Source organism: Rhinatrema bivittatum, chromosome 3, assembly GCF_901001135.1.
Source record: "Rhinatrema bivittatum chromosome 3, aRhiBiv1.1, whole genome shotgun sequence".
In the NCBI taxonomy this organism is placed as follows: Eukaryota; Metazoa; Chordata; class Amphibia; order Gymnophiona; family Rhinatrematidae; genus Rhinatrema; species Rhinatrema bivittatum.
The window spans coordinates 132,452,609-132,596,787 of record NC_042617.1 but is presented as its reverse complement, the minus strand read 5'-3'; positions in this window follow the sequence as shown (position 1 = coordinate 132,596,787).

Sequence of the window (144,179 nt, the reverse complement as noted above, 5' to 3'; positions counted from 1 at the left end):
AGGTTTCCATGCACAATAATAGTGACCATGCAATTGCTGACATTTTTTACTTTACCCATTCTAAATTTTATTATATTATTCATTAATTAGCATTTTAACATGCACATTTGATATATAGATTATACTGTAGATTAAATGCTCCATTAGCTATTTGCTGCAAAGATCATTTTGACAATTTTCTATATCACAATTTAGGAATACTTAACATAACTTGAATATCTGCAATTTCTCTTTTGAAAAGTTTTAGGGGAAATATGAAGAAAAAATCAATATTTTCTTTATAATAATATATTAATCTTAAGTCTATTTTACTGGTGGCAGGAATTCTTTATTGTGAGTATTCAGGCCCTTTTGTGCTGGTCTGAAGTATCTGTAATGGTCTTGATCTCTGTCTGTGTGCATCTGAAGTCTTGGGTCTCAGGTCTCTGGATCTTCTGCAATCTGAAGTTCTTAGTCTTGTATCTCCTGTTGGCTTCTCTTGGGTGTTGCTTCTCTCTTGTATGTTATTGCTGAATCTGCTGCTTGTGTTGGCTTTTTTTCTGTTGTTTTTTTTCTTGACTTTATTCTGTTTTCATGATTTTGTGCAAGAATTGCAGGGATGTAGACCACATATTCTATTGGTTGAAATGTTTGGATCAGTCTTCAGACATATATTTAATTCAGTCTGTGACGGACTCTCTGGTCACGTCACCGGTAGGACTTGGTTGAACCCTTTGTTGAGAGAGAGAGAGAGAGAGAGAGAATAGGTTAGAGCAGTGGTTCTCAACTGGTGTGTCACAACACACCAATTGTTGCCAGGCACACTCAGTTGTGTCACCACACTTCCTGGTCTCCTGCTGGCCCAGCTGTTCCTCCTGTTCCAGCAAATAGGAACTCTTATAGCCCAGGCAGAATGCATCAGGAGTGCTGGAGTCAGTGGCACCAGCATGGTCTCTTTTTCCTGTCCCCGCAGCCTGGAAGAGGAAGTGAAGTGCAGCGGCTATAAGTGCAGGAAGAAGAGACCCTGTTAGGTAAAGTCTTTGCAAAGTCAGCCCAAAGAAGAGCAGCGTCACCTCGAAGTAAAACGAGGAGCAACATCAGGACCGTAGCCGATGGGACTCCTTTCTTGAGGCCACAAAGGCTAGAAGAGGAGGAGGCTGTTGCTGCCGCTAGTTCAGTGGGGAGTGAGTGAGTGAGCTAGTGTGTTTGTGTGTGCACGTGTGTGTGTGTGTGTGTGTGTGTGTGACAGCATATATGTTAGTGTGTGATTAAGAACCTGTTTGTGTGATTAAGAACCTGTTTGTGTGATTGAGAGTATGTATGTAAATGTGATTAAGAACCTCTATGAGTAAGTGAGAACATGTATATGCATGATTAAGAGCCTGTGTGTATAAGAGAGAGAGAGAACATGTGTATAATTTTGTGATTGAGAGCCTATGTGAGAGAGCAAGCATGTGTGTAATTGTGTGATTGAGAGCCTATGTGAGAGAGCAAGCATGTGTGTAATTGTGTGATTGAGAGCCTACGTAAGTGAGAGAGCATGTGTGTAATTGTGTGATTGAGAACCTATGTAAGTGAGAGAGCATGTGTGTAATTGTGTGATTGAGAGCCTACGTAAATGAGAGAGCGAGCATATGAGTAATTGTGTGATTGAGAACCTATGTAAGTGAGAGAGAACGAGCGTGTGTGTGACTGAGAGATAGGAGAAATTTGGAAATAACTTACCCTCTTCCTCCTAATTCACAACAATCTCAGGGCACCTGGAAATTGAACGTTTCCAGGTATGGAGAACAGAGCATTTTTTAATCCTTAATATTTTTAATTAATTAATTAATTAATTTAGAGAATTTTATATACCGACAACCGTTTGCACATCGTATTGGTTTACATATAACTTATAACTAGTTGGGAATGCCCTTACATAGAACAGGAACAAAATGTACAGAAACTTACAATAACAAGATAAACTGTGTAACTGAGAAACTATTTACAGAATTCGATGGTATATAGATCATAATTTGGTTAGAGAAACAGTCCATATTGTGTTTGAGTAACAGGGAAGGCATAAGCATATTACAGGCGTAATAGTGTTACAGGAAAAGCAGTCCAAGGTATGATTGAGTAGCTGGGGATCGAACAAACTCTTATTGGGTCTTTGTGTCTGCTGTTTTGAAATATTTTATTGGTGTCTAGAAATTTTTTATATGAGTTTTTAAATATTGGATATTCCATTCATCAGCTGTTTTGAAATAATCTGTTCTTTTAATTAGTATGGTTTTACTGCTATTGATATTATATTTCTTGCTTTATTTTATGAGGAGTGGTGATTTCTCTTTTTCCTTTGTTGCATTGCATACAGTGTCTCTGGCTTGTTGCAGTTTCCAGTTCAGTTTTCGTCTGCATGTTCCTATGTATGCTTTATGGTCTCTTTAATCTTTATTAGGTGATTCAGGTGAGGTTTTCTGCTGGTGTGTAGTTTCTGGGTAGGGCTCTATAGCAGCCTGGCTTGTTCCTTTTTCCAAATAGAAGTATTGGAGTTTTAAGGCCTGGTGTAATATTTTCAGTGTTGCATTTTCTTAGATAAGGTGGTTACTATTTGAGTGCTGGAAGTTGGTGCTGTTCTGATATGTGAGGTTTATTATTTATATAATTTTTTGTTCAGAGAGAGTACTCTTATTTTTCCCTTGTGTCATTCTTAACAATAAAAGTAATATGGGGCCTTTTTTTTTTTTTTTTTTTTAATTTCCACCATAGATTGTAATAAGCAGTCTGTCACGCATGTGAGAACCATCTGTCAGGTGTGTCCTGACTGAAAAAAGGTTGAGAACAACTGAGTTAGAGTGAAGAGAGGATCCATTCAAATACAACTCCTCCTTCTATGGTATCTGGAATCACGAACCCATTTGAAACAATATATAACCGAGCCCTTGCTACAGCTTGGGAGGCAGTCCTTTGAGTTTAGAACAGAGTTTGGAGGTAGAGAGAGTTAATGTGTAGATTTTAAAAGACGAGCTGATTTTCTAACATGCACATGCTGGCACGTGCATGTTATAAAATCTGGTGGCTGTGCACACATGTGCACCAGATTTTACAATCTGCACGCGCATGTGCGGGTGGCGCGTGCAGGGGGCGGGGGGGGGGGGAATTTTTGCAAATGACACACGGTAACCCAATCAGGCCTTCCCCAGTTCCCTCCCAGTCCACTCCAATTATGGAGCAAACTGGGAAGGAACTTCCCTAACCCCCTGCCTAACCTTCCTACCCCCTTCCCCTCTCCTCCCTTGACATACTAACTATAAGTATTTTTTTCTTTTGTTTTGTTTCGTAACTTGCTCCTTCGGACTGCCGGTGCACGCTTCCTCGGGACAGCAGCTAATGGCCACTGTCCCAGCCAGCCTTCGTCCAAGCTCGCCCCTCCCCATCCAGACCATGCCTCCCTGCCTGCCCCTTTTTGAGGGCCCTGCAAATGTGCGTGTATCGATGTTTACCTGGCCGCGTGGGTAAATACCTAAATTTATGCGCTCCGGGCTTTTAAAATTCAGGCTTAAGCCTTTTGTTGTTTTTATAGGCCCAGCCAGTGTTATCCAAGCACATCCTGTTTAGTGGTTCTGGCCATGGTTGGGAGAGATTTCTTCTTCCAGTACACAAACTGTCTGGTTGAATTCCTGCTGGTTCAAAGTTTAGGGATTTTTGAGATTTTATTTAGGAGCCTCACTGAACACCTGGGCCTGTCTTGCATGTAGGGATTGTGGAAGCCTGCATGTGAAGGGCCAGGGGATAGGGAAGATTCACCCCTGAAGCGGTGGTGACCTGCTGTGAGGATGGTACTTTGCTGTTAGTTTCTGTTCCTTTCTGGGGAAAGAACATTTTTGTTAGAAGATCCAGGAGGAAGATTTTGGCTGCCCCTTCCTTCCTGCTAGAAGCAAGAGAACTGCTTGTTTCAAAGAGGTTCCGTACATCAAGGATCCAGAGAGAGTACTAAAGAGACTGTGCAAGATCAAGAAGATCCTGAAGATCTGCTAACTGTGAGTATAGGAAAATAACATCACTGGGAACACCTATCCGATGTTTACTACCCTGGGGAGAGAAAGAGAGGAGTCACTCTCTGTGCCATAGACTTTGCTATTTTTATCAGCCTGGAAGGGGTTTTGACCATCCTAAGGACCCTGCCCATCTGGAAGCTCCACTTTACCTTAATCCAAGAAGAGTGGAAGCCTCCCTTGCCCTGATATAAGGGAGTCCTGCACAGATGGAGGGAAGAAACTGTAAAGGAACTGAAGAGAGACTTCTGTGGTGCTGCAGTTTGAGTTTTGTGACGTTCACCATCAGTGCTTAACAGTAATGCCTTTTGTTTTGGACACTAACCAATTGGCTCCAGAGTATTTATTTCCACACTCACTGCTCTCACAAGAGAGACCTGCAACCTCCCCAGGGGAAACACAAGGGAATGTGTAAGAAAACCACCCCAGTCACATCAGGACCTGAGAAGACTCCTTTCTTCCCCCAGTCCAGTGAATTCACACCTTGGGAAGTAAAGGAGGTACAAAAGCTAGTCAGGTTTCCTGCCCCAAAGAGTATAAATAATGTTTTGGCCTCACCTGTGCTAGACTGGCACACCGGAGTGAGGTTACAAGTCAAACTAGGGATGTGTATTGAGATAATCATTGTTCAGCTTTTGTGTATTCAATTGTATTAGTCTTCTCTGGATTTTGAGGCATAGAAACATAGAAACATAGAAACATAGAAATGACGGCAGAAGAAGACCAAATGGCCCATCTAGTCTGCCCAGCAAGCTTCACACATATTTTCTCTCATACTTATCTGTTTCTCTTAGCTCTTGGTTCTATTTCCCTTCCATCCCCACCTTTAATGTAGAGAGCAGTGATGGAGCTGCATCCAAGTGAAATATCTAGCTTGATTAGTTTGGGGGTAGTAGCCGCCGCAATAAGCAAGCTGCACCCATGCTTATTTGTTTTACCCAGACTATGTTATTAGCCCTTATTGGTTGTTTTTCTTCTCCCCTGCCATTGAAGCAGGGAGCTATGCTGGATATGCGTGACGTATAAGTCTTCTCCCATGCCGTTGAAGCAGAGAGCCATGCTGGATGTGCATCGAAAGTGAAGTATCAGGCCCATTTGGTTTGGGGTAGTAACCGCCGTAACAAGCCAGCTACTCCCCGCTTTGTGAGTGTGAACCCTCTTTTCTTCTCCCCTGCCGTTGAATCAGAGAACTATGCTGTATATGCATTGAAAATGAAGTATCAGGCTTATTTGATTTGGGGTAGTAACCGCCGTAACAAGCCAGCTACTCCCCTCTTTGTGAGTGTGAATCCTTTTTTCCACATTTCCTCTTGCTGTTGAAGCTTAGAGCGATGTTGGAGTCAAGCCTGTGTATGTTTATTTAATAAGGGTATTGACTCCAGGCAGTAGCCATCATTCTGGCGAGTCACCCACTCTTCATTGGCAGCCTCTTGACAATTATTGTTCTTTTTTTTGTGTATGGCATTCAATACGTCTTTAGATATGCATTCTATTGAATAGCTAATCTTCTCTGGCTTTTGTCTTTGGCCACCAGAGCATGAAATATTTCTGAATCAGTATAATTAAAACTTCAGCACAAAATATCACTCATCCTATGGAATCAATACAAAACTGTTTCCCCCCCCCCGATCCCAATAGACTCTAATCGTCTTATCAGCGTGGCAAGACAGAGTGTCAAAAGCCAGTGACACATCTAAAAGGACAAGAATTACAAAATTCCCTTTATCAAGTTCATAAACAAAAAAATCAACAACTGAGACTAGTAAATGCTCAGTATTTGACCAGCCCTGAAATCACACTAATATTTATCTAAGTTCTGGTGCTCTTCCAAAATATCTTGCAATTGTGACTTAACACACATTTTCCCATGATCTTAACTAAACATGGAAGGTTCCATATTGGTCTATAATTTTCTGGATGTGATCTTTTTTCAAGACTAGTCAAGCAGCCTTTTTCATCTGCTTGGGGAGAAATCCCTCTATCAGAGTCATTCACTATATCTGCAAAGGGCTTCACAAAAGTCTGTTTATGACTGCGTAATAACCAATAAGGGCATGAATGAATAGAGAAGTCAAAGGCTTAACAGAAGGAAAGATAGAAATGTCAGAATCATTAATATTATGAGAAATATCTCACCCGATCTCAGGAGTATCCTCCTTACCACCAATTACAGCATCACAGTTATTAACAGTAGTTGATCAATCTTTGAAATACAATGTTCCCTAAATAATCACTCCCTATGGGACTAACACATTTACTAGCACTTGGTTTCTCAAGTAGTTTTCTAAATATTCCAAAGAGTTCCAAAAGGTAATTTAAGGCGTTCTGAAGCCTAATTTTAATATGATACTTTTATTGAATGAACTGTTTAAGGGTCCTATTTTTATTAGCCCAAATTTTCAAAGGCCCATGTGCAAAAATACCGGCGGATACGCACGTGGCCAGGCCCTGCACGTATTGTGCGCATTTTCTAAAGGGCCCAGCCATGCACGGAACCACCGATATGTACACAAGTGCTGGGCCCTGGAAAATGGGTGGGTCAGGGGGCATGGTCTGGGCAGGGAGGGGCGGAGCGGGGCGGGACGGAGGCCAGCTGGGACAGCGGCCATTAGCCTCTGTCCCGGGGAAGCACACGCCGGCCAGCTGTCGGCGCATGGAAACTACTTCTGCTCTGGAGGAGCAGAAAGTAGTTTCCATGGAGCGGACTGGAAGGACACTGGGGGAGGACCGATTGTGTCACTGCGCGTAGGTTACAAAATTCTCCCTGTGCTTGTGCAAGTTGCGGGCTGCCTGCACACAGACATCGGATTTTATAACATGCGTGCATGCCGGGAACTAAGCACATATGGGCGCATGCGTGCTCCTTTTAAAATCAACCCCATTGTGTTTAGAGATGATTTTAAGATTGTTTCATGATTATTTTAACATGATTTAGCTCAATTGTAATGAAAGATTATTTTGTTTTTAATATTGTTGAGTATTTTTGGTATGTTCTTATTATGTATGTTCTTTTGTTATACATAAGCAACATTTATTATTTATTTATTTTATTTTACGTGTTTTGTATACCGTCATTCAGTTTCGCCATCAGAACGGTTTACAGCATTATGAAACAAGATTAGTTAAACATCATCCTAGCAAATTGTTGTGCGGTAGGGTTGTGGTTTTTGGGATTTGAATGTTAGTTGATTACGTAGTTGATTACATATAAAATTGTTGATACATATAAAAACATTCTGACATACAGCAACCATTTTTACATATAAATAAATAAACCATAAACATATAAATAAATAAACCATAAACCATGAGATCTCTTAGTTACAGTAACAATCTTCCTGTAATTTTGCAGTACTGACTTCTAACCATCCTTGTTGGCTTCCTCTGGATGTTTAAACCACAGCCACTCAGCTTGATGCATCTTTTGCTTAGCCAATAAGCATTCTGTAGGCTACTAGGCTGCACACCTTTTATTAAGAACTCTTTCTCTGTTTAAAGTTTTGTAATGGAGCTATTTTATCCAAAGACTCAGACAAAGTTGAATTAAGACACAACCAATGTAACAATATCCTGATCTAATGGAGAAGAATATGCTTGCAGAACCACTGATTCAGATTCTATTGGTCTGCTTTTATTAGGCCTTGTGAAACAAGACTGACAAGTTGCTACTATAGAAAATAAAATACTAATCACACCCTGACTACATCCCTTTGAATGCTAATTTTTCAAATGGCCGAATCTTGATGTCTTAAAGGTAAATTTTAAAAGCCAGACACGCGCCAAAATGAGGGGATGCACAAATATGTCAAGCCAGCGCACCCCAAGCAGATGTTAAAAGCTGCAGTGATATGCGCGTATTTGCCATACGCAGAAGTGAAAAGTTCAAAAAAAGGGGCGAGTTGTGGGCATGGTCTGGGCAGGGGATTGGTGTTCCTGGATTTCACCAGGAAATTTGCATGTAAATATTACCGTGTACTGGCATGCGCCAGGGTCCCCTGCTGTGTAACTTTACTTCTCCAATGGATGACGTGTAAATTGTAAAAGAAAAAATTCTAGGCAGATCAGCGTGATTTTAAAGGCTGCGGCTAACAGGGGAAAAGGGAGGCTATTAAACTAAGGGAGTTTGGAAATCCTGTCCCTTTCTTGGGAGAACTGGGAATGAACTGAGAAAACTGGAAAAGGTGTTGGCACGTGTGTCTTTTAAAATTCTCCCACTTATGTGGTATAAGTGGCATTTGTGTGCGTAGGCGTGCATCTACTTAAAATTGCATGCACATGTGCATGCGGTCCGGCAATTTTATAACATTCATGCATATATGCTCGTATGTTATAAAATGGCCACATCCCTAGGTGCAGGCTGACGCATGTGCACACATTTGTGCCTGCACGCCAGTTTAAAACTTACTGTCCCTAAGATTTGAGTGCCTGTATTAATGCAGTTGAAAATCAGATATAGGTGCCAGCCTCTTATATAGGCACCTAAGTCCAATTTTCAGGCAATTAAAGGCCACCTACGCTTTTGAATATCAGGCTCAGGGTATCTAAGCTATGTTCTTTACATAAAGAATTTGTTTATTTTCATGAATTCAATACAATGAATAACTTTCTGCCTAAACTTTTCCTAAGTTCCAAATCTGGGTAAATAGAACACAGTATCTGCATAGGAGAGGCTCACAAAAAAAGTCAACTATTTATACCACTGTAAGAGAGGCTACTAGTAACTCAGGGTGAGGTTTGTAGGGTGGAGTGAGTTCTGGGGGGCAGTTTTACATGCACAGTCATACTTATGAACAGAACAGTTACTATCCGTGAAGCTTTAATGTGATTTGGAGGGATGAAAGTTAAAAGAAGAGCACTCTCTACCTACCTTGACTACAGCTAGGGAGAGCATCAAGCTAGGTAGAGAGAACATGATACAAGTTCATAATGCCCCCTCTTTCAGTGGTATAAAAAGTTAAAATACAAGTGAGCTTCCACAGAGGCAGCCTCTTCTTCTCTCTCTCTCTCTCATCTTTCTCTCTCTATCTCTCTCTCTCCCTCCCTCCCTCTCTCTTCTCCCGATCCTGGATGCACAGCTATCGCAGGTATAACGCACAGAAAAAATGTGGTTATTTCCAGTGTTAAATCCCGTGATAGTGTGCATTACTTTATCACATGCCACCTTAACCAACCCCATTTCCATTTACTCCCCCCAAACACCTCCCACTCGAATACTAATGAGGTATCCTCTCTGAAAGCAAAATCCTTAAAACAAAGACGGGAGGCCCTACCAGAGTGTGGAAAAAATACACGCTTACTCTGCAGCTGATCTGGCCATCGGCGCCGTTTTTATTAGTGGCAGCCAAAATGGCGCCGATGGCCCAAGAGCAGGAGATCGGTCCCTGGGCTTCCACTGGACCACTAGGTACTCGTAAAAAGTTTTGGGAGGGTTTGGGAGGTGGGGGAAGGTAAGGGTTTCGTTTTAAAGGGTCGGGGTGGGTTTAGGGGTTGTTTTGGTGTGCCGGTTTTCCCACCCTCCCCCCAAATAACTCCCATTAGTGGACACTAACCCATTAACGATTTTTTCAAGATAAATCATGGGAATTTCTATTGTATCGCGCACTCTAATGATTTTTGACGATTTAAAAAATATCGGACAATTTTTTTAAATCGTCAAAAAAGATTCACATCCCTTTAAAAATGACCCCTTTGCTTCCCCCACCCTCCCAAACCCCCCCAAAACCGTTTTAAAATTACCTGGTGGTCCAGTGGGGGCGCGGGGAGCGATCTCCCGCTCTTGGGCCATCGGCTGCCACTAATAAAAATGGTGCCGGCCATCCAGTGCTCCTACCATGTGACAGGGGCCGGCCAATGGCATGGATACCCTGTCACATGGTAAGGGCAAAGGGCCATCGGCACCATTTTTATTAGCGCAGCCGATGGCCTGAGAGCGGGAGATCGCTCCCCGCACCCCCACTGGACCACCAGGTAATTTTAAAATGGTTTTGGGGGGGTTCGGGAAGCAAAGGGGTCATTTTTAAAGGGTTGGGGTGGGTTTTTTGTTTATCGGCTCGGGCGCAGCTGATAAACAAAAAACCAATCGTGCCGGACTATAAAAATTGTAAGACTTGAATCGAAACTGGAACCGAACCGATTCCGGTTCCGATTCACATCTCTAATCAGGAACGCTATTCAATAGATACTTATGCCCTCTTTGTTACATATTACAAGACATGAAGGGTTTTTTCAAGGTATATGAAGATGATCTTCAATTAGACAGGAACTTTTAAACAGGCGTGGGGGGGGGGGCACATGTGCGCACGTTCATCATCCTGCGCTCAGGGGCACAGCCACTTTATAACATACATGCATACATGTACACATGCTATAAAATAGCCTAAATGCATACACATGTGCATGCAAGTTTAAATAGATGTGCCCCTATGCACACAAATTCCGTTTCTACTGCTTAAGTAAGGGGATTTTAAAACACACGCATGCCTATGCCATTACCAGTTTTACCAGTTCATTCCCAGTTCACCCAGGGAAGGAATATGACTTCCAAACCCCCTCCCCCCTAGTTTAATAGCCTTCCTTCTCCCCTGTTAGCCGTGATCCTTAAAGCCCTGCTGATGTGTTTAGTTTTTTTTGTTGTACGACTTACACGCCATCCATAGCAAAAGGCAAGGGACCCCAGCACACACCTGTGTGCGTAAGTATTTATGTGCAAATTTCAAGGTGAAATCCAGGAATGCCCATGCCCCAACCAGACCATGCCCTCCATGGTACCACCCCTTTTTTTTAGAACTTTTCATTTGTGTACATAATAGGAGATACTTGCGTACACGAGTGGCTTTTAAAATCCACTCGGCAATTCAGCCCAACGTGTGCGCATTATCTCCTGGTTTTGGCACATGTTGGGCTTTTAAAATTCACCTTTTATTGTTTCCTATAGATTCTAATATTGATAAAACTTTTGCTTATATTTCTGACAACAATTTGTTATTAAATGTGAAAAGACTGAAGCCTTATGTATTTCTTGTCTCTCAGTACAGACTTTTCAAATCACGGTGAACCTAGAAGATGTGGTAGGCCTGATTGACAAACTGCAGAGTAGTAAATCACCTGGACCGGATGGTATACACCCCAGAGTTCTGAAGGAACTAAAAAATGAAATTTCAGATCTATTAGTAAAAATTTGTAACCTATCACTAAAAATCATCCATTGTACCTGAAGACTGGAGGATAGCAAATGTAACCCCAATATTTAAAAAGGGCTCCAGGGGCGATCCTGGAAACTACAGACCGGTTAGCATGACTTCAGTGCCAGGAAAAATAGTGGAAAATGTTCTAAACATCAAAATCACAGAACATATAGAAAGACATGGTTTAATGGAACAAAGTCAGCATGGCTTTACCCAGGGCAAGTCTTGCCTCACAAATCTGCTTCACTTTTTTGAAGGAGTTAATAAACATGTGGATAAAGGTGAACCGGTAGATGTAGTATACTTGGATTTTCAGAAGGTGTTTGACAAAGTTCCTCATGAGAGGCTTCTAGGAAAAGTAAAAAGTCATGGGATAGGTGGGATGTCCTTTTGTGGATTGCAAACTGGCTAAAAGACAGGAAACAGAGAGTAGGATTAAATGGACAATTTTCTCAGTGGAAGGGAGTGGACAGTGGAGTGCCTCAGGGATCTGTATTGGGACCCTTACTTTTCAATATATTTATAAATGATCTGGAAAGAAATACGACGAGTGAGATAATAAAATTTGCAGATGATACAAAATTGTTCAGAGTAGTTAAATCACAAGCAGATTGTGATAAATTGCAGGAAGACCTTGTGAGACTGGAAAATTGGGCATCCAAATGGCAGATGAAATTTAATGTGGATAAGGGCAAGGTGATGCATATAGGGAAAAATAACCCATGCTATAATTACACAATGTTGGGTTCCATATTAGGTGCTAAAACCCAAGAAAGAGATCTAGGCGTCATAGTGGATAACACATTGAAATCGTCGGTTCAGTGTGCTGCAGCAGTCAAAAAAGCAAACAGAAAGTTGGGAATTATTAGAAAGGGAATGGTGAATAAAACGGAAAATGTCATAATGATTCTGTATCACTCCATGGTGAGACCGCACCTTGAATACTGTGTACAATTCTGGTCGCCGCATCTGAAAAAAGATATAATTGCGATGGAGAAGGTACAGAGAAGGGCTACCAAAATGATAAGGGGAATGGAACAGCTCCCCTATGAGGAAAGACTAAAGAGGTTAGGACTTTTCAGCTTGGAGAAGAGACGGCTGAGGGGGGATATGATAGAGATGTTTAAAATTATGAGAGGTCTAGAATGGGTAGATGTGAATTGGTTATTTACTATTTCGGATAGTAGAAAGACTAGGGGGCACTCCATGAAGTTAGCATGGGGCACATTTAAAACTAATCGGAGAAAGTTCTTTTTTACTCAATGAACAATTAAACTCTGGAATTTGTTGCCAGAGGATGTGATTAGTGCAGTTAGTATAGCTGTGTTTAAAAAAGGATTGGATAAGTTCTTGGAGGAGAAGTCCATTACCTGCTATTAAGTTTACTTAGGGGCGGATTTTCAAAGGCCCGCGCGCCGGTGCAAAATAGGTGCGCTGGCCTATGCAAAATCCCCGGGACGCGCGTAAGTCCCGGGGATTTTGTAAGGAGGCGTGTCGGGGGTGGGGCCTACTGACGCGGCGTTTCGGGGGCGGGCTGTGGCATTTCGGGGGCGGGCCCGGGGGCGTGGCGCCGGCCTGGGGGCGTGGTCGAGGCCTCCGGACCAGCCGGGCTGCCGGCTGACGCGCGCAAAGTTACGCCTGCTTCCAGCAGGCGTAACTTTGCCGACAAAGGTAAGGGGGGTTAGATAGGGCCGGGGGGGGTGGGTTAGGTAGGGGAAGGGAGGGGAAGGTGCGGGGAGGGCGAAGGAAAGTTCCCTCCAAGGCCGCTCCGAAATCGGAGCGGCCTCGGAGGAACGGAGGCAGGCTGCGCGGCTCGGCGCACGTAGGCTGCCGATTTTGCGCAGCCTTGCGCGAGCCGATCCCAGATTTTATAAGATACGCGCGGCTACGCGCGTAACTTATAAAATCAGGCGTACTTTTGTTCGTGCCTGCTGCGTGAACAAAAGTACGCGCTCGCGCAACTTTTTAAAATCTGCCCCTTAGAGAATAGCCACTGCCATTAGCAATGGTAACATGGAATAGACTTAGTTTTTGGGTACTTGCCAGGTTCTTATGGCCTGTATTGGCCACTGTTGGAAACAGGATGCTGGGCTTGATGGACCCTTGGTCTGACCCAGTATGGCATTTTCTTATATTCTTATGTTCCTTTATTATTTTTTCCATAACTCCTTTTTCTGAAACAGAAATCTAGGTTTTTGCTTTGATTCAGTTTTTACTTTTCATCCCCAGATAAAAATAGTGTTAAAAATGAAGCTCTTTAAATTGAGAAAGCTGCGCAGACTAAAATATATCCTAGATAAAGATAACTTTCATACCAAGATGCAAGGTTTTGTGTTGACCGCAAGAGATTATTTTATAGCCTGATCAATTGGATTACCTGTTTGCTATTTGAGAGCTCTACAGCTGAATGCAGCAGTGTGAGTGGTTTCTGGTTGTCTATTAAAAAAAATATCTCCAATATTACAAAGCCTTCACTGGCTCCTGCTGCAACAGAGAATTCAATTTAAGATCTTAACATTAGTCCATTGAATGTTGTACAATGGAAGTTTTGTTCATTTGAAAAATTTACTTAATCGGTATCAGCCTTCTCACTCTTTATATTCATTAAATTCCCAGTTGTTGGCTCTTCTTCTTATTGAGCATTCTCTAGAATAGCTCTGGTATTATGGAACTGGTTTCCACAGGTTTTGCAACAATTAAAAGATTATGAACTTTTTCAGAAACAGTTACAGGTTCATCTGTTTCATGAAACATTTTGATAAGGGTTGTTTTAATCCATTTATATGAATATTATTTTAGTTGATGTATTCCTATATGTGATTATGTGTTATCTGTGTTTTTTCATTTATGTTGTTACTGTAATCACTTAGAACAAAAATCTGGAATTAGGCACAAATAAATTGTGGAATAAATAAATAAATAAAAGCAACCATCACCCTCAAAGAATTTGTCTGGCATAGGTCTCTGACTGAAGCAAAAAATTAATTCTATTTTTCTGCTATGACCTTCTCTTTTCTGAACACCCTTTTAGCCCCTCAGTCATCTAATGGTCCAGCAGACTCCCTTACCAACTTCTTGCTTCAAATATTCTAGAAAAAAAATTTTATTTTGGATTTTTGGGTTTTCTGGCAAGCTTAGGCAAAATACCTACTGTACTTGAATGTAATCTGCTTTGTAGTGTGGAAAAGCGTAATATAAAAAATATATATAAATAAATAATCTTTGGTCTGTCTTATTAATGCTTTCCATCTAACTAGCCAGTGCTTATGCTCTTTCCTATTCATTTACATCCACCTTCCAGTTTTTGAAAGATGCCCTTTTGGCTCTAATAGCCTCTTTCACCTTAACTTTTAACCATATTAAGAGTAATTTGTTCTTCTTTCTACCTTTTCAGAAGCAAGGAATACATCTTGTCTGGGTTTCTAAGATGGAGTACTTAAACAGCATCAATGTGTCATGCAAGCTTTTAAATATGGCAACTTCTTTCATTTTTTTTCTAATTTCCTCATTTTCTCATAATCTTGTTTAAAGTTAAATGCTACCAGTTTTATTTAATGTCCTCCTTTCAGTGATTATGGTAAATTTGATTAGAATATGATCACTATTATCAAGTGGCCCTATTACCGTTACCTCTTGTACTAGATTCTGCATCATAGTAAGAAATAGATCTAGTGTATTCTCCCCTCTTGGTCCATGAAGTAGTCATTTATAGCATCTAGAAACTTTACCTCCATAAGATGTCCCAATGAGGCATTAACCCAATCAACATTGAAATCTCCCATTTTTAGTGTGTTTCCTAATTTGTTAGCTTTTCTAATTTTTATTAGCATTTCACTGTCTTTACCCTACCATGCGAAGGACAGTATACTCCCACACCTATATTTTTTCCCACCACACAGGTAATTTCTATCCATAGTACATTTTGTTTGCTACAGGTCTTATATCTTGTTTGGTTAAGTCCTTAGGCCTAGATTCATCATTTTGCTATAAATTTCACATAATTAGCACCCGTGATAAAAAAAAAAAAGGAGCATGGTCAGGGTAATTTTTACTGCTTTGCATACAAGCATTTCCACAGTTTATGGAAATGGGGGGAGAGGGAGGGGGATAGAGAGAGAGAGAGAGTGCTTCACCCTAGCTTGATGAACTCTATAACAGGGTACCATCAAGATAGAGCAAGATAATACAGTACAAAATTTCATCTTTGTGAAACTTTCTTCACTCCAAATGACATCAAATCTTCACTGAGGTGTACTGTGAATGAAAAACTGGCTCCTAAACCCTAAACCAGCACCAATACCTCATCTCAAGCTATTAGCTGCCCCTCCTAAAGGCATTTAAATACTTACATTCTGTGAAGGCCTCTCCAGAGCCGTTATGTCTCTCTCTCTCTCTCTCTCTCTCCCCACTCCCAAGCCCAGAAATGGCCAAAATGCAATTTGAAAAATTTATTGCGAATTGCATTATGGCTGTTTCAGTCATTTTGCACAGCTAAACGCCAGGAAAAAAGGTTTAGTTATTTCCGGCATTAAAACCAAGCGATAGCATGCGTTATGCTATCACACGGTGTGATATTTCCCCTCATTTTCATAAATCCTGCCCAAACTCCTCCCTGATCCCACTCCTTCCCAAAATTTGCATTCATGCCATTTGATAGTGCTATTATGCATGTGTTATGGCATTAACACATGTGTTATCGTGTGTGTTAATGCCATAATGCATTTTGATGAATGACCCTATTAGAAAGGGAGCCATCCATATCATTCAGACACTCCCACTGGAGGTTCTGATTGGATGATTCAGTGCTATTTACCCCAGCCATTTTAACACTCAGAGGGTTCAGTTAGAGGGATCAGCTGCAGAGTAAGCGTGTATTTTTTCCACACTCTGGTAGGGCCTCCCGGCCTTGTTTTAAGGATTTTGCTTTCAGAGAGGATACCTCATTAGTATTCGAGTGGGAGGTGTTTGGGAGGAGTAAATGGAAATGGGGCTGGTTAAGGTGGCATGTGATAAAGTAATGCACACTATCACGGGATTTAACACTGGAAATAACTACACCTTTTTTCTGTGCGTTATACCTGCGATAGCTGTGCATCCAGGATCAGGAGAAGAGAGAGAGAGATAGAGAGAGAAAGACAGAGAGAGAGAGAGAGAGAAGAAGAGGCTGCCTCTGTGGAAGCTCACTTGTATTTTAACTTTTTATACCACTGTAAGAGGGGGCATTATGAACTTGTATCATGTTCTCTCTACCTAGCTTGATGCTCTCCCTAGCTCAGAGCTTTCCAAAGTGTGTGTCGCGACACTTTAGTGTGTCGCCTGAGGTGTGCCGGTGTGTCGCGCAAGCCCGGTGCATGTGACACACCGGCAAGTGGGAGCCAATGCAGCCGCCGGTGGAGCTCATCCCACTGGCGGCTGAGCAGTGAAGTTTCGCTGGGCTGTGCTGTGTGCCGGAGACACACAGCATGAAGATCGGCAGAGCCGTGGTGGAGCTTACGTCACCACGGCTCGAAGAAAAAGGTCACGCAGGTGGTGCTCCTCCTTCCTGCCCACGCGGCCCCGGAAGAAAAATGTTACCGGAGCCGCACGGGCAGGAAGGAGGTGGAGCATCAGCCACATGCAGAAGAGGAGCAGCGGGCTGAGAGGAGGAGGAGGCCCGGTAGCAGGGTCCCCACCGCGGATCGGCCCGTGAAGAAGAGGGACGCCACTGCCGCGGATCGGCCCGCGAAGAAGAGGGATGCCACTGCCGCGGATCGGCCCGCGAAGAAGAGGGACGCCACTGCTGCGGATTGGCCCACGAAGAACAGGGCCGCTGCAGAGCCCATCCTGCAGCGACCCGTGAAGAGGAGCCCAGAGGTAAGAGAGAGGCTGAGGGCCCGTAGAGTGCATGTATGAGATGAGTTGAGAGATTGTGTGCATGTATGAGATGAGTTGAGAGACTGTGTGTGGGAGTGAGGACCTGAATGTTTGCAGAGACAGCATGTGAGAGCCTGTGTGTGTGTGAGAGAGACAGCATGTGCCAGTGAGAGCCTGTGTGTATGAATGATTGTATGAGAGAGAGCATGTGACAGTGAGAGCCTGTGCTTGAGCAAGACAGCATGTGGGAGTGAGAGAGAGCCTGGGTGTGAGTCAGGCAGCATGTGCAAGAGAGAGACTGTGTATGAATGATTGTATGAGAGAGAGCATGTGAGAGCCTGTGTGTGTGTGTGTGAGAGAGAGAGAGAAAGCATGTGAGAATGAGAACCTGACTGTATGTTTGAGGGAAGAAGATAGATGGAGAGAAAAGAAATAGAAAAAAAAAGACAATATGAAAGGAATTGGCAAAAAAAATAAGAAAGGAAAGGTGGAACAAAAAAGTCTGTGACCAACCGATAAAAAACTAAGATCAGACAGCAAAGATAAAAAAAAAAATTACTTTTTACTGATTGGCACATGTAATTTTTGGTAATGTGCAAAAGTAGCATTTTCTCTATGCGGATCTCACAATGTACGAGATCAACATGGAGGAAGTGGAAACCCACGGGGCCTGCACAGAGGAGGCAACAGAATGGGCTTCAGTGGCAATAGCAGCAATCAGCGCCTCCCAAATAGCCATGCGGCATCAGTGACAGTGACAGTGGCAGCAGAGGAATGAGAGAGGCTCTTGAGGTTGCTGGCAAAAGAAAGAGAGGGGGTCTGCCTTTAGTGTGCATGTGAATGAATGGGAGTCTGCCTGGGGGTGTATGTGTGTGAATGCATGGGGGTGCCTGCCTGAGGGTGTGTCTGTGTATGAGAATGTATGGGTGTCTTCCTGGGGTTTGTATGTGTGAGAATAGGTGTCTGCCTGTGTGTGGTGTATGTGTGTGTGTGTGTGTGTGAGAATGAATTGGTGCCTGCCTGGGGGTCTGTTTGTGTGAGAATGAATGTATGCATGCCTGGGGGATGGTGAGGGAGTGGTGTGAAAATGAATGGGAGCCTGCCTGGGGGTCAGTTTCAGTGTGTGAGAGTGATTGGGAACTTGCCTGGGTGTGTGTGTTTGTGTGTATGTGAGGGAGCCAGAGAGAGTGAGAGCATGAGTGTGTATGAGAAAATCCAGGGGAGTAAGAGTTTGTGTGGGGGGTGTGTGTGGAGGGGGAGAGAGTGTCTTAGAGCCTGAGAGTGTGTCAGTGTCTGCGAGAGCGAGAAGTTATGGTGAGTATAAGAGCATGAATATGTATGTATGTGACAGTGTATGTGTGAGAGAGAATGGACATTTGAGTATGTGTGAGAGAGAGAGAGGATAACCTCCTAATCCTTGACAATATCGGGGTGACTGGAAATCAAGAGCTCCCACGTATGGACAGCAGGGGCTTTTTAAAATCCTTATTAGTTTTAATTATTGGGTGTTATTTGATATATGTGCAGTTTTTAAATATTTTATTGGTATTTGGGAAATTGTGAAAAATGTATATGATTTTAATGAATAGACATTCTATTTATCAGTAGTTTTAAAATATTCTTTTATTAGTATGGTTTTACTATTATAACTGATGCTTTATGTTTCTTGATTTTATTTGTTTTATGAGGAATGGTGGTTCTGTTTTTCCATTGTTAATACACAGAGTCTGGCTTCTTGGGGTTTCCATGTCAGTTTTTGTCAAATTTGTGCTCTTTTATTCTGTATTTGGTGAGGGTCTGTCTCTGCTCTGTGTGTGTAACCATGATGAGAGATTCTACTAGCATAGGGATCTATAGCAATCGGGTTTGTTTTGTTTCCTCAGTAGGTGGTGTATTGGTATTCTAGGACCCAGTGTAATATTTACCCTTGCTTATTCACAGGCAGGGTTATTGTTGTTTGAGTCCTTGGTGTTATTACTGTTATGTTACGATGGGATTGCAGTATAGATTTTGAGTGTCTTTTTTGCGAGGTTTTGTGTTAGTTCACAATGTGCCTGGCAGTGGAAGGTGTTTGTGCTGCTGTTACTGTGAGGTGACACCAGAATTTGAAAATATCTTTTAGTATGATGAGCTGTAAGGGAAACATCCAAGCTCCATTGTTTGGGGGAATTTCAGTGGATGCACAGAGTTACAGAACTGGAGGTGCAGGATTTATATTGACATTCTGTCCCTTCCTATAAATTCCAATCTTCACTCTCATAGCCATATAGAATTAGTTGAACGAGGCTATCAAATAATTATATAGTGTGAAACTGGCCAGCTTTTTAAAATTACGCAGAAGACCCTTTGGACTTTCTTATTAACACCAAATATTCAAAATCTGTGTTCATCCCATCAAGCTCATATATCTCATTAAAGAAGTAAATTGAATAACACAATAACTTTGTTTTATTATTGTTATTCATAAATTAGAACAATAACATTAATCTTGGAATATTATATATTTTTAATATAAATGAGAGGTTTTCACAAGATAGGTTGTGTCGTGAAACATTTTATTATGAATATTTAAGGAAACATACATAAATTGTCGAAATACGTTTAGTTCGTTTAACCTTTAACCTCTGATTTGCTAGTAAACTGAATTACTGTGTCCCGAAATTATGTTTGTCTAAAAAGTGTGTCACCAACATGAAAAGTTTGGAAAGCTTTGGTCTAGGGCATCTAATACCCTTGTATCAGCCCTAAGAGAGAGTGTCTCACACACAGTCTCCCACCATTCACCAACCTCTCACACCCCCAGGGGCAGATCTTGGAGAAGGGTGGGAGGCAGGCAATAGGGAATGGAGGAGTCCTATTTCTAGATCCAGGGGGTGGGGCGGCCTTTTGCCTTTGAACATTTCTCCAGTGCCTCCTAGTGCAGTTGCCAAAGAGTGAGAACAAAAAAATAACAGACCCAAAAACTGAGTGGTTAGAGCAGTGGGCTGCAAACAAGGGAAGCCAGGGTTCAAATCCTATTGCCTTTCCTTGTGACCTTGGGCAAGTCACTTCACCCTCCATTACCTTCCTGGTACCCTGGCCCTCGGTGATTTTACCTGCACCAGGCCATGGGAGGGGGGGAGCGCCATTTCATCCTTCACCTAGGGCAGAGATTGCTTTGAGCCACCCCTGGGATTAAAGGGGGGAAATAGGGTCATTCCATCACAGATGCATAACAATAAAGTGCATACTATTCAGCTGAAGGTGCTTTTGTCAGAGAGTTTGTGTTTTGTTCTGCTGTAGGTGTAAACCCCATAGAGCTTATGCTGGAAATGTAACCTCTCCTGTGGTCTGAGGTAGAATAAATGCACGTTTCAGGTGGTCAATGTTATTCTATTGCTGTGCCCAGTGTGGTAGAAACAGCTAGATGCTATCGCATGGGTACAGCAATAGAATATCATGGCCACCAGAAGTGTGAGTTCATTTTTACTTCACCTCAGGCCAAGGAGTTAGGAGTACTTGAAGTACTTGAAGCAGAGTCACAGCTAGGCAATTTGGTGCCTATGGCCAAGTGAAAAACTGTACCCTCATCCATTACACAACACATGACACCATGAGTTGGGAGAATCTGTTAAATGTTTGCACAGCAATACCCATGGCCAGTGCAAGGATATCAGAGGCCCTAGGAAAACTTTACAGCCTTCCACCTACCACCCCATCCCACCCTCCTCACACACAATTAAAATTAATGCATTTATAATGACTGATTTTACATGAAAAAGGACATTCATAAGAACATAAGAAAATGCCATACTGGGTCAGACCAAGGATCCATCCAGCCCAGCATCCTGCTTCCAACAGTGGCCAATCCAGGCCATAAGAACCTGGCAATTACCCAAAAACTAAGTCTATTCCATGTTACCATTGCTAATGGCAGTGGCTATTCTCTAAGTGAACTTAATAGCAGGTAATGGACTTCTCCTCCAAGAACTTATCCAATCCTTTTTCAAACACAGCTATACTAACTGCACTAACCACATCCTCTGGCAACAAATTCCAGAGTTTAATTGTGCGTTGAGTAAAAAAGAACTTTCTCTGATTAGTTTTAAATGTGCCCCATGCTAACTTCATGGAGTGCCCCCTAGTCTTTCTACTATCCGAAAGAGTAAATAACCAATTCACATCTACCCGTTCTAGACCTCTCATGATTTTAAACACCTCTATCATATCCCCCCTCAGTCGTCTCTTCTCCAAGCTGAAAAGTCCTAACCTCTTTAGTCTTTCCTCATAGGGGAGCTGTTCCATTCCCCTTATCATTTTGGTAGCCCTTCTCTGTACCTTCTCCATCGCAATTATATCTTTTTTGAGATGCGGCGACCAGAATTGTACACAGTATTCAAGGTGCGGTCTCACCATGGAGCGATACAGAGGCATTATGACATTTTCCGTTTTATTCACCATTCCCTTTCTAATAATTCCCAACTTTCTGTTTGCTTTTTTGACTGCTGCAGCACACTGAACCGACAATTTCAATGTGTTATCCACTATGACGCCTAGATCTCTTTCTTGGGTTTTAGCACCTAATATGGAACCCAACATTGTGTAATTATAGCATGGGTTATTTTTCCCTATATGCATCACCTTGCACTTATCCACATTAAATTTCATCTGCCATTTGGATGCCCAATTTTCCAGTCTCACAAGGTCTTCCTGCAATTTATCACAATCTGCTTGTGATTTAACTACTCTGAACAATTTTGTGTCATCTGCAAATTTGATTATCTCACTCGTCGTATTTCTTTCCAGATCATTTATAAATATATTGAAAAGTAAGGGTCCCAATACAGATCCCTGAGGCACTCCACTGTCTACTCCCTTCCACTGAGAAAATTGCCCATTTAATCCTACTCTCTGTTTCCTGTCTTTTAGCCAGTTTGCAATCCACGAAAGGACATCGCCACCTATCCCATGACTTTTTACTTTTCCTAGAAGCCTCTCATGAGGAACTTTGTCAAATGCCTTCTGAAAATCCAAGTACACTACATCTACTGGTTCACCTTTATCCACATGTTTATTAACTCCTTCAAAAAAGTGAAGCAGATTTGTGAGGCAAGACTTGCCCTGGGTAAAGCCATGCTGACTTTATTCCATTAAACCATGTCTTTCTATATGTTCTGTGATTTTATTTATTTTATTTTATTTATTTAAAAGCTCTTCTATACCGTCGTTAAGTTAGATAACCATCACAACGGTTTACAGTAAGGCACGATAATGAATAAAGTAAGTGGTATAGATTACAATTAATCATGTGCCATCATAGTGCGGTAACAATTCACTTCAATAAAATATGTGTGTACATTAAGTTTGTCTGTAGGGAGCATAGTAGATGGAAAGAATTTAACTTTAATGTGCATTTGTAGGTTACAAATAACAATTTCTAGTTTGGTGCATCCTAATCAATCAACTGTTTTTTTCCTTCTCTTTATCTTTATAAAAAGCTTGTTTAAATAGCCAGGTTTTCAGATTGGATTTGAATATTTAGAAGTTTCTCTGCAGTCTTATTTCGAGTGGCATGGTGTTCCATAGCATGGGGCCAGCCAGTGATAGTACTCTCTCCCTAACTTGCGTGAGGCGTGCTGTTTTGACAGAGGGAACAGTTAGTAGAGCCTTATTAGCAGATCTTAGGTTTCTTTGTGGGACATGTACGCGCAGTGCTGTGTTAAGCCAGTCAGCTTTTTCATCATGGATTAGTTTATGTATTATGCGTAAGGCCTTATATTGAATTCTTTGTTCAATTGGGAGCCAGTGTAGATCGGCAAGCGTTCCTGTAATGTGATCATTCTTTTTTTTGTCAGTCAAAATTCTAGCAGCTGAATTTTGTAATATTTGTAGTGGCCGAATTGTGGATTGTGGTAGTCCTAAAAGTAGGGAGTTGCAGTAGTCTGTACTTGCGAATATCACTGCCTGCAAAACTGTGTGGAAATTGTTTAGTGTTAGTAGAGGTTTAAGTCGACTTAGGATCATTAGTTTCGCATATCCTTCCTTTATTTTCAAGGAGATGTGTTGTTTCATGTTTAGCTCAGGGTCAATTATTACTCCTAGATTAAGTACTTTAGTTGCTAGCTCAGCGGTTTGGTTATTTTTAGTAGTGAGTGTTGGTTGGATGTGGTGTACGTTTTTACGTTCAAGGTGTAGGAATTCCGTTTTGTCGATGTTTATTACCAGTTCCATCTGATTTAAGAGCTGTTTAATTATCTCAAGATACATTTAATTATCTCAAGATATTTTTTGATGTTTAGAACACTTTCCACTATTTTTCCTGGCACTGAAGTCAGGCTAACCGGTCTGTAGTTTCCTGGATCTCCCCTGGAGCCCTTTTTAAATATTGGGGTTACATTTGCTATCCTCCAGTCTTCAGGTACAATGGATGATTTTAATGATGTTACAAATTTTTACTAATAGGTCTGAAATTTCATTTTTTAGTTCCTTCAGAACTCTGGGGTGTATACCATCCAGCACAGTCTTATGAGGTAAAAATATCACTTACAATATGTGTATTATACTTACATGCACTGCTGAGGTACCAACCATAAAATCCTGCAAAAAGCAAGAGACACTTGGAACCATACAGTATTAGACCTACTGTAATGCATCTTGGGCATGAGTATGACCCTTAGAGAGCCATAAGGAAACAGAATTTCTATATCAAATCAGCACTAACTGCCAGCACTCAAACAGCAACAATCCTACCTATGAAAATTAATACTGCAAATATTACACCAGGTCTAAGTCAGTAATACACCCCCTATTAGGGAAACAGAACAAGCCAAGCTGCTCTAGATCCCTACATAGAAACTACACACTAACAGAATAACTTACTTCAGTCACACATGCAAAACACAGATAGACTCTCAAATATAGAACAAAGAGACCATACAGTATAAATAGAAATGTGCAGACAAAAAGTGGAAACTGCAATAAGTCAAATTCTATATGGACTGCAACAATGGAAAAAAGAATACCAATAAAAAGAATAATTCATAACATCTAATGAATAGAATAACATTCAATAATTAAAAAACTCATATGAACATTTTCCAAATACCAATAAAATATTTCAAAACAGACACATCATATAACACCCAATATTAAAATAAGGATTTTAAAAAATCCCCCGTTATCCATACTTTGGAACTTTTGATTTCTAGATGCCCTAAAATTGACATGGATTTGCAGACAGAGAATAACTGGGGTAGTTGTGTGCACACACATGCTCCCTCTCATACACACACATGCTCTGTCTCACTCTCCCACACACAAGCACACATGCTCTCTCACTCTCCCGCATATGCTCTTTCACTCTTCCCCACAAAAGCACACATGCTCGCTCTCTCTCTCTCCCCCACACACACATGCACACATGGATTCTCTCAATTCCTCCTTGAAGTAACCGGCAGCAGTCTCCTTCAGACCCTGTGGCCAAGGGAACAACTTCAGGTCACAGGGCCCACCCTGCTCTAACATTGGACTCCTGCTGGCAGGGCAGGGTATGTCTCCTCCTCCACCTCCAAAGCCATGCAGCCTCGCTGAAATCGACGGCATGGTAAGTGGAAAAGCAGTGCGGCCCTGCCAGAATCAGCAGCGGGGCTACTTTTCTACGTATTTTCTACTTATTTTCTACTGCTGTCATTGGCACATGGAAGCACTATGGCGCCTTTTGGTAGCAGCGCCATAGTGCTTCCATGTGCCAATGTAGTTTGAAGGAGTGTGATCAAAATGGTCTTACATGCAAGATTGGCTATGGTATTCCAATTGTCGCTCAATCTCGCATGCAAAAGCCATTTGGGCAAGGCATGCCTGCCAAGTGAAATCAAAGGGTAAGCACTTTTTAAAGCACTTTTCTGCATCAGTGTGAAGTTTTTCAGGTTAACTCACATTTTAGCACATCTTTTTCATTTAATGCGCTTTTTTTTTTTTTTTTACTCCTGTTCGATTTGCATCCATTAGCTTTACTGCATCCTGCGGGGACCCCTGTTATTAAGGCACGCATTAAGTAAAATCCATGCTAAAATTTAACTCTGATGTTAGCATGGGTTTTATTACATCAGCCCCTCTGTGAACTAGGTGATCACCTAAAACACCAACATTTGAGGGAAGAGCTGGAGGGAGGGCGCAGCAGCCACAGCTAAAAACTGGGGTGGGAAGGAGAAGTAGGAAAAGACTTCATTGATTGCAGCCCAAGAAGTCTGGACTTGTTCCACTGCTACATGAAGAATGAGGAGAGTGGGCTGATTGTGACTTGAGTGTGGAGGAAAGGTAGTTGCCCTCCAGAAAAGCTGGTGATGCAAAGACAAGAGTGGAGAGCGGGGAGGGAGATAAGGTCACAGCTGCTGCCACCCCCTCCAGCCAGCAGGAGGAGTCAGCAAGCACCGAGCCTTTCTTGCTGCTATTATCTGCTTCTCTGCCAGCCGTTGCTTTCCTCTGATTGGAATGCTTGGGGTCAGCAGGTCTCGCAAGACTTAGAGTCCCACACGGTTTATATCAGGGAAGTGGCAATTAGCAGAGGAGGCAGCAACACTAGCAAGTAAGAAGAACTGCTCTTCCTGCCAGCTGAAGATAGTCTGGGGGTATGGGGCGGTGGTGTTGGTGATGGTAGAGATAATTATGTTGCGAGTGGGGGTGAGGTGGATATAATTATGCTGTGGCAGTCGCAAGACAAAAGATGTGCCTAGAATGCTTAATACTCTTATACCAGCTTTAGTCGGGTGAAAGGTGTTAAGCATGAATATATTTCTGTTCTTTGTATGAAAGTTGCCCCTCCATAACTCCTCCACATTAAAGTTTGGTCACTTGATTGAATACAAACCAATGAAATTCCTCAAAGATATGTGGATACCATACACAGCGTTCCAGTATAGATGCTTCCACCTTTCCCATCCACAGACAGCTTTTGTACTCTGTTATCTAGGTTTTTATTTGGTATTGTGTCTTGTCTATATAATACAATTGGCTTTGGCAAACACTGGTAGAAACCATATAAGATGATATGGTTTGTGCAAGATTGAAGTCTATGAGACTTGCTAAACACAGAGAATATTGTTTCCATTCTATTCTTTATTTCAGAAACTCCTATGCACTGAAAAATGTTGCCCTGCTGTCTATTCTAAAAATGACTGCTTAAACTATACTTTCTTCTGATGAGCTGCAATTTTAAAGTATGTTGGGATTCCTTTTGGTTGAAATGCACTACATAAATCCTATTTTATTATTCTATGCACTACACTGATTTGAAATTGTCTTTTAAGACATATGCTCATTTCACCCCACAAAATATTCATAGCATGTAAGCTCTATCAAGCATGTGAAGCACACATGGCATACTCATTGATCATGGAAGAATAGCCTATTTGGAGGAGGTGTGTGAAAATCTTTCTGAAAGTACATATCTCATCTCCTTCAAATAATAATAACTTAAAAGCACAGATGTTAGGAATTGACACAGCAGAAATTATGTGGGATGCACTGTAAATATAGCAAATGAAACTGTCCAAAATAAAGTTATATACAGCAGGAATACTGTAATGGGCTCTCTTGGTCCACTGAAGACTTCAGCTAGCAAGCAGAGTCAAATAGACAGTTGCTAGACTGATAAAGGAACTAAAACAAATCACTATTTGATCACTTTTGTTGACTCATAGGAGCACACTATGGATGGGCAAACAAACCAAACAGCAGTGGATGGGGATATAAAATAGTATTCTAACCTTTATTTTGTCTAGTTGTAATTATCTTATCATGAGTAATTCACATTTAATGTATTGTTGTCTTCATTTCAAGTGTTTTGCTCTCTTTCTCTCTCTCTTTGTCAGTAGAAGAGAGAAAAGTCCATAAGCAAATCAAGCCATAGTTGAGCCAAGGAGCCTTGCTTGACTCTCAGAAAAAAAAAATGAGACCTGATCAGAATTAATTTACACAGAAGGATATGTCCCCCATGAATCATCCATAGCTCTAAACTGCAGGTTTAAGGCTTGAGAGGGCTGGCAGGGCTTGGCTTCATTGCAGTGGTAATGCACTTGAGCTCTGGCAGGCAGGTGTGGAGAGAAATGGGCTGCTATTATTGTGGTAACCCCTTTTGATTGGAAAGGGGTCTTGAGTGACCTCATTTGCAGTACTGTGTGTACAATTCTGGAGACTGCAGTTTCAAAAGGATATAAACCGGATGGAGCTGGTCTAGAAGGTGGCAACTAAAATGGTCACAATCTTCATCAGAAAGCATATGGGGACAGAAAACATGTATATCCTGGAGGAAAGGTGGGTTAGGAGAGATATTAACGAGACATTAAAATACCTCCAAGGGGAGCAAGATTTATGTTAAGGTTCCCTTGCAGATGCAAAATATATATTATCTGGAACATAAGTATGTTTTTTTTTTAGATACCCCCATCTACAGGCCTTTTTGGAATCTCACCCCCTTAACACAGTAAGTGGCTTGGAGCAAATAGAAGGTTTTGGCTGGTATCTCTGATTAGTGAGAGGGGATTTGAATTAATCACCATTATTTTCCATTATATTTGTTTTCTTAAAGTATAGCTCATTTTCTTTTTCAAAATGTAATTCTCCTGAATTGCTTAGAAATTAAACAGATAAATGTTGTTCTTATTCGTCTATAAGAAAAATTGCCTAATTCAATTGCTATCTCTGTATCTGTATACATACAATGTTTTGTTTAAAGTTTGAAATGCATAAATTAAAAAAAAGAAGTGTATTTTATTTATTTATTTATTTATTTAGGTGCAAACATTTGATATTCTGCTTTTTGCCAGGTTTGGTCTCAAAGTGGATTACAGAAATTAAGAATTAGATAGGTATAACATGGTTCAATGTTTTTAACACTGAGTGCCATTGAATGGCATAAAGTATACCCATAAAGTATACCCATACCCAAGTATGGGTAAAACTTTAATAGTTCTAATGAGCCAGCTGGGGAAAGTGAGACAGTTTGCTTCCTGGCAGATGGGTAAAGGAACCTCATTCCAGATTTTGGGAGCATAGCAACTGAAGGCTTTTATTCTTGTGCAGTTCAATTTGGCAGAAGTCAGGTGCAGAGGAGAGAAGGGCCTTTTCTGAAGATCAGAGCTCTCTAGCCATGGTGTAGAAGGCGAGGTGACAAGTGAGATATTTCAGTGCCTGTTTGTACACTCACTGGACGACAAATCAGAGGGTTTTGAATTTAATCTTGGTTTCAATAATAGCCAATGGAAACTCCCTCAGACCATCATAATGGTCTGAGGGAGATTCAGATCCGCAAGGAATCCTGGATGAAGGGAGAAGCCCCTTAGTAGTGTACAAGAATTTAGGGCCTAAAAAGGTTAGAGAGGTCCTGGCGAGCAGACTGGAACCATTCTATGCAAATACCTGCTATGTGTGATGTCTGTGTGCTACCTGAACTTAAGGTGAGCTGCTTTTGTTGGTTTGACTTTTCTATCAATGTAAATAAATTGCACATAAAGTCTGCCTCCATATTCTTTCTAGCTGTTTCCCAAGTTACTATTGCCAAATTACCACATATGGTGGCAGTAGTGGGATCCCTTGCCTAAGCACGTGTTTTAAAAAGACTCCTTTGTTGATGCATTAGTTCTCTAGCTCATGTATTACTCATGTTTTTTTGCCCATCAATACTGTTTTCCGTTACCTGTTTACCCCTATTTAGCCTACCCTCTTTTTTAACTATTCCCTACACTTATTCATGTTATTTTGACGAGTTATTGTTGTCTATTTAATATTTAATATTTAATAATTATGTTCTTATGTTCAGAAACTCTGTTTAATGTAACGCCTCAACCGCGACAGTTTTGTTCTATGTAAACCGACCTGATTTGATATTTGTATTGAGAAGGTCGGTATATACCCTGTTTCCCCGAAAATAAGACATCCCCCGAAAATAAGACCTAATAGAGGTTTTGCTGAATTGCTAAATATAAGACCTCCCCCAAAAGTAAGACCTAGCAAAGTTTTTATTTGGGAGCATGCCTGTCGCACAGAACACCAGAGCTTGCAGCTGTGATTTTTTTACCCTGCAGGATTCACAGTTGTCATCACAAACCAGCATAACCAGACAACTATTCAGAATATAATAAATGTTCATTTTTTTGTTCAACAATATATGTGAATTCTTCTTCATGGAAAAATAAGACATCCCCTGAAAATAAGGCCTAGTGCATCTTTGGTAGCAAAAATTAATATAAGACACTGTCTTATTTTCGGGGAAACACGGTAAAAATCCTAAATAAATAAATAAAATAAGCAGGAAGCACAGGCAAGAGTGAAAGGCTACAGCGGCAGAAAAAAAAACCCTGGAGAGTTTTTTTTCTTTTTCCTGGGGCCTCTCAGTTCCACTCACCCAGCTTCACACAACAGGCCAATGGAGGTAGCCCTACATCTATAGTCAGGGGTCAAGCAGTGAGTAAGAGCTGGATAGGTTTTTTTGTCCCCCCCCCCCTTTCCCCAGAGAGGTACATAGTTTAGAGGCAACTCAATAAGCAGGGAAGATGGAGGCAGGTTATCCAGGTCCTTGCAACAGGTCAGTAACAATGATAGAATTCCCTGGAAATGCAAACTGATCAGCAGAAGGCATTGCGAGAACAGGTGATGCAGCAGCATATGGTGCTAAGCCAGATAGCACAAACTGTGCAAATTGCTGTAACCAGTACACCTCCTATATCACTGATACTACTTAAGATGTCCCCAGGAGAAGACCCCGATGGTTTCCTGAAAAACTTTGAAAACAGAGCTCAACTGGCAGGCTGGCCAGAGGACAGGCTGGCTACCTTCTGGGGAATCTACTCACCAGGAGTAGTCAAGATGACTTCCAAATCACCAATCCAGAAGTGAGGGCCAGATACCAGCAAGTCAAGGCTACCATTCTAGAGAGAGCGTGACTCACCCCAGAAGCCTACTGACAGTGATGTCAGTGTGGAATTCTACAGGCTGGAGAAAACCCAAGAACCTATTCCACAGACTTAAAAATGTCACTTTGAAAAGGCTGTACCCAGAATGGAAGACTGGGTTGGAGTAGCCAAAGCTGTTCTGCTGGAACAGTTCCTAGACAATCTAGAATATCCTATGCATCAGTGGGTCTGCCGACACTCAAACTAGGAACTGATCAAAATTGAGATGAAGGCAGCAGTCCAGCAGCAAGAGGGGGGCTTCCCAGTCTTTTGCATAGAGTGTCACATGTATGATTTTTACCCACCGGTGAGAAGTTGTACATGTGCATGCGATGCAAAGAGCTCCTGGCTCTCAGAGAACGAGTCCAATCTCTGGAGGCTAGAGTGGCAGACCTGGAGGAGCTGAGGCAGACAGAGAGGTATATAGATGAGACCTTCAGGGACATAGTAGTCAAGTCCCAACTTCAAACTGGCAGCCCAGGTGCTGCCTTGGAGGAAGAAGGTCTCATGATGGGAGAGCACCAACCAGGTGCAGCAGGAAAGGATCCTGTAGCAAGGACCTGCTCTCCAGGTGATGCATTGTCCTTTCACACTGAGGATATCTCCCCAAGGCCTACTGCCCAGGAGGGAAGGGTTAGGTCAGCCGTCATAGTTGATGATTCGATTATTAGGAATGTAGATAGCTGGGTGGCTGGTGGGCGTGAGGATCGCCTGGTAACATGCCTACCTGGTGCGAAGGTGGCGGACCTCACGCGTCACCTAGATAGGATTTTAGACAGTGCTGGGCAGGAGCCGGCTGTCGTGGTACATGTGGGCACCAACGACATAGGAAAATGTGGGAGGGAGGTTCTGGAAGCCAAATTTAGGCTCTTAGGTAGAAAGCTTAAATCCAGAACCTCCAGGGTAGCATTCTCTGAAATGCTCCCTGTTCCACGCACAGGTCACCAGAGGCAGACAGAGCTCCGGAGTCTCAATGCGTGGATGAGACGATGGTGCAAGGAAGAGAGATTCACTTTTGTTAGGAACTGGGGAACCTTTTGGGGAAGGGGGTGTCTCTTCTGAAGCGATGGGCTCCACCTTAACCAGGGTGGAACCAGACTGCTGGCGCTAACCTTTAAAAAGGAGATAGAGCAGCTTTTAAACTAGAACAAAGGAGAAAGCCGACAGTCGCTCAGCAGCTCATGGTTCGGAGAGAGGTATCTTCAAAGCATACTAATGATGCATTAGAATTAGGGCATCCCAACAGTGAGGTTCCAATAATTAGAAAAATAGTGCAAGTGCCTGTAACTAAAAACTCACCTGAGCTAACAAAATTCTAACTTATCCCTATCAATTAAAAAGCAGAATGAAAATACAAACAAAAAACAAACTTTGAAATGTTTGTATGCTAATGCCAGAAGTCTAAGAAGTAAGATGGGAGAATTAGAATGTATAGCAGTGAATGATGACATAGACTTAATTAGCATCTCAGAGACATGGTGGAAAGAGGACAACCAATGGGACAGTGCTATACCGGGGTACTAATTATATCACAATGACAGAGAGGAGCACCCGGGAGGAGGTGTGACGCTTTATGTCCGGGATGGCATAGAGTCCAACAGGATAAACATCCTGCATGAGACTAGATACAAAATTGAATCTTTATGGGTAGAAATCCCTTGTGTGTCGGGGAAGACTATAGTGATAGGGGTATACTACCATCCACCTGGTCAAGGTGGTGAGACGGACAGTGAAATGGTAAGAGAAATTAGGGAAGCTAACCAAATTGGTAGTGCAGTAATAATGGGAGACTTCAATTACCCCAATATTGATTGGGTAAATGTATCATCGGGACAAGCTAGAGAGATAACGTTCCTGGATGGAATAAATGATAGCTTTATGGAGCAATTGGTTCAGGAACCGACGAGAGAGGGATCAATTTTAGATCTAATTCTCAGTGGAGCATAGGACTTGGTGAGAGAGGTAATGGTGGTGGGGCCGCTTGGCAATAGTGATCATAATATGATCAAATTTGATTTAATGACTGGAAGAGGAACAGTGTGCAAATCCAAGGCTCTCGTGCTAAACTTTCAAAAGGGAAACTTTGATAAAATGAGAAAAATTGTTAGAAAAAAACTGAAAGGAGCAGCAACAAAAGTAAAAAATGTCCAAGAGGCGTGGTCATTGTTAAAAAATACCATTCTAGAAGCACAGTCCAGATGTATTCCACACATTAAGAAAGGTGGAAAGAAGGCAAAACAATTACCGGCATGGTTAAAAGGGGAGGTGATAGAAGCTATTTTAGCCAAAAGATCTTCATTCAAAAACTGGAAGAAGGATCCAACAGAAGAAAATAGGATAAAGCATAAACGTTGGCAAGTTGATAAGACAGGCTAAGAGAGAATTTGAAAAGAAGTTGGCTGTAGAGGCAAAAACTCACAGTAAAAACTTTTTAAAATATATCCGAAGCAGAAAGCCTGTGAGGGAGTCAGTTGGACCTTTAGATGATCGAGGTGTTAAAGGGGCACTTAGAGAAGATAAGGCCATCGCAGAAAGATTAAATGATTTCTTTGCTTCGGTGTTTACTGAAGAGGATGTTGGGGAGGTACCCGTAATGGAGAAGGTTTTCATGGGTAATGATTCAGATGGACTGAATCAAATCACGGTGAACCTAGAAGATGTGGTAGGCCTGATTGACAAACTGAAGAGTAGTAAATCACCTGGGCTGGATGGTATACACCCCAGAGTTATGAAGGAACTAAACAATGAAATTTCAGACTTATTAGAAAAAATTTGTAACCTATCATTAAAATCATCCATTGTACCTGAAGACTGGAGGATAGCAAATGTAACCCCAATATTTAAAAAGGGCTCCAGGGGCGATCCGGGAAACTACAGACCGGTTAGCCTGACTTCAGTGCCAGGAAAAATAGTGGAAAGTGTTCTAAACATCAAAATCACAGAACATATAGAAAGACATGGTTTAATGGAACAAAGTCAGCATGTCTTTACCCAAGGCAAGTCTTGACTCACAAATCTGCTTCACTTTTTTGAAGGAGTTAATAAACATGTGGATAAAGGTGAACCGGTAGATGTAGTATACTTGGATTTTCAGAAGGCGTTTGACAAAGTTCCTCATGAGAGGCTTCTAGGAAAAGTAAAAAGACATGGGGTAGGTGGCGATGTCCTTTCGTGGATTGCAAACTGACTAAAAGACAGGAAACAGAGAGTAGGATTAAATGGACAATTTTCTCAGTTGAAGGGAGTGGACAGTGGAGTGCCTCAGGGATCTGTATTGGGTCCCTTACTTTTCAATATATTTATAAATGATCTGGAAAGAAATACGACGAGTGAGATAATCAAATTTGCAGATGACACAAAATTGTTCAGAGTAGTTAAATCACAAGCAAATTGTGATAAATTGCAGGAAGACCTTGTGAGACTGGAAAATTGGGCATCCAAATGGCAGATGAAATTTAATGTGGACAAGTGCAAGGTGATGCATATAGGGAAAAATAACCCATGCTATAATTACACAATGTTGGGTTCCATATTAGGTGCTACAACCCAAGAAAGAGATCTAGGTGTCATAGTGGATAACACATTGAAATTGTCGGTTCAGTTTGCTGCGGCAGTCAAAAAAGCAAACAGAATTTTGGGAATTATTAGAAAGGGAATGGTGAATAAAACGGAAAATGTCATAATGCCTCTGTATCGCTCCATGGTGAGACCGCACCTTGAATACTGTGTACAATTCTGGTCGCCGCATCTCAAAAAAGATATAATTGCGATGGAGAAGATTTCCAATTATGGGCTGGATTTTAAAAGCCCTACCTGCGTAAATCCAGAGGATTTACTCACGTAGGGGGGCGGGGAGTTACGCGCGCCGGGCCTATTTTAAAAAGGCCTGGCGACGTGCGTAAAGCCCCGGGATGCATGGAAGTCCCAGGGCTTGCAAAAAGGGACAGTCCAGGGGCGGGGTGGGGGCGACGCCAGAGGCCTCCGACACAGCGGTCATTGCCGCTGTGTCAGAGGGTAGCGTTCCGGCAGGCTGCCGGTACGCAAAAGGTAAGATAATAATTTGGGGGGAGTTAGAGTAGGGCTAGGGGGGGAAAGGTTAGGGGAAGGGGTGGTAAGGTTAGGTTAGGGGGAGGGAGCGGGGGAAGGCAGCGTGGCTCGGCACGCACAAGGTGCACAATTGTGCACCCCCTTGCGCGCACTGACCCCTGATTTTATAACTTGTGCGCGCCTGTGCATGCAAGTTATAAATCAGGCGAACATGTGCGTGCACCGGGTAGCTCGCACACATGTACGCCCGAGCGCTGCTTTGAAAATCTACCCCTATATTGCTTTCTTTTATTATCTACCTGGTTTGGAGTCAAACAAACAACAGAATAGTGACTCAATTCAGGAATAGTAAGGAGAGAAAAACTCCAGAACAGCCTGCTTTCCCTTATTACTGAAACCTCGATACTGGAAACTGGGGCTGCGAGAGTGATTCTTTCTATGTGATCTAGGAGTGGCAACTCACCTCGAAGGAGCAAGAAACGTTTATTTAACTGGGAAGTGGCCTTCACACTCCCATAGCTCCTGAATTATCAAGGAATTTTCCCATAGATGCAGAATTGGAGATAAAGCTTTATGGATCAGGGACACAGTGTTAAAACTTCTTGAGGGGGAACTTGTCACATCAGAATATATGGGACTTATATAGATGGCAGTAGTTCAAGTTAAAGGCAGGGGGAATAGAGAACTTGTGATTGGTTAAGTATGGGAGTTTATATGCTCATCTAGACAAAGTTGAAGAATGTTAACTGGGTACACTGAATTTGGTCTTTTTCTGAGGTCACTTACTATGTTACTATGGATAACACGTCTCATCTCTTCAGAGAAGAGGAATGTTCAGAAGCTTGACGATGTCATCCAAGATGAAGCTGCCACTTGCTTCTGTATCGGCCAGAGCAGAGGTGGTGGAGTGGGCCTGGATGCCCAGAGAGACTGGAAGCAGGAGTTGGGGGCCGGTGATAGTAGCGCCTAAGCTCAGGATCCCCACCGGGCTCAGGTGTTGCAGTTTTCTGGACGGGCTGGACAAAAACTGCTGAAGATGTCCAGAAGTGCCACAGGAATAGCAAAGACCCTCCTTCCTCCGACGGAAACGTTCAGTCAGAATCAATTGCCCATGGTTCACCTCCATAGGTTCCACCATGGGAGAAGGTGGTGGTGCTGGAATCTTGGCTGGAGTACTCTGGACACGCGTGGGACGCGGTGTAGGAGAGCGGGAAGCCTTTACTTCTAGGCACCTTTTCCGGTGATGATGATCGATCTTCCCGGTGAGGGAAATCAGGTCCTCTAGAGATGTGGGAGTCTCATGGATGAAGAGTTCATCTTTGAGAGCGCTGGAGAGTCAGTCTAGGAAGATGGCTTGCAGACAATCTTCTTGCCACCCGTGCTCAGTAGCCAGGGTCCTAAACTCCACTGTTTACTCAGAGAGGGTCCGAGACCCTTGACGGAGATGGATTAGACTGTGGCTGGCTACAGCTTGGCGGCCTGGATCTCTGAAGGTCTGCTTGAAGAGAGCAATAAACTCAGGTAGCTTGGAAAGCATAGGATCAGAGCGTTCCCATAAGGGAGAAGCCCATGCGAAAGCCTTCCCTTCCAGGCGGGAAAGGATAAAGATCACTTTGGTTGATTCCTTCGTGAACAAAGATGGTTGCAGTGCAAATTGCATGGAGTACTGATTGAGGAAGCCACAACAGGAGCATGGGTCCCCGTTGTATCGGGGAGGTGCAGGGAGAGCCAACGATGCTTTGGGTAGCATAGAGGCCTTTAGGCCAATGGGATTGGCCTGAACTGTATCTCGCAGCTGGGAACAAAGCTCTTCCACTGAAGAGTAACTCCAGTATTGGCATAGGCTGTAAATTGTTTGGAAGTATAGAGGATTCAAAACCATTACAGACATAAGAACATAAGAACATGCCATACTGGGTCAGACCAAGGGTTCATCAAGCCCAGCATCCTGTTCCCAACAGGGGCCAATCCAGGCCATAAGAACCTGGCAAGTACCCAAAAACTAAGGGGTAGATTTTCAGAGGGTTACGCACGTAACCCCCGAAAACCTACCCCAAACCCCCCCCTGCGCGCCGAGCCTATCTTGCATAGGCTTCCGGCGTGCGCAAAGCCCCAGGATGCGTGTAAGTCCCGGGGCTTTCCTGGGGGGGCTTTCCTGGGGGTGTGTGTCATGACCGGCGCGTCATCAGGGGCGTGTTGGGGCCAGCGCGTCATCAGGGGTGGGGCCGCGGGCGTGGTTCCGGCCCGGGGGCATTCAGTTCGGCGTCTCCAGTGGCATTGGCCATGCCCTTATGCTCTTGCGGGTGCGGACCGCCCAGCCTCTTGTAGGGCCAGGGGCGGGTCCCAGCTCCGCGGCCTGTTAACAGAGCCATTGTTGGAAAAAAATGCTTAAAATCCTTATTTCAATGTTGCATTTAGCTGTGGCTCATTTCATTGGGCTTTTCTTTTCATTTTATTTTCTAATGAAATGAAACAAGATTTTTCATTTAGTTAGAAAATGAATGCATACTCCCCCAGAAAAGTAGGAGCCTCATGCTATGCAGTAAGGACTATTGAAGTGAATGACTATGATAACTAGCAGGACATAATCATATGACATATGATTCTTAAGACCAGTTTAGTTACAGGTTTTCCATTGATTGTGGTTCCGGAGTGAGCATGACACCTACACAATAATGGGGACTCTTTTACAGCTATCCCAAGTTTTCTTTTCCATTTTCTAGATTTGTCGCTTTCTGAACTGTATTAGTACTTTATATTTAAACACTACAGATCTTTACACTCTATTGTAACTTGTTACATAATAGTTATTAGGATTCAGAATGCTGAGAATGTAGCAGTGATAGATTAGAACAAGGTCAATTATATAATGTCAACAAAATAATAACAAGCCTGTTCTCAGCATTCCTTAGAAAATTATCAGTTGTATCACAAAATCTGTGAATCGTTACCATTATTGAGTTCAGGAGGTGGGGACTGAGGTTATTTTTACAAGTTTGAGAAAAGTCATTAACAAATAAGTAAAAATTACTTCCCTGCCTGACTGGCATTAGTTGGTCTCTTTTACGCCATCATTTATTTGCTCTATTTTATTTATTTGGATTCAGAAACAAATCCATGCAATTGCATGCTATCACATTATCATCAAGACAAAAGGATGCTTTATAACAAATGCTGTAAGTAAAGCCTTCATGAACAGTACAATTTTAAATATATATATATTTTATTTTTTTTATTTATTATTTATTGAAATTTTCAAAAATTATATTTCACAAAGACTACTTTGAAATATGATACCTCAATTTACAGAAATAAAAATTCAATGGAAAACATATTTCAAATTTCTAATCACAGTATCCTTTAGATCCCAATCATGGGTGGAGGCTAGCCTTTTAGGAGAAATAATAGAAAGACATAGCTTAACACAGCTACCAATAATTCTTGACATCAATTAACTTCGGTCCTGACAGATAGTATCACTTTCCTGGAATCAAAACAATTTTTAAGTTGCTCCAGTGAAAAAAATACAAAATTATCTCCTTTATACTTGACTAAACATTTGCACGGATATCTCAGAAAGAAGGATGCACTTAGGACTAGGGTATCCTGGACATAGCCAGGAATCCCTTCCTTCTTTCTTGTATGGTCTTAGCCAAGTCCGGAAATATTCTCACAGATTGTCCCATAAATGGTGTATTCGACTTCTTGAAATACTTCTTCATGACAGTACTCAAATCACTATCCGTTAAGAACGAAACCAACAATGTGGCTCTTTCAACCACCTTGTAATTAGAAGATTCCAGATATTCTGTAAGATTATCCACATCAACAGCAGGTACTTGCATTTGAAATCTTGAAACAGATGGTAAAAAATAGTACTTTATTCAAGGGGGGGGGGGATAGCTTCAGAAGAAAACTCTAGAATTTCAAGAAAAAACCTTTTTAGGGTAAAACATGGCAATTCTCCTACAACCCTTGGAAAGTTCAAGAAAGAAGGTTCAGGTGTCTCAATCTATTTTCAACAAATTATATTCTTCTATTCAAGAGACCACTATTTTGAATTAAAGAACTTTGTACTCCCCTAATAGTATGTATTTCTTCTTCTAATTGATTGAATTTTTTCAAATTATCCTGATGTTGTAAAGTACTATTTTTACAAAATATCTCAAATTGTTGAGACAAACTATTAACCTTAGAGGAGCACTCAGTAAAAGCATTACCAATTGTTGTAACAAGGTCCCATAATGATTCCAGGGTTACCACAGATGGCTTATGGATCGATAGAAAGGCTCTCTCTGCAGACACTGTCTGCTTCCTTCTTTCTTCACCACCTCTTGCCCCTTGCAGTGTCTCATCTAGCAGGGGTGGGGCTGGTCTCCCTGTTACAGTCTCCAGCACTTCCAGTGCAGGGATGTACGACGCAGCTGCTCCCTCGGTATCTGCTGCATGAGGAACCTCTCTGGTAATCTGCCCGATAAGGTGCTGCAACCCCTCCCATGCGGATGGGGGTGGTCTGACGTCTGGAAGGCTCAGGGATGCCTCCTTCGAAGCTGTAGTGAGCTCTCCTCCACTCCACACAGCAGCCGGATCCACTGGCCCAAATGCTTAGCTGCTGCCAAACATTGCTGAATTGTCAGCTCCCTGGACTGAGAGAGGGGCTGAAAGGGAAAGGTTTTAACTTTCCCCTTTCTCTTCAGTGGCATCAGAAGGTAATTCTCAATAGGAGAAAAAAAGAGAAGGAAACTCCTGCAGTACCAAGCAGTGCAGTGTTTGCCTTAGGCCGCCATCTTAGCTCCTCCCCCCATTTTTAAAAAAATATTTTTAAAATTTTTAATTTATTAAATTTTTAAGTTACAAACAAAGCAAATTGCTTGTGCCAGAAATACATGGATACCAATAATAGAAACCAAAATACAATGAAATATAATGAATTACAATGAAGATATCCACTTCAAATGGAGAGAGAAGAGAAATACTTAGGGGAGTGTACTGAAAATAACCATTATCAAAAAGGCATTAACATAGTATTAGCCAGCGATATTATACATATAGCTCTAAGACGATTGAGGTACAGGGGAAGAAGTAAGTGGGCTAAGGGCCTCTATAAAGGATTTTAATTGCTCGGGCAGAAAAAAGATAAAACATTCATCCCCTTTTTCAATAACACATTTACAAGGATAGCGTAGAACAAAAGAAAATGCAAGGGAAGTAATTTCCTGCCAAAAAGATAGAAAGCCTTTTCTCTTAACCTGAGTTAAGAAAAATCCTTACAGGCTGACCAAAAAGATAGGACATTTCCTAAAATAATTTCGCATAGCATTATTTAAATCCACAGTTGAAATAAAGGAAATTAAGAAAGTACTCCAATCCAAAACTTCCAGTGAGGAATTTTCAAGAAAATTAGATAAATTATCATGAAATTCAGATTTAGCTACTAGTCCAGAAATTTACTTTTTAGGAAGAAAGTAACATGAATTAATAGATGGCATATTTTCAGATGAAAAACCTAAAACATCATGGAGAAACCTCTTCAGCGTTGAAAAAGGAATCTCCCCAACAACTTTGGGGAAATTTTAAAAATTCAAATTAAGATATTTCACAATTGTTTCCAATAATTTAATACATCTTGAAAGAACCGAACTTTCACAGTAGTTACATTAAATTCCTGGATAGTATATTGTTGTAAACTGTTGTAATCCGGAAGTGGATCCTTAGGCCGACCGTCGTTGGGAGGCGGTCGGGAGGCAGACACGCACAGCCGTGGAAAGCTCTTCGCCTGGAAACCCGTGAAGCCCCCAGAGGAGCTGTGAACGCCCGGGTCGCTAGGACTTAGGTGACTTCGCCCTGGAAGTCCGAGGTCCCCCCAGGAGGAGCCCGTAGGGACCCGGACCGCTGGGACTTAGGAGAGAGGCTGGCGTGGAAGGAAACCCGGACCGGAACTGGAACAGGAGTGAAGGCAGGAGAAAAGGTGAAGACAGACCGTGATCAAGGCAGGCAGCTGGAATCAGAAGCGAGAGTCAATCCGTGGTCAAGGCAGGCAGCAGGAATCAGAAGCGGGAGACAATCCGTGGTCAAGGCAGGCAGCAGGAATCAGAAGCGAGGGACAAACCGTGGTCGAGGCAAGCAGCAGGAATCAGAACAGGAACGCTGAAACTGGCAAGCAGGAACAGGAGAACCTGGAACAGCAACTAACTCACAGAAGTGACCTCGTTGCAAGGCAAAGCAGGAAGGGCTGGAGCCGACTTAAATCCCCCGCCTGTGCTGACATCATCCAGGGGGCGGTTCAGCACATCCGGGTGCTGGACTGTCAAAAGGCCGGCCCTCGCGCGCGCGCGTTCCCCTCCGGGGGAGGAGTCATCTGCGGGACTCGGCGTCTCCCACGAGGCAAGACCGTCGCCATGCGGCCAGGCCGGCCCCGGATCCCGCGGCTTGCGGCAGGACCCCGGACCCCGCTGAGGAGGTAAGGACCCGGTTGCCAACGCGGCGACCGGGGCCGTAACAGTACCCCCTCCCTTACGCCCCCTTCGCAGAGGGCCTGGCTTTCCGGGATTATCCAGATGGAATTGAGTTAGCAGTGATTTATCCAGGATATTCCGAGCTGGCTCCCAAGAATTCTCCTTGGGACTGCAACCCTCCCAAGCCAGAAGGTACTCCCAACGACGGGCGTGGAAGCGTACATCCAGTACCTCCCGTACTTGATACGTGGGCTCGTCAGTGGAGGAAGAAGAAAGTGCATCAGTAGTTGGTTGATGGAAGCGTGAGAGTACCACAGGCTTCAATAGGGAAACGTGGAATACATTATGTATGAGAAGGGAAGAAGGAAGACGAAGTCTATAGGATACCAATCCTATTCGCTCAGCGATTTGAAAGGGACCGCAGTATCTAGGTGCCAACTTACGGGATCGGTTAGGTAGCTGGAGATTTCTGGTACTTAACCATACCTTAGTACCCGGTAGAAACACTGGCGCTGGACGCCGGTAGCGATTGGCGCTTCGTTGAGTTCTTTCCGCGGCAATGGAAAGTCTTTGTTGGATTGTTTTCCAGCGACGATGGATCTGATGGGCTACTACAGTGCAGCTGGTGAAGGAACAGTAATTGGAACGGGTACCGGAGGCCTCGGATGGCGCCCAAACACTATCTGAAAAGGTGTTTGCCCAGTAACCGAATGGGAATGGTTATTGTAGGCGAACTCGGCCCAGGGAAGAAGAGAAACCCAGTTAGTCCCTTTCTCGGAGATGAAGCTTCGGAGGAAAGTTTTCAATGAACGATTCATGCGCTCAGTTTGTCCATTACTCTGAGGATGAAATGCAGTAGACAAATTTAGCTGTACCCCAAACTTCTTGCAGAGGGCACGCCAGAAACGGGCAGTAAATTACGGCCCTCTGTCGGATACTATACTTTGCGGAAGACCATGGGCCCGAAAGATGTGTTGCGTGAATAGGATGGCAAGTTCAGGTGCCGAAGGCAATTTGGGCAGTGGTACTAAATGAACCATTTTAGAAAAACGGTCCACGGTGACCCATATCACAGAATTACCCTCAGATGGTGGTAGATCCACTACAAAATCCGTGGCGATGTGGGTCCACGGTTCTGTGGGTATGGGTAGTGGCTGTAGAAGGCCCCAGGGCCGGCCACTAGGAGTCTTTTGTCTTGCACAGACCGGGCATGAATCCACATACAGACGAACTTCCTGTCGTACCTTGGGCCACCAGTAGTAACGGTTAAGAAGATCGAATGTCCTCTCTCTTCCGGCGTGACCCCCGGAGAGAGAATCGTGAGCCCAGGCAAGAACTCTCTTGCGATCTCTGCGAGCAACCACTACTCGCCCTAGAGCAGATTCTGTGGTACTGGCGACTTGGATCTTGGCAGGGTCGATGATGTGCTGAGGGAAATCTTCTTTTCCCTCCCGTACTTCGTAACGGGACAGGGCATCCGCCCGGACGTTTTTCGCGGCTGGACGATATTTCAAGATGAAATCGAACCGGTTAAAGAAAAGTGACCAACGTGCCTGCCTGGGATTAAGTCGTTGGGCTTGGTTCAGGAACTCTAAATTCTTATGATCCGTGTAAATGGTTACAGGGTGACGAGACCCCTCCAGCCACTGTCTCCATTCTTCTAGTGCCAGTTTAATCGCTAGCAACTCCTTATCTCCTATTCCATAGTTGCTTTCAGCTGGGGTAAACTTCTTGGAGAAGTAGGAGCAGGGTAATAGATGTCCGGAACAAGAGTTCTGAGATAGGACCTGCCCCCTACGGCTATATTAGAAGGCGTCCACCTCGACAAAGAAATGCCTTGTCGGGTCCGGATGTCGTAAACAGGTGTCCTGGAGGAATGCCTCTTTCAGGTCTTCAAAGGCTTTACAAGCTTCTTTAGGCCAAGCTCGACTGTCTGCGCCCTTCCTGGTCAGGGCAGTTAGTGGTGCCACCAATCGGGAATAGTGAGGATTAAAGTGTCTATAGAAGTTTGCGAACCCCAGGAATCGTTGCAAAGCTTTCAATCCCACAGGACGAGGCCATTTCCTGATGGCGGACACCTTGCTGGGATCCATACGAAATTCCGGTTGCTGAGACAATATACCCTAGGAAGGGCAAAGACTCTTGTTCAAGAGGCACTTCTCAAATTCGCATATAGATGATGATCCCGCAAGATCTGGAGCACTTGTCGAACGTGTTGTCGGTGGGGAGATCAGGGTCTGGAGAGTGAATGAGGACATCATCCAAATACACAATTACACATGTGTGCAGTAATTCCCGAAGAATCTCATTCATTAAGTGTTGGAACACTGCGGGGGCATTACACAACCCGAATGGCATCACTAATATTCATAATGCCCGTCCCGGGTGTTGAAAGCGGTCTTCCATTCGTCCCCGGGACGGATACGAACCAAGTTGTAAGCCCCTCGGAGGTCCAGTTTAGTGAAAACCCGGGCTCCCTGGAGTCGGTCCAATAATTCAGGAATTAACGGAAGCGGGTAGCGATTCTTCTTGGTGATGGCATTGAGGCCACGGTAATCTATACATGGCCTCAAAGAACCATCCTTCTTTGCAACGAAGAAAAAACCCGCCCCTGCGGGAGACTTCGAAGGCCGGATGAACCCCTTAATGAGGTTCTCAGTGATATAGTCCGACATAGCCCTGGTCTCGGGCTGTGACAAGGGATATACTCTTCCCCGAGGAGGGGTGGAGCCTGGAAGCAATTCAATCGCACAATCAAAAGGGCGATGCTGTGGTAACAGTTCCGCCTTCTCCTTGGAAAACACATCAGCGAGGTCTGCATATGGAGCTGGTAATAATGGACCGGCATGTGCCAGCGGAATCTGTTGCCCCTTCCTGGGTTGGATGCAGGAGCGGAAACATTCGGGACTCCACCTGGTAATTTGGAAGTCTTTCCAGCGGATTTCAGGAGAGTGTTGTTGGAGCCAGGGTAAACCAAGGACCACAGGGTATACCGATTTTTCCAGAATCAAAAGTGAAATCTTCTCGGTGTGAAACAAGCCAGTCTGGAGGGTAAGTGGTGTGGTAATGGTGGAAATGCTGCCAGCCAGGGGCGTACCCTGGATCGAAGTAACCCTTAAAGGGGGTTCTCGAAGCTGTGTGGCGAGATGTAGCTGTCGCACCAATTCCTTTGTAATAAAGTTCCCTCCAGCCCCTGAGTCGACGAGGGCTTGCATCTGGAAAGAACCTCCGGGATATTTCAAAGTTACCGGTACTGTGCATTGAGGAGCTGCATTGAGACAGCCTAGGGAGCACTCCTCTCTTATACCTAGGCGCGGGAGTTTTCCGCCCGTTCCTTGCATTGAGCGAGGAAGTGACCCTTACCGCCACAGTACAGACACAGCCTCAGATCACGGCGGCGCTGCCTCTCTTCGGGTGTCAAGGATGACCTCCCCAGCTGCATGGGCTCCTCCGTGGAGGTCTCCGCTGGAGTGTTGATACCACGAGACCCTGAGTTAGCTGTTCTGGTTGACACAGAGGATGAGGAGGCCAACCGTCGAAGAGGACGTCCCTCCTTAGCCCTTTGTTGAAGGCGCCAATCAATGCGCCCTGCCAAGTCGATGAGGGAGTTCAGATCCTCCGGGAGGTCGCGGGCTGCCAGCTCGTCCTTAATCCTGGCAGCTAAACCCTCCAGGAACACGCCTCGGAGAGCATCGTCTTGCCAACCTACTTCCAGGGCGAGGGTGCGGAACTCCAAAGCGTAATCTGCAAGGGTCCGTGCTCCCTGCCGAAGCTGGAGCAACTCAGAGGTTGCAGAAGTCTGACGTGCGGGTTCATCAAAAGTAGACTTGAAATCCTGCACGAACCGGCTCAAATCACTCAACGCCGGATCATTCCTTCTCCCACATGGGAGATTGCCCATTCAGTGCCCGCCCCATCTAAGCAGCGAAAAGATATAGGCCACCTTAACGCCATCCGATGGGAACTGGTTGGGCAGAAGAGCAAATCGCACAAAGCATTGGTTTAAAAAACCGCGGCAAGCCCGGGAATCCCCAGAGTATCTGGATGGTGCCGGAAGCTGCGTAGGCGAATGAGAGTTCCATTGGTAACAGGTGCGGGTGCAGGTACAGGATCTGGTACGAGAGGTTCTGCATCCATACGCGCAGCCAACCGTTCCACGGTGGCAGCCAGGGAGTCCAACACTTGTTGTTGTTGAACCAGATGCTGGGCCAGGCCCGGAATGGCCTGTAGGCCAGCGAGATCTGCCGGATCCATGGCCTTGCAAACTGTTGTAAACTGTTGTAATCCGGAAGTGGATCCTTAGGCCGACCGTCGTTGGGAGGCGGTCGGGAGGCAGACATGCACAGCCGTGGAAAGCTCTTCGCCTGGAAACCCGTGACACCCCCAGAGGAGCTGTGAACGCCCGGGTCGCTAGGACTTAGGTGACTTCGCCCTGGAAGTCCGAGGTCCCCCCAGGAGGAGCCCGTAGGGACCCGGACCGCTGGGACTTAGGAGAGAGGCTGGCGTGGAAGGAAACCCGGACCGGAACTGGAACAGGAGTGAAGGCAGGAGAAAAGGTGAAGACAGACCATGATCAAGGCAGGCAGCTAGAATCAGAAGCGAGAGTCAATCCGTGGTCAAGGCAGGCAGCAGGAATCAGAAGCGGGAGACAATCCGTGGTCAAGGCAGGCAGCAGGAATCAGAAGCGAGGGACAAACCGTGGTCGAGGCAAGCAGCAGGAATCAGAACAGGAATGCTGAAACTGGCAAGCAGGAACAGGAGAACCTGGAACAGCAACTAACTCACAGAAGTGACCTCGTTGCAAGGCAAAGCAGGAAGGGCTGGAGCCGACTTAAATCCCCCGCCTGTGCTGACATCATCCAGGGGGCGGTTCAGCACATCCGGGTGCTGGACTGTCAAAAGGCCGGCCCTCGCGCGCGCGCGTTCCCCTCCGGGGGAGGAGTCATCTGCGGGACTCGGCGTCTCCCACGAGGCAAGACCGTCGCCATGCGGCCAGGCCGGCCCCGGATCCCGCGGCTCGCGGCAGGACCCCGGACCCCGCTGAGGAGGTAAGGACCCGGTTGCCAACGCGGCGACCGGGGCCGTAACATATATAACGTATCTTCAACTTTAGAGACTCTAGAAACTGTGGTGTTAACTTGTTCCTGCAGGTCGGACATTGTTTTGATGGTAATTAGAAGAGAAAAGATCCATCTTGGTATTAAGCAGCTGGAGAGAACTACCGAAGCCAGCTACTAAGTCCCACAAAGCCTCTAGGGTCACCACATCAGGGCAAGATGGAATGACAAAGAGCTCACTGCCTTCGATGATCACAGCTTCCTGGGGTGGAGAAAGCAGGGATGTTCCCAGTTATGAGCCCCAGACATGGTGTTCCCAATGCTGGGCTGGCTTCTAGGGATGTGAATCGTTTTTTGACGATTTAAAATATCGTCCGATATATTTTAAATCGTCAAAAAATCGTTAGGGTCACGATACAATACCAATTCCTCCGATTTATCGTTAAAAAATCGTAAATCGGGGGAAGGGGGAGGGCAGGAAAACCGGCACACTAAAACCCCCTAAAAACCCACCCCGACCCTTTAAAATTAAATCCCCCCCCCCCCCCAACCCCCCCCCCCAATGCTTTAAATTACCTGGGGATCTGGCGGTGGTCCAGAACGGCGGCGGTCCAGAACGGCCCCCTCAATAGAATCGTGTTGTCTTCAGCCGGCGCCATTTTTCAAAATGGCCGCCGCAAAATGGCGGCGGCCATAGACAAAAACGATTCGACGGAGGAGGTCGTTCCGGACCCCCGCTGGACTTTTGGCAAGTCTTGTGGGGGTCAGGAGGCCCCCCCAAGCTGGCCAAAAGTTTCCTGGGAGTCCAGCGGGGTTCCGGGAACGATTTCTTGCCGCGAATCGTTTTCGTACGGAAATGGCGCCGGCAGGAGATCGACTGCAGGAGGTCGTTCAGCGGGGGTTCCGGACCGCCGCTGAACGACCTCCTGCACTCAATCTCCTGCCGGCGCCATTTTCCGTACGAAAACGATTCGCGGCAAGAAATCGCTCCCGGAACCCCGCTGGACTCCCAGGAAACTTTTGGCCAGCTTGGGGGGGCCTCCTGACCCCCACAAGACTTGCCAAAAGTCCAGCGGGGGTCCAGAACGACCTCCTCCGTCGAATCATTTTTGTCTATGGCCGCCGCCATTTTGCAGCGGCCATTTTGAAAAATGGCGCCGGCTGAAGACAACACGATTCTATTGAGGGGGCCGTTCCGGACCGCCGCCGTTCTGGACCACCGCCGGATCCCCAGGTAATTTAAAGCATTTGGGGGGGGGGTTCGGGAGGGTGGGGGATTTAATTTAAAGGGTCGGGGTGGGTTTTAGGGGGGTTTAGTGTGCCGGCTCACGATTTTAACAATTTTTCACGATAGTTTACACACCCAAACGGCAACAATACGATTCCTTCCCCCTCCCAGCCGAAATCGATCGTTAAGACGATCGAGGACACGATTCACATCTCTACTGGCTTCAGTGGCCTGTTAGAAAGAAACCCTATTCTTATCGAGCAGGGAAGATGGAGCCGATCCAGGCAGCGAATCTTGGAGAGACGCCCCTCCACTGCAGGCACAGACAGCATGTCATCACAGAATGCCGTGGAGGTGCGCTCCTGAAGAACTCTATGAGCTGGAGGCTGGCAATGGTCTGGGCTGAGGGATGCCTCTTCTGCAGGCGATCATGGTTCCCCCACACCCACTGCAAACCAGACTCCTTGGCTTCCACCACGTCTGGCAAAGACATGAAGTGGATGATAGATGGCTATTATCCAGATGGGGGAAGAGGGTCCAGTGGGAAGTCCCTAACTTTCCCCTTGCACTTGGAAAGCATCTCAAGCAGGAAACCAGGTAAAAGAGAAAACAACTAAGGGGGTCATTTTCAAATGCTTATCGCGAGCGATAAGCCGTTATCGCACGTGAAAAGTCCCTTTTTGAGTGCGATAGCATGCTGGGGGCGGAGTCAGGGCGGCGAGGGGAGGATTCGGGGCAGCGAGGAAGTAAACTCTGTGGTATGTTCGCTGGTGGCGATAAGGTTAGTAACGTTAGCGTCACCAGTAGCACACCCAATAGCACCACCTTTCACGGTGGCGCTATTGGGTGCGAAAGCCGGCAGCGAAAACACCACGGTGGTGTGAAGGCTGCCAGCTTTCGCAGGCCCGCCCCCCATTTTTGCTGGATTCACCATTCTGTGATAGAATGATGAATCCAGGCCTAAGACAGCAGATGCTGCATAGCCTCACTATGCCACCATTTTCGGGAATAGTACAAATTTGAAAATAGAATTTCAGTCATTTCCGAGTATATATGCCTGCTGCAAATTGTATATAGATTCCAGTTTTGTTCAAGAATAAGTTCAGTGCACCACAACTGGGAGTGTGAGCTAAGAGCAATTTTTGAACTGACATAAACATATAGAGGTCAATATTCAATGTCATTTAGATGGATAACACACAAGTTATCCATCTAAATGACAAGCTATTCATCTAACTCACAAGTTATGCATATAACTCCAAGTTAGCCATTTAAATGTTTAGTTTTGAATATTGCCCTTGATCAAATTGTTTTCAGTTTGCTTCCTTGGTTATGCTATCCAGCAGCTACAATAGAAACTTTTGAAATTAGAAGTTGTTTGCCCAAAAATAACAAGGGAAGAAGTGAAAAACACACATATACATGAACTTTCTAGCGGTTTACCATATAACCTATTGTAAATGACCTGAACCTCTTCAGGTTCTAGTCATTATCAAACTCAATAACTTGTAGGACATTAATGGACTTTCTCTCGCTTGAGTTTTCTGTCTATCACTGTAGTTTAGCAGATCTTATCATGCTTCTGGATGGACAGATAGATGAATAAATTGAATCACTTTGATAGCACTTTTGCACACCATGTTGAAAAGCACTAAAATGCAGTTTACTACACAAAGCACAGTGCAGATAGCTTGCTGTAATATGTGGACACAGTGAAGCTTGTAGCAATGACTGCATTACTGGGTCAACTGCCCCAAGTTCTAAATTTAAAAAAATATTTAGCTACGCTATCTACTGTGCATTTGCATGTCAATGAAGACAATACTAATTAAAAAAAAAAACCCTGTGAATCTTTTTATAACAGTTGTATCACATGAACAGCTGCTTCTAGTGCTTTTGCTTGAAGAACTAAAGAAAAGTACTTTTTTTTTTTTTAATTTAAGGACTCATTAGAGAGAGTGTTTTAACCACAGATTGTATCATCAAATTTAGATGTGGCAATAGCAAAAGAACTTTCCTAGCTTTTCTATGTTGTTTATCACTGTAACTCTTTAAAGGTTACAATCTTGCAACAGACTATCATTCTCCTTCTTTTTCCTTTAAAGTTAGCTGCATTGTTATTGATAATTTTAGAACACCCCAAAACAAAATTATTTTGCATTAGTGTGTGATGTTGAGAAATTATGACTCTTATGCAGTAACAACTCTCAGCAGTCAAAGGTTAATGTATATTCAAGGGTGATAGAATAAAAATGATTTTAATAGTCATTCTGTTAACTAAAGATATATGCTTTACTTTCTATCTAGAGAGACAAGCAAAGCCACTAAAATTGCTAGAAGTGATCTATTCAAGGAAGGCAAAATTAATGATAATTAAAACTGAGACTTGCTGTGATAGATTTTCCCTGTTAGGTAATTTGGATATTGTATTGATTTAACTGGATTTTTTCCTTCTATTCTTTCATTTTGAAGGCCTCCTTCATTTATTTTTAACCTTAAACCTTAAAAGGGATTTGACCACCACTGTATAATACTACCTAAAAGCATACCTACTAGTTTTCTAGTTTAGATTTTTTTTCCAGTGTGTGTGGTGGTGGGGGGGGGGGGGGGGGGGGGGGGGGGGGGGGGGGGGGGGGCGAGATATCAAAGTTTTATTCCCTGTCTTCTCCCATCTTTAATGCAAGTCATGTGCCACCCACCATTAACTTCTTCTATAACCAGGAGAGCAGAACTTAACTTACATATAGGCCTTATTTGCTACTTTTCTTATTGTTTATTTTCTATTCATTTGGTAGTGATATCAGCTGGCTCTATTTTATACCAACAGGTTGATCTACATCCAGTCCGGGTTTTATCCCATGACATGCACCGACCTGTAACTCTGATTTCCATAAGGGAAGCAGGACCACATATTCACAGATACATAGCAATTGTAATATAATTATTGTTCCCACCTTCTACATATTATTAATCTCTCTCTAGGTCACCCTGACCACTTTCTCCCTCTCCCCCATTCCTTCAATATCCCTGTTATATGTAACTTTTATTTTCCATTCTCTCTGTTAAAGTTATTCCCCCCCAGTTATTTGTAAACTGATGTGATATCCATTTGAATGTCGGTATATAAAAGTTTTAAATAAATAAATGTATGCAATAGGATTAAATACTACCATGAAAAGAAAGGCAAGGAATCCCAAAATAACATACAAAAGCAAAAGAGAAACAAAGAAAAGCACCACAGCTTTACACCAGAATAGACTTATCAAAAGTGTCACAATTTATCAAGGTGTCAGCAAGCCAGTCGGTGTGCCCACAGAAATACGTCATTCATCCACCTTGTGAGAGAAAAAGACAATTTTTTATTTATTTTTAAATGGCATCTAAAAAGATTTTAAAATCCGCATCTGGGGGCGGCACACGCAGGGGGGGGGGTGAATTTGACTAAATTACATGCTGCGGCACAATTGGGCCTTCCCCAGTTCCCTCCCAATCCACTCTAATTAAGAAGTGGACTAGGAGGGAACTTCTCTACCCCTTTGCCTATCCTTCTTTCCCTTTCCCCTCTCCACCCTGACCCCTAATCCCGACCTATCTACACAAACATTTTTTATTTTACAACTTATTGCTCCTCCGGATCAAAAGTGGTTTGTGCATGCCAGCTGGGTGCCAGTGCTTCCCTGGGACAGCAGCTAATGGACACTGTCCTAGCTGGCCTCCATCCCACCCCACCATGCCCCCCCCAGCCGCCCGTTTTTTAGGGCCTGGAATTTGTACACATATCAGCATGGGGCCTGGGTCCTTTTGAAAATATGTGTGGTGCATGCAGAGCTTGGCCACATGCTTAAGTGCCAATTTTTATGCGCGAGGCCATTTTAAAATTTGGCCTAATGTCCTTAGACAATGTCCTTGTCATGGGATTAAACCAGGACTGGATCAGCCTCACAGTAAAAGATGGGACCAGCTGAAAATCTGTAAGTAGGTGTTGTTAATATGGTATCAGATATCTCTTCCTTTAAAAATGTTATACATTTTTGGTTCCCGATTTACTTAATGTGCAGAAACCTTTATTAGGAATTTGCCAACAAGTGAATGCTGATTATTCTCCATATTTAATCATTTGCACTATAATAAAATATAGGGGGTCATTTATCAAAATGTGCTAAGGTGTTTTTGCATGCGAAAAGCCCTGTTAATGCACGCGATAGGCTCTTAACGCATGTGATAGCACCATATTGTATGGTGCGATGCAAATCTGAAAAAGAGGAGGAGTTAGGGGTGGGCTTGCCAGTCTGCAAAGTGCTATTGCACAGACTTAATGCTAATTTAACTACACCTTTTTCAGTAGCATTAAGCTGTGTTTTAGTAGGTTTGAAGCTCCTGCCTAGGTGTGTGTGTGAGAGAGAAAGAGAGAGAGAGAGAGAGAGAGAGAGAGAGAGAGAGAGAGAGAGAGAGAGAGAGAGAGAGAGAGAGAACCTAGCCATGATGTCCTTTCCCTAGATAGGTATTTGTATCCCTATTGGAGGCCCATCTAGTAACTCGAGGTGAGATTTAGGTATTAGTGTAGGGGGTTAGGGGCCACTTTGACATTCAAAGTGAGACATACAAACAGAACAGTGGTCTCTTGTGAAGATTTGATTACCTTCAGAATGAGGAAACTCACTCCAAGATGATATTTGTGGAAGGTTCTCTCAACCTAGCTTGATGGACACTCTACCTGGGTAACATCAAGCTAGATGGAGAGAACATTGCACAAATCTCATCTTTGGGTGAGTTTCCTCTCTCCGTAGGACATCAAATCTTCACCTAGGTAATTAACACAAATTGCAATAAACTGTCTATTAGCATAAACTTTGCACCTTTTGCTATCGCATGCGATACTTATCGCATTTTGATAAATCCAGGCCATAGTCAGTTCTATCAGTTCATATGTACAATAAACTTGTTAAACTTTAGTTTCCACTTTCCGAAACATTGATCTCTTCAAGTATATGCTGCTTTACTCCTCTTTTACATTTTAATCAGTATATCACTTAATGATTAATGTACTAGCTTGCATTAAAACTGGCAGTTATTGCATATTAACGAGCTAATTGTTGTGTTCCGCGGCAGCAGGCACCTGCGGCCGCGTCCCCCTACCTCACCGCAACAGCGACCCGCCGCACCAGCATCAGGGGAGGTGCCTGCTGAGTTGGCCGCCGGGTCAGGAGTCGTCCCTGCTCCTCCCGTGCGGCATCAGGCAGCTCTCCACGGCCCAATCCAAGATGGCCATCACCAACTTAGTTGCGAGGCCGCGCCTCCTTCTGAGATTTAAAGGGACCTCATCCCTTTAATTACTTGCAGCTGATTCCAATGAGCCAGAGCAGAGGAAGTATATAAGGAGACTTCCTCTGCTCATTCCTCAACTTGGCAACTTCCCACGTAGTCAGGTCTGCTTGCTTTCGTGAGTTCTTGTACTTCGGATCCTTGTTCCTGTCTAGTCTTGGTGTTCCTGGTTCCTGACTTTGGATTGGCTAGTTGTGATTCCTGGTGTGTGACTTCTGACTGGCAAACAGTGATTCCTGGTGTGTGACTTCTGACTGGCAAGCGGTGATCCCTTGGTATAAGACCTAGGACTGGTAAGCGACGACCCTCCGGCACTTGACCTCGGACTTCTTCTGGACCATCGTCTCCAAGGGCCCACCTAAGTCCCAGCAGCCCGGGTCCCTACGGGCTCCTCCCGGGGTGACTGCGGGCTTCCAGGGGTGAAGCTCCAGTTAGCCCTTGCACCGAACTCTTGACTCCTTGACCTCTCAAAGGTCCACCTAAGTCCCAGTGGTCCGAGTCCCTATGGGCTCCACCTGGGGGGACCATGGACTTCCAGTGGTGAAGACTCCATTCTTCTCCTTGACGTCATGACTCTTTGTCTGCTTCCACAGTTGCCTCAGTCTCCAGTGCCGAGGGTCAGCTGGTCGCATCTTCTGTTCTGCCTCGCCACCCGACAGGAGAACCTACGGATCTTCCTCCTGAGGTATACCATCCTCCTGTCATCCCAAGGATTCACAAGCCTGAGCATAACAGATTGCCAAGTCCATGGACCCGGCGGAGGTATCTGCCCGCCAGGCCATTCCTGGAATGGCCCAGTGTCTGAAGGACCAGCAAAAGACCCTGGATGCCCTTGTCTCTGCTGTGGAGGGCCTGAACCAATGCCTCGAGACATTAGGGCCCACGAACCCCATGCTGCCGTCCCCGCCCGTGGCTCAAGGGAGCCGCTCTACTCAGCAAGGTCCCGTGCAGGCCACCGTGGGTGATCTTGTTCTGGGTATTCCCACGCAACTCCCGGTGCCCTCTCGATACGCCGGAGATGCGAAGTTGTGTCGGGGATTCCTCAGCCAGTGCCAGGTCCGCTTTTCTTTATTGCCTGCGCAGTTCCCAAACGACTTGGTGAAGACTACTTATATTATTACCTTGCTCGACGGGAAACCCTTGATCTGGGCCTCTCACCTATGGGAGAGAAGAGACCCTGTTTTTGGAAGTCTGGATCAGTTTTTGTCCGCCTTTCAGCAAACGTTTGACGAGCCTGTCCGCAAATCCACTGCTGTCTCAGAACTACTCCAGTTGCGGCAGGGTACGCGAACAATGGCCGAGTACGCAACAGAATTCCGTACATTGGCCACAGAATTAGACTGGAGGGAGGATTACCTTCACAGAATCTTCCTGGAAGGGCTAGCCCTGCGCCTTCAGGATGGACTAACAGCAAGGGAACTCCCGGACGATTTCGATGGCCTAATAGATTTAGCCAATCGCATGGATCGTCGTATATGTTTTCGTCCTCCAGAAGGGAAGGCAGGAAGGAGACCCTCGCCTGCTCCCAAGGCTGAAGTGAGAGCCCCTTGAACACCGACCGAAGAGCCCATGGAATTGGGTCGTGTGAGAGTGTCTCCACAAGAGCGCCGGCAGTGAATTAAGGAGGGACTTTGTTTTTATTGTGGCACAGCGGGCCATCAAATAGCTGCATGCCCGACACGGCCGGGAAACTCCCCGAGCCTAGGACCTGAAGGAGGTTTCTTCCTGGGCCGTACTTCACCTGCACCACCACTAACGCTACCAGTGGCGTTAACGTCTGCGGACGGTGAGTTCCACACGTTAGCCCTGGTGGACTCCTGCGCCGGTAGCAATTTCATTATGAAGAGCCTGGTGGAACACTTAAAGATCCCACAAGTCATCTTTCAGCTCCTTTAGTCATCTCCTCGATCCAAGGTAAACTTCTTCTGGAAAGTGTGACACACACCACGGTTCCCGCCCAGTTGAAAGTTGGAATCCTTCATCGGGAACAGATGCCATTCTATGTGTTGGAGTATTCCATACATCCGGTCTTTCTGGGCCTTAACTGGCTTCAGGAACATGCTCCTCAGTTCAACTAGAAGACCTTGCAGCTATCCCGCTGGGGGCCGAATTGTCACGGCAATTGCCTCCAAGCTGTAACTCCAGTTTCATGCTCCGTTGCCTCCACCAGTCTTCAGGGCCTGCCGGCCTCCTATGCCTCATACGCGGATGTTTTCTCTAAACAAAAGGCCGAAATACTTCCACCTCACCGATCATTCGATTGCACAATCAACCTCCTCCCTGGCACTGAGCCTCCTCGGGGGCACACCTATGCCCTCTCGCCTGCGGAGACGCAGGCCATGACAGAGTACATCAAAGAGAACCTGGAGAGGGGCTTCATTCAGAAGTCAATGTCCCCAGCAGGGGCTGGGTTCTTCTTTGTCGAAAAGAAGGACGGAAGCCTTCGCCCTTGCATTGACTACCGGGGCCTGAATGCTATAATGGTCAAGGACCGTTACATAATGCAGACAGAGGTGTGAACAGCCCTATACATATAACCAAAATTTCACTCCTTTTGAACAGTGACAGTACTCCTATTGCAGCACAGAATTATTTAGGATGTATTGTCACAGATGGAGCCAAGAGGCGTGGTTGTAGGTGAAAGGCAAGAGCAAATGTTTATTTAGCCCTGTAGCTGCTAAGTAACAACAGAGATAACTAGGTAATAAATCAGTAATACAAATATCTATCAGTGAAAGGCTGCTTATAATAGCCTGTATAAAAGGAATTTAGCAAAGCTTGGCAAAAATGTTATATACAATATTATGTATAGTTTTATCACTAAGTTCTAGCGATAAAAGCCAACACTTCCCTTAAAGTATGTCATCTAATTCTTCAGCAATCTTGGCAGTCTGATCTCGATAAGGACAGGTAACTCTGTCTGGTGCTCAGTGGAGAAGTCTGATGAAAATTTCAGTTAGTGGTCTCTTAAGCTGGTAGCTAACACATGTGTTGTAATGATTTCTTTGTCTCCCTTCTCTCCTTGAAGCACTGTTAAGCTAACTGATAAGAAAACCTATGTGTCTCAATACTACTCTGAAATGGTGGTTTTCTTGTCTTTTATATTCACTGTCTCTAATCACTATTTTGCCCAGTCATTCTCTGACATTAATAGGACTTGTAACCCTTTATTGTTACATCTAGATTCTTCACGTCCTGTAAACCTAGCACACTCTATCCCCTAACTCTTGAGAGAGAATGAGCATCAGGCAGCAGATAATAATAATAAACAAAATCAATATTAGTATCATCAGTGTTATGTAAATAAGAGTAGTCATAATAACAGTAAACCACAATATATTGTTGGAGCGACTAACCCAAATTGGCTTAACTGGCACCACCTTACAATGGTTCTCTTCCTATCTATCTGATCGAACATACCAAGTATTAATCAACAACAACCCATCAAAAATGATCAACCTCAACACTGGAGTCCCTCAAGGATCAGCTTTATCCACCACCCTTTTCAACATATACCTTCTCCCCATCTGCCAACTACTAAAATAATATGGAATCACACACTTCCTCTACACTGATGACATTCAGCTTCTAATTCCCATACAAAATTTGATCGAAGACACCTACAAGAAAACCTCAGATCTACTTATTTCAATCAAACATCTCCTAAATTCTCTGAAACTCATAATCAATTTCGACAAAACTGAAATAATACTCATAGACAAAAAACCCAATCCAACTCCACCACCCCTGACAATACTAGACAAACAAATGATATCTATACGCCCTACCACCCACACCAGGAACCTTGGAATTATCATTGATAAAGAACTTTCTTTCAAGAACTACATATCAAATAAAACTAAAGAAGGATACCATAGACTCCTAACCCTAAGACATCTGAAACTATTTCTCAACCTTTACGATTTCAGAACTGTCCTACAACAACTTATTTTCTCCACCTTCGACTATTGCAACTCCTTACTAATTGGAATGCCTTTTTCAACCCTCAAACCACTCCAAATACTGCAGAACTCAGCTTCCAGAGTCCTAACAGGAAGAAAAAGAAGTGAACACATAAAGCCTATATAGTGTCCTCACTTCACTGGCTCCCTATTACAGAACGTATTGCTTACAAATCAATGACCATCATTCACAAAATTCTAAACAATTATCATCAAGGTCTAAACACCCTAAACATAATTCCTCAAAATCCTCCAAGAAACCTACATTCTATTAACTCAGGTTATCTAAACATCCCCCCCATCAAAGATGCACATCTGGCAACAACAAGAGAAAGAGCCTTTTCCATTACCTCCCCCAAACTTTGGAACACCCTACCTAAAGTCCTGAGAACCCAGCACAACCTAAAAACATTCAAAAAAGACCTAAAAACACTGTTTCGCAAATTCTACACTGACCTTCATACATCTGATCATCCCAACTGTCAAATGAACTCTCATCTATAAACCTCTTAATACCTTCTCTCTAACCTGAACCTGCATACCCTCCTCATCCAACCTAATAATGCTTTCTGGACTTGATATGTTTATTTCTGTAAATATTCACATTGTTATACTGTTGCACAACTGCTAAGAAAAATGTACACTTTGTAAACCATTATGATGGCTCCACCGATTAACGGTATATAAAACTCAACAAATAAATAAATAAATAAATAAATAAATAACAGATTAAGGATATGTTAGTCTCTAATAGATATCATACCCTGGGTCTTGAGGGATGACAATAACAGTTTGGGTAGAAAGCAAACACTAAAATAACATTTTAGCATAAGCAGTAATGAAGACAAACCCAAGGACCACTGCAAACCAATACCAAGATAGATAAGAATGCAAGTGCCCCAAGAGTGCACCCATATCCATAGGGTCTGTAAATCCTGAGTCCATTTATACTGTTTCTGCAAACTAAATCTGGGCTGACACTAAAGGGCTTTCCCAGCCATCAGCTTTCCCTTAACACACTGAGTTGCTGTTGCTATGGTCCTCTGAGCACAGGATTTAACTCCCTAACTGCCAGCTTGTTTGTCTGCTGTATCCATAATGTATGGTAGGCTACCTAATGTGCTGATTTCTGTGTAGCTGAGTTCTCTAGACCGCTTCTTATTGGACTACGAGGAAGGGAGGGTTGCCTGATGCAGTAAGTTTTCACTGAGAACTGCATCCTTTAACTATGATTCCATATAACTGTACTTTATTATGAAGCAATGCATAAGTCATAAATGAGAAAATAGATATCAAACATAAAAGAAAAACCAGCAGGGACTGCAGTCAGCTGAGCAGCATATCCATTCCCTCAGTCTCTGTTGCTTGATTTGGTGCCTGGGGAGGTAGATCCATTCTTATGACCCAGCTTTGACAACCCACATAGGGTCTCCTTGTCTTTTAGCAATGCTTTCTGAAGTGGGGAGACAGGTATAGGGTAAAATTCAAAACTTTAACACTATTCCCTATCACCTACATATTCTAAACTCTCCAACACTATCTGATGAACTACAGAGTCTCTCTTCTTTGACTTTCTAGGCAAATGTTCAGCTACAAAACTCCACACATAAGCAGTTCCTCATTCTGCAACTCATTCTGCAATATGCAAGTACATTCACTAAATAAAACAGTTATTTATAATATTTCACTACATCTATAACAGGACTAGAGAATGAGACCAAACTCATCAGGAGTAAAAATAAACACAATCAGTCATGGGTAGCAGGCTTTCCAGTATGATGGGAGAAGTTGCTGTTGCTGATCTGGGCCAGAAGAATGCATTTCACTCTCATCTCCTGATGTGGAAACTCAGCAGATTGATTACAAGGCACATAGAGTAATATAACAGTGTCCCTCTGTCCCACAGCAAGCACTTTCCCCTATTGCAGAGATGAAAAAGGAGAGGAGTAAGCAAACATACATTATATTCAGGAAAGCAGGCAAGACACACTGCTTCTCTTTCTGATCAGAGCCTCTTAAATTCCTTGGTGCAAGACTGCAATTATGATCCTTCCAACATCCTTGTTACCCATCGTTTAAAGTAACCAACAATCATTTGCTCTTGTAACATCCTTTTATAAAAGCACAGAGTGGGCCAACAGCTGCAAGGCTTTAATGCTGTCAACTAAGGAATTCCATTCCTTTTACAGCTTCTTTGAAGGAAGGGAACCCTCACTGGGGTACAGTTTCCACAAGGATTCCATGATGGCACCCCTAGCCCTTAGGATGGGCAAATCTCCCTCCCTATCACATTGACTGATTGCATATTTCACTTTTGTCCAGATGGATCTGGGGGTACACAAGGGACCTAATAAATCCAGTTCATCTGCTGTAAAGATCAACTTAGTGGCTCCACATTCCCAGTCTTAATAACCATTTGAGAAGAGACTCTCCCTCTATAGGTAAGCTTTACCCAGGGAAGCTAACTCCGTTGGACTATATGAGTGAGGCTTCTCCTCTGATTGTGTCTATGTATGAGGGACATATTCAGCTTCATTGCCTGTTATATGCCCCTCTTCCTCCCCTGTTTTCCGCTTATCATCAAATCCCTTTAACGCCTCAGCTCCCTGTGTCCTTTTTGGTTCTAAAACTTCAGTACTGGTAATTACCTTTGTGGCATCAGAACATAAGAAGTTGCCATATTGGGTCAGATCAAGGGTCCATCAAGCCCAATATCTTGTTTTCAACAGTGGCCAATTCAAGTCACAAGTACCTGGCAAGTACCCAACATTAAACAGATCCCAAGCTACTATTTCTTATTGATTAATAGCAGTATATAGACTTCTCCAGGAAATTATCCAAATCTTTTTTAAACCCAGTTACACTATCTGCCATAGCCACATCCTCTAGCAATGAATTCCAGAGCTTAATTGTGCATTGTTGAAAAATAATTTTCTCTGATTTGTTTTAAAAGCGCTACTTGCTAACTTCATGAAGTGCCCCCTAGTCCTTCTATTATCTGAGAGAGTGAATAACCAATTCACATTTACCTATTTCATGATTTTGTAGGCCTCTATCATATCCCCTATCAGAATAATTAATTTTCTCATTAGAGGGATTTTCTTGTCTCCTAGTGATTAGGTCCTGAATATCTGCATGACTGTGCGCTTCCACTGTGAGCACATGCTGATACTGAGCACAGTCTCTTGGAGCTAATGCTGAGTCCTTCTCCTGGACTTGGGCACTCAGTTCTAGGGATGTGAATCGTGTCCTCGATCGTCTTAACGATCGATTTCGGCTGGGAGGGGGAGGGAATCGTATTGTTGCCATTTGGGGGGGGGTAAAATATCGTGAAAAATCATGAAAAATCGTGAAAAATCTAAAAATCTAAAAATCGCAAAACCGGCACATTAAAACCCCCTAAAACCCACCCCCGACCCTTTAAATTAAATCCCCCACCCTCCCGAACCCCCCCCAAATGACTTAAATAACCTGCGGGTCCAGCGGCGGTCCGGAACGGCAGCGGTCTGGAACGGGCTCCTGCTCCTGAATCTTGTTGTCTTCAGCCGGCGCCATTTTCCAAAATGGCGCCGAAAAATGGCGGCGGCCATAGACGAACACAATTGGACGGCAGGAGGTCCTTCCGGACCCCCGCTGGACTTTTGGCAAGTCTCGTGGGGGTCAGGAGGCCCCCCACAAGCTGGCCAAAAGTTCCTGGAGGTCCAGCGGGGGTCAGGGAGCGATTTCCCGCCGCGAATCGTTTTCGTACGGAAAATGGCGCCGGCAGGAGATCGACTGCAGGAGGTCGTTCAGCGAGGGTTCCGGCGCCTCGCTGAACAACCTCCTGCAGTCGATCTCCTGCCGGCGCCATTTTCCGTACGAAAACGATTTGTGGCGGGAAATCGCTCCCTGACCCCCGCTGGACCTCCAGGAACTTTTGGCCAGCTTGTGGGGGGCCTCCTGACCCCCACGAGACTTGCCAAAAGTCCAGCGGGGGTCCGGAAGGACCTCCTGCCGTCCAATCGTGTTCGTCTATGGCCGCTGCCATTTTTCAGCGCCATTTTGGAAAATGGCGCCGGCTGAAGACAACAAGATTCAGGAGCAGGAGCCCGTTCCGGACCGCTGCCGTTCCGGACCGCCGCTGGACCCGCAGGTTATTTAAGTCATTGGGGGGGGGGTTCGGGAGGGTGGGGGATTTAATTTAAAGGGTCGGGGGTGGGTTTTAGGGGGTTTTAGTGTGCCGGCTCACGATTCTAATGATTTATAATGATAAATCGTTAGAATCTCTATTGTATTGTGTTCCATAACGGTTTAAGACGATATTAAAATTATCGGACGATAATTTTAATCGTCCTAAAACGATTCACATCCCTACTCAGTTCTTCAACTTGGCACTGTAAGTCAGCCACATCCTTCTGAAGTGTATCCTATTAGACAGCTGCCGGCAGACAGACAAAAGCATCCAATATGCTTGCAGACTGCCCCTACTATCTCCTGACTACAGCCAGGAAAGACAGGCAGCAATAATAATCTTTGTGTAATCATCATTTTAAACTGCAATGCAGAAAAATGTTATGCAAACATGGGGAATTTTTAAAGTTTTTGGTACCAAATTCATCCATTATATGATTCTGCACTAGTTTTTCCCTTGCACAGATCATATCCCTCAGTCTTCTCTACTCCTTAGTCATCAGCATTCCCAGTCTCTTTCCCCTATCAGCTTATCCCCATTAGTCTCTCCCTCCCCAGCTCATCTCTCATCAGTCTCTTCTTCCAACTCATCCCTATAAGTCACTCTCACCCCTTCTCTCCCTTTTTCCTTCTCTTCACATTCCTCTCTCCCTCTCTCCATCTTTTCTCTTCTTTTTTCCCCTCACTTTATGCTTTTATCCTATGCAGGTCTAAACCTGCTGTCCTTTCTCCTCCCAGGCTGGGCACTGCAGTCTCTCTCCAGCCAACTAGGGTGGATGATTCTGCCCCCCCCCCCCCCCCCCGCAACTTCAGGCAGACCACTGCTTTCTGATCATCCAGCCTTATTACAGTTTCTGCTGACCAAGCTGAAGCTCCAACCTCTCTGCAGCTTCTGCCAGCCTGCATCCAAATTGTGTGGGCATTGGGCAAATAGGAAAGTGATCCAAGTTGAACTCTGTGCAGTTCTGCATTGCACAGTGGTGCAGAATTTCCCAGTAGTAAAATCTGCAGTATAATTTTGAGATGATTGTGTTTTTCCTGCTCTGTAGATGAACCACAGACTTCCTAGTATATAGGTTTCTGCATTATTTCAACTGTCTTTGGAAACAGAATCTTATTGAAAATGCTTCCTCAATGGAAATTCTAAAATTAGAAAGATAGATAATAACAGGAAACAATTCCTCGAAGCACCCTTTAAGCAGATGGGGAGATAATTTGTTGGCCAACTGATGCATATTTTCCCCCTGCAGTTATACTATTCAGTATTATTGCTAAAAACAATAATAATTTAATTTCCTTTCCTTCCCACATTATATGGACACAGAAGCTGGCACAATGTTTTGCCACAATCAGTAGTTGAGGAACCCAAAGTTAACAATAATGTAGTGTTCTGTTAATCTGGTAGCAGGGAAAATGTTGCAGCAACAGCTCTGGTTCTCCCACTTCAAGATCTGAACATTCAGACAAACCTCTTGCCTTTACTGAGCGTCCATGGCGGAGACTCTGGAGTCAATCATGATAAACATTATAATACCTTAATGTATGATTTGAATTTGCATGTAATTTGTATATAAAGTAAAGGCTCCTATTAGATAAATAAAGTGTTATTCTTATTGATCATAAGTGTGAGGCAGGATTTTAGAAACATAGAAAGATGACTATAGTTAAAGTCCATATGGCTCATCTAGTCTGCCCATCTGTCCAATTTATTGAGTCTTTACAATTCTCATCACTCCCTCAGAATGATAAAATAGAAACTTCTTATGCATTTTGTTTACTACATATATACATTTTTTTTTAATTTTAAATCATGTTAAATATAAACAGACTGTTTTTTACTCACCTTTAACTGTCAATGTGCCTTTATAATATCATCAACTAATATGAAAACAGCTGATCCAAGAACATTCATATTTGATAGACCAGATATGATCTACTTTCCAGTTTCAGAGCAGTATATAATGTTCTAAATGGGATGAAAATATTTATGCAATGTTTCCTGAATATTTAAAATTAATAAATTCTTAAATGTTAGATTAGGGTAGATATAACGTTGAAGTGATTTGCATGTAATTTTAAATGAACTAAAAAAAAAATTTAAGCAGAGACAATACTAAAATGTATTTATTTATAGAATTTATACCTGCCTATCTACAATACTAGGTGGTTAACATATATTTAGAATGCAAGTCTACTTTTCAGCTAATGCAATTTGACGAATATAATCAAGATTCTACTAGGTATGGAAACTATTGTTGTACTTTAAGTAAGCTCACTAAAGAATAGTTCAGCTCACTGGTGGGTGCTGTGTACTACTATGTGGAGGATCTGGGTTTGATTCCCAGCCAGGCTTTTTGTTCTCAGGGGATGCTGCAGAGGCAGTGTTTGCTTCCCGGTGAGAGGAGGGAGTCTCAGTCATCACTCACTGGTGATACATTAGCCGAATTCTGCAGGAAGCCACATTTTGTTGTCCTGGCCAAGAACTGTCACAGTAATAGTTGAGCTAATTTGGGAAAGGGATATAAAAATAATGGAAAAAAATGAAGGCAAGCGCTGTTACACCCCTCACCTCTGGTCTGAAACACCTCCAGCATCATTAAGCATCTCAGGAACATGGCTGAGTTTCCTGTATTTTCTGAGCTTTTCTTCTGGGCTCTGCTGCTTGGAACGTGCTCTGATGACATCACTTCCTCCCTAGTATAAAGGAAGATCAGGTCTCCTGCGCTCTCAGCAGTGCTAATTGCGACAGTGTGTTCTTGAATTTCATTCCTGTGTGTCTTGCCTTGTTTCTGGTTTTTGTTTTGTGTGTCTTGCCTTGTGTTACGCTTGGGCTGAGTTCAGGGGTAGTGAACACCACCCAAAGGGGTGGCTCCAGGTGGAGAGAGACAGGGATGGCTGGAAACCGTGGCTGGGTCAGGGCAGACAGCAAGAAGCAGTGTCTGGGTCTAGGCTGGGTCAGGGCAGGCGGCAGAGCAAGGCAGGTCAGAAGGCCCGTAGGCCACACACACACACAGACGGCCCGTAGGCCAGACACCGTAAGCGGGGCAAGGCAGGTCAGAAGGCCCGTAGGCCACACACACACACAGAAGGCCCGTAGGCCACACACCGTAAGCGGGGCAAGGCAGGTCAGTAGGCCCGTAGGCCACACACACACACAGAAGGCCCGTAGGCCACACACAGTAAGCAGGGCAGAGAGCCCGTAGGCCAAACACACACAGACAATAGAGCAGAGGGCCCGTAGGACCGCATGCACAGTAAGCAAGGCAGGGCAGGGCAGAAGGTCCAAAGACCATACACAGCACAAGGTAGAAGGCCCGAAGGCCGCGCAGGGCAAGACAAGACAAGGTAGAAGGCCCGAAGGTCGCGCAAGGCAAGGCAAGGCAAGACCGAAGGCCCGAAGGCCACCAAGACTAGGCTAGACAAGGCAAGGTAGAAGGCCCGAAGGCCGCGCAAGGCAAGGCAAGGCAAGACCGAAGGCCCGAAGGCCACCAAGACTAGGCTAGACAAGGCAAGGTAGAAGGCCCGAAGGCCGCGCAAGGCAAGGCAAGGCAAGACCGAAGGCCCGAAGGCCACCAAGACTAGGCTAGACAAGACAAGGTAGAAGGCCCGAAGGCCGCGCAAGGCAAGGCAAGGTAGAAGGCCTGGAGGCCGCGCAAGGCAAGACAGAAGGCCCAAAGGCCGCGCAAGGCAAGGCAAGACAGAAGGCCCGAAGGCCGCGCAAGGCAAGGCAAGACAGAAGGCCCGAAGGCCACGCAAGGCAAGGCAAGACAGAAGGCCCGAAGGCCGCGCAAGGCAAGGCAAGGAAAGGCAAGGAAAGGCCCGAAGGCCACGCAAGGCAAGGCAAGACAGAAGGCCCGAAGGCCGCGCAAGGCAAGGCAAGACAGAAGGCCCGAAGGCCACACAAGGCAAGGCAAGACAGAAGGCCCGAAGGCCGCGCAAGGCAAGGCAAGGAAAGGCCCGAAGGCCACGCAAGGCAAGGAAAGGAAAGGCCCGAAGGCCACGCAAGGCAAGGAAAGGCCCGAAGGCAGGGCAAGGCAAGGAAAGGCCCGAAGGCAAGGCAAGACAAGGTAGAAGGCCCGAAGGCCACGCAAGGCAGGCTAGAGCAGGGAGCCCAGGTGAGCTCGATGCCGAAGCACCGAGGCAACTGTCAGGCAGGGTTATAAGGGCACACCCAGAGCATAGAGTGGACAGAGGAGATGGACTGGGCCTGTCAGGAAAGCCAGCTCTAGAGGGACCCCTGGTGGTGAGGCGGTTGCACAGCAGCCACAGCCGTAACACCTTGTCTTGTTCCTGCCTTGTCCGCTTCTGCTTGTCCTGCTGTGTTTCTTTCCTTGGCCTGATTTCTCATGCATTGACTTCAACCCAGATCTTGACTTCGCCTCGCTCTCAGCCTACTTCAACCTTGGAATGGAACTTGACCATGCTTACTCTCAGCCTACCTCAGTCCTTGACCATGCTTTGCTCTCAGCTAGCCTCAGTTTCAGGACTAGACCTTGACATATGACATATGCCATAAATCTTGCTGGCCACCAGAACCCAAAGACTGAACTCAAAGAGGAGGTGGTTAGTAGGGATGTGAATCGTTTTTTGACGATTTAAAATATCGTCCGATATATTTTAAATCGTCAAAAATCGTTAGAGGCGATATTTAATAGGAATTCCCCCGATTTATTGTCAAAAATCGTAAATCGGGGTAAGGGGGAGGGGAAGGGGAGGGCGGGAAAACTGGCACACTAAAACATCCCTAAAACCCACCCCGTGTAAAGGGGGAACGACCTCCTGCACTCGAATCGTGTGCAGGAAGTCATTCCTGGACCCCTGCTGGACTTTTGGCAAGTCTTGTGGGGGTCAGGAGGCCCCCCAAGCTGGCCAAAAGTCCCTGGGGGTCCAGCGGGGGTCCGGGAGCGATCTCCTACGCTCCTGACGTCGGGGGACAAAAAACAAAATGGCGCCGGCGCTACCTTTGACCTGTCATATGACAAGGCAAAGGTAGCGCCGGCGCCATTTCTACAACGCACCCGGAGGTCCGAGAGTAAAAGATCACACCGGGACCCTTCCTATGGACCCCAGGTAATTTAAGGCATTTTGGGGGGGTTCGGGAGGGTGGGGGATTTATTGTAAAGGGTCGGGGTGGGTTTTAGGTTTGTTTTAGTGTGCCGGTTTTCCCGCCCTCCCCCTTCCCCTCCCCCCCACTGGACCCCAGGTAATTTAAGGCATTTTGGGGGGTTCGGGAGGGTGGGGGATTTATTTTAATGGGTCGGGGTGGGTTTTAGGGATGTTTTAGTGTGCCGGTTTTCGATTTACACGATTTACACGATTTACACGATATTTAAAAAACCCAAACTGCGACAATCCAATTCCCTCCCCCTCCCAGCCGAAATCGATCGTTAAGACGATCGATCACACGATTCACATCTCTATTATGCATTATCCTATTTTTTTTTCCTGTTGGATCCTTCTTCCAATTTTTGAATGAAGATCTTTTGACTAAAATAGCCTCTTTCATCTCACCTTTTAACCATGCTGGTAATCATTTTGCCTTCCCACCTTTCTTAATGTGTGAAATACATCTGGACTGTGCTTCTAGGATGGTATTTTTTAACAATGTCCATGCCTCTTGCACACTTTTTACCTTTGTAGCTGCTCCTTTCAGTTTTTTCCTAACTATTTTTCTCATTTTATGAAAGTTTCCTTTTTGAAACATAGAAACATAGAAATGACGGCAGAAGAAGACCAAACGGCCCATTCAGTCTGCCCAGCAAGCCTTCACACTTTTTTTTCTCATACTTATCTGTTACTCTTGGCCCATATTAGTAACTTTTTGGTTCTAGTTACCTTCCACCCCTGCTATTGATGTAGAGAGCAGTGCTGGAGCTGCATCTAAGTGAAGTATCTAGCTTAATTGGCTACTCCCATGCTTATTTGTTTACCCAGCCTGTGCCATTCAGTCCTTGTTGGTTGTTGTCTGAATATAATTCCTCTTTTCTTTATTCCCCCCTGCAGTTGAAGCAGTGAATTGTGCTGGATATGTATTCCAAGTCAAATATCAGGCTTAATTGATTCAGGATAGTAACTGCCGTAACAAGCAAGCTACACCCATAATTATTTGTTTACCCAGACTATGTAATTCAATCCTTGTTGGTTGTTGCCTGAATAAATTTAACACTAGATCCATGGATTTGCTTACTGTCCCCCTTCCAGTCATTATTTCAAATTTGATCATATTATGATCACTATTGCCAAGCAGCCCCACCACCATTACCTCTCTCACCAAATCGTGTGCTCCACTGAGAGTAAGATCTAAAATTGCTCCCTCTCTCGTCAGTTCCTGAACCAATTGCTCATAAAACTGTCATTTATTCCATCCAGGAACTTTATCTCTCTAGCAGGTCCAGATGTTACATTTACCCAGTCAACAGTGGGGTAACTGAAATCTCCAATTATTACTGCATTTCATTCATACAGAATTAAGATGTTCATTTTAAGTGCATAAATATAAAAACTGAAATAAAGACTGGGCTATGATTAAGAATAAAGCAAAGAAAGTATTTGCTAGCCGGGATGTGCACATGTGCATACAAATGCCAACTCTACCATGGAAGTGGGGGATTTTATTAGAATATGCATGCTGACGCAATTACCAGTTTCCCCAGTCTGTTCCCAGCTCTCCCAGGTATAGGATAGAACTTCCTGACCCCCCTAGTTAATATATCTCTCTTTTACCCTTTTAGCCCCAACCCTTAAAACCCCACTAAATAGCCTTACACGCCATCCGTAGCAGAAAGAAAGATACACGGTAGGGGACTCTAGCGACCACTTGAGCATGTAAATACTTACCTGCACCTTTCATGTTACAGACCCGGCCACCCATGCCCTGCCCAGACCCTACCCATCTCCCACACCTTTTTTAATCCTTCCCATTTATGCGTGTACCAGGAGATACACGTGTACTTGGGCACCTCTTATAATCCGCATGGCGCACACCTGCCCGAGATACTCATGTATCTTCTAGGGATGTGCAGAGCAAAAGTTTATGTTCATAAGTCCATAAGTCGAAAGGGGATCCCATTTGCGGTCAATATGGACATATGGAGAATTCCATAAGTTGAGTCTATGTCCATACGTGCAAATAAAAATTTAAACCCCTCACCCTCCTTAATCCCCCCCCCCCAAGACTTACCACAACTCCCTGGTGATCCAGCGGGGAGTCAGGACGCCATTTCTGAACTCCTTTGCGAGGAGCACGTGACTTTTGGCCAGCTTGGGGGGGCCTCCTGACCCCCCCAAGCTGGCCAAAAGTTCCTTTTGGGCCCAACGAGGGTCCCAGAGCGAACCCGCGGGGAATCGACGCCGCGTCACTCCGACGTGGCGCTGACGTCACGTGCTCCTCGCAAAGGAGTTCAGAAATGGCGTCCTGACTCCCCGCTGGATCACCAGGGAGTTGTGGTAAGTCTTGGGGGGGGGATTAAGGAGGGTGAGGGGTTTAAATTTTTATTTAGGATCAACAATCGCGATTTCCAACGTATTCAACATAGCTATGTTGAATAAGTTGGAAATCCGATCGTTTTCGCCTCATCACTTTTTTAAGTTAAAAAAAAAAAAGTTTCGTTTTACATTTAAGTTCAAAACGAATGCACACCCCTAGTATCTTCTGGCTTTGGTGCACATAAGGCTTTTAAAATTCACCTGTTAATATGTACTAGGCAAAATATAGTAGGCGATACGTTCTATATTTTATATTTCAAGGACAAAGTTTGTTAAAAACTTAAATCTATTGCACAATTTCTTAAAATATATCAGCACAAGGACAGTATATAGTACACACATTCTGTCTCTTTGAATTTTAGTGTTAATGATAGACACTTAAATACTTTACAAACTGAATTGTTCATGATTTAGAAAGTTGATTGACAAAATAAATTAGTGAATCATTGAGGTTAAAGTTTTGCTTCTGCAGTTGTAACTGTTACAAATTACTTGAAAACCTTTTTATATTGCATTTCATAAGGCTATATCATACAATTACTGTAATAAAAAATTCTATACAAAAATTGTTTGATATTAATAGCAATCATTAACAACTTGATAGATTCTTGTTAAGTATATTTGCAATACATTTAATCTTATTAAGTTCAGCCTTGAGTTGTTTCTTCCAAATATTACAGGTCTTTATGAAGCTAGCAATATGAAAAAGTGATTTCAACTGTTTTGGCCAAGAATTAGGTTTAGCTTAATGGATCAATTCTTTTCTTATTAAACTGAGTCTGACCACTGCCAACTAATACATTCAGCATTGATCTTTGTCTCACCCTGCTGTATTGTGCATTCTCTTTATGCACGTGAAAAATAAGGTGCCAAAAATAAAAACAATGCCTTTATAATACAAATAGAAAATTTTCTTTGACTTCTTCTCTTTGTCATGTCATTTCTTTATATAAAGATTTTTTTTGTTTTCAGGAATATATTTAAAAATCATTTAAACTAATTGAACTAAAGATTTTTTTTCTGACTTGCAGAAGTTATATTTCAAGTATATAGAGTGCAGCTGGCTTGCTCCACATATTTCAGGAACTTTGAAAATAAAACGAATTTGGGACTATATGTTCACGCATAGGGAAAGGTTCATCTCACTCATACAGCACAAGCATCTTCAACAGTTTTGACACACACCTCAGAAAAGGAGAGACACATTACTAACTGGACAATTACAACCCTTCCCCCTACATAGCAGCAGAACAACCAGATAATAAACTAAGGATAATTTTTTAAATGTTTTCATATTTAACTGTGTAAATAAACATGTTTTTGGCTTCTTATGTCTTTTACTATAACATGAACACCAAGTATTCTTTATTGCTCTGTATGACAGAGAAGAGATGAGTGTTGAGCCATCAGTGGTACTATTGTGTGTTGTTTGAAACAGAAATTTGAGTGATGTATGCGTGCCATAACTTTTTTTTCTTAGATAAATTACTGCATGTAATAATATTATGAGTCTCAATGTGATTAAATTACGCTTCGAATGCAGCATGACAATGGTGTATGTGTCTTGTGAGCACTCTGAAATTGTTATATGTTCAACTGTCTATTGCAGTTTAAGCAACATGAGGGAAGACACTTATAGTTATATGGTAGCAAAATTGTTACCATTGTACAACACTGTCTATTGCTATCGCCTTATGCTTCTATGAATTTGTGTAAGACCTGAGAGAACAGCTGGTAGCAGATCTGTTCACCAGGCAGGAGCTACATGACAGTAGCGTAATAGTGGGATGGCGGGTCTTACACAGTGATCCAGAGACGTGTGAGGTCATAGTAATAGACAGTTGTATATACAGCGAAAACAGCAAAACACAACAGATAAAAACAATACATTCACCTCAACATTAAGCATGACAACACTCAGGCTTAATTTATTTATTTATCAAATTTATATTCTGCCTTTAGGCACTTCAAGATAGATTATATTTAGGTACTGTAGATGTATTTATTTAATTTATATTCTGCTTTTTGGCATTCCAAAGCAGATTACATTCAGATACTGTAGGTATTTCCCTGTCCCCAGAGGACTCACAGTCTAACCGGGTCATTCATCAAAATGTGTTAGGGCGCTAACATGTGCTATAAGGCCCTAACACATGCGATAATACTCTAACGTGTACGAAAAATATTGCAATGTATGCTAGTATGTAAATTTTACATTTAGTATGCAAGTAGCAGGAGTTTGTTAAGGCGTTAATGGAAATGAGGGTCTGCTAGCACAGAATGCAGTAGAGTAACACACAGTAACATGTGATTTAATGTCAGAAATAACTACACTTTTTTTTTTTATTGTGAAAAAAAACTTTTTATCTCACACCCACGGCCATTATCGTGGATCATGCCTATTATCGTAGTGATTATCATGCATGATAAAAAGAGGTATTGTATCAGACACACCTATCAGGCCCTCCTGACCCAATAAAAACACCTGTTTTTACCTGGCCTGTCTTCCTAAACCCATAATGTTTGTGGCAAATTTACTTGTTATGGGATATTGGATGCTTCAGGAGGCTCGCTGCAGACAGCAACAAGAGGAACAATAACAACAAAAGAACAGGCAAGGGCAGTTCCAACCCCTCCTGTACCAGGAGTCCGAGCCACTGACCCCTCAGGGATAGAGTCGGAGCCCACAGCAGCACTTGGCACACAGGCGGCATGGTGGAGGAGATTCAGAGAGCGCTTCTTTCCTTCCTGAACCTCATTGCTGGGCATGCCAGAGGATTATGTGGTTAGCAGGGATCACCTCAGCTCTTGGGCTATCCTGGAATTATATGAAAAAATCAGAAGGGATCTGGATCCAGTACGGAAAGGTCCCATGCTGTGCCAGGCCTCAGCAAACTATTGGCTACCCTGCATTTCATACAAACCGGCTCCTTTCAAACAACAGTAGGGGTCGTTGGGGGGAAATGTCCCAAACCACTTTTCCCCACTGTCTGGACTAGGCCATAACAGCTGCCTCTGACTACATTAATCACTACATAGCATTTCCTTGGAACAGGCAGGACTTGATGGACTTGAAGAGAGGCTTGTATGCCTTTGCAAACTTTCCCAGTGACCTGGAAGCTATCGACTGCACATACTTGTCCATCATCCCACCCCATGACAGGGAGGAGATGTACCACATCAGAAAGCTCTTCCATGCCATCAATGTGCAAGTGGTCTGTGATGCTCGAATGTGCATCCTTGACTTGGTGACCAGGTACCCGGGAGATGCACACGATTCTTTTATACTTAGGCAATCGGGCCTGTGTGAAAATTTTGAGGATGGCCTCTATGGTGACAGTTGGCTCGTAGATAAGAGAGATGCTTCTTTCTCTATTCCATCTCTGGCTGTGAGTTTGTGGCAAATGGCATGAACATGGGGGAGGGGGGGCTGTGGGGGATGTAAAAAGCATCACTGATATGACAAGTGGCTTGTATACTTATGTCTACAGGCCATTGCCCCAGGGCCTGCCTTTCTCTCCCCATGCTGCAGAGTCCTGCTAATCTTGTGAGAGCAAATAATGCACTTGCTATAAAGCATATGTAAGCAGGGACTGTACAATTTCAATGTGTTCACTTTCAAAAGAGTCCTGTTCATATACCTCCCATTTGGAGCATTTGAAATCTAACTGGTTAATCACAAAAGAAGTATCCACACTTCTGGTACTGCCTGTTAGTGATGGGTCAGCCAGGATGTCAGGCACAGTTTGTCTTGACCATCATACAGCTAAACCAGAAGCCTGTGCATTTTGGGGACCAGGTATATTCCCTGTGTCAAGGCTCTCCAACTGGTATCTCTGGAGGACATTCTGCAGAGCAGGCAGGGTCTTGCCCTATCAGACCATGAGATGGAGGTTTTTCTGCTAGGACAGGTGTGGCAGCTCTTATGTATGTCTTCAAGGATGGCTGACTGATATGAACGAGTAGCCTTAGCTTGGTTGTGAAGATCTGGCATACATTTGTTGGAATCCCCAGATGTGATTTAGTAGTCTGGAAGATCTGAACTAGATTCAACTACTGATATGCTGGACATATATAATATCCCAGAACAACGTGCTTTTAAGGCTCAGGCTAAGCTATAGGCTAGCTTCTACTGTCTTATAGCATGCTGTGCCACATCTGCAAGTGACTGTGCTGTGGTTGAGCTCTAAATCTGTCTTTGCCGCAGGAGATTCTGGGTAGGGTTGCAGAATCTGGCTTCTCACCCCCGTTGTCATTCCCAACACGCCAGCGGAGATGAGGTACAATGAGGCCTTATGTTCTACCTGCTGTATCACCGATCACACCTTCGGAATTCTGAAAAGTAGATTTTGCTATTTGCACAAAATGAGTATGCCCCACCCAAAGTAGGAGACATAATGCTGCTCTGCTGTGACTTCCACAATCTCGCTCTACACCATTGACTTCCAATGTAGATACTTCTGGATCTACCCCTGGATCCCCCATGTGCACCCACACAAGCCGGACAGCACATTGAGTGGCTGCCAACTTCAGCAAGACCTTATACAATGCTACTTTGCCTGTTAGGCCTCATGTACCCCATCCCCTTCCAGGGAAGGGAGGCCATAGAGTATTTGCAGGTGATCTCCTCTCTATCATCTTTCTTTCACTTACTGCTCCTCTGTGTGAGTCAGTGTGAAACAGAAAACACATATGCTTACTTAGGATTTCTCTTGACAATGGAGCAGTAGATTGTACTTGAAAAACAGACGTCAAAGTAAAGTGTCTGACATTATGTTTTCTGCCTGACAGTGAAACTAAAAGAGGCATGTGTTGCAAGAGAGTTTGTGTATGGCTGCCAGCACAGTGTACATAGCTTGGCCTAGCCAACGGCATTTGGCTTGGCGGGCCTCCCTATTGGATTCCATCCTAGCCTTCATGTATGGATGAGATAGTGCCATAAGTGTGATGAGACTCCAGATGGACCTTGAGCATGGAGAGCAACTACTCTAGAAATGCTATAAATCACAATTAGCTCTGAAGCTTAAATGCACAGCCTAAAGGTACATGTAGATAGTTTAAAGTATCAATGACAGAGTTTCCTTTTTACAGCCTCATTCCATAGCTGTGAAACGTGTGCATGTGAAGCTATATTTCTGTACTGGGGAGGCTTGGAGTCACATGGGCGTACCAAGACACAGCTGATAGTACTGCCTCAGCATTTTCAGAGCCACTGTTGACTAGAGTTACCAACTGGCTCAGATTTACAGGACATGTAGATTGATTCCTTGTTTTACTCCCCTGCATGCAGGTATTTATAGTCTTGCATTTCCTTGGAAATGCAATAGGGAAATCAGAACAAGTTCTAGCATGTAATGGGTTAAAACCAGGACTGGATCAACCTATCTTGAAAATTGGGAGGTATTGTGGAGGTGGTCCCTTGGCCTGAGGTGGTGTTGTGCCACCTGTGGGGGAAACCCCCACAGGTCCCCACCATTGGGAGGCGAGCCGGACAGGAAGCGAAGGCCAGCTGGAGATTTGCCAATACCAGCACTCATTCCCTACAGGTTGAGCCCTTGTGTGCCAGGGCTGGCTGGACTTAGGTGGGCCTCTGCATGGATGATCCTGTAAGGTTGGCCAAAGGGTGGCACACCAGAGGACAGCGGCTATTGGAGAAGTCCAGCTGCGGTTGTAGCAGATTGCGAGACTGATCCAGGCGACTGGTGGGAGGCAGGTAACTTGGCATGGAGTCGAGTCCAGGTGAGAGGTCAGAGGACGGCAGCAAGGCGCGATGTTGAGTTCAGGCAAGAGGTCAGAACCAAGGAAATCCATCCGAAGGGAAGAGAAAGGCAGGAACTGGAACAAGGACTGGAACTAAAGCAGGGTCAGGAACTGGTACTGGAACTGAAGCAGGATCAGGAAAAGGAACACAGGCAATGCAGAGCACAGCTAAAAAGCGTGGAGACCTGTTGCCAAGGCAAGCTCCGACTGCCAGAGCCTACCTTACATAGGGAAGCTTGCAGTCATCATCAGAAGGGGCAGCAGGTGGCTTTCCCATCATTGTCCCTTTAAATCCAGTTAAGGCGTGCTTGTGCCTAAGGCCATCGAGCCAGAAGGGAGACGTCTGGTGGCGGCATCTAGCTGCATGGCAGAGGAGAGGCCTAGCCAAGCCTGGAGGAATTCCCCGCCATGCGGGGAGGCCCAGGAGGTGAGGGAGCAGAGTTAGCATGGGGACAGTTGTTCACCACCGCCGGAGAGGATGGGCCCAAACCAAAGGGCCAGCATTGGGGGTGAGTGAACCCAGCTGCGGGACTGAAGCAGCTGGGGAGCGCAACAGGAAGCAGCTCTATTGCTGACATCAGAGTGCTCACCTAGCAGGCCTTCATTTACAGCCTTGGGTAAAGTGACTGTGCTATATGGTGCAATTCCCACAATGCTCACAGATTCTTCCAAGCTAGCATACCTCTTTGTGGTTGCATGCACCCATACACAGATGCACTCTGACTAGTATACCTACCTAGGCTATTTGTCAATTATCATGTGCAGAAGGTGAGGGCCTTGGCCGATGGGATGTCATGTTGGTTCGGTTAGCTTCTCGGGGAGGCTACACAAGGATACAGGTCTGACTCTGTGAAGGCACGATTGGGAATCAGATGATATCCTGCATTTACTTGTATTTTCCAATCACCTCTGAAATGTCACCATTACAGTATAGTTTCTAATAACTCTAAGAGCACCCACATCTCTCCTAAGAAAAGGTTCACATCATAAAACCCAACTCTAAGGTGTGTTAAAAACTCTTTGCGTTAACTGACCCGTCACATGTAGCCTTAGTCAGATATGGAGATGTCAGGGTGCTGTAAGGCTCTTGGCAGTCATAGCTCATGGATAGTCATGTGGAGCTGCTGTATGTACATATGTATGTACCTAGAAATATGCAGAGTAATTTGTTTGTAGCAATAGTTAGTATCAGTTACAGTCCTAATGCTATCTGTGGCCACCCTTAAAGCACATAAGCTGAGCACTTCTAAGGAGGACAGCTTGCAGATTGGTTTGTTTCCAAGGTCGATCCTCACCTTTTCATTGTTTTATGGTTGCAGGCCCTTGGTAATCCACATGGCTGGCAGGACTTGTGGGTAAACTGGAAGAGCAGCTGTCCTACAGGTTGTGTCTCATGTGGGGTTTGTGACTGTTACAGTAGTGGTGAGCAGGACAGATGTGCTGTTGGTTCTCAATGATCAGCTCTGTGTATCGGATAAAGGCTAAAGAAGGTGCTGTCAGCTGATGACCTCAGAGTCTACAAGTTGCCTCCATAATAAACCAGCCACAGTGCTGAATGTATAGGTCTCATGTAGTTGGCATGATGGCTTATGTCTTTTTTGTGTTGGTCTCTTGCAAGTCACGTATTTAATACCACCTGAGGCCTTGAGGAGCCCATGTCATTACCTCAGACAAAGTACATCCATAATATATCGGTAGTGTGTCCGTCAGTGCTCGTGCATGTTCCCCAGCCCGCCGATAGATGTCGCAGGTGGCTCCCTGGCCGCCTTGGAGACTCAAATATGCCAGAGGTATGAAGGACAGCGGCCATCACGGGACAGGCAGAATATAGCAGAGGAGACCCTGGCATGCTGTGAATGGAGTGCGTCCCGTGGCACACGCTCCATTCGCGGCGAGAATGAAGGCCTGGTGTGCCGTTTGCGGTGAAAAGGGAAGGCCCCTGTGTGCTGCGATCGGCGTGCCCGGGCCTTCATCTTCGCCGCAAATGGAGCGTGTGCCGCGGGATGGGCTCCGTTCGCAGCATGCCAGGTTCTCTGCTGCTATTTTCTGCTCAAGGCAAAAATGGAAGGCCCCCGTGTGCCGTGAACAGTGCACCAGGCCTTCATCTTCACCACGAACGGCACGCCAGGCCTTCATCTTCGCCGTGAAAATGGAAGGCCCCCATGTGCCGTGGCATGCCAGTGAGAGAGAATGTGTATCGGGGAGGGGAGGGTGAGAGAGAGCAGGAGGGTGTGAGAGAGAGAGCATTGGGGGGGGGGGAATGCCGGTGAGAGAGAATGTGTGTGTGGGAGAGGGGGGGGGTGACAGAGAGCATGGTTGGTGAGAGGGGGTGGGGAGGGGGCATAGGAGGTAAGAGAGGGTGGCTGGGGGGATGCTTGAGTGTTAGTTTCAGAGAGGGAGCCTATATGAGGGGATGTGTGGGTGTACCAGAGAGTGAGGGAGCCTGTATGAGGGTGTGTGTGTATGTGGAAGGGACACTCTTACAGTGAATTTCTAGGGAAGTTCTGCTCAAAACAAGAGCAGATGTGCCAATAAAAAGACTCGCCGCCCGGGCGTATAACGGGTACACTTGCTAGTTTCATATATGCCTCTGACTGATGTCTTTTATGTGGACAGGTGTAGGAAATCTTCTGTGCCGAGTAAGGACTCAGACTACCTCATTAGCAGTTCGGGACAGACTGCTACATAAGAACTTAAGAAATTGCCATACTGGGTCAGACCAAGGATCCATCCAGCCCAGCATCCTGTTTCCAACAGTGGCTAATCCAGGCTACAAGTATCTGGCAAGTACCCAAACGCCAAATAGATCCCATGTTACTGATGCCAGTAATAACAGTGGCTATCCCTTAAGTCAACTTGATTTATAGCAGTTAATGGACTTCTCCTCCAAGAACTTATCCAAACCTTTTTTAAACCCAGCTACACTATCTGCACTAACCACATCCTCTGGCAACAAATTCCAGAGCTTAATTGTGCATTGAGTGAGAATGAATTTTATCTGATTAGTTTTAAATGTTCTACTTGCTAACTTCATGGAGTGCCCCCAGTCCGAAAGAGTAAATAACCAATTTACATTTAACCGTTCTAGACCTCTCATGATTTTAAAGACCTCTATCATATTCCTCCTGAGCTCTAACCTCTTTAGCCTTTCCTCATACGTGAGTTGTTCCATTCCATTTATCATTTTTGTCGCCTTTCTCTGTACCTTCGCCAGTGCAACTATATCTTTTTTGAGATGCAGCGACCATAATTTTACACACTACTCAAGGTGCAGTCTAACCATAGAGTGATACAGAGGAATTATGACATTTTCTGTTTTATTCACCATTCCCTTCCTGAGCAGACAATTTCAATGTATTATTCACTAGGTCGCCTAGATCTTTTTCCTGGGTGGCAGCTCCTAATAAGAAACCTAACAAAATGTAACTACAGCATGGGTTATTTTTCCCTATATACATCACCTTGCACTTGTCCACATTACATTTCATCTGCTATTTGAATGCCCAATCTTCCAGTCTCTCAAGGTCCTTCTGCAATTTATCACAATCTGCCTGTGATTTAACTACTCTGAATAATTTTGTATCATCTGAAAATTTGATTACCTGACTCATCGTATTCCTTTCAAGATCATTTATAAATATATATTGAAAAGTACGGGTCCAAGTAGAGATCCCAGAAGCACTCCACTGTTCACCCTTTTCCACTGAGAAAACTAACCATTTAATCCTACTCTCTGTTTTCTGTCTTTTAACCAGTTTGTAATCCATGAAAGTACATCGCCTCCTATCCCATGAATTTTTAGTTTTCTTAGAAGCCTCTCATGTAAACCGGTACTATGTGCAAACGGTTATCGGTATACAAAAAATATTAAATAAATAAATAAATGAGGGACTTTGTCAAATGCCTTCTGAAAATCCAAATACACTACATCTACTGGTTCACCTTTATCAGGATGGTGTGTGTGTGTGTGTGTGTGTGTGTGTGTGTGTATGTGTGTGTGTGTGTGTGTGGGGGGGGGGGTTGTAATTAAGTAAATTTGAAGGGTCGGGGTGGACCATTTCGGTCCACTCCCTGAACCCGAAAACGAAAGGAAAACAGTTTTCGGGTTCAGGGAGTGGACCGAAATGGTCCAACCCGAACCCAAAAATGAAAACAAACCGAAAAAAAAAATTGTGCACATCCCTAATATTTGATGACAGACAGACCAGGAACATACGAATTGGCCATATGTAGGTGCCAAAAGTGCTGCAGGTTATCAGTGTGCATCTTGGTGAGTGACAAGCTGTGTTAGCCTTTGTCAGTCTCAGTATCTGGGGGGGGGGGGGGGGGGGGGGGGGGATACTGTTGCACTTATGACTCCATCAGCTGGATGTGTACATTATGGGTGTCTTGTCTCTCTTGGGGGAGGTGGAATACGGGTAGGTGTCTGTGTGTGACTGAAATGCCTTCCACTGTATTCTGGAAAGAACTAGGGGCAAGAAAGTGCAAGGTAGTGAGAAGCTTGACCAAGCCAGGAATAGCATGTCCACAATCAGTGGATCAATGTCATCTTTGATTTCTGCATTGAAAGAAAGAATTGCCCTATAGCTCACTCGATATGTCTGTTCTACATCTGTCCCTGGTAACCCCAGCCATGTTGTCCTCAAGCAAAAAATCCATTGCCTGTGTGCTCTTCTGCAAACAGCTTGAGTCAGGACAGCCTGCTCCTCTTGGTCCCTTCTTTCTTCCTCTGCTATAAAATGTCTTCTTCTTTCTCTCTCTTCCCTCTCTCTTCTTTGCTCTAAAGTTTCTTCCACTCTAATTCTTTGGCCCATCTACATATTGTACCAAAGTATTAAAAAAAAAAGTATGTAATCATGTTTGCCACAGAAAAGCTCAGAGTAGCACCTATATACAGTACCACAATGGAGTAAAATGGCCACCAGAAACGTGAGTTAACTCTTACTCCTGACCTGACCCAGACTTTACATTTCCCACATTAAACATGCACTATAATGCCTCCTTGCTAACGTGGCTTTCTGCTTTGCTCTCTAATAACTAATAGCTTTGTTTAGATGCAATTTGCATGCAGCTGCACTAAGCATACTACTGGTTTCTTAGTGTGAGGATTTTTGTAATATGGGTTTTTTTGGCGCTAACCCCCCCCCCCCCACCCCCATATTACATGAGTAAGGTTAGTGCCGAAAAACCCATGCTAAAACCAGAGTAAAAACTCGCAGTAAGCTCAATGCAGCTTATTGCATTGGCCCCTAACAGAACTCCCTGTTTGTCCACATTTTAAGGTACCTCTAACATGAAGGCAATACCACCTATGAAGGAACTGCTGGGACAACCATCATTTTCTTTATAAAGAGATACCATATGTGAAATGCTAAATATACAAAACACATATTGCCCAAAAAATGAAGAATTTTTTCATAAACAATATATTATATATTTAAAAATTTGGGACCATCATACTACCCTTTTTCATCTCTTAGAACATGAACTATGTTCCATCAATAAATTGACAGGGTTACATTTAATCATCAGTCCATACTTTTTTTTTAATATAAAAATGCTTTTCTAAATTATTAAATCCCAAATAGTGAGAAAGTGAAAAAATCAATTACTTCCCCTTTTTCTGGTTGCAAAGATTTGTAATCTTTTCAAGCCCAATACAATATCATGTTTCACTTGTTGTGGGAGTCTCAGTTTAGTGGACCCTTGGGCCAACCTGCTGGAGACTGGGAATAGATGGTCAATGTCTCTAAAGAATAGCAGGCCGGGAGGCAGATGTTCAGGTGGGACGTAGATGCTCTTCACCCTGGAAGCTGGTACTCCCCCGGGAGGAGCCCGTAGGAGCCCAACCGCTGGGACTTAGGTGGCTTCACCCTTGGAAGCCGAAGCACCCCCGGGAGGAGCCCGTAGAGGCCCGGCCGCTGGGACTTAGGCGGGTCGTGGATCAGGGCAGGTAACTGGAACCAGACTAGGACAGTAGCAATACTGTAACTGGGTTCGGGTTCTGGAACCAGGCAGGAACTGTAGCTAGACTCGGGTACTAGAACCAGGCAGGAACTGTAGCAAAACTTGGGTACTGGAACCAGGCAAGAACTGTAGCAGGTAAACAGGAACCAAGCAGGTACTGTAGCAGGCAGGCAGGAACCAAGCAGGTACTGTAGCAAGCAGACAGGAACCAAGCAGGTACTGTAGCAGGAACGGAGTGACGAAGCCAAGCGAGTCACTCCAGGGCACAGCGCAACAGGAAACCGGGAAGCTAACCTGTTGCAAGGCGAGGACTGGATGGCCACAGCCGGCTTATCAAGGCCGTGGCGTCTGACGTCAGGAACTGGGCGGAGTCACCACTGGCGGGAAAAGGGCTAGAATGGTGTCCAAGTGGCGCACGTGCGTGCCTAGGAGCAGGGCGTCCTCAGGCACCTTCACGGCGGCGCAGCCCCAGCGGGGACACTGCCAAACAGGCCACAAGCCAGGGCTCCGGAGGCGGGAGCAGGTCCGGGAACAAGGAGGTAAGGGCCTGGTCGCGGTGCTCGTGGCCAGGACCGCAACAGTACCTCCCTTCTTACGCCCCCTCTTAGCAGGTCCAGGTTTACTTGGGTGATCCAGATGGAACTGCCATAATAAGTCCTTGTCGAGGATATTACGGGCCTGTCCCAAGAGTTATCCCTGGGTCCGCAACCCTCCCAGGCAAGCAAGTATTCCCATCGGCGTTGGTGGAACCAGACATCCAAAACTTCACGTACTTGATACGTAACCTCGTCCGTACTGAAGGGTCCGAGGGTTCAGGAGCCCGGGAGTGGTATCTGGACAACACAAGAGGCTTCAGCAATGACACATGGAATACATCATGTATGCGCATGGAGGAGCGTAGGCGTAGATGGTATGAGACTGCTCCCACTCGTTCGGCGACTCGAAAGGGCCCACAGAATTTCGGAGCCAGTCTTCGAGATGGAATACGTAGCTGTAGATTTCTGGTGCTAAGCCAGACATGGTCTCCTGGGAGGAAGATAGGTGCTGGCTGATGATGCCTATCTGCCCACTCCTTGGTGGACAGGGCGGCTTTATGGATCTTTTCCTGGGTAGAGATCCACAAGGGCCGAAGCTGGTGGGCTGAGAGTTGCACTGCCGGGAGTGCACTAGGTTCAGGCGAAAGTAGGGGCGGTCGAAGTTGCTTCCCATAAACAACGAGGAATGGCGAACTTCCAGTAGCAGCATGTGTGTAATTATTATACGAGAACTCCACCCACGGGAGTAGATTGGACCAATTATCTTGTCGTTCGTTCACAAAGGCACGGAGAAAAGTCTTCAGGGTTCGATTGGTTCATTCCGTTTGCCCATTACTCTGAGGATGGAACGCAGACGAAAGACTAAGTTGCACATTGAAGCGTTTGCATAGGGCTTTCCAATAGCGAGCTGTAAATTGCGGGCCTCGATCAGAGACTATATCCTGCGGGAGACCGTGAAGTTTAAAGATATGCTGAGCGAACAGGCTAGCCAGGTCAGGGGCAGAAGGTAGTTTTGGCAAGGGAACAAAGTGTGCCATCTTGGAAAATCGGTCCACGGTTACCCAGCTGACCGAATTACCCTCGGAGGCAGGAAGATCCACAATGAAATCAGTGGAGATGTGTGTCCAAGGCTCCACCAGGATGGGCAATGGTTGCAACAAGCCCCTGGGCTTCCCGATGAGCGGCTTTTGAACAGCACAAGTAGGGCATGAGCCCACAAAAGCTTGGACATCCTGTCTCACCGTTGGCCACCAGTAGAAACGGTTTAACAAGTCTAAAGTCCCTTTCCAACCAGCATGACCCCCAATGAGGGAGTCATGGGCCCAAGCGAGAACTGCTCTCCGGGAGCGACGCGGAATGACGGTCTTCCTTTGGGAGGACACCAAGGTTGCTGCAAGACTTACTTTCACGGGGTCCAAGATATACTGAGGTGTGTCAGGAGTCTCTTCGACCTCAGAAGAGTGTGAAAGTGCGTTAGCTCAAAAGTTCTTAGAGCCGGGTCGGTAGCGTAAGGTAAAGTCAAACCGATCAAAAAACAGTGACCACTGGGCTTGTCTTGGATTCAGGCATTGGGCTTGCTTCAAGAATGCTAGGTTTTTGTGATCGGTGTAAATCGTAACTGGATGGTTGGCTCCCTCCAACCACTGTCTCCATTCCTCCAGGGCAAGTTTCACGGCTAGCAACTCTTTGTCACCAACACAGTAGTTGCCCTCTGCCAGGGAGAATTTCCTTGAGAAATATGAACAGGGCAACAGCTGTCCAGAATCAGAGTACTGGCTCAGTACGGCCCCTATGGTCACATTGGAGGCATCAACCTCCACCACGAAGGGCCGGCTGGGATCCGGATGACGAAGGCAGGTGTCTAATAAGAAGGCTTCTTTGAGGGCCTCAAAGGCTTGGCAGGCAGAAGTTGGCCAATCCACCGCGTTAGCCCCCTTTCGGGTAAGGGCAGTTAATGGAGCCACAATACGAGAGTAATTGGGAATAAAGTGACGGTAGAAATTGGAGACGCAGAGGAAGCGTAGCAACGCTTTAAGACCCCTCAGCCGGGGCCAATTCTTAATAGCCGCCACTTTCTCAGGATTCATTTGAAAACCTGCTGCAGAGACTATGTAGCCTAGGAACGGCAGGGAGGTCTTCTCACAGCTGCACTTTTCCAGTTTCGCGTACAGGCCATGCTCCCTAAGTATCTGGAGCACTTGACAGACATGCTGACGGTGTGACGGCAGGTCCTGGGAGTAGACTAACACGCCGTCTAGATAAACAATTACGCAGGTGTTCAGAAGGTCCCATAACACCTCATTCATCAGGTGCTGGAACACCGCCGGGGCATTACATAAGCCGAAAGGCATCACGAGGTACTCGTATTGCCCGTCTCGGGTATTAAACGTGGTCTTCCACTCATCTCCGGGACAGATTCTGACCAAATTGTATGCTCCTTTAAGTCCAACTTTGTGAAAATCTTCGCTCCTTGAAGCCGATCAAGGAGCTCCGGGATTAACGGGAGCGGGTAGCGGTCTCGCTTGGCAATCAAATTTAGGCCTCGATAATCTATAAACAGCCTCAGTGAGCCGTCTTTCTTGTTGCCAAAAAAGAAGCCTGCCCCTGCAGGTGACTTGGACGGGCGGATAAACCCCTTGGCCAAATTCTCTGCAATGTACTCGGACATGGCCCGGGTCTCAGGTATAGATAAGGGATAAACCCTTCCTCGAGGGGGCATAGTACCAGGTAACAAGTCAATAGCACAGTCATACGGATGATGCTGCGGAAGGATCTTCGCCTTGGTCTTGGAGAATACATCTGTGAAGTCCTCATAAGGTGCAGGGGGACCCAAGGCAGAGTGCATCAACGGAAGTGTGGGAGTCTTAGGCACTTTCATACAATTAGCCACTCAGAAGGGACTCCACTTAACAATCTGTAGCGTATCCCACTGAATCGTGGGCAAGTGTTTCTATAACCACGGCAAACCTAGAAACACAGGGTGGACAGCCTTATCCAACACTAGGAAGGTATCTCCTCCGAATGGATTGCCCCGGTGTGGACCGTAATGGGTGCCGTGGACATCTGGACGGGACCAGGAAGGAGCGTCCCCTGGATAGAGGTAATTCGTAATGGGACCTCCCATCTATGCATAGGAATCCGCAACTGGGAGACTAGGCCTAAGACAAGGCTTGTCCGTCTAGATACGAAAGGATATAAGTAGTCTTGACATAAGCTGTGGGAAAATGGCTGGGCTGTAGGGAAAAGTGCATGCAGCACTAGTTAAGGAAACCTCTACATCTCCAAACTTCCCCCGAAAAGCGGGTAGGAACAGATAGAGGTATAATAGTCTTGACCGTCGCCTCAGACGGTATGTCTTCTTTACCTGTGGTGATAGGAGAGTTCATCTGTGTGTGCAGTAGGTTGAATGAAGCGGTCAAGCCCTCCAGTGCATTCTACTGTTCGGAGATTCACTGGGCCAGGCCTGGAATGGCCTGCAATGCGGTAAGCTGAGCCGTATACATGGAGTTAGCAATCTGTTAGGAATGAGCAGTCTTTGGGTGGATCCTCGGGTACTGTGGCAGATGACCACGCCCACGGGGAGGAGCCCCGTGAGGAGCCACAGTATTAGGCTAGACTCAGATGCACAAACACAATTAGTTCTTTATTAAACAGCTTTGAAGAGTATCACCAGAGGTGGCAGTAGTGAGGCAGTCTGGTAGTTGCAGTCTCAGGGACCTCACAGAAGGAGCCCTTCTCATCCCGTTGGTAATGGGAGGTTCCGAAGCAGGTTTCCCAGCAAGGAAGAAATGTGGATGAGATAGACTGAGTGTTAGTGTACTCACTAGATGTTTGCTGTAGATAGGCAATTCCACCAGGTTGCAGAAGTAAGTGCAGGCACTGAAGCAGGGAGAGCAGGCCCTCGAGGAGCGAGTACCTGTTCCCTCTAAGGCACCTGAAATAAAGCAGAGGGCCCCCGAGGAGCGGGTATCCAGGTTAGCAGTTACCCCGAAGGGTAGAAAGAGAGAGCTTCCAGCGGCAGCATGGAAGCGGTAGAGTAGCGTAGACAGGAACGGATCGTATCTGGAATCAAGTCCAAGTCCTTGCTAACTCAATGAGCTAGCAAAATAGTAGATGTTATATACCCGGATGGAGTGATGTTTGCAAGGTGGAACGCCCCAGAGGTTCGCGCCAAGGGTTGCATAAAGACGTGGGTGATGTGCGCGCGCTCCCTAGTAGATACCTGAGAGGAGCATGGCGGGAGGCAGCACCATAGCCATTCCAGGGACGCCGGAGAGGTCGGCTTGTAGACGCTGAGGTAGCCATCTTTCCTAGATAAGCGGGAGGACCTGTGAATAAGGTGAGGCAAACGGGGTGAAGCCATCTAGCACTGACAGACGCAACAGTTGCAGTGTAAATACTAGGGGTGTGCATTCGTTTTGAACGCATTTGCACTCCGCAACTTATTTTTTTTCAAACTTAAAAAAAGTGATGATGCGCAACGCATCGCGACTTCCAAATTATTCAACATAGCTATGTTGAATACGTTGAACCTAAATAAACACTTAAACCCCCCACCCTCCTGATCCCCCCAAGACTTACCAAAACTCCCTGGTGGTCCAGCGGGGAGTCAGGAAGCCATCCCTGCACTCCTTTGCGATTTCCTCATGGCGCCGATAGCCTGTGTTACAGGGGCTGCCGGTGTCATTGGTCAGCCACGGTCATATGGTCACCGGCGCCATCTTGTGCTCCTACCACTTGACAGGTAGGTCATGTGGCAGGAGGTCGCTCTGGGACTCCCGTTGGACCCAACCGGAACTTTTGGCCAGCTTGGGGGGGCCTCCTGACCCCCCCAAGCTGGCCAAAAGTTCCGGTTGGGTCCAACGGGGGTCCGGGAGCGGAGGAGCATGTGACGCCAGAGCGGAGTAGCACGTGATGCCGGAGCGGAGTGACGCCGGCGTCACGTGCTCCTCCGCGCCTCCGCTCCGGGACCCTGTTGGACCCAACCGGAACTTTTGGCCAGCTTGGGGGGGTCAGGAGGCCCCCCCAAGCTGGCCAAAAGTTCCGGTTGGGTCCAGCGGGTGTCCCGGAGCGACCTCCTGCCACATGACCTACCTGTCACGTGGTAGGAGCACAAGATGGCGCCGGTGACCATGTGACAGGGGCTGACCAATGGCACGGGCAGCCCCTGTGACACAGGATATCGACGCCGTGAGGAAATTGCAAACGAGTGCAGGGATGGCTTCCTGACTCCCCGCTGGACCACCAGGGAGTTTTGGTAAGTCTTGGGGGGGGGGGGGAGATTAAGTAGGGTGGGGGGTTTAAATTTTTATTTAGGGAACCGGGAAAAGTATGGACAGATCCTCAACTTATGGAATTCTCCATAAGTCCATATTGAACGAAATCGACACCCCACGAAAACGTATCAATGATTCAACGAAAACTTTTTGTCTGCACATCCCTAGTAAATACTCATACAAAAATCAAACCTTTAACCTCAGATTAAATTTATACGTGAAATGCTGCTTTATAAACTCTTCTTCTTTTGTAAATGTCTAAAGATGGACAGGTGGTAGTTTCATATATTTATTAATCAAGACACCTACCTGGTTGCCTAGTAATCAATGAATTATAATCAATAACTTATCACGGACCACCATTGTTTAATGAATGCAGTTTCACAATCTATTTTTTAGAAATTTTTTAAAATATATATGCTGTGCTCTCATGTAACTCCTAAAATAAAGTCAATGTTAGGGATGTGAATCGTTTTAGGACGATTAAAATTATCGTCCGATAATTTTAATATCGTCTTAAACCGTTATGGAACACAATACAATACAGATTCTAACGATTTATCGTTATAAATCGTTAGAATCGTGAGCCGGCACACTAAAACCCCCTAAAACCCACCCCCGACCCTTTAAATTAAATCCCCCACCCTCCCGAACCCCCCCCCCAATAACTTAAATAACCTGCGGGTCCAGCGGCGGTCCGGAACGGCAGCGGTCCGGAACGGGCTCCTGCTCCTGAATCTTGTCGTCTTCAGCCGGCGCCATTTTCCAAAATGGCGCCGAAAAATGGCGGCGGCCATAGACGAAAAAGATTGGACGGCAGGAGGTCCTTCCGGACCCCCGCTGGACTTTTGGCAAGTCTCGTGGGGGTCAGGAGGCCCCCCACAAGCTGGCCAAAAGTTCCTGGAGGTCCAGCGGGGGTCAGGGAGCGATTTCCCGCCGCGAATCGTTTTCGTACGGAAAATGGCGCCGGCAGGAGATCGACTGCAGGAGGTCGTTCAGCGAGGGTTCCGGCGCCTCGCTGAACGACCTCCTGCAGTCGATCTCCTGCCGGCGCCATTTTCCGTACGAAAACGATTCGCGGCGGGAAATCGCTCCCTGACCCCCGCTGGACCTCCAGGAACTTTTGGCCAGCTTGTGGGGGGCCTCCTGACCCCCACGAGACTTGCCAAAAGTCCAGCGGGGGTCCGGAAGGACCTCCTGCCGTCCAATCGTGTTCGTCTATGGCCGCCGCCATTTTTCGGCGCCATTTTGGAAAATGGCGCCGGCTGAAGACGACAAGATTCAGGAGCAGGAGCCCGTTCCGGACCGCTGCCGTTCCGGACCGCCGCTGGACCCGCAGGTTATTTAAGTCATTGGGGGGGGGGGGGTTCGGGAGGGGGGGGGATTTAATTTAAAGGGTCGGGGTGGGTTTTAGGGGGTTTTAATGTGCCGGTTTTGCGATTTTTCGATTTTTCACGATTTTTCACGATTTTTCACGATATTTTACCCCCCCAAACGGCAACAATACGATTCCCTCCCCCTCCCAGCCGAAATCGATCGTTAAGACGATCGAGGACACGATTCACATCCCTAATGATTATAACACATTACTTAGTAGGCAACCAGGTTGGTACCTTGATTAGTAAATATATGAAACTACCACCTGTCCATCTTTATACATTTACAAAAGAAGGAGAGTTTATAAAGTTGCATTTCACATATAAGTTTATTCCAGGGGCTAAAGATTTGATTTTTGTATGTTTTAAGGGTTAACCTCATGAGTGAAGATTGTTTGGTTAGTTGGTGTAAATACTGATGACAAGAGAAGAGTCAAGCATTGGTGGTGAGCCCAGCAATAGTGAAGATGAAGTGTCCGAGTGGGAGGGAGCATCTGCGCCAGACAGAAGAGCAGGAGTGCAACCACCATTTCCACATCCTGCAGTAATGAGCGCCAATGATGCACCATTGGAAAATAAAGCCTCTCCCACCACGAAGCCATAAGAAGACAGTGCAATAATGTTCAGAGACAGTCACTGGTGGTCCGGTATGGCAGATGACAGCCAACATTGATGGTTTGGCATTGCAGATGACAGCTGATGTCTTGCTGTTCCCTGTGGGAAGTGGTTCCTGGAGCTGTCATTGGTCCGGTGTGAACTGGATAGGGTTCAGACATAGTCATTGATCATCTGACATGCAGTTGATCACAGGATAGTCATGCGTATTCCAACATGGGTCTAAAAACAAAAGTGGTGCATATCAAAAGGTCCAGCTCCAACATAGGCATCAGCTGCACATTGTGGGGGAGGGGGGTCATGCCCAGGCAACCGGATGGACAGCTATGTGCCAGCAACCAGTTGGTCACCAATAAGAACTGAGAGAAAGTCATCCTTGGTCCAGCATGACAATTGACTGTGCGATAGTCATTGATGGACTGGCTTTGGATCAGGATTGGGCCAGTTGAGTCATCAGAGTCCAGCATAGGGTCAGGTTCAGCAGAGTTAGGAATAATTCAACATGGTGGGAACTTACCTCAGTGATTCAGCCTTCATCCATTGTTCCCTCCTCTGGCTTTGTGTTCGGTGGCTTCAGAGTTTGATGAATAGCTTTCCTCCTGAGGGAACAAACCTGATCACACGGGTAAGGTGTCTGTTCGTGTCTTCGTAAGACACCAACAATGTCATTGAACAAAGCTCAAACTCTATCAGCCAAAACATTGGCTATGGCAGTGCTCTCCCTTGCAGACAATGTGGACTCCCTCCACAGATGATGCTTTTCCTTCCTTATGCATTCCATCTCCTGTTGTATTGCTGTTCATCCCACTGTCACACTGTTCTCGATGAGTTCCTGCCTTGTAAGCAGTTCTGTTGTAACTTGTTCTGCCATTTTGTCAATGCTGGAAAGTGGTATTCCTATTGGTGGGAGAATGTCATGATATGGAGCCCCACTGCTAATCACAATGGCACTTGTAGAAATGCCCACTTTGGTGCCAGGTGTTGCTGGTATATCCGGGATGTCTGTCATAGATGTGTCTGGCCAGAAGTGGAGCTCACCCATGCTATTAAGTTCACTTAGAGAATAGTCACTGCCATTAGCAATGGTAACATGGAATAGACTTAGTTTTTGGGTACTTGCCAGGTTCTTATGGCCTGGATTGGCCACTGTTGGAAACAGGATGCTGGGCTTGATGGACCCTTGGTCTGACCCAGTATGGCATTTTCTTATGTTCTTAAGTTCTTATCTGACTATCATACATAGGCGGAGGAGGTGGTGGATCCAGAGATGCTGACTGGTTCTCTGTGGAGAGCCCTTCTGTGGCAGGCACCTCTGTGGCTATTGGACATTGGCCCACAATCACCTGAGAAAATAATAAGAAAACACATATCAGAGCCAGGTACTATTACATCCATCTGACCCTCCCACCCCCCCTCCCCCCTTAGCCAGCCCTTTTCACCCCAGAGAAACATTCCCTGCCATATTCACCTCCTATTTCCACAGATTCCATATCAGTGCCACCAATACGCACACCAGCAAAGTTGTCCTGTTGGAGAGTCATCAGGATCAGAACATCCATTGGTATCAGCTACCAATGGTGTGCTACCTCCTGTTCGGTGCTTGGACTTCTTGAACAGTTCCACCTTGGTCTTGACAGTCCTTCTCTTGTCCTGCCATCAGTGTTTGTTGGTCCTCTGTCCTGTTTGTCATTGATAGGTTGCTCGCAAACTTGGAGATGCTGTCCCAGATCTTCTTCTTGAGCTTTGAGGATGAATTCTGCCTGAAAAGTGCACTGTGCCTCTCGCAGACCTGTTGCACCAGAAGATCCTTCTCTTCCTCAGTGAAGCACACATTGCATGGTCTCCACTTCTCCAACTGCTGGCTGCTGGTTCCCACCTGCTCTTTACTCCCTGATGAGTGGTGTGGGTCCCTACCTCCCTGAATGCTGCTCCTACTAGGTGCTCCCCTCTTCCCTTCCCCTCATCTGGCCCCTCCACCCACTTTCTTTTCTTCTCCCCAACTCTAACTGCCTCTCCCTATCTCATGCACACCACTCTTCCCTCGCCCCATCTCCCATCCCTGTATATACTTCATTGACTCATGCACCATACTTCTCCTGGCCTCTGTGTCACCACTCACTTTGTCATGTTCATCCCCCTCCCCCCCCATACCCTCTCTATCATGCTTCATTCTCTCCATAACCATGAACACCCACTCTGCTCTTTTAGGAACCTAAACATAAAAGCGGACAGACAGTCACAGACAACAATCAAATACATTCAAAAGATTCATTCAGGAACACAGATGAAAGATTATATAATGGGAAACAGCAAGAGAAAAACAAGCAGCACAAGAAACACCACTCAGCAATTCAAAACATCAATAACTACCACTCCTACACCAATAAAACTTCTACTAATCCAGTGCCTACACAGTACTAACAGAATGGCCCTAGAAGAGGCTGCCTTTTATGTCTATGCAAGGAGGAGTATTACTATTCAAGAAAACAGATGAACATCTGAGCACCATCAATCATTCCCCAGGTCAGCCTAGGTCACTTCTATCAACCAATAGGAAACACTGCAGCATGTTTCCTACCAGCGCCGATATTTTACCATAGTTTTTTGGATGTCAGATTTCACGCTGGTTTTGGCATGCTTTTTGGGAACTGGTTTGATTTGCATTCTATGTTTATAGCATCGAGTGGGCCATGGGTTTTTATCACGCATGTTATTAAAAATCTACGCTTTAATTTGGCTCCATTTTTGGCATGGATTTGATTACATCAGCCCCACAGTGTTCCAAATGAACAGTTTCTGTGCTGCATCAGGGTAGCAAGATACAGTCCAAATGATACTGCCTGGGTAACTAAAAAAGAGGCAGGACATCTAAATAGTAACTAGTCCTGCTGCCCAAAATAATATTTCAGCAAGAGAATAAACAGTACAGATTAATTATGTATTTATATACTTGCTGGCAAATACGTTGTGAAATAAGTGCAAAATGAATTTGTGAATTTTTAAGACTCTACCTTTGCTTGAAAAGCATATGCTGACAGTGCTGAAAGAAGAAATGCGTTTTTGCAGGTTCTGGTTTTCTTTCTGATAAGGTGTCTTGTGGTTATTATATATTGTCTTTTGCTTGGTGCTCTCTTTCTTTTTTTCCTTGAAAGCTATTGAGAGAGAATGAAGGAGAGATGAAAAATAGGATATGGAAACATCAGGAGTGTACAGACATGATAAATTGTCAAAGATAAACATGTGTTTCTCTTTATTTTCCATTTTCCAATTGGATGCATGTCTGCATTTACAATTCAGGTCTGAATTATAACTAACTTATCTGTATTCCCGACTTTTGTGCATTATATTGAAAGAAGGTAAAGCACATATATCAGCATGGTACACCGCTGGAATCTGAGTTTTGCATGAATGAAAATCTATTAGAAAAATAGAGATTATTCAGAATCCTGCTTATCATGTCTGTTGCATTTTCTGTTTAGTATTTTGTGTCTAGAGTCATTACCAGTGAACCTAACAGCACCAGGGAAACTCTGTATTTGTACTATCTAAGGTATGCGGATAGTCAGAACACAAAGAGCTACAAAATATGCCTCATTAAAACTGTAAAGATATTTTTTCATGTACAACTCAACAGCAACAACATAACATTTATTACAAAATTTCTTAGAAATTTTTGACAGTTTTTTTTGTGTCATGTAATTTAATATACAAAGGTCATTGTTCCTTGCTTAGATAATAGATTTTAATAAACTCAATTTTACAATGTATGCCACAGATTGCTAAATAACTGATTATTGCTGTGTAAAGTAGATATGATGATTTTAAATATGGCAGTCTTCATTTCTTTATTCTCTTATATTGTTTGTCTGTTGACAGTTCTTTTTTAAAAGATGTTAATAGAAATAGAGTGGTAAATTTCTGTTGCAGTAAAAAGCTTCATCCTGATATATCTACTTTAATCTGGCAGAAGCAAAAATTCATTATTATCTAATAAATATTTTCCTAATTTTAAAATGCTATAATTTACAATTGAAAAATGGAAGTATCCTCTCATTGGATACATGGAATTTCCTTCAGTATCTTCACTATTAAGTGCTCCTAAATTAAGTGCTGGTCAATCTGAGCTGTTTACTATGGTAGCCATGACAATAGCTATATATATATATATTAAAAAGGTCTTTTTTATGGGGATGCATGTTAGCCTATATATTGGGGCCAATGAACTTGTTAATGCTAATGCACAAGCTTTATCTAGAGGAGTGCATGGCGAAAATGTTATTTGTTTCATTTTTCTTAATTCTGATTATTTGTTTTTTGCATTTTAAAATTTTATTTTGTTATTAAAGTGCATAAATGCATTTTTACACATGCGATTACACACATGTATAAAAACAATTTTGTGTGTATGTGAAGTAATGAATCAAAATAAATTCACATTTCTCCATGCATTTAAATTGCTTTATCCGTGCCTTTTCAGTTGTTTTCCCACAATTTTGGAATGAACTTCCTGATTATATTAGATAACTTGCGACTTTGATTTTAAAAACGTGATAATGGTATTTAGACCTGGATTCATCATTCTATCGCAGAATGATGAATCCTGTGAAAATGGGAGGCGGGGGGGCAAAAGGGGGGTCAGGCCTGTGAAAGCCGGCAGCCTTCTCACCACCACAGTGTCTTCGCTGCCTGCTTTCGCACCAAATAGCTCCAATGTGAAAGGTGGTGCTATTTGGCACGCTACTGGCGACGGTAACGTTACTAACCTGTTTGAATAGGCAAAAGACTTTGAAAATTGTCTTTCCCTGGTTCATTGATAAAGGACTTTTCTCCATTTTATACCCACGGGAAAAATCTTTATTGAATAAGGAGGAATAGCCTAATGGTTAGAGCAGTGGGCTACAAACCAGGAGGCCTTTTCACAAGCGATAGAGGATTATCGCATGTGATAATCCTTTGAAAATGACCCCCTTAGTTTGAAAAAGCATTTGGTGATGCATAGTAAAAGACTAATTTGAAAATATTTCACAATGGAATGTGCAGATAATAGGATGCAGTTGACATGATCCATTTACATTTTAGATGGCAGTCTTTGAGGCAAATTTTGTTGTGAGTGAACTGTTTCGTGGACCCTTGGGCCGACCTGTGAGAGACTGGGGAGAGGTGTACTATAGTCTCTGGTGAGTGACAGGTTGGGAGGTGGATACCAGGCAGGAGCTGGACGTGAGCTTCACCCTGGAAGCCAGTACTCCCCCGGGAGGAGCCCGTAGGAGCCCAGCCGCTGGGACTTAGGTGATTCACCCTGGAAGCTGGTACTCCCCTGGGAGGAGCCCGTAGGGGCCCGGCCGCTGAGACTTAGGAGATCACGGAAGCTGGAGCTGGAGCAGGCAGGCAGGGATCAGGAGACAGGCAGGAACTGAAGCAGGCTAGGACTGAAGCAAGCAGGAACTGAAGCAGAACTGGCTATTGGAACCAGACAGGAGCTGAAGCAGGACTGGCTACTGGAACCAGACAGGAGCTGAAGCAGGACTGGCTACTGGAAGCAAGCTGGAACTGAAGCAGAACAGATTACTGCAAGCAAGCCAGACAGAAGCAAGACTTCGGCACGGAGTGAAACGCAATAGCACACTCCGGGGCACAGAGCAACAGAGAACCGCAAGGAACCCCGTTGCAAGGCAAAGTCCTGTGCTCCGTGGTGGCCTTACATAGGCCGCGGCGTCTGACATCATGGATAGGGCGGAGCTTTCAGTGGCGGGATACGGCCTTTATAAGCGCGGATTGCGCACGCGCGCATGCCTAGGAATAAGGCATCCAGGCAGGGCTTCTCGGCGGCGACCCCCCCGCAGGGATGCCGTGAAACAGGCCGCAGACCCTCAGAGACGGGCCAGACCAAGGAGGTAAGTGCCTAGTCGCGGCTGCTGCGACTGGGACCGCAATAAATTTATCTTTTAATATTTTATGCGCATATGTTTTTATGCTTTAATTTGTCATATATTTATTATGTGATGTTTGTTGCTATTCATTATATTATGAATGTATTATTTATCCAACTTGAACATATGGACATCTGCAGAATATAAGTTATTTAAATAATAAATGCATTTTAAAATGTACTGTAGTGCATTAGTCCACATTAATGTTAACCCCATATTAATATGGATGAACACAAAAAAATAATAATGAGCTATATTGAATACAAATTCATGCAGAGCAACTCATTAATGTTAAAATGATTATTGCAAATCATGCTATTCAACATGATTAGCGTTAGCCAGCTGCCTGTGGTGTAGTTGTAGCATTAGCTCCCCCCAGCGGTTAACCCAGGATCCAATATAGTCTACGATCTTTTCCAAACCTCAACACAACAATCAAGGGCCTATAGGCTGATCTCTACCCTTCCACTCCTCTGGCTCCATGATCAGGCAACCCTTGGGCTAGCATGTGAAGTCATCCAATGCCATTTTATAAATCATTGGGAGCAGGCAAGGAAGGAGTCACTTGCCTTCTACCCCATATTTTTTGGTCTATCTTTCGAAGGGGTAAAATAGGGGAACTCAGAAAGGGAGAGGGACAATGGGTGATCAGGCTGCAAGGGCCTTTGATATGGCCACTGGCTGATAGGGAGACCTTTTGTCTTGAGCAGGGAGATGGGGGCGGGGGGGGGGGGGGGTGTCGCCCCATAGAGGATTTTTAATCTTCCAGCAGAGCATGTGTGTGTGTGTGACTGAGCTGAGACCCCTAGTAATGTAAATATATTGCTAGAAGCAGCAATACTCACGTTACAGCTGGCAGTAATACTCCAGCATTATCATGAACCAAATATCTGATTTAATGCTTGATGTACTAAAGACTTTACCCACAAGTCTGGTAGGCAGTTTTCAAAGAGAAACTATGCTTATAGTTTCTCTTTGAAAATCTGCTTGCACAATTCCATGGAAATAAAAGCCCATGTGTGTTACCAACCGATAGTGATGAGGACCCCAGTGATAGAGAAACAGCCTACCTTGAGTAGAACTGCAGCAAGGGTCAGCCAAGGTGATCAGGACGCAATCCAGAAGGCAGTCCTGATCAGAGGCAGGCAGTGAGCAGCAAACCAAGAACAGTCCGGGTTAGAGGCAGGCAGCAAGGCAACAATCCAGAAGGCAGTCCGAGTCAGAGGCAGACAGCGAGCAGGAATCCAGAAGAGACAGTCCAAGTCAGAGGCAGGCAGCAAGACAACAATCCAGAAGGCAATCCGAGTCAGAGGCAAGCAGCGAGCAGGAATCCAAGTACAGTCCGGATTAGAGGCAGCCAGCAAGGCAACAGTCCAGAGAGCAATCCAATACAGGAAAACCTGCAATCCAACAAAACGCACCAGCACAAGCAAGCCTGTAGCCGAGGCACTTGCTGTGCTAAGGAGCAGGTTTAAATGGCCATTTTTCCCGCACTTAGCGCAGGTCCACTGGGGACATCAGCATGGGGGCGGAGCCTGACCGGGCTATTTTGAGCACCGCAATGCAGTGTGCGGCTGTGCCGGCAGTGGGAAGGGAGCGCACAAGGTCGGGTGGGCTTCCCTGAAATAGAGGTATGGGGCCACGCTGTGACAATGTGGACCTTGTATCTCCTTTTCCTGCAGGTTGAGAAAAAGAGGGGAAGTGCACATGCAAATTAGAACATATCATTTTGTGTATACTTTATTCCTCTGACCTAAACATGCTCCCAGGAATGCCTCTTTTTCATGTGGATTAAAGTGCCCTTATTGTGAACCACACACAGTCTGGAGGTCAATGAAAAGCTCTCAGGGGACAATTTTCAGACAGGCCAGTTTACATGAGTAAATTGAATAGGCAAAAGACTTTGAAAATTGTCTTTCCCTAGTTCATTGATGAAGGACTTTTCTCCATTTTATACCCATGGGAAAAATCTTTATTGAATAAGGAGGAATAGCTTAGTGGTTAGAGCAGTGGGCTATGAACCAGGAGGCTAGGGTTTGAGTGTCACTCGTTGTGACCTTGCGCAAGTCACTTTACCCTCCATTGCCTCAGGTACAAACTTAGATTTAAGCCCTCTGGGGGTAGGGAAATACCTACAGTACCTGAATGTAAACCGATGTGATATCTCAGATTGAATGTTGGTATGTTAAAAGCCTCATAATCTAGTATGTTGGTATGTCATAATCTAGAATGTTGGTATGTCAAAAGCCTCATAATCTAGTAACCTAATTGAAAATATATTTTTCCCTTCATTCTACGGTTTTGTTTTTTACCTTCTCTGACTTCTCCTGATTCCCTTTTCCTGGTTTCTTTTTTCCATTTTATCTATCTTTCAACATCTCTTCTCTTTTCTCCAGCTTACTTTCCCCCATCTTGGTTGTGCCATTGGTATTTCTCCCCTGTGTCATTTCTCCATTTCTGCCTTCCTTTACTCCCTCACTATTTATTCACTTTATTTTCCTCTCTCCCATGCTTTGTGTTTTTTTGTCTTCTTTTTGGTTTCTCTCTTTTACTCCTTTTCTGATTCTGTTGGTCCTAGTTACCATACACCCTCATCTTCAATCACCTTATCCCATTTCCTCTCCCATTCAACTCCCCCTGTCCCCCAGAGCTGTCATGGAGAGGGGAAGATGTTTATAATATATTTTCTGTTAATTGTGGTGGGTTTCTATAAGGGCAGCGCCATTTGAGGCCTTGCAGAAAATGCCAATATATTTGTCTGGGTTAAAAACATATTATTAAATACTGTACATTACACAAATTTTTATTTTGATATAAACTATTCACACACACACACACAGGCAACACACACTACAATCTCTCTTACTCATACACTTGCAGGCTGTTTCTCACATACATAAAACATAAACATCTCATCCCTCCTTTGTTCCTCAGGTGGCCCCTTGGACTGAGGGGTAGTTGTTGCCACCTGTGGGGCTCCTCCCCACAGGTCCCCACCATCGGTAGGTGAGGCAGGAGACAAGCAGAAACCCCGCTGGAGCTTTACCACTACCAGCCCACATTCCCCTCAAGTTGAGCCCTTGGGTACCAGGCTGGCTGGACTTATGTGGGGCCTCCGCAAGGATGGAAGTCCAGAGGTTGTGCAGTCCATAGTCAGTGTCCAGGTAAAGGTTGTGGCAGGCGGTGTAGCTCATAGTCAGTGTCCAGGCAAAAGTTGTGGCAGACGGCGTAGCTCGTAGTCAAGTCCAGTCAGAAGTCAAAGCAAAGACAAGCAAAAGAGATGAAGAGGGCAGGGATGAGGAAGGAGCAAAGAAGGAACTCAGGATAACACGAAGATTGCAGGAAGTGCAGAGACCTGTTGCCAAGGCATCTTTTAGGAGCAGGATGCAGCCTTATATATGGCTGAAGGGCTGATGTCATCAGGAAGGGCCGGCAGCATTGTACCACCATGGGCCCTTTAAGAGTCAGCAGGAGGTGCGTGTGTACACCTAGGAGGAGGGCCTCTGCAAGAGGAAGTCAGCAGCTTCCCAGCCACGGATGAGGCAGGAGAGACATTGGCTGGCAGCTGGGGGCTGCGTGGGGAACCATGATGGAGGGGTTTATGTCTGCAGTGGCTATCTAGTAGGGAACTAACAAAATTATTACACATGTGTAACACACCAACACAATTAAAGGTTCTCCTAGAATTAGGGAGTAGAAGTTGAAATACATAAAAAAAACAACAAGAAATTACAATTACAAGTAATTTAAGCAAAATCAGTGCATGCACATTTATATAACAGATTTACTCTATAGGAGTCAAACTCATGACATTATAGTAATAAAGAATTTATTAGCAGTGGGAAAGATAGATAAAATAGCTTTTTGTTACTTATAAATAGAAAACCATAAACCCCACCTTTTTTTCAGTTCTGAAATTGCCATCTAAATTCTGGCCAGAGTACTAGAATATAATTTATCAGTTCAACTTCATGTGATTGCGAAATAAGTAGAGTGATAGTGTGCACCCGGCCGCATCGAGGCAGTGCATTTTCGCCCGCCACAGCTGCAGTATGGCGCACACTATCACACCCATAGTGCCACCGTAAAAGGTGGTGTTATTTCTGGTGCTACTGCTGGCGATAATGTCTAAAACATTATTGCCCTCAGTGGTACTGGAAAAAAAATCTTTTCCCCCCCCAACCCCACTCTAACTCTGCCCCTTTCCTTAATTTAAATCTTACTGCTGTGATGCGATAGTTATCGTGTGTGGTAGGGCGTTATCACGTGTGATAAATGCTCTAACTCACGTGATAAAGCCACATTGCATTTTAATGAATGACCCCCTAAGTTAGATGAATTCTCTGCAGTACAGTTGCTCCAGTTGTGTGATAAAACAGTTTCAGGATGGCTCCATGTGAACCAAGCAATAAACTTGGCCTCATGAAGAAAATGTCACTAAAACAACACCAAAATAAATAAGAATTCCTTATGTAGTCTTATTAAAATAATGAAAAATCTTACAATTATTCCCTAAAACTGAGTTTGCCTGTTATTCATAAAAAGCAAGCACTCTCATAATATTGTTCACCTAGCTTGAAATAAAACAAAATAAAGAATTATGTAAAAATCACTTTACTTGCCTTATCTACAAAATAACAAAATATTATCTGTTTCAGTATTGGATAAGTAATTTTTTGTCTTAGTAATTAACTAAAAAAAAACACTCTTCGCTACTTCTTTCTTTTTTTTGTCCTCAGCATCCAGGCTGCACAGTAGCATCTCACCTCATGGCTATATTTTTGACTCTCTCTCTTTCTGCTTCTGTCTGCCTGAAACAAAGAAAAAAAATACATTTTTTTAAAGCTGTGATTGATTAAGATGTCTCATTAGTATTTGGGTCCTTGCCTTTTATTGGCTATAGGGATGAATAGGTAATACCTCAATTAACTAAGTTCTGATGCAAATGTTTGCTGTCAAAGAAAAGTTAATTATCATAAATTATAATATCCGCCCCTCTTTTTTATACTGTCCTTAGGGTGGCATTCTTATCTAGCAAATGGCACAGTACTTGCTTCCAGCCAATAGAATCACATACTTCTTCAACTGCAAGGCACCAATATATCTTCTCTCCTCCACTTATTTTTTTTTAAAGGAAAAATTTAAGCCCTAAGAAACCATCATAAACAAGAGTTGATTTCCTTTCTTTTGTCTTTCAAAAGCACATTTGCTTTCTTTGACAATTTGGAATTTCCTCTTTAACTAAGAGAAGATTACAAAGTGCTGTTTCATGTTTCAGTTTATGCCTAGAACAAAACCTTAGCAGAGGACAAAACAGTTTTAAATTTATAAATGCTTCTAAATCATGACTTACATCATCAAAGCAACACTGTAATAAAACTAGCTGGATAAGTTTGTCTAGCTAACTTAAGGATAACCAAATAGCTGTCCTAGAATTGTCCAGCTAACTTAGACCTGGATTCATCAAATAGCTATAAATATAGCGCAAATAGCGCCTGCAAAATAAAAAGGCATGGTTAGGATAATTTCCTGCCTACCACATTGCAAAGGTAAGTAACACATGGTGCATTGTGCATAGCATCACAGCATGCCATGCCATTTTACTAATCTACATGGCTAGCGTAGATTAGTGCATGGTGCGTTATTTTTTCAGTTTATATATCCCAGCTTCCTGCAGCTGCCTCTTTGAGGGTGTGTCAGGCGTGGGAGAGAGAGGAGAGTTGGTGAGTGGTTTAGTGGGAGTAGGAGTTTTTTCTGATTTGATTACCTGAGTGTGTTGTCTTGTTTTCTGTTGCCATCTGTTTCCCTTAACCTTGTTCTTTTATCTTCTTTGTTGGAGTGAAAGTTTTTGCTTGGTTGTCTAGTTTGTCTGTCTTTTGGTGTGGAGGAGTGAGGAGGAGTGGTATGAGTGGAGGAGTGATGAGGAGTGGTGTTGCTGGAGGAGTGTGGACTCATGGTTGTGGTAAAGAGGAGTGAGGAGGATGGCGTGTGAGAGACATGAGGACAGAGGAGAGGAGAGACTTGAGGGGAGGAGGGAGGAAAGGAGGTGGGATGATGAGGACTGGAGTGCTAGGAGGAGGAGTAGGGACAGGGACAGGTGTAGAGATAAGCAGGAGGGAAGGGATAGGATGAGGTGGGAGGGGAAGGGGTTAGGCAGGCAAGGACAGAGGGAGGAGGATGGCAGGCTAGGGATAGAGAGAGGGACAAAGTGGAATGGAATTTGGAGGGCAGGGGCAGGAGGGTAGGAAGGAAGGGGAGAGGGGAGTGGGAGGGAGAGTGAGGAAAGGGAGGACACCTTTCCAGAAGCAGAAGTTGGCACCCCCTTCTGGCAGCCAGGCAGCAGGATGCCCTCATCTCATGGCTATCAAGTTCAGTGTGCAGGATAGTGAGATGGTCATCATTGCAGGGGTCCTGAAGCATTTTGCCATGCTGTTTGGCAACCATGCGAGCAAGACCTGGAAGGCAGCCAAGGACCAGATCTGGTACAATAGAGCCCAGGGCATCTCCAGGTGCAGCGGAATCCAGTGCAGCGGGAAGCAGGTGGCCCACAGGTACCAGGACATCAAGACGCAGTTGAAAGCCAAAGTGGTCAGCAGAAATAAATATACACGGTGGACCGGAGGAGGAGCCCCTTGTTCCATGATCCTCACCCCCATGGAGGTGTGCCTCGGGCTAAGGCTGGGACCATATGTCTTTGAGGGCATGACTGAGTGGCTGGACACCACGCGAGTCACAGCTGGTAAATTCACCTCACCTGTAAATGGCCAGGCTATAATGGTTGTACACATCATTTGGCATAAGATACAATGCTTTAGAGGCAGAGTGTACCTCTGATGACAAATGCAAAAAGGATTCTTGCTGCCATTGGTACTTATGTTTATATTTTGTTTCAGCAATAAAATAAATTAACAGAGTGCATCTGTACAGAGACATGTCATAATCTGCCTTCAAAGAAGTGTCAGCAAGCCGGGAAGCCAGTGAAAGACCACCTAGAAGGTGATTGCCCGGTCTACTCAATCATTCACCCCAGGAAATGGTGTAGAGCAAAATAAAGTCCACCTCAGAAAAAAGTATCTTTTTGTATTTTTAGATCTGCAGTGAAGGTTTACTTGTGAATCAACTGTGATATACAAAATACTATTAGCATGTCCATCTCCGACTCACTGATTACATGTACATGAAGCAAACCCCGACATTAGCTGATGTTTCAGACTCCCTGCATCAGGGGGAAAATGAGACCTATCTTAAAGTTTCCATGGTGTGTCTGTGTTACGCGTGCCGGCCGCGGCAGACCCACGGCTCAGCCCCCTCACCTCTTTCAAAGTGATCCAGCATCTGGTCCCTCATCTCTGGTGGCTGTAAGCTCCTGGCTCTGTCCTCGGGCCACCCCTGGGGCCTCCGGCTCTGCTGCAGCTCCAGATGCTCTGCATCGGGCCTCTCTGTGTGGCCCGCGGAGAGACGCCGTCCCGACCAGCGCCACGCCCCTCCCTAGGTGCGCGCGCACAGCTAGTCAGTAAATAGGGCCCATGGTGGGAACCTGTCCACGGCCTCGGATGATAACGTTGGTTGAGCTCCGGTATATAAGCCCGAGCTCTGCTCTCTCAAATTGCCTTTGCAACAGGTCCCCTCGCTAGTCGAGTACTCGTTGCCTCTTCAGTTCCTGGTTTCCGATCCTGATTGCCTTTGTTCCTGTTTCCTTATTCCTGTGTTCCTGTTCCTTCGTCTCTCCTTCGGATTGTTAATCTGGTTTGACCTCTGTATTGCCTGACTACTCCGTTGCCTCTCTCCAGCCCTGGACCTCTGCATTCCCTGACTACTCCATTGCTTCTCTCCAGCCCTGGACCTCTACTTCATCTGACCATCCTTTGACTCTCTCCTCGTCTAGACATCAGCCTTACTTACCACTGCATCTAGACTGCCGCCAGCCCTGATCCCAATTTGCTTAAAGACGCCTCTTCAGCCTTTGTCCTGGACGTGGCTCATTCAGGCTTCGGCCTGCTCTTGCTTGGGCACCCTTTGTCAGACTGTATTCCTATTGGCGCCCGGGTCTCCGGCACTACTTGCAGCCTGCTAGAAGACAATGTCATCCCAGAAAGTAGCTTCTATGAAAAGCTCATTGAGGCTGCTATGTGACAACTGTGGATGAGTAACAGAGGTGTACAGGATAGAGATTTCCCACTGCCAAAGAGCAGGCAGTGATGAAGCCTGCTGTTGCTTGGGACCAGGCAGACCTGAACAGACTGACTCCCACCCCATGCACTGCCTTGGGTTGTTGATCTATTCATACCTATTAGCTAATGGTTTTCTGACTTTAATTTTTCAGATGCTGTTACTTATATTTTCTATACTGGCTTGGATTTTGATTTTCAAACTCAGGTAAACTTTTATGTTGAACACCATTATTGGACTCTGTGATTTTTTTATTCCTCCTTGGACATTAAGGTGTTGGGTAGAGTAAATTATTTTTTTATTTTTTATTCATGCAAATTTTACAATTTTTTCAAGAACATCTTGTAAAGAAATCAGAGAAAACATTGTAATCAGCACGATTTTGTTTTTTACACAATATCGTCTAATAATTACACAATAAAGGAAAATTTTCTATATTAGTTTCTCTGCCGAGATCCACATAAGGGGGGGGGGGGGGGCGGATCTTTACCAAACCTTTAGAAACAAATATAAGCTTAACAATTACAGGAAATTCCCGGATAAACAGCGCCTCTAATTACTTATGAGGTACTAGGGACCCCTTCTCGAGGTATTCCATCTGTTGCTACTGGTATCTTACCCACCAAGAATTGTGTTAACTGGGGTGGATAAAAAAAAACACAAGTATTTTGCATGTATTTTAACACACATTTGCATGGAAATTTGAGGAAATATCTTGCCCCAATTAATAAGACCTGAGGTCTCAAAAGCAAAAAAGGCTTCCTTCTCCTCTGTGTCTCACGAGACAGGTCAGGGAAGGCTCTAACCAACAAACCAAGAAATCTCTCATTTCTATGTTTTATACTCAATCTTAATAGTCTATCCCTGTCTGCCTCTGAGGCTAAAGTCACAATCATTGTTACCGGGGTAGCCATTTCTGTATCCGATGTTTCCAACAATGCTGTTATATTGAGAGGTTGATCAATCACTGGTACCTCCATCTCTAATCCACCTCCTTGATTTTCTGCCTCTACTCTGGGCTTCGATAAGTAAAATGATTTCAAAATCATTGGACATTGATCAGATGGAATTTTCAATATTTCAGACATATATTTGTTAAAAACTTCCCTTGAAGATCTCGATGGTAATTGTGGAAAGTTTATATATATCTTACATTCCGGTTCTTTGCACAATTCTCCAAATTTTCAATCTTTTGCACAATGGTTTTATTATCTTTTATAAGCATTGCTTGCATTTGCTGAATCATTTTTATCTCAGTCCGAGTAGCTGCAGACTGTTGCTCTAATTCCATATTTGACTTCTCAAACACGTCTAACTTCTTTTCATGTCTTCTCAATTGTTCCATTGCTGGGGTTAGCTGTTGCAAAATATTTGTCCTCATTTCATTTATGGCATCCCACAAAGTCTCAAAGGAAAAAACCAAAGGCCTTACCATAGATGTTATTTCCCTCGTGGAGAAAGAGATAGGAGCTGCAGAAGTTTCCCCCGGTGAGGTTCCTCCTCCTTCACCGCCTTGCCGCAGATCTTCTATGGGGCTAGAAGCCACCGTCAGCAACACTCCTGCCCCCGCCAGGAAGATTTCCTGATCACTTTGGTTCAGGGTGTCCTCCCCAGGAAATGGTGCCTCTCTCCCGGTGGCTGGATCAAGCGGTGGAGTCCTCATGATGGGACTCAAAGGTGACATAGAGCCAGGCAGAGAGGGGAGCTCCGATTCCCCTCCCCCACTCTGCAGCGGCAGGTCTCCCGCCACTCTAGCGCTGCGTGTGACATGGGCGTCCGTCGGGCCGGACGGAGCACTCACCAAGGATTCAACGGGGTAAGGAGTCCTTGGTTTGTGCTTCCTTCCCATAACAGGCAAAAGTTTCGCAAGAAACAGTTTTTTAGAATTACACAAGGACACTCTGAACACAGCTACTCATCCGGTGGCCATCTTGGATCCGCCTCCCCAGCCTCAGAGTAAATTTTTAAAAAAATCTTTTGTCCCCCTTTCCCCTCTTGGAAGACTCCTCTGCCCAGTGATTAGAAGCTGTGGAGTGAAGCAACATCAGGCAACTTGCATCCATGACCACACCAAGAGCCCAGGAGGTTAAACTTCCTCCCTGCTGGATGGACCTCAACATTGTAGCACTCCACTTTCAGCCAGACAGCCAACCCGGGGTCTTGCTACACCTGCAACTTTTAAGGGATTCAAAAAGCTGCTAGTGGGTATCAAGGACTGACTAGGATAAGGACATCAACATAGTAATCAAAGTTTACAACAGAGTTTTAATCAAAGTGTGATGGGGCTATGTCAGTTGCTAACATTATCCCTATGTGACATTTGCTATCTAGGGGCAGTAGGAGGAATTTTGACATTTTTTATTTCTCCCATTGCTTTAACTTCACATTTTTGGTGAAGAGGCAATTATTGGGGTTTATAAACCCTGGGAGCATGCCCAGTGGATTAGAGGGATAGAAGCTGAAGAGAGAATTAGGAGAACAGCTAGATATTACCCTTTGATCTTGAGCAAATAAGGGAGAGTCAGAGATTTCCCCATGATCTCAAGGCATAGTGGTTGGAGAGCTGGAGATTCCCCTTGGATCTCACTGAAGGCAATTTAAACATTTGTAAAAGAAGTTTTGAGGAAGGAAGTTTAGAGAAGAATTTTTGTGGAGTTTGATTGACCAGTGCTTGAGGGAAGGGTATACTCAATGTGTATACCAAAGGTCTGGGAGAAAGATTTTTTGGTCAATTCAACCAGTTAACAGATTGGTTGAAGAGAAAGATGTAGCCTATTGAGCCAATAACTCAAAAGACTTGTATTTTTGAGAATTTTGATTACAGTTGAAGTGTTTGACATTTTGAAACTCAATTTAGTATTTTTGCTGAGAATATTTTTCTTCTTTCAGCCCAGTTCATGCCAGAACTGGAACTAAACTCTAGTTATCCAACTCTTTCTAGTGATTATATTTTCCTTCAGGATGAAGAAGGGAGCAGGAAGGAAACTGAACAGAAGAAGGATGGACAGAGAAACCATTTGCTTTGAATTGATCATTGGATGCATGTTGATTCTTATTTTTGTGATTTTGACCTGGATCCTCTTCTTTAAGTTACAGAACTATTTTGTATTTGAACACTAATTAAAGACTCCAGTGCTTTCTTTGAGTGTATCCTGTGTGGACTTACTAGGAGATGAATGGACCCTTCTATAATTCCTGGTTTCTCCCTGTTGTGCTAATCTTGGCTTCCCTGCTCTTATTTTTCACTGTCTGGCACCTTCTGAAAATATTTGATCTAGAGTGTGAAGTGGTCACAGAGATTGTGCTTGACAGTGCCAGGGATCCCAGAACAGAAATGTTCTCCCCCATCTGGACTTGAACCTAGACCCATAGGACTCCTAGACAAGGATAGAGAATCAAAATTTGGGATCCACTACAAAAGTAACATTTAGCGAAAATAAAGTCCTGTCTTACACTCTGCAGGAGAAACAAATTATACAGGATCACTTACATACCAGGTAAGCAAGATTTTAGATTCACAATGGCTTCAAATGAAATTCAAAAGCAACACTTACAGACATAGAAACATAGAAAATGATGGCAGAAAATGAAAAAATGGTCCATCCAGTCTGCCCAGCAAGCTTATGGTAGCATCTGTTGTGCCATACAAGTCACCCCCTTACTTAGTTTCCCTAACCGTCAAAGTCAGGGCCCTTGTTGATATTGTTTCGAGTCCAATTCCCTGTTATCTCTTGCCGTTGAAGCAGAGAGCAATGTTGGAGTTGCATTCAAATTATCAGGCATGTTGGTTAAGGATAGTAACTGCCACACCAGCAAGTTTCCCCCCCATGCTTATTTCTTTTCTCAGACTGTAAAATCCATTGTCCTTGTTGGTTGCTGTCTGAATCTTATTCCCATTTTCCTCTTTTCCCTCTGCCATAAAAGCAGAGAACAATAATGGAGTTGCATCAACAGTATGTAGGCTTATTGGTTTCATTTCCATCTTCTAGCCTTTATGGATCCACAGTGTTTATCCCATGCCCCTTTGAAATCTTTCACTGTTTTTATCTTAACCACCTCCTCCGGAAGGGTATTCCAGGCATCTACCAACTTCTCTGTGAAAAAAATATTTCCTGACGTTGGTTCTGCTCATTGATTAATTGTGCATGCAGAGACTGATTGCTAGGGATATAAACAGGGTATGTTATCAGGGCAGAATCTCCTTTTGGACCAATGAGGTCTTCACTGGGTTTCTCTAAACCCGAAATACCTGAAGGGTAGGAATAATACTGCTTCCACAGCTCTACCCAGCTAATATGGCTCTTCCTGGGAGGGTTCCGACCTACCTCTCCCACAACCACTTGTTTAGGACCTGCTAGCCTGGTCGTTGGAGTAGAACCATTTCTTCAGATAGTTGACAAAACAAGAAAATGTCCATAACTTGATGGCTCTGTAGTTTATTACATGAGCTTCTTGGAATAAGAATTTATAATAAACTGGTTCAAGACCAGCCAGATATAACATTTTCATTAGCAGAATTTATTGGCAATTAGAATTGTAGTTCTTAGTGAATTATGTATTTAATAACATAATAATGATGGCAGGAAAAGACCAAATGGTCCATCCTGGAACCACCTTGATTGTCTACAGAACAACGGTATATAAATATAAATAAATAAATCCAGTCTGTCCAGCAAGTTTCTTATGGTAGTAACTGCTGTTCTGTGCAGGTTACCCCCTTTGCCTTATTTTAAGGGTAGTAACAGCTGCTCCGTGCAATTTACCCCCAAGCCTTATATTAAGGGTAGTAATATTTACAATCAAAGCCAAGCAACTGTCAAACCCGTAACAAAATGTATTTTTTATTTTAATGCTTTTTGTTGTTTTATTATTTTATGTATGATCAAAGACTAGAAAAAGCATTTGCACTAAGTAAATGTTGTGGTCCCGGTCACAAAGTTCGCGACCAGGTCCTTACCTCCTTCAACCCCGCAGGCCGCAGGCTCTGGGAACCACTTCTGCCGCAGGCTCCGGGAACCACTGGGTCTACTCGGCCTCTCTGCGGTGGCATCTCCACGAGGGAGACGCCGCTGAGCTTTGTGTCCTGGCTCCGCCCCCATAGGTGTGGGCGCGCGCGAAGGAGGTTCTTTTAAAGGGGCTCTGGCGCGGCCAGCCCCCAGCGATGATGTCAGATGCCGGCAGGGATTTAAACCCAGCGTCTGACCACAGACCTTTGCCTTGCAATGTGGTCGACTCTTCGTGAGTGCTAGTTGCTGTTCCTGCTCCTTCTTGCTCCTGACGCCTCTCCCGCTCCAGTTACGGATCCTGTTCCTGTTCTCGCTATGGTTCCTGCTTCAGCTGCTCCTGATCCTGCCTTCTCTCCAGTTCCAGTCTTGCTCCTGTACCTGCTCCTGCTTCCACTCCTACTTCAGTCCTCGGTTCCTGCTTCCCGCTGTGTCCACCCTTCGGATAGTCTTCTGGTTTTGAATCTGGTATGTCTTCTCGTGTCTCTGCTTATCGCTAGTCCTGATCTTGGATCGTCTTCACACTGCTGTGCTGCTTCCCAAGGTAATTCACCTAAGTCCCAGCGGTCCGGGTCCTCATGGGCTCCTCCCGGGAAGATCTTGGGCTTCCAGGGTGAACTTCCACCTCTGCTGTCATCTCAAGGGAATCCACCTAAATCCCAGTGGTCTGGATCCTCACGGGCTCCTCCTGGGGGGATCGCGGGCTTCCAGGGTGAAGTATCCAAGTGGTCATTGAGCTGCCACCCGGCCTTCTCTTCAGCGGAGCCCATCTACTCGTCCAACTCTTCTCTGCACGGCCGGCCCAAGAGTCCACATTCCTGGTCACAACAGTTTGCAAGGCCATGGACCCGGCGGACATTTCTGGCCTTCAGGCCATTCTAGGAATGGCCCAATGCTAGCAGCAGCAACAGCACTGCCTGTACGTACTGGCTGCCATCGTCGAACGGTTGGCAAACCGTTTGGATACCACGCCTCCAGATCCACTTCTCGTACAACCCCCCGCTCCGGTGGTGAGTGTGAACACACCATCTCAGCTGCCCGCTCCATCTCGTTATTTGTGGGATGCGAAGGGCTGCCGGGGGTTTTTGAACCAATGTTGTATTAGGTTCTCCCTCCTACCTAGCCAGTTCCCTGCAGATTCCGTGAAAGTGGCTTACATTCTGTCTCTGCTGGATGGGAAGGCGCTGAGTTGGTCATCTCCCATGTGGGAACGTAAAGATCCGCTACTAAATAATCTGCAACAGTTCATAATTAACTTCAAGCAAGCCTTCGATGAACCTGCACGCCTGTCTACAGCAACTTCAGAGCTACTACAGTTACGACAAGGACCCCGCTCTTTGGCAGACTATGCGATTGAGTTCTGCACCCTCGCTTTGGAGGTAGGGTGGCGAGATGATAGTCTGCGGGGAGTCTTCTTGGAGGGTCTGTCAGCACGTATCAAGGATGAGCTGGCCGACAGGGATATCCCTGATGATCTTAATGGCATAATCGACTTGGCTGGGCGAATTGACCGCCACCTTCAACAAAAGGCAAGAGAGGGACACCCGCCTCGTCAGAAAGTATCATTGGCTCCTGTTTTCGCCAGACCCTTGATGCCATCATCAGGTCAAGGATCAGCGCATTCTGAAACAATGACGGAGGAGCCCATGCAGTTAAGGCATATGCCGCTGACTGCAGAGGAGAGGCGACATCGCCGAGCATTGGGCTTATGTCTTTATTGTAGCAGCAAAGGCCACTTTCTAGCCCAATGTAAGGAGTGTCCGGAAAACGCCAAAACCTAGGCTGCATGGGGGAGCTGCTCCTAGGCTGTGTTAACTCTGCTCCTCAATGTACCGTTCCTATCACCTTGCAATACCCCAGAGGGTCCTTCGAGATTCTCGCCTTCATTGACTCTGGGGCAGGTGGGAATTTCATTTTGTCTGATTTGGTGCAACAACTTCAGATTCCCATTCTCCCGCATAATACCCTGCTGCGGATCACATCTATCCGAGGGACAGTTCTTCCAGGAAGTATCTCGACCTCCACGGCTCCTCTCACTCTCCAAACCGGAGTCCTGCATTTGGAGGAGATCTCGTTCTTGATCCTAGAAAGAGCAATACACCCTGTAGTACTGGGATTACCGTGGTTGCAGCAACATTCTCCAGTTATCCATTGGGACATATTACAGATTGCACAATGGAGTCTCTTTTGCTTCGCCAACTGCCTCAAGGTTCCACGCACTCCGTGCGTGCCTCTTCTGCACACTTCCGTTTTGCCTCCTGCACCTTACGCAGACTTTGCAGACGTCTTTTCCAAAACGAAGGCGGAGATTTTACCACAGCATCGTCCCTTTGACTGTGCAATAGAACTGTTACCCGGAACTACGCCACCCCGAGGAAGGCTTTACCCCTTATCTCTGCCTGAGACACGTGCCATGTCAGAGTACATCTCTGAGAATCTTGCTTAGGGGTTCATCAGACCCTCCAAGTCACCTGCAGGGGTGGGATTCTTCTTTGTAGGGAAAAAGGATGGCTCCCTAAGGCCATGCGTTGATTACAGATGCCTAAATGCCATTACTAAGAGGGATCGTTATCCCCTCCTGTTAATTCCTGAACTGTTGGATTACAAGGAGCCAAGATCTTCCCCAAACTCGATTTGCAGGGTGCTTACAATCTGGTCCGGATCTGTCCTGGAGATGAATGGAAGACTGCCTTCAATACCAGGGACGGGCATTACGAGTATTTAGTAATGCCATTCGGACTATGCAACGCCCCAGAAGTCTTCCAGTATCTTATGAATGAGGTGCTTCACGAGATGTTACATTCCTCAGTCAGAGTGTATTTGGATGACGTCCTAATTTACTCCCGGGATCTAGAGTCTGATCGACTACACATGAGGCAAGTGCTACAAGTTCTTAAGGACAACCACCTGTACGCAAAACTTGAAAAGTGCATGTTTGAACAAAAGTCTCTTCCTTTTCTCGGATACATTGTCTCGGCAATGGGGTTTCAAATGGATCCTGAGAAAGTATCAGCCATTAAAGACTGGGCTCGCCCTAGGGGAATAAAAGCCTTACAGCGTTTCCTCGGATTCGCAAATTTTTATAGACAATTTATCCCTCATTATTCCTTTAGGGTGGCTCCTCTTATTGCCCTTACTAGGAAGGGGGCCGATGCCATGGAATGGCCAGAGGCAGCCTGTCAGGCCTTTGAGGATCTTAAGGAGGCTTTTTTACAGGATACTTGCCTACACCATCTAGACCCGCAACGCCCTTTTATAGTCGAGGTGGACGCCTTCAACATAGCGGTAGGTGCCGTACTCAGTCAGAGCTCCAGTACGGGAAAATTACTACCTTGTTCATACTTCTCCAAAAAGTTTTCTACAGCGGAGTGTAATTATAGTATAGGAGACAAAGAACTCTTGGCAATCAAATTAGCATTTGAAGAATGGAGGCAATGGCTAGAAGGCACTGTTCATCCTATCACAGTATACATGGATCATAAGAATCTGGAGTTTTTGGGTCAAGCACAATGCCTAAACCCCAGGCAGGCTCGTTGGTCTCTTTTCTTCACTCGCTTTGATTTCATACTTCGTTACCAACCCGCATCCAAGAACTTCCGAGCTGATGCGTTATCCCGAACTTCGGAGCTGGAGGGAGAGGGGGAACTCCCTCAGTACATCCTGGACCCGGCAAAGATCAACTTATCCAGTATGGTCGTAAGTTCTCTAGGAAAGACAGTGGTTCCATAACATTGTCGGAGAAGAGTTCTAGGTTGGGCCCATGACTCCCTCACTGGTGGTCACGCTGGCCGTGAAAGAACACTGGACCTTCTGAATCGCTATTATTGGTGGCCTAGCATGAGGCAAAATGTTCGCACTTATGTTAGTTCTTGTCCCACCTGTGCTAGGCAAAATCCCCAAACAGGACTACCATGGGGTCTTCTGCAACCCTTGCCCATACCCGTAGAGCCCTGGACCCACATTGCCACGGATTTTGTGGTGGACTTGCCCTCTTCTGAGGGGAACACAGTAATCTGGGTAACAGTGGATCGTTTCTCCAAGATGGCTCACTTTGTGCCACGTCCCAAATTACCTTCTGCACCGGAGCTAGCCCAGCTATTCACACAGCACATCTTACGAACTCATGGTCTTCCACAAAGCATCGTCTCGGACCGGGGACCCCAATTTACCGCCCGATACTGGAGGGCGTTGTGCAAGAAATTTGGAGTCCAGCTCAACCTGTCTACAGCCTTTCATCCTCAGAGTAATGGGCAAACCAAACGTATGAATCATTCCTTAAAGACGTTCCTGCGCGTCTTTTCTACTGAAAGACAAAACAACTGGGTAACGTTACTACCTTGAGCCAAGTTTTTGTACAACAATCACACCCATTCGGTTACTGGGAAGTCGCCCTTTCAAGTAGTGTATGGTCGGCAACTCAAGCCGCCTATTCCTCTGCCCGTACCTGTTCCTTCGCCAGCGGCTCAACTTTCCGCTCTACAACTACAGAACCTCTGGAATTCCGTTCAAAGAAAACTCTTCAGAGCTGTGGAACTTGCTAAAAGATGTGCAGATCAACATCGATGACCGGCACCTGTGTTCCTACCAGCCGACAAAGTTTGGCTAAGTACTAAGTACTAAGGTCTTCACTGGGTTTCCCCAAACCCGAAATACCTGAAGGGTAGGAATAATACTGCTTCCACAGCTCTACCCAGCTAGTATGGCTCTTCCTGGGAGGGTTCCAACCTACCTCTCCCACAACCACTTGTTTAGGACCTGCTAGCCTGGTCGTTGGAGTAGAACCAGTTCTACATAATTCAGTAGCTTTTCAATACAAACAATCCATTTCTGATTCTGAAGGGCATTTTATTATAGTCCTGGAGTATTTTGTGGGAAACATATAATATAAGCTCCCAACCAGTAAAATCATTCTTTCTGTACAAAAGTTACTTCTCATATTATTTCATTGGGAAAGGTTCCCATAGAAATAAGAGGGGATATGAAGTGTGTTAAAGAGCTGCATATGGACCACCAATCGGCAAGAGCTACTGTGAGGATGGGAAAAGGGAAAGACATTCCATTTATGTGTGGTGCTTTAAAAGTTTTGGATATGTGGAGAATTCTCAATCCATACACACACTATGCTAGAATAAGTGACTCGAAATCTAGAATCGACTGATTTCAGAGTGTTTGTTTCCTATATGTAAAAATTATTTCATTAAACCACTAGTGGTGTCTGATCACTGTTTGATGAACTCACAAGAGATTGGTCACCTATCTGCTAATTGGAAAATGCCAGTGTGGCTAAAACAGGAAAAGGAATTTCCTGAATTTTTGCTATCTAAATGGAAAGAATCTATATTTCACAATGCTCAACATAGATCTAATCCAATTTTAATGTGTGAAACAGCTAAAGCTGTAATGATGAGTGGTGAAATTATTATTCTGTTTGGAAAAGCAAACTATTAGAAAAAAGACATTATCGAAGTAACCCAGAAACCTGAACAGGTAAAAAATGGATACATCTAATTCAAAGGAGGCTAAACAAGTATTTTGTGTGTTACAAAAAGCGCTTGCTGATAAAATTCATGCTAGAGCCACATCCATTATTTTTGCATTGAAACACAATCTGTACCTCTATGGAAACAGGGCTGGCAAAATGTTATCTAATTTGGCTAAGGAGAAATCTAGTGCATCATATATCATGGGGCTTAAGAACTCGAAAGGAAGGATAGCAACTAATACAGAATAAATTGGAGCTATTTTTAGGGAATACTATAAATCTCTACATTCTGCAGATCTGAAGTGTACCACAGAGTGGGAGAAGTTGCTTAATGAAGTTTCACCTGCAGCTAGACAGATTAAGACTATTTACAGCTACAGGGCAGTGGAGTAGCCTAGTGGTTAGAACAGCAGGCTTTGTTTAAGAGAGAGCAGGGATGAAATCCCACTGCTGCTCCTTGTGACTTTGGGCAAGTTACTTTATCCTCTGTTGTCTCAGGTGCAAACTAAGGCCTAGATTTTCTAACCTACTGCGATTGCTGCCAGTGTAGAAGGTGGTGCTATCCTGGGCGGCATGTCGTGGCAAGCACTAGTTTGTTACATCTTTGTCAAGGTCAAAGAAGTCTTTTTGACTACACAATTGAATTTCGGACTTTGGCTTCTGAACTCACTTGGCAGGAAGACTGCCTGTGAGCCATCTACCTGGATGGACTATCCCCGCAGCTGAAGGATGAGCTGACTGCCCGAGAACTCCCTTCCTCTCTTGAGGACCTTATAGACTCGATGGGCCGAATTGATCATTGTCTCCAAGAGCGTCACTGGGAGAGTTGGATGCCCAAGATGCCCTCTCGGGTCCGATCCCGTTCGCCACCTACCACCAGCCCTGCCTCCGGTAGTGGCCTTATTCTTCAAAAATAAAATTGATTTATTAAATTCGAAAATTATACCAAACTCAAACCAAGAAATAAAAATGCCCAACAAAACAGACTTAAATTGGAATGAGTTTGATCTTACCTACTCTCTCGAAATTGAAAATCTCATTAAAAAAGATGAATCCAGCAAGACATCCAACGGACCCAATTCCAATAAAAACACTTAAGCCCATCTCAGATATAATCTCACCAATTATTGCCAATATAGTCAACTCCTCCCTAACAGAAGGTACAGTTCCAGAGTCATTAAAAAATGCCATCATTAAACCCATCCTTAAAAAACCGAATCTAGATGATTCTCAACTGAACAATTTTAGACCCATTTCAAATTTATGTTTTATCGTTAAAGTTTTAGAAAAAGTTGTTCAAACCCAACTTGATCAGTTTTTAGAATCAAACGACATCTTGTTTTCTAGTCAATTTGGTTTTAGGAAGAATTTTGACTGATACAGTTTTAAGAGGTTTTGATACTGGCAAAAGATATTTTTTAATTCTTTTAGATTTGTCTGCTGCCTTTGATACCGTCCAGCATGATATTTTAATTACACGCTTACAAGAAATTGGAATTTCTAATATAGTTTTACAATGGTTCTCCTCCTTCCTTAATAAACGTACTTTTCAAGTTAAAATAAACAACTCCTTTTCAGAAAAAATCCCTCTTTAAACAGGTGTACCTCAAGGTTCGACTCTTTCGGCAACCCTTTTTAATATTTATTTGTTACCAGTTTGTCACCTTCTTACTGGATTAGATTTGAAGTTTTATGTTTATGCAGATGATATACAGTTTTTAGTCCCGATAGAAAATGACATAGATTTTACTTATAAATTAATGACAATTTATCTTGATGCCATAAAAAAACTATTATCTCAAATGAAATTAATATTAAATACTGAAAAAAATTAAATAATACTGCTAGAAAGAAAATGTTCGCAAGTAAAGATTCCTGCCTTTAGATTTGAAAACATTGATTTGATGCCTTCATCTTCTGCCAGAAATTTGGGAGTAATAATAGATTCAGAGCTTAATATGAAAAAACATATCGCAACTAAGTTAAAAGATGGCTATTTTAAACTTTTAACTTTAAGAAAATTGACGCCATTACTGGAACCTTCCGATTTTAGAGCTGTATTACAGGCTTTACTGTTCGCCAATCTAGATTATTGCAACGCTCTTCTTTTAGGCCTACCTTAATCCACCATCAGACCTCTCCAGGTATTTCAGAATACAGCGGCTTGAATTTTAACAAGAAAAAGGAAGTTCGATCACATTACTCCAACATTAATAAACTTGCATTGTTACCTATCCATTATAGAATCCTGTATAAGGCTGCATGTATAATTCATAATATAATTTACGGAGAAAGAACAGAATGGTTAAATGCAGCATTGAGACTGCATACTCCACAACGTCACTTGAGATCGGCTGACAAAGGTCTTTTATCAATCCCCACAATAAAGTCAGCACATCTTAGTCAAATTCGAGAAAGAGCGTTATCCATCGCAGGCTCAAAAATGTGGACCTCATTACCAACTCAAGGACACAGCGGGAAAAAAGCAAGTTTAAAGCAGAACTGAAAACGTGGCTATTCAGTGCAGCATATACTGAAAATTAAGCGCAGGCTGCTTTCTATTAATCCGCAGGCAATGTTGCAATGTATATAGTTTTATTGGTTTTATTGGTTTTATCTGTTTAATATTTATAGTTTTTATTTATATTTCTATATTTTAACAGCTATGTTTTTTGTAATTTCTTTCTTTTAAATTTAGCTGTTTTTATCTTTATGACTGAATATTTATATTGTATATTTATTTGTATTGTAAACCGCTGTGAAGGCTCGCTGAGACAACAGTATATAAATAATAATAAACCTTAAACCTTAAACCTCTATTGTGGCCAAGATGGAAGAACCCATGCAGCTGGGCTGTGGGTGGCTGACCCCGGAAGAACATCTCCAGCGGAGACAAGCCAGTCTGTGTCTGTATTGCAGAGCACCTTGGCCACCATCTACAGGCCTGCCCGGTCCATCCAGGAAACTTCCTGGCCTAAGTTCAGTTGGGGTCCTGAACTTGGGCACAACATCTCCAGCCCCTCAGTTGTCTGTACCAGTCATCCTGATCTGGGACTCTTGATCCTTTCCAGTTCTTGCTCTGGTGGATTCCAGAGCAGGAGGTAATTTTATCCTCAAGGATCTAGTTCAACTACTGGGTATAAAGACCCATCCTCTGGAGACCTCTTTGTGCATTGCTTCCATTTATGGAGAACTGCTACCTGGTTGAATTTCTCTCACTACAGAGCCAGTTCAACTATGTACTGGTGCCCTCTACACAGAAGAGATTGAATTACTAGTACTGGAGAAATCCATTCATCCGGTAGTCTTAGGACTACCCTGGCTCCAATATCACTCCCCTCAATTTGATTGGGGTTCGCTCCAGCTGGTGGAATGGGGTTCCACCTGTCACCAGTCTTGTCTCGTAAAGTGGTGCCACCACCTGTGGTTCCTTTGGCTGCCACTTCTTCAGGGATACCCGTTCCCTATGTGGATTTTGAAAACGTATTCTCTAAGCAAAAAGTTGATCTTCTCTCACCTCTTCAGAGGTTTGATTGTCCCATAGACCTCCTACCTGGGACCATGCCCCCTTGAGGTGTACCTATCCTCTATCTCTTCCTAAGACTAAGGCCATGACAGAGTACATTCAAGAAAAACTTGCAAAGGGGTTCATCCGTCCCTCTACATCTCCTACCGGAGCAGGATTCTTTTTCGTGACCAAGCAGGATGGGTCTCTCAGGCTGTGTATCGACTACCATGGCCTGAATTTGATTACTTGCAAAGACAAGTACCCTCTACCTCTGATCTCAGAACTATTTGATCGTGGGGTGTACAACTTGGTACGGATTCGGCCTGATGATATTTGGAAAACAGCTTTTAACACCAGAGACGGGCATTACAAATAACTGGTGATGCCCTTCAGCCTCTGTAATACGCCCGCAGTTTTCTAACGAATGATGAATGAAATTGTCAGAGATTTGTTGTATACCAAGGTTGTGGCATACCTGGATGACATCCTTGTCTTTTCTAAAGATCTGGCTACATACCACACTGATGTCCATACCATCCTTCAATGCCTTCGTGAGAATCACTTATTCGCAAAGTTGGATAAGTGTTTGTTTGAGAAATCCAGTCTGCCTTTCCTCGGGTACATTATTTCACAAAGAGGATTTTCTATTGATCCCACCAAGCTAAAAGGAATCCAAGATTGGCCGCAGCTCGTGGGTCTTAAGGCTCTCCAGTGGTACTTAGGATTCTCAAACTACTATCATCATTTTATTCCACACTATTCAACCCTGGCAGCCCCTCTGACTGCATTGACTCATAAGGGCCAAGATACTCAGAATTGGACACCGGAAGCCATCCAGCCTTCCATCGCCTCAAAGAAGCTTTCCTGGTTGGGTCCTATCTTCACCACCCAGACCTGAATCACCCCTTCCAGTGCCTGGTTCTTCATCCCTGGCAGTGGTGGGCCGCCAGCTTCACCCTCAGGCCACCCCTGGTGTCTCTGGCTCAGCTACAGACCCTGGTGCTCCCAGTCCAACTACCACTGCTCCACGTTGGGCCTCTCCGCGTGGCCCTTGGAGAGATGCTGCTACTCGGTGCCGCACCCCTCCCTAGGCACGCGCGTGCACATCACTAAAAATTAAGTAGGGCCCGTGATGGGAATCTAGCCACTGCCCCGGATGATGATGTCAGCGGAGCACCAGTACTTAAGCCCAGGCTCCACTCCCTAGCTTTGCCTTTACAACAGGTCTCCTCACTGGTTGAGTACCTGTTGCCTCCTGAGAGATTCATCTCACTCCCGTGTTCCTGTTCCTCGCTGATCCTGGTTCCTGATTCCTTTGCTCCTATGATCCTGCTCTTCACCTTTGCTTGGATTGCCTACACGGACTTTGACTCTGCTTTGCCTGACCATGCTGTTGACTCTCTCCAAGCCCGGACCTCTGTTTTGCCTGACCACGCCGCTGACTCTCTCCAAGCCTGGACCTCAGCATCGCCTGACTACTCCATTGCCTCTCTTCAGACCCAGACCTCGGCATTGCCTGTCTATGACATTGCTTCTCTCCAGACCCAGACCTCTGCATTGCCTGACTATGTTGTTGCCTCTCTCCAGACCCAGACCTTTGCATTGCCTGACTACGTTATTGCCTCTCTCTAGACCCAGACTTCTACATTGCCTGCCCACGTTTGCCTATCTCCGTGATCAGACTTCAGCCTTGCTTGCCACTGCTTCCAGATTGCCGCCAGCCCTGACTCAAGCTTGTTCCATGATGCCTCTTCAGCCTAAGTCCTGGACTTGGTCTATTCAGGCTTCGGCCTGCTTTTGCTTGGGCGCCCCCCCTGTCTGCCTTCATTCTTTTGGCGCCCGGGTCTCCGGGACATTACCTCGTCTAGTACAAAACTGTACCATCTCTCTTCTGCTGTCTCTGGGCTGACCTTGATCTCATCGATGATGACATATGGAGGCCCACCTAAGTCCAGCTGGCCCCGGCACCCAAAGGCTCAACCCACGGGGAACGAGGACTGGTATTGATGAAGCACCAGCTGGCCTCCATCAGCCCACTCTGCCTGCCGACAGTGGGTACCCGTAGGTCCCTACCTATGGTTGCATCAACCCCACCTCGGCCCAAGGGTCCACCTCCGGTGCAACAATGAATTATCTATTTTCTTTTAGTTTCTGTTCCAGAGAATTTATTATATTTGACTTGTATCAGAACTTAACCATAAGATAAGTATTACCATTTATTTTCTTATGTTTGAGTATGGAAATATTACATATATTTGTATTATTTAAGAAATATACTTTGTGTATATTTTTTAGGTTTTCCAGATCTGTGGGGTGGATGATTAAGTATGATGTTATTTGTTTAATACCTAGTTTTCTCTTGCATATTTCTTCCATTTTTTCTTTTGTTGTGTCTTGCAGTTGCCTTTCCTCTTTTCTCTTATTTCTCACTCATCATGTCATTTTTGTTGTTTTTGTATCTTTCTCTGTTTTTCCCCTTATTTCTGTCTCTATCTAGGTAGGCTTCTCTTGTTTTTGTGTATTTCTGTGTGTGTGAACACTTAGCTCTTTTTGATATATCTGTGCAGTTTAAGTGCAATTCTGAAATCCATTCCTAGGGCAATTACTTTCTCTCCACTGAAGGTTTGAGTGCATGTCTTACGTCTGCTGTTTGGGAGTACTATACACATTGTTTGTGAGCACTGTCTCTTTCCCTCCACTACCTGAGTGTATTGTCTGTTTTTCTTCTTCACTTGTCACTGTGACCTACTACACTAGGCTTTAAAGAACAAAAATGATAAGAAACTGTCTACTTTGTCACTGAATATCATCTGGAATATCATCTTGTACACTTTTGGGAAAACTCTTTTACCACAAGTTAAATATTTTACACACCTTTGAGAAATTCACTTTTAAATAACTAGTCACCCTAGATTTACAATATTTAGTGACCCGGAAATGCTGAGGTAGTGACTGGCACTCAGCTTAAATTCAGCTTATCTTTCAGCTTTCAATCATAATTATGCTACTTTATAAAAACTGGAAATAATTCTCCTGCAGTTCAGCTCCAGCTATTTTAAATATCTACACTATTTATTACCTTTTAATAACAGTTCTTAGATTTTTCAAAATAACAAACCCTCATTCATACTGTTATCACTCATGTTAATAGACTGGAGTGATGACTGGTACACAAAGATGAGATTTGTACATTGTACTCTCCACCTAGCTTGATGGCAGCTAGGTAGAGAGTGCATCAAGCTATCAAGAGTACATTGTATAAATCTCATCTGTTTATACCTTTCATCACTTCAAATCACACAAAATCTTCACTGATGTCTACTGTGTTGTTTGTAGGGATGTGAATCGTTTTTCAACGATTAAAATTATCGTCTGATAATGTTTATATCGTCTTAAATCGTTATAGAACACGATACAATAGAAATTCTAACGATTTATCGTTAAAAATCGTTAAATCGTGTTAGTGCGCACTAACTCGAGTTAGTGCGCACTAACTCCCCGTTAGTGCGCACTAACTCGAGTTAGTGCGCACTAACTCCCCGTTAGTGCGCACTAACTCGATTTAGTGCGCACTAACTGAAAATGATACAAATAAACACTTTCCAGGTCACTGAAGGTCAGTTAGGAATGAATATGTGTTCCTATTGGCTGGCTGCCCTCTTATCTATTGATGTTACCAAGGTTACCACTGAGGTGATGGTTGGGGGGATGGGAAATGGAACTGGAAACTAACGAACACCAACAGAAAATGAAACAAAGTGTTCACACTTCCCAGGTCAGTAAAGGTCACTTAGGAATGAATATGTATGTATGTATTCCTATTGGCTGGCTGTGCTCTTATCTATTGATGTTACCAAGGCTAATACTGAGGTAATGGTTGGGGGGATGTGAAATGGAAACAGTTGGAAGCTTGACAAAAAAAGTAATGTAATGATCAGCACTCACGTGACTAGAACTTGTTTGTTTATTATTTTTGTTAGCAGGCACCTGAAATGCTAGTGCATGTTGAATTTGCCAATCACTGTGCATTTTAGAAAGGTGGTCCTGGCTGGAACTGTACACAGTTCAAATATATGTAATTGATTGTTGGTAAGTGTATTTTTTAAGTAGCCACACTGGCACAAGTATGTTTACTTTTCCTCCTACTTAACTCACTAGCTCAGCTTTGTAAGAAGGGCTTCTCTGCTTGTGTGTTGTTTTTGTTTGGTGTGAGGAGAGCAGAAACATCAGATCTTTATTCAATCTACTACAGTCATCTCTTACAGTGCCCTATCCCTATTAATACCAGGAGTGTTGTGATCTTCCTGCACACAGTGCCCTAACCCTGATACCAGTCTGAGACAGCTCCCTCCCTGCATTACTAGTGAGAGGCTGGCTTCACAGACAGGGGGGAGCTGCCTGACCCTCACTCCTGACTTCCCCCATGTCCCAGCTAGTGAATGGTGTGTGGGTGAGGGGGGGGGGGAGGATGGTGAAGTCTGAGACAGCTCCCTCCCTGCATTACTAGTGAGAGGCTGGCTTCACAGACAGGGGGGAGCTGCCTGACCCTCACTCCTGACTTCCCCCATGTCCCAGCTAGTGAATGGTGTGTGGGTGAGGGGGGGGGGGGAGGATGGTGAAGTCTGAGACAGCTCCCTCCCTGCATTACTAGTGAGAGGCTGGCTTCACAGACAGGGGGGAGCTGCCTGACCCTCACTCCTGACTTCCCCCATGTCCCAGCTAGTGAATGGTGTGTGGGTGAGGGGGGGGGGGGGGGGGGAGGGTGAAGTCTGAGACAGCTCCCTCCCTGCATTACTAGTGAGAGGCTGGCTTCACAGACAGGGGGGAGCTGCCTGACCCTCACTCCTGACTTCCCCCATGTCCCAGCTAGTGAATGGTGTGTGGGTGAGGGGGGGGGGGGGAGGATGGTGAAGTCTGAGACAGCTCCCTCCCTGCATTACTAGTGAGAGGCTGGCTTCACAGACAGGGGGGAGCTGCCTGACCCTCACTCCTCCGGGGTATTGTGATCTTCCTGCACACAGTGCCCTATCCCTGATACCAGGGGTGTTGTGATCTTCCTGCATGCAGTGCCCTATCCCTATTAATACCAGGAGTGTTGTGATCTTCCTGCATGCAGTGCCCTATCCCTATTAATACCAGGGGTGTTGTGATCTTCCTGCATGCAGTGCCCTATCCCTATTAATACCAGGAGTGTTGTGATCTTCCTGCATGCAGTGCCCTATCCCTATTAATACCAGGAGTGTTGTGATCTTCCTGCATGCAGTGCCCTATCCCTGATACCGGGATGTGTGCAAGAAGATCACAACACCCCCGGTATCAGGAATAGGGCACTGTGTGCAGGAAGATCACAATACCCCTGGTATCAGGGTTAGGGCACAAGTTCTAGTCACATTGACTGATCACATTACTTGTTTTGTCAAGCTACCAACTGTTTCCATTTCCCATCCCCCATATACTGTCAGTAGGAAACTTGGTAACATGAATAAATAAGAGGGCAGCCAATAGGAATACATATTCATTCCTAAACTGACCTTAACTGACCTGAAAAGTGTCAAATTGTATCATTTTCAGTTAGTGCGCACTAACTCGAGTTAGTGCGCACTAATCGGAAAAAACGATTTTTAACGATTTTTTAACTAAAAAATCGTGCCTAAGACGATTTTCTTGCCCTGCCACACGATTTCTATCGTTAAGACGATATGGAAAACGATTCACATCCCTAGTTGTTTGTACTGTGCATGTGCATGTAAAACTGACACTCAAAACCTCGGCCACCACCTAAACTTCACCCCAAGTTTCTAGTTGCCCCTCTTACTGTGGTATAAAAAGTTGACTAATATGCATGCTTTCCTAAATGTTCTCTCTCTCACTCTCTCTCTCTCTCTCTTTCTCTCTCAACAGGATTTGTGATATTTATCTCACATCCTGTTTTGGGCATAATGCACAGAAAAAAGGTGTAGTTATTTCCAACGCGCATTACGTTAATGCACGCAATGTCAAACACCCCTCATTTTCATAAACTCCTCCCTTTTGGCTAAATTTTAAAAATTTGCATATGCATTTCACGATGCGTTATCGTTTGCATTATGGTGTTATCATGGGCGTTAGGGCCCTAACGCCTGCGATAAGGCCCTAACACGATTTGATAAATGTGTTGTGAGTGAACTGTTTAGTGGACCCTTGGGCCGACCTGTGAGAGACTGGGGAGAGGTGTACTATAGTCTCTGGTGAGTGACAGGTCGGGAGGCGGATACCAGGCAGGAGCTGGATGTGAGCTTCACCCTGGAAGCCAGTACTCCCCCGGGAGGAGCCCGGCTGCTGGGACTTAGGAGATCACGGAGGCTGGAGCTGGAGCAGGCAGGCAGGGATCAGGAGACAGGCAGGAACTGAAGCAGGCTAGGACTGAAGCAAGCAGGAACCGAAGGACAACTGGCTACTGGAACCAGACAGGAGCCGAAGCAGGACTGGCTACTAGTACCAGACAGGAGCTGAAGCAGGACTGGCTACTGGAACAATGCTGGAACTGAAGCAGAACAGATTACTGCAAGCAAGCCAGACAGAAGCAAGACTTGGGCACGGAGAGAACACAAGTCTCAGGCAGGAACGGAGTTACTAATGCAATAGCACACTCCGGGGCACGGAGCAACAGAGAACCGCAAGAAACCCCGTTTCAAGGCAAAGTCCTGGGCTCCGTGGCAGCCTTACATAGGCCACGGTGTCTGACGTCATGGATAGGGCGGAGCTTTCAGTGGCGGGAAACGGACTTCATAAGCGCGGATTGCGCACGCGCACCTAGGGAGAAGGCATCCAGGCAGGGCTTCTCGGCGGCGTCCCCCCCCCGGGTATGCCACGAAACAGGCCGCAGACCCTCGGAGACGGGCCGGGACCAAAGAGGTAAGGGCCTAGTCGCGGCTGCCACAACTGGGACCGCAACAAAATGAACCTGTTAGTTTGCCCCATTTTATAATGGTTATTTCTAAAACGTCAGTGATATATTTGGTGTCATTAATGCACTTCCCTTGTTTTTATCCCTGTGGTGGGAGGTTTCTCTGGTGTCCCTAACCACTCCCCATCTGTTCCCTTACTGATAAATTTTAAAAGGAGTGCACGTGTGCGCTCAAATTGGGCACACAAGCAAAAATATACTTAATTTTATATTGTGCGTGAAAGTACATGCATATCATTTAAAATATCCCTACCGTGTGTAGCCACAAGTGACCATGGGAGGGGGGGGGGGGGAGAGAGAGAGAAAGAAAGGGGGGGGGAGAGAGATAGAGAAAGGGAGAAGAGACATTTCGATACTCTATATATCTCCCACTATAAGAGGGGTGCTTTCTACTGAGAGTGGATTTTTTTGGGGGAGTTGTGGTGTAACAAGGGACTAAGGACCCTGGTGCCCTAGGCAGACCAATGTAATACTGCTCCCCACAAAACCCACCCTGAGTTGAAAATGGCCCTCTTACAGTGGGAGATATAAACAGTGTCAGATTCTCTCTCCCTCTCTCTCTCTCTCTTGCTTGCCAAAACTCTCCAGACTTGCACCTCATCAGGACCAGTAGTAAAGTTATGCAGGTAACATGTTCAGCCTTGCAAAATTTGGGGTTATGTGCGTAAGCCTTAGCCCCACCTCGGAATGCCCCATAATCTTGATGCACACACAGGTATGTCTGTGCATACTTCCTGGCTTCTTAAAATCCGCGATGCTCGTGTGTGGCCCACATATGCATATATAGGGCCATTTTTGCGGGAGCAACAGTTTTAAAATCTACCTATTAGTGTTCTTTGTTGTTTATTTTTTATTTTAAAATATTTTTGTACTTTTTCTGTGCCAGAACTGTCATCTTTTTTCCTTGCTTTTAAAACCATGCAAGGGTCTGTTCAGGGTCCTCCAGACCTCTTCTCATTTGTCCCTTAGCTTTAGTTTTGCTTATTATATCATTTTTAAATGTATTTTAATTTTTCCTCGGCAGGACTGTGGGCTCAGATGTTATATCATGATGATGTCACTGTTCAGCTCAGCCTTTGTTTTATTGGCAGCTGCTGCATCCAGCTCCTTCTCCCCATCCCCGCACATGGCCATCACCCCCCCCCCCACACACACACACACCTTGACGCATGGGGAGGAGGCGTGACGACTCCAGCCAGGTCCAGGCTTCTTCACAGGAATGGGAGAGTTGCCATGATAATGGCAGCCAGGCGGCTTCCTCTGGGTCCTATCAGCTTGCCCTGCGGCCATGTGATGCCATCATTGGATGGCTGACTTCGGATGGAGAATGCGATGGCCAGCTGCCCAATGCGGGTGAGGGGAAGCTGGCTGGGAGATTAAAGGGTTGAGGAGTGCATCCCTCCCCCCCCCCCCCTTTGGATCATCGTCTACCTGCCTGCATCAGTGTTATCTCTCACCTATCCCAATTTACTTAACAGTTCAAGTTAGCATTAGTTGTTCAATTTTAGAGGCAGCTATAGTTCTTTTGTTATGGTTGTTCATTGTATGATTTTTTTTCTCAGCGGGTGTCATAGTGGGTGTCTGAGTTTCTGGGGGTGGGCATGGAGAGGGGTCTTGGATTTTAGATGATGGTCTGGCATCACTAGTGAGCCGGAGTTGCATGTGGCTCGGTGCAAGGCCTTGCAATACATGGCAGGGCTTGGAGCAGGGGCCGTAAGGTGGCCTGGGTAGGGCACATTTCCTTGACCACCTTAGGAACAGCTCCTGGATTATAGGCTGGTGCAGGATACTCTCAACCTGGGAAAAGGGGTGGTGGTGGTGGTGGTGGTCAGAAGGGTATCTGTATTTGTTTTGCTGAATCATTTACCAGATCTGATGTACCTACTGTATTTAATGTGATTGCTTTGTCCTATTTTTTATGAGTGTAATATTGTAAACCGCCTAGACGGGCAGATACCTGCCTTATTCATGCGGTATATAAGAATTTTAAATAAATAAAATAAATAAATTATATTCCATAGTGCTACAATGGCTCCTATCTATTTGTGGGCCAGTGCATGGTCATCATGTAGGGGATAATGGATACCAGATGCCCCTGTCAAGTTTAGTGACAGAGGCTTTCCGAAGGCACGACACCTCAACAAGCCTCCCAGAAACAGCAGCAGCTCTACAATGTTGCTGCCACATCCACAAATTAAGCCATGGCAGAGAAGACTTTCCTTTTATTGCTGCCACAATTGGGGGGCAATATCAATGGCAGCATTACTTCCTGCCTGCTCTTTCCCCTCCCATTTGTTCAAAAAGGTCACAGCAGGTAGAAAATAACCCCTATGGCTGCAATTCCCGATCTCATCAGCACAATGCAGCTTTCCCCACTGAACCCCAGCCTAAAATAAAAAAAAAAAACAGAGTCCTTCAGTAGGGGCAACCTCCAACTTATTGTTCCCAGCATACCCTTACATGTCAGCCCAGCCCTCTGAGTCCCTGGGCCTCCACAGCTCCACCACAAGACCTCATCTGTCACCTTTACTATGGGAAAAGAATCCCATGGATGTTTCTCCCTCAGTAAACTTAATTTTCTTTTATATTTTTTTATTCTTCTATTCATTTTATAACCCTGTTCACACCAGCTGGTCAAAATATGGTCAGTTAAATTTGAGTCTACAATTAATTTGCCTTGTTAAGCTTAGCTAGTTAGTGCTGAAAACCCATCTCTGGAATGCCCTATGAGCTGCTCATTTTGTATCCAGTTAAATGAATATGTCTTGCATATTGAGTCAGATAAATGAGGCTGTCAGTGGGGGGCTATTTTTAATCAGCAAGGTTTAGTTGGTTGACTTTTAATATTAGATGGTAAAGGGGCAATTTTAAAAACTATAAGATTGATTTTAAATGCCCTATGTGTGTGAAAGCTGGGAGATATGCACATGTCTCTGGTTGGCACGTGCCATACAGATTTTAAAAAGCAGATAAGTATACATGTTTCTCCTGGTATGCACACAAATAAAAAACTTTAAAAGGGGTGGAGCTTGGGCATTGTCTGGGCGGAGCATGGGCAGGACATGGGCATTCCAGGAAGTTACTTTGAAATATGTGTGTAAGTATTTATGATCACAAAACAAACTAGGGAACAATTAGTATCCAATTAGAATGCCAACAAATAACTAGCTGCTAGAGTTAAATATTATGTTGCCAAATTCTCACTAAATTTATGGAGTTAAAAATTGTTAATCTTTATTATATTGAAAAATTTTTTTTATTAATGTATGATTTAAAATTTTGTATATTTTTAAGATGAGAGAGAAAAGACCATCTACTCTATAAGATAAAATGGATAGCATGAGAACCACTGAGGGAACAACATTAAAGGGTCACTACAAATGTGGCCACTGTAAAATTTGTGATCAAACCATTGAGTTAAAGGAGTACACTTGCTCTCGAACGCAATACACATACAAATTCAGGCATTTTACTACATGTCAAACCAACTTTGTAATCTACATTATAATTTGTTCGTGTAAAAAAATGTATGTAGGTCAGACCACCAGATCGCTGAAATTACGTATCAGCGAACACAAAAGCTGTTTGAGAAATAAAAGGATAACAGCTCCAATTGTCGATCACTGCATCAAAGAAAATCATAAAATACAGGAGTTGCGTTGGTTTGTATTGGATCACATTCAATCTGATTTGAGAGGAGGTAATTGGGAGAAACAACTTTATTGAAGAGAACAGGAGTGGATTTTTAAGCTGTTTTCAGAAGAACCTAATGCAGTCAATAGCAAAATAGAATGGAATAGTTTGATCCATTAGATATCGTCCTGACAGAGAATATTGTTGATCACTGAGAAATGGCAACAGACATTTAAATCATGATGTCATAACGTTGGCAAATGTCAGTACGTTTGACAGAGTCTATCACTGTTCATTATGAAGTGACACTAGGCTTTTAAATCTCTACGTCACAACGTTAGTAAATGTCAGTACGTGAGCATTGATTTGTCACATTTCAAGAGAGTTTGTAGTTTAAAAGAAGTGGCCATGTTTCTAAGTTTTTATTGAGCCTGAATATCAAAACAGAAGGTTGAGAGAGCACAGTGAGTAAAAACTGACAGAATATTGTAAAATGTTAAATTGAATGACTTCTAAGATGATGAATAATATACATTATGTTATTTTGTAGAATTCGCCCTGATGCAGCATCTTGCGAAATGTTAACGTTGGCGGTGGCTGACAGAGATTCAGCATTGTTGTGACGGCACAGACTTGTTTTGGAAAAGTGAAAATATGTAACAAGTTCTCAGATAAGTGCCGGTTCTCATTTAGATGTTGGGATACGTTTCAAAAATCATTGAATGTGTGAGAATTTCCCGTTCTGAAATTTGAACGCATGAAGTTTGCTCCGTTCTGAAAAACTCTACCCATTGGGCTATTTAGTTAAATTGAAATTGTCACACTTTGAAATTACTTGTTAGAAACAGGTTGTTGGACATTTCTTGAACTCCAATAAGTTCCATTTGGGCAACGTTCACTTGCTTGGCATATCAATGCCACAATGACAGATTTGTTCTGCAGCATATTCAAGTGAATTATTAACATAATCAGATGGAACAAATATTCTTTTAATAATATAAAAAAGAGACAAAAAGACCAGTGTTTGAAACAACTGGCTTATAAGCTTCTGTGTACATCAGATACTTTGCCAGTCCTGAGGTCTTTTCTCTCATCATAAAAATATACAAAATTTTAAATCATACATAAATAAAAAATGTTTTTCAATATAATAAAGATTAACAATTTTTAACTGCATAAATTTAGTGAGAATTTAGCAACATAATATTTAACTCTAGCAGCTAGTTATTTGTAAGTATTTATGCACACGAGTACGTGCTGGGTTCTCATACCATGTAACAAGTTTACTTCTGATATGGACAGCATGTAAGTATTAAAATAAAAAAAACTAGATGAGTCAGTGAGGTTTTAACAGTTGGGGTTAAAAGGATAAATGGGAGGTTAAATAACAGGGGATTTAGGAAATCCAATCTGCTAACTGGGTGAACTGGGAACGACCTGGGAAAAAGGGCTATTGGGTCAGCCCGCGTATTTAATAAAATCCCCCCCACGTATGTACCGGGGTTTACTTGCATGGCCTTTGTGTGCACATGTGTGCACATACAGCCAATTTTATATCATAAGCACATATGTTATAAAATGGCCGCGACTCTGGGCACAAGCCAGCATACGCACGTACATGTATGCCCACCTGTATGTTTGAAATTACTGTCCCCGTGTTTTATTGCAAAATCTATGGGCATTTTACCCATGGATTTCATACCATTTTTCAAGTAAAATGTATGCTCTTACTTACTCTTTGAAAATTTCTGAAGGAAAAAGTACCTGCAGAGATTTGCACTTCCTTTTTCTGCGGATACTTTTTCCCACCAAAACTACATGCATAGTTTTGAAAATGCAAAACTATTCATGTTGCCATCCTTGGCCTAATCCTGTCCCAGAAATACCTCCACATATACATGCACTGAGACTCAACACACATACTGGATGGGCAATTTTCAGAAAATGGTTTTGCTTGAGTAGTCATTTTCCTGGGTAAATGGCTTTTGAAAATTGCTCTCTCTACCTTTTGAAAATCTACCTCTTATTTACCGGTACTATGTTAGTGATTCACTTCCTGAGAACACTAATGAGACATGTGAATATATTTTAGAGCAGGATGGGTTTTTTTTCAATCACTGATTTCAACAAATATGCTTTACAAGTCTTGTCAATAATATGCTCAAATCCATGGCACAGACAAAAGAGCTGACAAAATAATTTAATAAATAGTGAAGAAAAACATCACAAGAGAAAACCACCATTTCTTTTTTAGCATATATGATTCTTTACAACATATACGCTGCTTATTTCTATTTCTTCTTATAGAGCCAATTATGCAATTCTTTATTTTGAAAGAAAATGAAGTATTTTTTGCTGAATTGTTTTTAGTCCAGATGTGCACTAAAGACCCATACAGATGAATTGACTGGATAGTACTGTATTAAAGTAATCTTAAAAGTCATTCCACTGATAATTATGCTTATAAGCAAATGCGGGCTGATTATGTTTCAGTTAGATGAAAAAAATCTATTTTATCTGGTATCTAGAGAACAAATGATTGTCAGTGTTAATCTGTTCAACTGTGAATAGTGAAAACTATTAGACCTTGAACAAATGTGTTTGGAAATATTGCTGCAAAACATAATTCAGCAGATAATTCAGACAACTTACTATTAACATTTGGAAAGACTGTGATGAAAATGTTTCCCCTTTGTTGAATAGTCTTAGGTTTGTGTTTGGATTTGGAATTCCAAATCCAAACTGAAGGCGAGTTATGATCAGATGAAGTAGAAAGTTTCCCACCCTGGAAAGCTTACAATCTAGAGTTTATGTCTGTTTCCCCAAACCTCAGAAATTCTGAATGATATAGTTCCTGTTATGAAGAATCTGTTTTTATGGAGATTGCTGTGGTAACCTATGATCAACTTCATGCAAGCCAATGAAGCTGCAAAGGGTTGCTGTAACCACTCGCTTTAAAATCTTCTGCATTTGTCTGCCAATTCCACATGACTGGTGCCTACATTTCTCTCATCCAGAGATATAAGGGTTAACAAAGAACTAAAATCAAGACTAAAAAGGTCAGAATAAGAACTGAAGGTTATACACGTAGAGAAATCATTTAAAAACATCCTATTCTTGCATCAAATCCTATTGCATTTTCTTGTATTAGAATCTTGACCATTGGGGAGGGCAATTTTCAAAGCCATTTATGTGAGTAAATGCCAGTTCACTTGAACGGCTTGTCTAATAACAGCTACTATATGTGGAGTTCACAATGAATGCACTTTTAGCCTCATTAAAATGGGGCATTCCTTTGGACATGTTTAGATCAAGGCAGTAAAATATGCATATACTTGGCACTATTTTACCTCACCATGCACCTTGCACAAATAACTGGTGAAAATATATGCTAATTTTCCAAAGGAAGCTACCCATGTAAAAGCATTCATTTACTTTCAAACTTTGCAGATATAGGGCTACTCAAAATTGCCCTCAGGGAGGGTAACTTTATAACACCATTTACAGTGGTAAAGTCTGCCTGTACCTGTTATGTGTAGAATGTACTATTCATTTCAAATCCATTTTATGCTCTTAAGGCCAAATTTTCAAAGGCCTATGTATGTAAAAACCAGTGGGGTAGATTTTAAAAGGGGTACGTGCGTAAGATACGCGCGTACCCCACGAAAACCTACCCCAAACCCCCCCTGCGCGTGCCGAGCCTATTTTGCATAGGCTCGGCGGCGCACGCAAGCCCCGGGACGCGCATAAGTCCTGGGGCTTGCATGGAGGGGCGTGTCGGGGGCATGCCTGGAGTGACGAGGCATTTTGGGGGCGTGTCGCGAGTGACGCGGCGTTTTGGGGGCGGCGCCGCGGGCATGGCCACGGCCTCCGGACCAGCCCCCGGACCGGAACATGGAGCGCGGCAGCCGGCCTGGTGTGCGCAAAGTTAGGGGGGGTTTAGATAGGGCCGGGGGGGGTGGGTTAGGTAGGGGAAGGGAAAGGCAGGTGCGGGGGGGGGGGGGGGTGGAAGGAAAGTGCCTTCCGAAGCCGCTTCGATTTCGGAGCGGCCTCGGAGGGAACAGAGGCAGGCTGCGTGGCTCGGCGTGCGTAGGCTGCCGATTTTGGGCAGCCTTGCGGGCGCCGACCTCGGATTTTAATGGATACGCGCAGCGACGCGCATATCTATTGAAATCCTGCGTACTCTTGTTCGCGCCTGGTGCGCGAACAAGAGTACGCATGTGCGCAGATTTATAAAATCTGCCCCAGAGTTTACACGCATGCCTGGGCCTTACGTTCGCAGCACACATTTTATAACAGGCCCGGCCACGCAAGTAAACCCCGGTACATGCACAAGTGCTGGGCCCTGAAAAAAGGGCAGGCCGGGGGGCATGGTCTGGGCGGGGAGGGGTGGGGCGGGAATGCAATGGATTTACCCCTGTACTCTTCTCACCTATGTTTACATGTCCAATGTTGCTGCCACATGGTAAGTAGTTATTGTAGCTGGTCCACGAAAAAAATTTACCAGATTTAATAGAAGAAAAAGAGCTTGAGTGAAAGTTTGTTAAGAGATACATATTAAATATTAGCTGAGTACCAGACTTTATTTCAGGTTCTGGAATCATTGAATTCTCGAAGCCTTAAACAATGTTGGCACTATAAAGGTGAGGAATCTTAGAGGTGCGTGACAAATTTACATCTTATATAAATGTTTTCCCAGGTATGCAGAATTTTAACTTTTGTAATGGTGCCAAGACCAGTTGTAGACTGAGTTAAAGGTTAATGGCTCGAGTTTAAGTTCAGAAGTCCTAACCTTTACTTTAGTAAGTACTGCGAGAAACTGAGAAGCTGACAATAGGGAAGAAAATAGAAGAGAAAATTGTTTCCTTCTCCGCTAATGTTAAACAGATGCTTTATAAAACAAACAAGTTAAGATGTTTTATTATACATGCCTGTGTGTTAGAAAATGTGTAGAGAACAGTGACACATTGTTAAAATTTTAAATAAGATAGAAAGATCGGGCCAGATTTTCAAAGGGGTACGCGCGTAAGATACGCGTAAGATACGTGCGTACCCCCCGAAAACCTGCCTGAAGTTCCCCCTGCGCGCGCTGAGCCTATGTTGAGTAGGCTTGGTGGCGCACGCAAGCTTCCCGACGTGCGTAAGTCCCAGGGCTTTCCTGAGGGGGGGGGGGGCGTGTCGCGGCGACATGTCATTTGGGGGTGGGGCCACGGGCGTGGTTCTGGCCCGGGGGCGTTTCAGGGGCATGGCCGAGGCCTCCGAAATGGCTCCTGGGCCTGGGAATCGTGCGCCGGCCGATTTTTGTTCAACAAAGGTAGGGGGGGTTTGGGTAAGGTTGGGGGGGTGGGTTAGGAAGGGGAAGGGAGGGGAAGGTGCGGCGGGGGGGGGGGGGGTGGAGGGAACGGAGACAGGCTGCGCGGCTCGGCGCGTGCAGACTGCCGATTTTGCACAGCCTTGCGCTCGCCGATCCCGGATTTTAATAGATACGCGCGGCTACGCGCGTATCTATTAAAATACCGCGTACTCTTGTTTGCTCCTAGTGCGCGAACAAAAGTAAGCATGTGTGCAAATTTGTAAAATCGACCCCATAGTGAGTGAAATAAAATAAATGACAGTTGTTCCTTCAATCTCAAATTTAAGCACAGGGAATAATAATTATCCGATGATTTTTCTTAACTAGTAAAAAAATGTTTGACAAGTCTTTAGGACTGCACAGGGACGGTAACTTTAAAACGAGTGCGTGCCCACATAGATGTGTATATGAGCACGAGCACAGATGTACCAGATGTACAGAGATGCAGTCTTTCCCTCAAGTGCCTATCCAGCATTTTAAAAATGGTGCGGATGATGTCACTGAGGGGTGGAGCCAACCTCAGGAACTGCTGGAGCACAAGTCCCACGGAGGAAGAGAAGCTGAAGGAACAATAGTTCAGGCAAGGATGACATGTAAGGTAAGCAGGCACGGATGGTCCCGGAGCACAGAAATGCAGGCATTTGCACTATAGACTCAGTGCTCTGTATCAGCAACAAACTTTCAATACAGAAAAGTTTTAGAAAGAATATAAATGTGAACATTTATTTTTCTGGACTGTGATATTCCTTAAGTCTTGTGCTTAATCCATTCTGGATAATTCCTGTTCAGTAAGGATATTCTCTCTTGCTGTGTCTGTGGGGGAAATGGTTTTTGTTTTTGATTAGGGCGAAGTCAGTTTGATTCCAGTAAACTGGACAAATGCATTATTCAGATTTGCATTATACATTCCTGTAGCTTACTTTGAATGAGGGATACAAGTGAACTGAGATAGTTATAGATGCCATGCCTGTTGCAGTAAATGCAGGACCTGCGATTTTACTTTTCACTGAACAGTAAAACTAAGGCAGGCACAAAATCGAAAGGCTGATACACCTGACACTAAATATAAGCATAACACGACTGTACACGTTGTAGAAACTGTTCAAGAACACTTCATCCTTATGTAATTAAAGATTGCCCTGCAGTGTTGCCAAGGTCAGCAAGACCTTGAGCTACCTGCCATTTAAGTGCCAGTTGAATAAGTAAGTAGAAAAAAGAATATTAATGCTTTCTAATTTGATAGAAAAAGTCACCATGACCTATGTGAGTTAAACACTTTCTTTAATTGAAGAAGGTTAGAACAGAACTGAATTGGGCACTAGGAAAGGTACAATATTAATAATAAAATGGAGAGACCTATCCTTCAATAACATTTTTCTAATCACCATATAATAACAATTTTCCTTATTCTGTACATAAAATTATTTTAACTGTAAATGTGGAATAATTCTACTTTTGCACTATTGTACTATTATTGCAATGTAGAGCTACTGTTGGCTGTTTTTGAGATGCTGTAGCCCACATTAAACAAATACAATTTGATTGTAATTGTTACTAGTATTGTATTTCACCAAATTTTAGGAGAACTTTATATTAGGGCAAAGTCTTTGGGTATATTTCACCCAAAAACTTTGCAGCAATTTTCAAAGTGAAAAGTACATTTGTACTTTTGTTTTGAAACTTGGGTGAAAAGCACCCGCAGATATTTGCATCTGCTTATTGTGGGAATACGTTTGTTATGAAAAATCATATGCATAGATTTGAAAATGCCATCTCCTCACAATACTTTCTTCCCCTAAATGATGTGCATTTGTTTCAAACAAATGAGTAAAACATGATAAATCAGGCTATTTTCAATGTGAATGATTGAAACTGAAAATTAGTCTCAAATGAAAATACCCAAAAATTAGTATTTTTGTATTTGTCTGTTAAAAAAAAAGGGTCCTCTTTCAAGCGCAGAACTCAACCTAGTCCCATCCCTGGGGACTGGACTGAGGCCAAGACCCATTGTGGAGGCTAGTTCAGACTTGGACCAACAGTTGTCCAAGTCTGAAGCTAGGCATTCTGGAGTCCAGCTAGCGTCCTTTCCAAAATGAAGTTGTATGATGAAAGAATGCATTTCAGTGGTGTCACTGTGATGTCTTACTCCCAAGTGTACAGTGCCATTTTGATGTACAGCAATTGAAATATATGGCTGCACATCAATATAGTGCTGTCCACTTGGGAGGAAGGTGCCGCAGTGATGTCACTGAAATGCATTTTTCTACTGTACAGCTTCATTTTAAAAAAGACATTGTACAGAAGAAAACCTTGTGAGGCCTTGGCCTGGGACATGGAACCAGGCCTCAGATCATGCCCCACATTGGGCCTAGGCCTGGGCCTGGTCCTGGGCCTAGGCATGGGTCTTGGTGAAGCGACCTGACCTCAGCCAGAACCCAACAACAGGCCTAGGTTTAGACATAGGCCTAGGAGTCAGACCTAGGCCTAGGTCTAGGCGATGGGACCCGACTTCAAGTTGGGCACCAGCATTGGGCCTTTGCCTAACCTGGGCCTTGGGAATGGAACCTAGTTTCAGCCAGGCCTGGCATTGGGCTTGAGTCTAAATCTAGGGCTTGGCTTGGGCCTTGTAGTCAGGCCTAGGTCTGGGCTTTGGAGATGGGACTTGGCCTGGTATCGGTCCTGAGCCTAGACCTATTTTTCCTTTTACAGTGAAGTCATTGGGGCCTATGGATTGCTTCTCCCATTGTTTTCAATGTAAAATATAAAAACAAATGAAATGAACCAATAAATTTTCTTTTTGCTTGACACGAATTTGATGAATGACTATGCCCTACAAAATGAATAAATGAACCAAACCAAATACTTGTCTTTGATCAATCATATGCTTCCCTGACCTAAATATGGCCCTGTGGAACACATCCACTAAGTGTGGCTAAATATATGTATGTTGTGGAATACTGTACATATTTTAAGCATTTAGCTGCATTGAGAGAGGAAAAGTTTCATATAGCTAGTTCATGTAAATGGATTTGAAAATTACCTAGACTATGGCTAACTTTTTCCATGTAAAGAATGACAAGATAAACTGTGAATTCTCCTCTTGGTCTCCACCTCCACCCCCATTTCATTCACCTCCCCTTTTTTTGGCCCCTGCCATGATTTTTTTTTTTTTTTTTTGAAACCCCAAAGGAAGCAACTGTCTATCTACTCCCCTCTTTCAAACTCACTACTTATTACACTGATACCTTTCCCACCCAGTTCTGTCTTCCATATAATTATTCCTTCTGTTTGTCACATCTTCAATCAATTAGTTGCCATTGTGACTGTTCCCGCTTCCTTCAGAAATGACGTGATTATGTTGCTCCTCAAAAAAACCTTCACTGGATGCTATCTGCCCTGCTAACTCCCAACCCATTTCCCTCCTCTCTTATGCATCTAAATTGCTTGACTGTGCAATTCATCTTTATTGTTTTGACTTTCTTTCATCTCAAAGCAGTCTGGATCTTCTGCAGTCTGGCATTTGCCTTCCATATTACACAGAAAAGGCTCTTGCCAAAGTCTTCGGTGGCCTGTTTGTGGCCAAGGCTAAGGGCCTTTACTCGACCCTCATCTTCTTTGACTTATCTGCTGCTTTTGACCCCATTGATCATCGCCTGCACCTTGATATGCTATACTAGATTGGATATTGGGGCTCTTCTCTATCCTGGTTTTCTTCTTACTTCTCCCATCGTACTTTTACTGTATTCTCTCATGCTTCTTCCTCTACTGTTATTCCTCTGTCAGTTTGTGTGCCTCAAGGCTCTATCCTGGGCTCTCTTTTCTATATACACTTCTTCCCTCGGTGCTCTGATCTCTTCCCGCACAGCTTTCAGTATCACTTCTATGCTGAAGACTCCATGATGTATTTTTCTACACCAGAAATTCCATCATAAATCCAGTCCCAAATTTCAGCCTACTTGTCTGAAATTGCTGCCTAGAAGTTGTGTGTGTGTGTGTGTGTGTGTGTGTGGGGGGGGGGGGGGGGGGAGAAGGAGACCATAACACATAAACCACCGTCCTTTTTTCTAGCAATCTATTTTTTTCTAAATCCCTTGCCAACTAGAATAAACACATTTACTATATAAAGTCAGTCCTTTTCTGCTGCTAAGTTTTAAATCATGCTTATTTTTAAATAAGTGATATTTCTGAATGATCCTTTTACTTAATGCTTCATTGCATTCTGGATCATAATAAAAGTGATGAGATGATCTTAAAAGCTTGTATATGGGAGCACTCACTATCTGTCCATATACTTTTCATTAATATCAAAATCTTATTATATTAGTTATTAAGAAAACCATCATATTTTTCCCGGGCCCACCAAAAATGTTGAAAATGCTATGACAATGATTTTAAGAATAGTCAAAGTACCTGCAATGAAGTTTTTTATACAGCATAAATACACAATTTTGTATAGTAACATGCTGGCTTGCGTAGTTTGCCATGCACAGAATATGATTCTCTTTTATGATGTCACTAGCATTTGAATTCTGGAAGGAGGAATACAGACCAAGCTATAGAGTGTAACAAGAAACAAATATGTGTATAGGTAAATAAAAGGAAACAAAAATGACTCTATCTAAGATTCTTCATTAACTTGATTTATTCCCCCTTAAAAGAGATCCATATGTCATCCATGGCCATTTGATGTAAGGAGATAGGATAATGCAGGAAGTGAATGAAAGTAGCAAATATTTTGATGTACCCTTTATGCATGACTGCCAGTGAGAAATATTCAGAGTACTCCCCTATTGGCTATGTGCATCTAGTCACTCGTCTTCTGGGTAGCTCCCACAGAAAAATCAACAGAAGTAAATAATTATTTCAACTCATCCCTTAAATTACTAATTGCCCCTTAAATTACTAACACACATCCAGACTATTATGGTGTCTATACTGAGCCACTGTGCGGCTTAGCAAGTTAGCTGGATGTACTTATCTGGCTAACAACTGGGATATTCAGCGGCATGACAATGCCACTGCATATACTCAGCTATGTTAAAGTTAGCCGGATAAGTGTATCTGGCTAACTTTAGAGCAGCCCTGTGGCCCAACCAGTGTTAGCCAGGTAAGTTATCTGGCTAACTCTGAATATCTGAATATAACTTACCCGGCAAACTCAGATCCAATCCATTCATTGCCTGACCCTGAATTATCTGGCTACAAACTTGGGCCTAGATAAATCAAATTACTATAAATATAGCAGAAATAGCACAAGCAATAAAAAAAAGGGCATGGTTAGGCTAATTTCCTATCTACTGCATGGCATAGGAAATTTATGTGCAGCGCATTGGATTATTGCAACACTCATTGTGTCAGTGTGTAGTGCGTTGCATCAGCGCATCATGTGTCATTTTACTTGGCATGCGTAGATTGGTGCGTGGCACATTTTTTCTAGTTTATATATTAGTAGTGTGCATTCGTTTGCAACAAAATAGGAAATTAAGATTATATTTCATATTTCATTGCATTTCGGGAAGCAAAAAAAAGAAAGGAAAACTCACAAAATTTCATGTGGTTTTCCTATTATTTTTTGTGGGAGGAGGAAGAGCATATCTACTAAAAAAACAAAACCCCAAGCCCGCCCCAACCCTTTAAATTTAATTAAATACAACCCCCACCCTCCTGACCCTCCCAAAACTTGCCAAAAGTCCCTGATGGTCCAGCGGGGGTCCCGGGAGTGATCACCCACTCTCAGGCCATCGGCTGACAGTAATCAAAATGGCACGTGTCCCTTTGCCTTTACCATGTGACAGGGGCTATCGGTGCCATTGGCTGGCCCCTGTCACATGGTAGGAGCAATGGATGGCTGGTGTATTCTTAAAAAATGGTATGGGCCATCCATTGCTCCTAACATGTAACAGGGGCCGACCAATGGCACCGGTAGCCCCTGTCACATGGTAAGGTAAAGGGCCGCTGGCACCATTTTGATTACTGGCAGCCGATGGCCTGAGAGTGGGTGATCACTCCCGGGACCCCCACTGGACCACCAGGGACTTTTGGCAAGTCTTGAGGGGGTCGGGAGGTGAGGGGGGGGTTCTATTTAATTAAATTTGAAGGGATAGAGTAGGGGGTTTTTTTGTTTTGTTTTTTATATGAAATTGGGACGAATAACATTTTCCAATCTGGGAAGTGGACTGAAATAGCCTGCCTCGGACCCGAAAATGAAACAGCAATGAAAAAAAAAATGTATGCACACCACTATTATATATACCGGCTTCCTGCAGCTGCCTCTTTGAGGGCATGTCAGGCATTTGGAGAGAGGATAGGAAAGTAGGTGAGTTGGAGGTAGTTGGTAGTTGGTTGGAGATAGTGATTTCTGAGTGTGCTGTCCTGTGGCTTATTTCTCATCTGTTTCCCTGTTCCTTGGTCTATTGTCTTGATCTGTGTGTGAAATATTTTGTTAGTTTGTCCCTTTTTGTCTGTTTTTGTGTTTGGATAAGGCAGAGGAGGAGTGGTGAGGCATGGTGGTGAGGAAGAGGAGGAGTGGTGAGGCGTGGTGGTGATGTAGAGGAGGAGTGGTGAGACCTGGTGTTGAAGAGTGGTGTTGACGAGGAGGAGGTGTGATAGGTATGGTCATGAGGCAGAGGAGTGCAGTGGAGAGGAGTGGTTGTGAGGCATGGTGGTGAGGCAGAGGATAAATGGTGAGGCATGGTGGTATTGAGGAGTGAAGAGGATGGAGAGGATGGAGTGCGAGAAGCGGGGAGAGAGAAGAGGCATGAGGAGAGAGGAGGGGAGGAGGGAGGATGAGGGTAGGATTGCTAGGGAAAGGAGGAGGAGTAGGGCAGGGAGAAGAGTAGAAATAGGAAAGGGGCAAGAAATAGGAGGAGGCAGGGGGGAAAGGATAAGCAAGTGAGTCCTGTGGGAGGAAGATGACAGGCTAGGGATAGAGAGGGCAGAGGGGAGGGGAGTCGATAGAGCAGGTTCAGGGGGGAGGGAGGAAGGGAGGGGAGAGAGGACTGTGTATGAGAGTGAGAGTGAGGAAAGGGATGACACCTCTCCAGAAGCGGAAGTGGCACCCCCTTCAGGCAGCAGGACACATTCATCTCAGGGCATTGAAGTTCAGCTTGGAGGACAACAAAATGATCATCGAAGGGGTCCTGGAAAATTATGCCATGCTGTTCAGAAACCGTGCAGCCAAGACCTCGAGGGGAGTCAAGGGCCAGATCTGCTGCACCATCGCCCAGGCAATCTCATGGTGCAGCGGCATGAGACGCATCGGGGAGCAGGTGTCCCTTGGTGGGTTTTTCAGTTGTTTATGCTTAGAAATACTCATTATTACCAGGTTGTATTAATTGAAAGTTAATAAAGATATGAGTGCAAAAAAAAAAAAAGACCAAGGTGGCGAACCACAAGAGGTACATGCAGCAGAGCCCCTTGTCTAATTGTACTGATGCCCATGGAGAAGTGCCTCGTCCAATGGCTGGGACCGGAAATGTTCATGGGCATGTCTGAGTGGCTGGACACCATGTGAGTCAGAACTGGTAAATTCACCTCACCTGTAAATACCAAGGCTGCTACAGTTGTGCACATCATTTGGCATAAGATACTCATATTTATTGATGTGCAAAGTGTGCATCTCATGCCAAATGGTCCATGTGTGTAACTCTTGGCTTTGGTACTTATGTCTTTTTCTTTATTTCCATAGCTCTCACCCAGGACTCTGCCGGTCCCAGCTGTGCAGCCCTAGGGACCAACAGTGAAGCCCCATGGACCAGCAATGAAATGCCAGGGTCCAGCCGTGATACAGCACTTATTTTCATGTTCCCTTGCTTATCAACGCTCAGACACAGTTCAGCGAGGAGGAGCAGCAGCAACAACAGCAGTAGCCTCCTGAGCAAAGCAATATCCTGCAAGCCCTTGGCTCAGCAAGCCCACTCAATGTGAGTCTAAATCTTTCCAGCTTCATTGAGGAACCCAGCCTGCAGTTTCACACAGTAAAGGCAGCGCAGCCTCGCTCCAGCACACCACATGGCCAGCATGAGACAACACACACCAAGACGGAGCAGCCCACCAGACCCCTCATGCCACATCTAGAGGCTCAAACCTCCATTCTGCCCATGACCAGCACAGCACCAGCATCAGCTCTTGCACCACCAGGGCCAGTGCCTCCTGCAGCTGCTGCAATGTCTCCAGCTATACCGGCTGCACCCATGATACCTCTATTGGTTCCTCCCCGGTATGCCCGAGATCAGAAGCAATGCAGCAGATTCATGAACCAATGCTTCATGCACTTTTCCCTCCAGCCGACACTGTTTCCCAGTGATTCTGTCAAGACCACCTTCATGCTCTCTCTTTTGGATAGGAAAGCCTTGGCCTGGGCCTCTCCTTTGTGGGAACATGGGGATCCCCTTCTGCAAGATCTGCAACAATTTGTTATGGTTTTCAAACTTGTTTTTGACAAACCTGGTTGACTGGCCACGGTAGGTTCAGACCTTCTACATCTTCATCACGGCAATCGGCCCTTAATGGACTATGCCATTGAGTTTCGGACTATGGCCATAGAGTTGAATTGGAGAGAGGGCAGTCTCCATAGCATCTTTATGGAGGGGCTGCCATCCCAGGTGAAGGATGAGCTAACCATCCCTGAGCTTCCTGAAACTTAGGGTGCTCTTATTGATCTGGCTGGGAGAATCGACCACTGCCTCCAGCAGCAGGCCCAGGAGTTTCATCCAACATGCAGACAATTTGTGCTGGCTCCTTCATTTTCACGCCTTCTCAATCCCACACCCATGACAGCTTCAGCACAGGGACAATCGTAAGAACCAATGCAACTCAGATAAGGATGCCTCACCCCTGAGGAGAGGCTTCACTGCCGCTATCTGGGTCTTTGCTTTTACTGTGCCGGGACAAGGCATCAGCTTAAACACTGCCCTCTGAAGCCAGGAAAATAATAAGCCTAGGATCTAGTGGGGAGGTCATCCTCGGCTTCTTGACTCCAGCTCCTCAATTGACCCTTCTGGTGGCTATTTCTGTGGATAACCATGAGTTTATCAACCTGGCACTAGTTATCTCGGGCACTAGGGGGAACTTTATTATGAATACCCTCATCAACAACAACTTGCAGCTACCCGTAGTTGCCAAGAAGATGTCCCTTGTCATCTCCTCCATTCATGGGGAGCCTCTCCTGTTCTGCATCCACGTTGGTGTCCTTCACATGGAGAGCATAACCTTCAATGTCATTGACAAGGCACTATACCCCATTGTGCTGGGGCTACCCTGGCTGCAACTTCACTCTCCTCACTTTGACTGGGGTTCACTACAGTTGATGAGCTGGAGCTCCCATTGCCACAATTCATGCTTGAAACACATTGAACCACTACCGCGCTTGCCCCTGGTGACAGCCTTGGTTGGGCTGCTTCCCCAGTACGCTGAGTATACTGATGTGTTTTCCAAGAAGGAGGCTGAGGCCTTGCCTTCCCACAGAGTGGACAACTGTGCAATCGATGTACTACCTAACACTGAACTGCCTCAAGGGAGAGTATATTCCTTGTCAGCTCCATAGACTAAAGTGATTTCAGAGTATATCAAGGAAAACCTTGACTGGTATTTCATTAGACCCTCCATGTCTTCTGCCGAAGCAGGGTTATTTTTCATGTTCAAGAAAGATGGCTGCTTACGCCCATATATTGATTACCTCGGGCTGAAATCTATAATGAAGAAGGACTGATACCCTTTACCTGTTAGGATCCTGCCCGCGACAGCCGCGGGTATTCCCCTACCTTCCTCGAACACCACCGACACCGACCCTCGCAGCAGGCCGCCACTAATGCCTGCTGCCGATGCCGGAGGCTGTGCTCCTTGGCTGGTGCCCCCCGCTGTCATAGTGCTCTGCTGCTCCGCAGCCCTGAGGCTGCTGATGTCACCGCTCTCCTGCCGCCGAGGTCCTTCTTCATCATGGCATGAAGCCACCACTTCTGCTGCCTGTTTCCAGCTGTTTCATGGCAGGGAGCTGCATCCTGTCCTGCTCTCCATGTGGCAGGGACACCGCTGATGTTTCTGCTCATCCAGGCTCACCATAGGCGCGGGCGCGCACCTCTTCTGCACATTTAAAGGGCCAGTGGTGGGAAAAGCCCTGTGGCCCTCAATGATGACATCCTCAGCCTGTTGCTTGATCAGCCCTATAAAAGGGCTCTGCTTTCCCTCAGTGCCTTTGGATCCAGTCTTCACAGTGTCTGTGGTCTTCTTTGAATCCAGGTCCTCTGTGGTCTTCCTATGTCTTGATGGATCTTCGTTCCATGTTCTTCATGTTCCTGAACTTCATCTCCTTGAAATTCCTGGTCTCGTCCTTCATCGGAGCTCCCTCATCGCTTGTTCCATGTTCCTGATGTTCCAGATGTCCAGATGTTCCATGCCCTGATGTCCCTTGTCCTGAAGTGCCATGTTCCATGTTCCTGATGTCCGATGTTCTTGTCTTGACGCCGTCCGTCTCATCTTCAGCTCTTCGTCCAGTTCCCAGGTCCCTCATCTGTTCACCATTCCTGGCATGCCACCGTCATGGTCCGTGACAAGCCCATGGGGGGCTGTGTAGGGCACTTCATGGTACAAGGCCTTCTTCTCGTCTGCAGCACAAGCCTCCAGAAGACTCCTGTTTTAATACCTTGCTTCTGAGAATCCTGAGTCTTAAATCCTGTCCCGATCTTTGAAATCCCTTGTGCCTGCTTCCGTCCATGCCTAAGACTCTGCCAGAACCTGCTCCGCTTCAGCGTGGTCCACGACCAGCCACAGTCAGCTGTGTAGGGCGCGCCCTGGTGCAGGCCTCAACTGAATCTTTGTCATGTTCCAGTCTCGTTCCACTTCTTTGCCTGGAGTCTGCTTCGCATTCAGCGTGGTCCGCAACTGGCAATGGGCGGCTGTGTAGGGCGCGCTGCGATGCAGTTCAACCCAGTACTTTTGCCTGACTCCTGAATCCTTGCCTGAAACTTCTGAGCAACCTAAATCCTTGTCCGATTCTTCTGAGTAACCTGAATCCTTGTCTGAGTCTTCTGGTTATCCTGAGTCCTTGTCTGAGTCCTCTGAGTCTCCTGAGTATCTAAGTCTGTCTGAGACTCCTGAATATCCAAGTCTACATCTGAATCCTCCGAGTGTCCTGAGTCTTCGTCTGAGTCTCCGTGTTCCTGCCCTCAGCCTCCATCTGGCCTCACGCACTCGTCATTCCCATGCGGCAGGTATGGAAGGGCTATCGAGTGGCCAGAGGACTACTCTCGAGACCAGCATTGCATTGCTGGGTCTCATTGCTGCATGTAGGTCCAGTGGAGGGCTGAGCCTGCCTTGTTCCTGTTCTGGATATTCCTCACCTTGTCTTCAGTCCAGCCTTGTTCCTGCTCCACCCGTGCTCGTACCTGCTCACCTCTCGCAGTGTGTCTTGGGGCTCCCTGAGCTGCACCGCAATCCAAGGGCTCACATCCTCCCTTGAAGTGGGACCGCACCTCCTTGCTCCTAACAAGGCCTAAAAAACTTAGAACATCTTCATCGTACTCAACGATTGAATACTTGCCAAGCTCGGTGGTCACTGTTCTTCACATGTTTTGACTTTGAACTGAGGTACCAGCCAGCCACCAAGAACCAAGACCAAGAATATCCTAGCAGACACCTTCTCCTTGTCCTTCCTGGCAAAGGACACCCTGGATTCACCCAGGTACATTTTTGATATGGCTCAGATCCTCATGGCCTCTACCATGACTGTTCCACCAGGGAAGATGGTTGTTCTATACAAACTCTGAGAAAAAGTGTTAAAGCGGTCCCACGATTCCCATGTCACAGGTCACCCTGGACGGGCCCGAACTGTCACGCTACTCCAGCATTAAGACTAGTAGCCCCAAATTCAGAGAGATGTCCGGGCCTACATGGACTCCTGTCCCACCTGTGCACATCAGAAGCCCTTAGTGGGATGACTCTAGGGATTGTTACAGCCATTGCCAGCCCCCAGGAACCCTGCACCAATGTGTCCACCAATTTTGTGGTGGACCTTCCCCTCTCTAACGGCTGTACAATTATTTGGGTCAGAGTCGACCAGTTCTCAAAGATGACTCACTTTATCCCTCTTCCTGGCCTTCCCATGGCGCTGGAGTTGGTCCGATTACTCACTGACCACATCTTCCACCTGCATGGCCTGCCCAAAAATATCGTCTTGGATTGGGGCACCCAGTTTACAAATAAGTACTGGTGCTCCCTCTGTAAGAAATGTAAAATCACCCTGGACTATACAACGGCATATCACCCCGAGCTAATGGCCAGACCGAGTGGACCAATTTGACACTGAAAGGCTTCATCAGAGCCTACGTGAATGATCACCAAGATAACTGGGCCACTCTTCTCCATGGGCAGAGTTTTCCCACAACTCCCACATCAGCTCTGCCATGAGGTTATCCCCTTTTCAAATTGTGTATGGAAGACAACCTTCTCCCACATTACCAATTCCATTAATCGTCCCCTCATCTGCAGCACAATTGACTGCTCAGGTGCTCCAGGAACTCTGTGTCTGCACTGAGGAAATGCTCCAGGAGGCGGAGGAAAGAGCCAAAAAATCCTCTGAAGCACACTGTAGACCTGTGCCTCAATTTAAGCAAGGGGACAAGGTTTGGCTTAGCACCCGTCATATTCAACTCCAGATGCCCACCATGAGACTTATCCCCTGTTATATTTGGCCTTTCCCAACCACCGCCAGGTGGGTCGAGTAATCTACCAGCTGTGACTACCAGCCTCCTTGGGAGTTCATAATGTATTTCAAGTTTCACTTATGAAGCCTCTAGTCCTCACATGGCCCTCTAGGATACTGCCCAAACTCCAAGAGGTATTCGCTGAAGAAGATGCTACCTACCTGGTGGATGAAATCCTGGATGTCAGACATCGAGCCAAGAAATGGGAATACCTGTTAT